The sequence below is a fragment of the Aedes aegypti genome, unplaced genomic scaffold (genome assembly GCF_002204515.2).
Source record: "Aedes aegypti strain LVP_AGWG unplaced genomic scaffold, AaegL5.0 Primary Assembly AGWG_AaegL5_hic_scaff_413_PBJ_arrow, whole genome shotgun sequence".
NCBI lineage: Eukaryota > Metazoa > Arthropoda > Insecta > Diptera > Culicidae > Aedes > Aedes aegypti.
Genome location: NW_018736081.1, coordinates 1 through 104,686, shown reverse-complemented (window position 1 = coordinate 104,686; position 104,686 = coordinate 1). Strand labels below are relative to the sequence as shown.

General features: G+C 37.0%; 2 protein-coding genes and 1 non-coding gene across 3 annotated transcripts; all 3 read left to right on the top strand.

The window, feature by feature from the left end:
- The first annotated feature begins 35,734 nt into the window (after positions 1 to 35,734).
- Trnag-gcc lies at positions 35,735 to 35,805 on the top strand. Its single transcript has one exon. It is a non-coding gene; the product is annotated as a tRNA-Gly (tRNA).
- Positions 35,806 to 35,872: 67 nt separating this feature from the next.
- LOC5571786 (solute carrier family 46 member 3) lies at positions 35,873 to 53,616 on the top strand. Its single transcript, XM_001659867.2, has 6 exons — positions 35,873 to 36,281; positions 40,529 to 40,930; positions 45,051 to 45,319; positions 45,483 to 45,722; positions 52,358 to 52,598; positions 53,110 to 53,616. Exons 1-6 carry the CDS (start codon positions 35,980 to 35,982, stop codon positions 53,447 to 53,449), a joined length of 1,794 nt encoding a protein of 597 aa, XP_001659917.1. The 5' UTR covers positions 35,873 to 35,979; the 3' UTR covers positions 53,450 to 53,616.
- A 14,867-nt stretch (positions 53,617 to 68,483) lies between these two features.
- Positions 68,484 to 99,633, top strand: LOC5571787 (angiotensin-converting enzyme; the record flags this gene model as incomplete). Its single annotated transcript, XM_001659866.2, is given in 5 exon segments — positions 68,484 to 68,622; positions 68,842 to 68,977; positions 97,133 to 97,342; positions 97,656 to 98,214; positions 98,276 to 99,633. Coding segments are annotated over 4 exon segments (2,133 nt in total), but the record flags the coding sequence as incomplete, so codon positions are not given.
- Positions 99,634 to 104,686: the final 5,053 nt, after the last annotated feature.

Below are 104,686 nucleotides of genomic sequence, written 5' to 3'. Positions count from 1 at the left end.
AAATGGAGAAAGCAATACTTGGGCATCTTGTTTTTGTACAATTTCGCAGTGACAAGATTTATGTCTCTTCAAACGCTAGTGCTTTTCAGCACTCACGCTTTCGGCTTAGAGTAAGGTGGGGCAGAAGTTCGACTTAGTAGAATAATCAATATTTCCAGAAATACTATAATAAATAGTTGAAAAGATATAATTATCACACAGTGATCCTTCAACATTGTTTGATTTTGTTAGTGTCAAAACATTTACCTTTTCAGTTATAACATATTAAAAATTGTCTTTGAAACTAGAGTGAGGCAAAAGTTCGCTGACTGGACCCTTTTACTAAATACTTTAACTACACGATTTTATAACAGCCATGTAGAAAAATAAACACTAAATGTTTATCAAAAATTGCTTAAAAAGATGTTTAATTATAATATACCCAAAAAATACTTTTTTCGTATTAAGGTAAAACGTGAAATTTTGGTGGTATTTTTTTATTGCACGATTAGACATATTTCGCTGAATTCAAAAATAATATGTAGATTTCAGGCAATCTGCAGGTTTTTTCCGCGAGATAATGTATGGCTCGAATTTTTGGCGCTATGATTCGAACTTTTCCTATTGTGATCCAATTTTAGGACACTTGGTAGAATGAAATTTGTTCGAATGGACATTTGGTCGAAAACATTTAGAACATTTTGTCGTAATTAGGTCAAACGTAGTTTGGTCAAACGAAAATTCTGCCTAAAGCTTATTTTAAAATAGTTTATTGATAGATCATTTGATAAAATATACATATGGCCAAAATGCAACTTTTGCACAACAATGCATGGTTGGAAGTTTGTAACATTTGATCAAAAGTTTATTTAAAGTAAATTGGCACTAATTTCCTAATTAGCGGAGAACGTGCCTCTGGAGCCGGTCTTCTAATACCTATGCATTGATTATTGTTTTCTATGTTTTGCGGCGTTGGTGGGATAACGTATTCTTTCAAATAACCTGAATTATCAATTGTTGTTGGATGAAAAAATGGTGCGTTTTATGTAATCCTGATATTAAGCTTCTATTAGTTTGAAGCTGTGCAATGGATTTCGATGGATATGCCAAGTAATTTCCAAGCATTTACACAAACTCTTATGCACCTCAAAGCTTTCCATGGTAGGCTTAGGAACGCCCTTACATAAAACTTTGAATAAGAGTTTAGTTTTTCATGCAATTAAAGAGACCGAAAATTACAATTTTAATGTCTAAAAACAACAACAAGTCTTAACTTTTCTAAATCGCAATCGATTTCTATCATATTTGGAGTGAAAGTCTCTTACTTGAATAGCGTTCATCACCACCAAGTTATTTATGGATAGAGTTAGAAATATTAACAAGAATGTTTTGCCTCACTTTACTCTAATAAGCATTTAGACACCTGCTGTATCTCCCTTGTACCAACGTGTGACAAAAGCTCGTGGCAGAATCCATTGCCATTGTCAGCTCTAAGCTAAACCCTGACCGTTACGCGATTGGATCTCGGCTCTCGTGGTTGACTGCTTGCTGCATCGGAGGCGCTCGAAATCAACCGTGCATTATTGCCGTTCTACCTGGAAAAATTGGGCTGGATGCACATTAATGTGAACACCGAACAGAGTCGCGACCGGCCGGTCGGTCGCCGGTTGGCATTCAAACATGTCACCCAACAATAGAGTCGATCGTTTCCGCTGTTGGATGTGCATTTTATACACGATACTCTGCAAATGCCACAATGTTTTAAATCTTCGGATTTACGATCAAAATAGAAAATTATTTAATTGTATGTTTGGTGTTCACATTTTCTATTAATATTCTCCAATCGAGTCACGATGATGTCAAACAGTAGTTTATTAGTTTAGTAAATTTCTATGTGATTATACCCATAATGAAAGTTATCCAAAAATCGAGAAATGAAGTTAATTATATGAAAAATTGGCACGGTAAATGGCTGGGCATGGCGTACCATTGGTACCTCGCTTACCTGAAGAAATTAAATAGACCCCTTTGTGTGGTCCTTAGCTTCTTGCCCAGCAACTCGTATCCCTACCTCCTCGTAGTAACCAACCCCAGTGGGAACTTTGGTCGTATGCTGACAGGGAAGGCGGGGAGGGGGTTTGCTTTAGCTTTTTGCTTCAGCAAACCAGAAGCGTCTGTACTCCATGGTAGGAGCGGCTCACAACAGCGTCTGTTCCCCCATGTCAGGGACCGCTGATCATCCGTTCCGAGTGCCAGAGAAGGACTCTAAGCTAAACTGTGCACTATGGTCCACCGAACATTTAGGGGAAATGGTCCACTGGAAATCTACGCCGGTTAGTGTCAGGCCCTGCAAGTCAGCCGTAAAACATCGAGCAACGAATAATCAATAGGACAATACGAACCGGGACCAATCGGCGAAGACCACAGCGACGGAAAGGGACTAGCGATTGGAAGCTCGGTACGTGGAACTGTAAATCTCTCAACTTCATCTGGAGCACACGCATACTTGCGTTGCAGGAAGTGTGTTGGAAGGGATCAATGGTGTGAACGTTTAGAGGTAATCATACCCATCTACCAGAGCTACGAACAGCTGGGAACAGCTTTTATAGTGACAGGCGCGTGATCGGGTGGTGGCCGATCAATGAGAGATGTGCAAGTTTGAGGCTCAGAGGCCGGTTCTTTAAATTCAGTATACCCAAGTAACCATAAGTACTAATAATAAGCCCTTAATCAGCATCAAAGATGCATATATGCATTATAATAGCACTACAAATGCTTTACACGCCTAATAACAGCCACTTCTACTGCATAGAAACCCTATTACTACATCATTAATGCTTCTAAGAATGATGCATACAGGCATTAAATAAGCACTATATTGGTTCTATATTCGCATATAGGGCATGTTTAAGTGTCCTCCAGTATTTTGACAGATATACCACGTGCTTTGTGTTTGCATATAGTGGTAAGAGGGAGTCAAAAATAAATCTTCTCACTACTACAATCGCAGATTTCTATGACGGGGTAAAGTGATGGTTTAAATTGGTCAATTTTTCATCTTAATGTGGGCCGAAACAGCCAAAGCAGCAGGACTTCAACACCTCAACAATACGGATGTCGCAGGTTCGAGACGAAAAATGAGGAATTTTCATCATCATAAAACAAGGATCAAATGTGGCAATGGCAAACCTTCAAAAGGATAAAAACCACTAAAATGAATACGTCTGATACAGAGAAGTACTATCTGAATCATTTTATTATATTTTTGCATACTATTCGAAGGTATTCATTTTCGTTCATCATTTATTTACCCCGTGTAAAGCTGCTTGGCCGCATACGCGAAAGCTCTCTGGCTGCGCACGCGAAAGCACAAGATATTCGCCCTTAAAACCTGGCGAAAACAAACTGACTTTTCTCACGTGGTCTTATATTAGCATTAATGGTGCAGAGAAGCACGGTTATATCTTTGCATTACAGTGGTACGCTATTTCGCCTTTTGTGGCATATTATAACAGCATTATATGCGTATATAAAACTGACATGCATCAAATGATTATCCTATATGTGCATATAATGCTGTTACAGTGCCGCATTGTCGTGCTTACTGGTTTCTTGGGTAATAAACGTGCACAGACCTCACTCCGGAAGCACTGATGATGACAAAGACGCTTTATAGCGCAGCTCGAACGCGAGTACGACAGCTGCCCAAGCCACGACGCCAAAATCATCATAGGAGATCTAAACGTATTCGTAGCACCTACTTCCAGCACAGCCTTCCATATCGATACACCTGGAGATCACCACAACAGACAGAATCGCAAATCGACAACGTTTTGATCGATGGACGGCACTTCTTCGACATAACCGACGTCAGAACCTTTCGTGGTGCTAACATTGACTCCGACCTTTACCTGGTGATGGTCAAACTGCGGCCCAAAACTATCCGTCATCAACGATGTACGGTACCGATGCCCGCCTCGGTACAATCTAGCGCGACTGACACAACCGGATGTTGCCAATGCGTACGCTTAGCATCTTGAGGCATTGTTGCCGGAATGAGGGCGTGCTCGATAGGGCTCCTCTTGAGGACTGCTGGAGGACAGTCAAGGCAGCCATTAACGACGCAGCCGAAAGCATTGTCGGATATGTGGAACGGAGCTCAAGAAACGATTGGTTCGACGAAGAATGCCAGGAAGTTTTGGAGAAGAAAAATGCAGCGCGGGCTGCAATGCTGCAGCATGGTACACGACAAAACGTGGAATGATGCAGGCTGAGTGGAAATAGCAAAACCTGCCTATTCCGGGACAAAAAGAGCCGCCTGGAAGAGGTGGAATGCCAAGAGATGGAGTTGCTGTACCGTTCTCAAGAAACGCAGAAGTTCTATCAGAAGCTCAACACAGCCGCGAGCTGAAATGTGCTGGGATAAGGATGGGAGCATCTTGACGGACGGACGCGAGGTGATCGAAAGGTGGAAGCAGCACTACGATGAACACCTGAATGGCGCAGAGAACACAGACACAGAAGGTCAGGACAGCGAAGGCGATGGCTACGTCTGCACAGCGGACAGTGGAAACCAACCAGCTCCTACGATTGGGGAAGTTAAGGATGCCATTCAACAGCTCAAGAACAACAAGGCCGCTGACAAGGATGGTATCGGAGCCGATCTCATCAGGATGGGTCTGGACAGGTTTTTCCGCTTGTCTGCATCGGCTGATAGTCAGAATCTGGGAAACGGCAACAGCTACCGGAGGAGTGGAAGCAAGGCGTTATATGCCCTATCTACAAAAGGGCGACAAACTGGAGTGTGAAAATTATCGTGCAATCACTATCCTGAACGCCGCCTACAAAGTGCTATCCCAGATTCTCTTCAGTCGTCTATCACCTATAGCAAACGAGTTCGTGGGAAGTTATCAAGCAGGTTTCATCGAACGGCCGCTCGACAGCGGACCAGATTTTTTCCGTGCGGCAAATTCTCCAGAAATGCCATGAGTACCAGGTCCCTACGCACCATTTGTTCATCGATTTCAAGGCGGCATACGACAGTATTGACCGTGTAGAGCCCGTGGTGGCCAAAGTGCGGCCCGCGGGCCACATGTGTCGTTTTGGATCTACTTAATGTGGCAACTTCGTACAATTTTTCGTCAGAAGGCTTTACTACCCCTAAAGTTATCATGCATAGCAACTTGATCTATTCGAAATAACTATTTTCAATCAGAAATACAGGCGATTGTTAAAATGAGCCTGAGCATCAACTGGTGTAGAGCTATGGAAGATCATGGACGAGAACAGCTTTCCCCGAGAAGCTCACAAGATTGATTAGAGCAACGATGGACGGTGTGCAAAACTGCGTGAAAGATCTCGGGCGAACACTCCAGTTCGTTCGGAAGTCTCGGCGGGCACTACGACAGGCCGATGGACTTTCGTGCCTGTTGTTCAATATTGCGATTGAAAGTGTCATGCGGAGAGCCGGACTTAACAGTCGAGGCACGATTTTCACGAGATCCGGACAATTTGTTTGCTTCGCGGAGGATATGGATATTATTGGGAGAAAATTTGAAACGGTGGCAGATTTGTTCACCCGCCTAAAACGCGAAGCAACAAGAGTCGGGCTAATGATGAATAAGTCGAAAACAAAGTACATGCTGGTGGGCGGAACTTAGCGCTACAGGGCCCGCCTAAAAAGCAGTGTCACGATAGACAGGGATACTTCGAGGTGTTGGCTCGTCTACCTCCGGATCCTTGTTGACGGCTGACAACAATGTTAGTCGGGAAATACGAAGGCGCATCATCAGCGGAAGTCGTGCCTATTATGGGCTCCAGAAGAAACTGTGGTCAAGAAAGATTCACCCCCGTACCAAATGTACCATGTACAAAACGCTCATAAGACCGCTAGTCCTCTACGAGCATGAGACGTGTACTATGCTCGAGGAGGACTTGCAAGTTCTTGGGGTTTTCGAACGCCGAGTGCTCTTTGGCGGCGTGCAGGAAGAACGGCGAAGGATGAACCACGAGCTTGCTCAACTCTACGGCGAACCCACGTATCGGTGAAGGTAGCTAAAGCTGGAAGGATAGCGCTGGGCAGGGCATGTTGCAAGAATTCGGGCAACAACCCTGTAATGAGGGGTGTTCGCTACGAGTCCGGTCGGAACAAGAAGGCGTGAGGGCGCAGCGACTTAGGTCGATTGACCAGGTGGCAACCAGGACCTGGAGAGCGTGAGTTACAGTCGAGGATGGAGATGAAGTGGCCATGGGAACCGAGTGAATTGGCGAAATTGTTGGCGAGGTTTTTATCAATAGATAATTGAGGCCGCATATTAATTCGTCTTTCCTTATATGAGTTGTAAGAATTACTTTCAGATTTTGTACACCAAATTAAGGGGATATGTGTTTTTTTGATTCTAAACCAGTTTCATATTTCACTCCTTTCTCATGGATTAAATGTTAAAAATTAAACCCCAGGATCCATCCAAAAGATGACCAATCTAAACAATTTCGTTGAAATCCTCGGATTTATAGCCCAAATCAAAATTTAATGATGAACGTTTCTTGAGGATTTGCATGTCTTTTTCCAAAAGGATGATTAAGTGGTCCTTCCTGGGCATCATCATATCTAGTACATAAAAAAAAAATTAACATTTAATGTGATTATATGAATATTGAATATTACTTCATTAAAGAATAGATTGCGTTTACTATTAGAGTTCACTGAAGTACTGATCTTGTCGAAATTCATTTAACTATATTTTGATTCCTAAGGATAACATAACAAAACGTTGTGAAAATAGTGATCTATTTGCCTCCGGATAACGTTATTTACGACAGTTTTTGGTAATAATTTAACACAGTATGCATAGCGCTTAGAATATCCAAATTGCCTTAAACTGGACCCAGCATTGCCTCATGGTTTTAATTACCTACTACATAATATGATACCAAGAAAGGACTATTTAATCATCCTTTTGGCAAAGGACATGCAAGTCCTCAAGATTCATTTTGATTTGGGGCCATAAATCCGAGGAATTTCAACGAATTGTTCAATCTTTGGATCTTTGAATCTTTTGGATGGAACCCCAGGATTCGGTTCCGCATTGACCATGGTAAGTGTAATTTATTACATTTTATTTATTAATAAAGTATATGTAATGACTAGTTTTTCGGTAGATGTTAAAACTTCACTCTGATAATCAGCCGTAAACCACAGTGAAGTGGCATCCTATTTTTTTCACTATCAGATTTGACAGACTAAGCTGTGCCTTCTTATCGGGAGCATAAACTCGTACTCGAGTAACGAATTGCACACACTCATGTATAATTTTGGGATGTTTATCTTGGGCTGTCGGAAAATCTCAATTAATCGATTAGTTCGTAATCGATTACAGTCCTAGAATGCCGATAATCGATAATGATTAATAGACCAGTATTTATCGATTAATCGAATTAATCGACATTGAATTTCTATAGACGGATTCCATGTCAAATCGGTCAGTCACAGAAACTCGACCATCTTCGATTTGGATTAAATTTTGCACATGTTTTTGGTATGGTAGAATAAGAGTTTCCATAGAAAAATTGATCATCTTTGGCTCTAGCATAACTTTTGAAAATGGCCTATAATTGTTTTCATTCAACTTATTTGAAAATTCTAAACTCCGAAACTGTTGACTTTTAGAGAAAAATGTTCTATGAAGAAGTTGTAGTGAACCGTTTGGACTATAAGAAAAAAATATACACAGAAAAAATATTTTATTTATTTTCATAAAAAATTCAAAAAACAAAACTTAATTTTAAATTACACATTTTAATATTTTTAAATTTCACCACAGAATCTAGTAAATAGAATGTTTGGGACAAAGTTTTCATGATGGAGAAATTTTTAGTAAATTTTTGTCGTAGGGGGATCTGTAGCCTTGCAGGTTACGCTTTCGATTCATAAGCGGAAGGTCATGGATTCGATTCCCAGCCCCTCCACAAAAAAAAACCCGTCCAGCCACCAGAAGATGCCTCACGAGGACTGTGCTTTGGGAAGCACATACATCCTCCGTCAGTATCAGATGGTGGCTGAGACAAACTGAACCATCTTCGCAGGCAGCTGGCCTCACTAACAGCAGAGCTCTCTCCTACCTGCTCGGTGTGAGAGTAAAAGAGTAGGAGAGAGTGAAAGAAGATGTAAATATAGATAAGTTAAAAATAGATCTGTATCGGTAAAGTAGCTACAGATCAACTGATTCCGGCACAGTAGTGGCCACGAGCACAGAGTGCCATAAAAAAAATTGTCGTAGTATAATAATAATAATAATTCTCGTATACCAACTGACACTTATATTGAGCTGTTCGGTAATCCACGTGGATTTTTTTCATAATTTCACCCATAATTTGTCCATCTTTACCACGCGTAATGAGTTAATTAATTCTCGTATACCGTTTTAAGCCAAAGGCTACACACAATTAATTATCACTAATATTAGGCAACGGACAACACGAAACTCACAATGGGTTTTTAGACATCCAGCGACTGGAGCGAGAATCGAACCCACGCATTCACAATACGTCTAACGACTAATCCGACTAAAAATATCTTTTTAAAACTCAGGAATAAACCTTTTTGGATTTCATAGAAGATGTAAGGATCTTCGAGAGATCTACTAGAATAACAACTGAAAAAGATTATTGAAATCTTCCATTAAAATAGATTTGCCATTAAATTGATGAGGTTTGCTATTTGTTTTGTGTGACATACAAACACCACTCCTTTTTGTTCAGATATAGATATAGATAGGTGAGACAATGAAGTGAAGATTAAGAATAGAAAAAATGTAACGGAATGTTTACCAAATAGCAGAAAAAGTATAATTATTGCAAGAATTCTCAAATGAATTTATTAACTTAAATAGACTAACTTCAATAGACCAAAGAAAACTAACTTCGCCCGGAAAATCCAACTACATTACATCTCATTATTTTGTATTCTTATAGTTCTCATGAAGTTTTGCAAAAAAAATCACCATTTATTTCCACTTAAAATTTCTGTAGGAAGTCTATTCAGATTGAACTAAGGTAGCTTAAGTTGGCCAATAAAGTTCGTTAGATATTTGAAGTAACAGCTGAAAATATTCCTCATGATATATTTTTTCCTGGAAGTTTTTGGTGAAAGCAACGACTATCTTAATAAGTTTATAGATGAATTTGTTGATAATTTGAAAAGGAATTTGAGTCAATGAAGATTTTTGATACGAATTCCAGAAGACTTAACATAACGGGGTTGGGTGGTCTAATGGCTACCACTTCTGCTTCATAAGCAGAAAGTCATGGGTTCAATCCCAGGCCCGTCCCTTTTTTCCTCGTACTTTGTAGTTGTATCTTTCACTTGCTTTCTATCTACACTCTTAATATATCAAAGTCAATCTATCACAGTTCATAGCATTTCCTAGAACCCGAGACGACAGAAATAAACCGTTTTCCCTACGCTTCCATTCTTTCATCATTATAGCACGCTTTCCTTATGCCTGACACATAGGCAGTCTGCTAACCATACTAGGCAAGCCTCTCTGCCATAAAAATTACCACCCCTTCTCCCTTCCCGCTTAAACTGGCGTAAATGCAGTGGTATATACGGTCTACCAGGAGCCAGTTGAATGCATCATCAACTCCCTCCCCTTCCCCTCATTTGGTCTGCATTCTTGACGTGGCAGGCACCATTGTTGCCTAAAAAGTAGAAGATCACCAGCTACTTATACACTGAGGGTGTCTAAGCTCAGCTCAATTCCAGAAATCCTTAGGATAAATTTGTAGGCAAATTCCTCAGAAAGTAATCCTTACAGATTTCTTGAATTAAACCCTAAAAGTGTTCAAAGAAATATTAGCAGGAATATTTAGGGAAATTGTAGTAGAATCTATCAAGAATTCTTGGAGGTATACCTGTATTTTTCCCTTTTTTAAGGAAACCTGGAGAAAAATATTGTTTAGTGATGCTTCGGGAAAGTAATGTTTCATCTCATGGCATTCATGTCCAACAATTAATTTTGAATCAATTTCCATTTCTTTTTCGCTTTAATGAAAATATATGTGGCCCTTTAAATGGAACCCTGAACAGTTTTTGTACGTTTGGCCATTATTAACGCGAGGAAACCTGAATCCTAAGAGAGGATTTTCATACGCTTCGTTGTTATTTCATGGAATCGAATCAGATTTAGTTTAAATGAGTTCCTTCAGGAATTCCCTCCTGAGATTCCAAGAGCGATCCTTACGAAAATTCTACCAGTTGTAAATTCGGGAAGGAATTCCTTCAGGAATTCTACAAAAATATTCTACAAGGACTATTTCACAAATTTTGCCAAGGCAGTCTTGTAAAGATTCCCCCAGGCATTCCTTCTGTCAGAAGTTTTTAAGAAATTCTGCTAGGAATTATTCAAGTTGTTTCTCCTTTCATTCCACACAATTTCCTTCTACAATTTTCCCATGAATTCATTCTGAGATTCCTCCAAAAATTCCTGTAGGAATTCCGACTTCTTGGAATTGCTACAGCAATTTTCGGAGGGATACCAGAATTTACACGGTTTCCTCAATAAATTCCTTCAACAATAATTCTGGGCAATACTTATTGACCTGCTTTGAAAATTTCTTCAGAGAAGGCTTTTAGAACAGTGTAGGTATTCTGCCCAAAAATTCTTCCCAGGGATTTGTCCAATTATTCCTACACAAATACACAAGAGATTTTGAAAGTAATTGATCCAAAAATCATTCCTGAATTTTTTCAAGAGCTGCTTCAGGGATTTCTTCAGGAATCTCCAAGAAATATTTTTTTATAAGACTCATCTAAGAATTTCTCCAGGAATTCTCCAGGCCTTACTCTAGGAATTGATCCAGAATTTTTTTCAAGAGATTGTACCAGAATTTTTTCCTAGAATCGTAAAGAATCGCCTCACGATTGTTTTCAAAATTTCCTCCTTTTATTTATTTATTTTATTTATTTATTTATTTGTCATCGTCATGAATCATAAAAACAATTCCCCCAGACTGTAGCTTATTTTTAAGTTCCTTATCCTATTCTTAAACACATACTTTGAAATATTGAAATCAAAAACAGCACTCACATTATTAAACGAACGAAAACATTTATCCAACGGATTATTATATCCGTAGAAAGTCTTATGACGTCTAACAAACAGCCGATCACGTTTCAAAATTTCCTCCTTTTATGTTTACAGGATTTACATGAACTCTTCCGATAATTCCCTCAAGGATTCATCTTGAAATCCCTTCAAGGGTTTCTCTAGTAATAAAAAAAGAAATTACTCTTGAGAAGAATTAATGCAGATATTTTTGGAGGGATCTTGTGGTAGTGGTTTTTCCTGTAGGATCTCCAGGAGGAATCCCTTGTGAAATTCCTAATAGATTGCTTGAAATGAATTTTCGGGTAGCTTTCTGGAGGCTTCTTGGATGAAGAAATTATTGAAAGAATCACGCAGGAATTCAAAGAGGAATCCATGACGGAAATCTTGAAACAATATGTACAAATAAAACAACATAAAGGAATCTCACTTTGAGGATTCTTTTAAAATTTCTAGAGACTAGAAATTATTCAGCTATAGATATTCTTGGAAAAATCTTCGCGGTGCCATTTCTGGATCATTTTCGATTAATCTGGAGAGAGAACAATGGAAAATATTCGAAAAACAAAAAATCACTCGATGTATGGAAACAAATCTGGAGAAATTTCCGAGCCGATTCTAAGGATCCAGCTCTTATTGGGGGAAAATTTTGCGTCCGTACATTTTTGGATAACAAAATTCATGGTGTTTTATTTTCAAGCTGTCCTGATTTGGCAGGGCCGAAACCGGTTGTGGCTATAAGTCTAGCTATAAACTATTAAATGTTTGCTTTATGGCATAACGTCTTTTCGAATGTGAATAAAAACCATATAAACCATAAAACATTATGAGCTGTCGAATAATTGTAGAAAATGTCTACACCACGCCCTATCGGAACCAATATTGATATATTCTGGAATGGCCATTGTCATTGAGTTTAGAAAAATATCGAGTTTGGTGGAAGTTACGAGAATACGTGATGAATGATTTGGTTGATTGAGGAGCAAACCGAGCGTCCTATTTCTACAAAAGACAAAGAGCTCCTGCAGAAGCTCGTATGGTGGATGAACAAAGATCTATTGTTAGACACTAGGACTGTGGGAAAACTATTGTGTAAATCGTTTTCTCACCTAAGATCTTGGAATATGACGAATAATATGTTTTCAAAATGTATCAAATTCTCTGGGTGTCAATAATTTGCAACGTTTCTTCAATCCGCATAGTATTTTTCTCTCAAAACTCGTTTAATTCAAAGAAATTGACATGGTGCGTTTCGCCCCGGCAGTGCATATTACCCCATATAAGCTAGTCAACATTCTACATTTTCTGAAAATAATGCCAAAAGTTTTTTTATTTGTACGTAAAAACTTTAGTCCGCTAGCTGCGTCTTTTTGCATGTTATGAAGATGGTCAACAATAATCACTTTTAAACGATAATAAATAGACTACTCGCAAGGATGGAAAAAATCGTCTCTAACGATAAACGACACAGTAGGGTGCAGTACCACTTGGGTACTTCCATGATTAACTTTGGCATGGGGGGTTTTCTCGACTGAATTGCCTGCAATTTTGCAATAAGAAACGCTTCAGTACGACGCATATTGTGGCCAAATATAAGCTCTGTAGCTTCCAAAAAGGCCCGAAGTGAATCAAAAATGTCAAGAATAGAATCCGGCTCCCTATTTAAAACGATCTAAGAGGGCCGTCGTTCTTGAAGCAGCATGACTTCAACACCTCACTTTGCGCCCGTTGTTGAGATACATGGAGCATCCGATGTATGTACTGTTTGTCGTGGGACAGGACAAACAGTTTGTCGGATGTTGTAACATGTTGCGATCAACTTGAATCGGAACGCGTTCACAATAATATTTTCCACCAGAACCATGCCCGACTGACTTTCAGATCGAAAACGGCATACCAGGAGGTAAATTAAGGAATTAAAACAACAAAAATCATTCAAAGATTATATCTTTGAACTATTTATCGTTAGCGCACATTCCTAGCGATCCATTATTCGCGGAGCTGAGTTTGTTGAAACAATTTGACGGCCAAAGGTTTATCGTTGTTGCTATGCTTCCATGATAAAGAACAACCGCGAACCTAGATTTCCATCTTTGACTACTTGTGTTTAACAAAAACGTTATTTTACTATTTCAAACAAGGTGCGAAAAAAATGGAAAAATTTATTCGAAAGTTATGTTAAATATCGAGTTTGGGCGTGAAGACAAAACGCTTCATATCTCGGTACCACGAATATATAAAAAAAAATCGTGTCTTCTACAAAGTTGATTGTAGTTACATACTCTACACCTTTACTGAAAACAAGTCTTTTATACATTTTCTGTTTAAATAATAATCAAATTCAGAATACCAAAACAAACTCTTTTTAATATCAAGAAAGTAGTTTCTAAATAGTTGAGGACTCTGAAACAAATGATTCTGAAATTGTTCTATTTTGGTGGTGAAATCGATCATTTAAAACACTGTGCGAGTGAACGATTTTCCAACTGGCTACCGTGGCTAAACAGTCGTTACCATTATTGTCAGCAGTGATACCACACCATGCACTAACCATGTAGTGCGACTAATACATTTTTGTGACTTTGAACGTACATCCACAGAATACTGTAAATTCCAGACTGGGCACAATGCATGCTTTTTTTTCCACGGCTAACCAAATCATCAGCGACAAACTTCTCAATGGGCAAATCCAGCCACACGGTAGATGGATTAAGATTAATTGAATGAAATTGCTCCGCATTACGGGAACGGTGTACGATAATTCAATAAAATGTGGGTTGCGTAAAAAATAGACACAAACAATCGCGCCATGAGAAGGCCTGGATTGAGCGAACAAAAAAAAAAACTTCTAGTTGCTCGGCCTTGAAACGAGTATGTTATGTTTACAAGACTGTCACCGAGCCACTTGATCGAGTTTGTTGTCCTGTAGGGTTTATCCAGTTCCGGCTGTTTACGGAAGTGGGATCCGGGTTTGCCCAAGATAGCCTGTTTGGAAGAAATGAACGTGACATGGTAGCTGATTGGTAGTATTATTAGTTTTGGATTAGAATATCATTTCGAAATTCCGGTACGGCTGACGAAGACAAATGACAGGTTTTATGATTTGAAATATTGATAAAGGGTTCATTGTCATTCTTCTTAGCAAAAGCTGTACTTGAATACAAACTCAAATTGGGAAGGCACGTCTCATTGGGAACGTTTACCACACCACTTCCTTCAAATTGGAAATAATAGGTATATGCCAATTGCCTTTATGAATACAGTTTAGGACAACTTGTTCGTTTACATTTTACTTGGTAAGACGTAAAGGGGGCCCGATAGAGTTTTGATTGCCTTTCAAATTGGAGGAGAGTTCTGAACCATCAATGATGATGACACTGCGATGAAACAACAAGGGTGAAGCAAGGTTTGCAACACAAGTCTTAGACATAAGACCGAGTAAACTATACATTTAAACAGTTTCTACACACTTAAATTATTTTACGGATTCCTGTAAAAATCTCAACAGCTGAACAGTTCGGTGAAATAAATTAACGGAGTACGGTAAATTTTTACAGTATTCGGTGAAAAATCACCGGAATCCGTAAAATTTCGACGGAATTACGGTGTTTTATTTCACCGAACTGTTCAGCTGTTGAGATTACGGTGAAATTCACCGTAAGAGCTTAGTGTGTAACGTTCCCACATTTTCAAGATTTTGTTATCCAGGTTTTTACGCTAGCCATAAAACAACTAGGGATGATTCTTGCCTACAGATTTTATAGTTAAATCTAAGTAGGTAGTAATTCTAGTTTGTTCATTGAAATGTCAAAATTTTTCACAATTTCTTTTAAATAATTTTAGGTTTTTCAAGAGGATTCTAGAGGATGCATCGTTTTTAGTCCATTGTTATAAAAGTGGCCTCCATAGAACACAACTTTTGTCGTCGTTGCCGACAGAAACACAACGCTTCTGATGTAGATTCCCGACGATTAAGATATAGCACAAATCCACACATATTCTATAATTTACTTCGTAACACAAGATTTCGTACATATAACACCAATTTCATACACTATACGAAATATTTGTAGTTGACATGACTTTGCGATTTGGTAACTTTATGAAATATTTGTAACCGTTTGGTTACAAATTGTTGATTTTTGTTTTTGTTATATATGTTGAATATCGGACCCTTCACGTTTCTTGTGCAAATACAGCAGAAATACCACAGTAGTGAAAGGGTCCTGTACCGCTGTGAATGTTTTTCGTTGCTACCAATGCTGCAGAATGGCAGAAGAAATGGCTAAAGGTAGAAACTATGTAGAATGACGGAATATGGGAATTCTTGAAGAGAACGGCCATTGCCAAGAATTGGCCTCTTTTACTATCAGGCGTCCGTGTGCTGTAGATGTGTTTTATATAGTTAAAAAGTGCAGTGGTTCAATACCGATAATCCCCCCCCAGCCCTTAGCAGGAGCTAAGTGGGCGTAAGGGAACAAACCGAGCTCAGGTAACAAAATACCCTGCACTATTACGAGCAAACAGATTGTAATTGTTCCTGTCCAATAGGACCTCTTGTTCTTGTTTCCGTTTTCGGATCTTTGGATCCGCCGTCCAGCACACGGTTCGGTTCGTGAAGCCATTAGGCTTCCGGGCCTAAAAGTTAAGGACCCCTTCCTCTACAAGGGACAATATATTGGGCCTTTGGCCCTAATAGTCAAGGAGATCCCCCTCTCGATCGTCCAATGTGGCCATGCCACGGCCGACCGATTGCGTCTAAGAGGGAAGACGCCTGCATCCCATCGTCCAGCAACGCCCGCTGGCCCGTCGGAGAACCCGCCCGTACATCCGCCCGCTTCGCCATTCCGGCGAGAGTTCCGGCCACACAGCAGGATTGAGTCGCTGTGTCGGCCATTCGTCATCAACATCAGAAGGCAGCGGTATGTACCGGTACAAGTATTATAATTAGGCTACATTTAACAAATTAACACTAAACTTGATAATACAGAACAACACGCACACGACACAAATAGGAATTTTAATAAAAATGCATAAGTAAAGTGAAAGTTCTTGAGTTAGTTTTTGTATTCGCGAGAAAGCCCTTGATTACCCGGTAGCTAGCCGACCCTGGGATTGCCGGAGAGATCTTGTGTCCTGAGTTGGCCTGGCACTGTAAGTTGGACCGCTTAGTTTCATATTTATGTAAATTTGTGGATGGGTGTTATCGTATTTTTTGCTACTCGCACTGGATGAAAATTGTTTATTACAGTCAACTCTCAAATGCGATCCAAGGACCATCAAGGAAGCCATGAAAACGAACTTTTACTATGCTTCACTAATTTGATATCGAGAAACGGAGAACTGAGACAACATTCATCTGTGGATTAATGGAAAACTATTAAATATATGTCTAAAATTCATTAAATTCCATATTCGTACACCTATCAAAAATTGTCCATACAACATTCAAAACTAAATTTTAATGCTCTATTTTATTGCTGAAGTGCTTTAGTATGATGTTCAGATGTAGTAAAGTACATTTGGACAATTTATTAGCGGACATATATGAGACTTAGGTAAAATTATGAGAAATTACAGTTTTCCAAGCAAAAAGTAAAATAATAATAATTATTACGCAATGTTTTGATAGGAACATTAACTATGGATAATGTATATTGATTCAGGACCCAAATTGAGAGAAATTGACTATTTTTTTTTTGGTTTTGGATTTGTTATAAATGTTATGTTACACTGCGGAACACGTTTTTGTCTCAAGCACCAAAATACCGATATTCACTCAATTAAGGATTGCTGAATCCATTGCCGTTTTTAAAATTATCATAGCACGTCTAGTTTATATTAGCTGTTTAAAATGCAAAAATTGACTATTTTGGCCAACTTGCATGCAAGTTTCCCAGCTTGTAGGGCAATTTATTAGCTTAGTTTGACACATAATTCAAACTTTATGTGTATAGCAATACTTATCGGCAAAGTTTATAATACTTTCGATGCGGAAAAGTTATTTTTTGATGGTTTAAAAAAGTATTGTATTTTCCCATATAAGAGAAACGACGAATTAGGTATGGAGAAAGCTAGCATGTCAAAAAAATCGGTTTAATCCAAATTTAATCGCGCAATTTCAATCAAATTTAATCTAAAATAAAAGTTTAAGCGCAAAATAGCATGCTTAGTGGATTAGATCACAAAAAAGTTTGATAAACATCAATAAAACCAGTGTTTTATACAACTTTGGCGACCTGTAGCTAAAAATTGTGACGTGCTGGAACATTTCTGAAAATGGCATCAGATTCAGCAACCCCAAATCTACTCGAGACACATAATTTGATCCTTGAGACACGCAAACATGTCATTTTTGTTATGCTGTGTTATCTAAGACCCTGAAATTTAAGTTGTCGATATCCACTCGTAGCTACTCTAAAACTGATTCTTAGTTTTTGAAACATGTGCAGTATTCGCAGTAATCATTCTTTAAGAAGTGATATTGAAAAAATGTACGTTATTGTTGGACTTACCGGATTTTTGCAAAAAAACATTGAAAAAGGTATATTTTTTCTTAAATTTATTTAAGTTCAAAATATGTCTGCTTATAAATTGTCCAAATGTACTCTACTACAATACAATGGAGAACTTAAGCAACCATCTAGTCTATTAAAAATTAGTTTTGAATGTTGGAAGTTTAATTTTGTTAGGTGTACGAATATGGAATTGGGTCAATTTTAGACATTCAGTTTATGATTGCCGAACAATAGATAACACCTATGACCTACGTTATTGATAAAGTATATCGAAGTCCATGAATTATTTAATATTTTATAGCAACTTGATATGGGCCCCGATAGCCGTAGCGCTAAACGCGCAGCTATTCAGCATGACCAAGCTGAGGGTCGTGGGTTCGAATCCCACCGGTCGAGGATCTTTTCGGGTTGGAAATTTTCTCGACTTCCCAGGGCATAGAGTATCTTCGTACCTGCCACACGATATACACATGCAAAAATGGTCATTGGCATAGTAAGCTCTCAGTTAATAACTGTGGAAGTGCTCATAAGAACACTAAGCTGAGTAGCAGGCTCTGTCCCAGTGGGGACGTAACGCCAGAAAGAAGAAGAAGAAGCAACTTGATATGGAAACAGTGTCCCGTACGAAAATGAAATTGAGTCACTGTAGATACAAAATGATTGTATTGATATTTGGATTTTTTCGAAGTTGTTGACATACATACTATGAAACTATTTTGTTGCAGAAAACTACGACTGAGTTTAAAGTTCAAACAACACCTTTTTTATATAAAAAAACATTTGTTTTCAATGCATTTTTTTTAAAACTGGTTGATCAAATTTAATTGAATTCAGTTTGAAACAAAAAGTGAATATTCCTGTATAGTTATGTCTTACCAAAGGGTGAGAGATGGTAGGAGGGTAAATGGAGTGGTAACGTTCTAGACTGAAATAAACCTTCCATAATGCGTCGATGTAACTCATTTGATATGGAGAAATGTAGACGAAAATTCTGAACTGACTTCATATTCTGAAAACATGATTTAGTATGGAGATTTAATCAAAATATTTCACTGAAATATGTCTTAAAATGTCTATGAAAAACCTCAGGAATGCTAGTTAATTGCAAATCAGTTTTAATGTCTTAAAGTGATTTAACCCGTTAACGCCCAAGGTATTTCACAATTGGAATTAGGCTCTGTATTTGTTATTCATAGTTGTATTCCCATAAATTAAACCTTATTTCACAAAAAAAATCATGTCCATGGTGGGGACCCAAAAAAATCTTGAAGATGTGTTGTACATATCTAGTTGTTCTATGAGATTATTTCCGAGATTTATCCAATATACACTTGATACAAAAAAAAACAAAATCTTACGTTGAAAATTTGATCATAAAAAACCTTCAGATGTTTCAGAAAATTCTTCAAATAGATGTTATGGAACTTGCCTGCTGATAAAGAAAACATTGCTATCATATTTCAAGTATACATATATTTGACAATATCAGAATTTAGTTAGTGTTGAACAAAAGTTTGTCCTTCAGCCCAATTGGACTCCAACTGTTACATGCTTTACTTACGTGGATATTGAAGTCAAAATCTTTCATCTATTACGTTTAAGTTACTGTATTGCTGATGCATATGGTCTTATCCACCGATGAATCGAATTCACTCGGTCCAAGATTTTTGATACAAGAGCGGGGCTGGAACACCTAGGGAGCATACGGAAGCGTGCCTCGCTCAAGTGGCACAATTCTTGGTTCGCCTCCATAGTACGTATCAATTTTTTGGTCTATGCAGACCAATTTCTGATTGTTTGTTTTTTTTATGCTTCGAACGTAAAATCAATTCCTAGCTAATAAGATTATATTACATTTATATACTGCGATGGCATCAAATATATAAGTTCCAGCATTACAAAATAATGTATATTTTATGATATTTCGACTGCCTGAGGTACGTTTTCCTGAAACCATTAACAAACACTTGGTTCAGTTATTCTGAACACCAACCAAGTGAATAAAATGTTTGCCCACTTGCGTCATTTTGATGATTTCCGAACTAATACATTTTCAGACGAATAAGTCTCATTTAGTTGTTCAACTTTGTCAAAAACACCAACTTTGTATCTAATCACTTGACTGATAAGCAATTAAAATGGTTACCCATTAGCGCCATTTTGTGAGTGTTTTACGAACTAAAAAAGTTCTATGCAAACAGGTCTCATTTAATTGTTTAACTTTGTCAAAGACATCATTTTTGTGTCACATAACTGGACTTAGATATAAGCAAAAAACTGTTTGTCCACTAGCGCTATCTTGGAAGTGTTTTCCGAAAAGATAAGGTTTTATGCAAATAGGGATCATTTAGTTGTTCAACTTTGTCGAAGACACCAAATTGGTACCGTAAAACGGGGTATCTTTGATAATGCGGGTAACTTTGATAGTGCGTTACCCACCACATACTAAACCAAATATCATATTTTCGGTGAATCGGTTAAGTAAAACAAATGCAAAACTAAAGAGTATTAGTATGGCACATCATGTAAGAGCTGTTGACAACCGTTCTTCACACGCAATAAACGTTTTTTTTTCTGTAGCTACCGTTTTTCACGTTACTTCGCGTATCTTGTACTGTAGAATTTTGCATTTTATGCAAAATGTCTGCACACAGAAGAAACACACTTGTTGTGGATTTCAGCGTCCTGCCAAAGCGACCAGTTTTGGATCAGGTCGAGGAATTCCTAAAAAAGAAACTAAAATTTGACATGGCCGACGTAAGAAGCATCCAGTTGCATCATCTTGAGAACTGCGTGTTCATAGAGATGAACAACGCAAGCGTAGCTCCACGACAAGCTACACCATCTGCAACATTCGTTCATTTATCAAGGAGTCGATTATTACGTCCCGGTATATGTGGATGGCCCTACCACTACGGTAAAGGTCCACGATCTGCCACCACAGATGTCCAACACCCTTATCGTCAATCATCTACAACAGTACGGCAAGGTATTTTCTGTGCAAAACGACGTTTGGAAGAATTATTTTTCGGGCGTACCTAATGGTGTTAGAGTTGTTCGTATGAAGATAGAGAAGCCGTTACCGTCATACATTGTCGTAGAAAATTTGCGTAGCTACGTAAGTTACCCGAAGGATGCGAATCAACAACGAACATCATGGAGCGTTGCCGAAAAATCGACCCAATCCCAAGCACCACGCAGCTCTGGTAAAGAGCAAAACACAAACGATGACAACGAGTGCGAACTACCGTCGGCCCATACGGATTCAAGTGGTGACGACGACGACTACGACAACGACAGCGACGATGATAACAACAACGGACACAATAGCGGTATCGATACTACAACGGTAACAGAGCCCTGAGACGAGACTCGCGAAGACGGTCTTCTTTTTCTGTGATTGCTGAGTTTTTTTCTCATTCCACTTTGTGTTTATACCAATCATGCGCAAGCCGTTCAAATCCTCACATGAACCTCTCAGCAAAAAATGATTGACTTTGCATCACATCGAATCATAAATAGCCGTTTGAGTGAAATTTCATGCCAACAAACGTAGCAGACATTAGAAATAAATAATCTTCTGCTTAGATTTATCAGCAATTTTGGAAAAAACTGCTCCGCTGACTGAAGTTTTTAATAACAATTTACTTTGAACACAATACCTTTCGCTTTTTCAGCCATAAAAATGGTGGGCTGCATTTGACGTTTCGTGAGAGGGAAATGTGGGCTGCATATGACGTTGTTATTTTTCCTCCTCGCGAGTCTCCCTCAGACAGAGCCCACCGGGAAGAGACGGTTGTCAACTGAGCCTCCAAATGGTACAAAGAAAGAAAACGAACCGAAGCGATCTTGCAACCAGGGGTAGCCAGAAAGTTGATTCGGATTTGAAAGTTTACCAAACGCGATCAAGAAAGAAGAATGCTAGTGAAGTGAATTAAAATTGTTTTGAATTATAAATGTTTTTTTTTATTCAAAGACACGAATGCACCATTAGGTGTAAAATGTCTATAATAAAAAAAAAGTCATGTAAGAGCTGTTTTCATTTGAATTGAGATTATTAAAGGCTTTATATACGAATTTTAAAATTGAAACGATTTTAGCATTTTTGAAACGTTTACAATAATGTATTCTACGAGCACTATTTGATAAAGTTTTGAATAGTTGGTCACTTATCTTTGACAGCCTAATTATCATAGAACTTGAATATGGTCTCAAATCTCTTAGCGAAAAGCATTTTCACAAACTGGGACCATTTTTGTAATCTAAGTCAGAAATGTTCATATAACGTTAAACGCCAGAGGTATGTAATGCCCTATAAATGTTACAAAATTCATTCAATTTTGTTCGATTTATACTCCATTATCAAAGTTACCCCAAAACGGAAAGCCAACTTTCGATTATATGAAAAATTATATATCCTTTCAAAATGCATCTTTTGGCAATCTACCAACTCTAATCGATAGCTAGGGTGCCAATACTTGTTTTAAAAATATAGACTATTCTTTCTATTCTTTGAAACAGCATGCATAAATATTCAAGTTTTCTTAGAAAAAAAAAACTATCGAAGTTATCTCGTTTATCTACGGTATCTCATAACTGGACTGAGATATAAGCAAATGAAATCTTTGCCCATTGGCACTATCTTGTGAATGTTTTCCGAACTAATACGTTTGTGGGCGAATAGATCTCATTTAGTTGAACACATTGTGTCTCATCACTGAACTGAGATATAAACAATTAAAATGTTCGACCGCTAGCGCCATCTTGTGAGTGTTTCCCGAACTGATATGGCTTAAGGCGGATAGATCTCAATTAGTTTGATCAACTTTGTCAAAGACACCAATTTCGTATCTCAACACTGGACTAAGATATAAAAAATAAAATGTTCGACCACTAGCGCCATCTTGTGAGTGTATTCCCAACTAATAAGATTTTAGGCGGATAGTTCACATTTAATTGTTCAGCTTTGTCGAAGACACCAAATTTGTATCTCATAACTGTACTGAGATACATACAAATAAATTTTTTGCCCACTAGCGCCATCTTGTGAATGTTGTTCGTACTAATAAGTATTTGGGCGAATAGATCTCATTTAGTTGAACACTTTTGTCGAAGACACCAACTTTGTATCTTATCACTGAACTGAGATATTAACATTTAAAATGTTCGACCACTATCACCACTTGTGCGGGTTTTCCAAACTAATGTGGTTTTAGGTGGATAGATCTCATTTAGTTGATCAACTTTGTCAAATACACCAATTTTATATTTCATCGTTGGACTGAGATATAAACGAAGCAAATATTTGTACACCGAAAAGTTGATTCATAAGTTGCATCTACATTCGACATTTGTTGGAGTCTGTGCGCACCTGGTGAGTTAATTCTGAATTAAAACATATACCAAGTGTAAGTCTGCAGTCCTGTGATCAACTTTGCAGAAGACAGTTTTCTCCTAAACCACTTTATTTTCAAGATATTTGCACTACAAGTACTGTCCTATTTATAGGACGCTGGGCGTTCAGGGTTTTTGTCCTAGTTTTAGGACGCTGTTTACATTTTACTAAAAATAGCACTTGAATTGACCATTACCGACTACCGCAAGCCGGGAGCTAATTGATCACTAGGGCGGCATAAATAAACATTTTCTTGCTGAAGGTTTCGTTGTCACCGCAGACACTTCATGTTTTCTAGTTAATAGATGTCTAATGATGATTTTGAACTATTTAATTTTTAGTAGTATTAATTTTGCATAGAAATAATTATAGTTCTTGAAAGCGTAAGCAATATAGTTGGAAATGTCGGTGCTAAACAATCCACTAATTCTATGCCTATACATGTTAACTATAAGTGTTTAAAATGTTGTGTAAGCTTAAGTATGAACTACTGAACTCATATTTGATATCATGCAGCATAGCAAATATAGTTTTTCACTCATAGAACCGTTTATTCTGGAATAATGTGCTTTTTTGTGGTAAATTGCCTACATTTAAGCGTATCGGGCAGAATTTATAGTTTTACTTTGCAATACATACTAGCAAATACTCGAGTTGCAAGAATTTTGACATAATATTCAGGATCAGGAGACCCAAATTTAGCAGATAGGGATATATTTTATTCCTAAACATGCTTTGATATACGGTGATCAATTTTGCCTCAGTGTGTCATTTTATTTTCTTGATTTTAAAACTATTTGTATGATATATTTAATATCATTTAACACAACAAAAAATTGTATTACGGATTATGGTAGTTTTTGAATCATAAACCGATTCCCAATAATCTTACATGTTTCTTAAGATAATTCGATTTTTTAAACAGTGTGACTAAAACATATACGAAATAAAATATCATTTTAACTTGGTTGTAGAATAGAAACGGCCCAAAATATGACTTTTCAAAGAAATATACCCTGTTTCTTACATTTTGCCGGTTAAACCTACCTAAAGTTCGATTTAGGCACTCTTCGAGTTTGGCAACACAATTATTTTTGTTCTTTTTTTGTGAACGAACCTACAGACATATTATGATTAGTTCAACTCGTTATTAATTGATCAATACAACTACAATTTCTTTCGGGGCCAAGCAAATTTATGTACAGAAAAATGGATCGTTGTTCAGCTACCTATTTTGTTAATTTTAATGTTTCTGTGGGCTCTTTTTAAAATTTACCATGTTTAAAATAGATCAATTTGATTCATGATCATTATTACGGTGATAAATGTCTAAGAAAAATAAACCGTTCACTTTTGGCAGCATCAAAATTTTTGGCATGTTTTCAAAATCAAACGAGATCGAAAATATATAAAAATAATCCGAAATAATATTGTTTCTACTAAGCTGCAATTTATATACCATCTTGTTAGAACTGCGAGTTGAATAGTGCATATATTTCCATACACAAATGTAAATATATGCACTACTTAACTCGTAGTTATATCAAAATGGTATATAAATTGCAGTTTAAAAGAAACAATGTTATTTCGGGTAAAAACCCTACAATAAAAAATTGAATTACTAACATGAATTCTGGCGTTAAAAAATAACAAATTTGTGTAAATCTCACTGAAGGCTATATTTTATAACATGAACATCCACCTTCAAGTCGTTTGCGCCACCTCTAAATCTTAATATTTTTGGCTCAAACGTTGAAGTTTATCTGTAATACATGGGAGTAGCCAGGGTTACCGTCAGGGGAAGATTACATTCACGGTTTGGAAAATTCTATTTTTTTTCCTTATTCGTTTATTTGGTAGGCTTAAGTGCCGTCAGACATAACGGAGCTGAATTCATTTGATTTGGTTTACAAATTCTTGTTTGCTTCTTAATCATCTATGTTAGTTTTGGGGAACCGTTTAACTCGCGGTTTGATTGAGGTTAGGGAATACAATTATTTTTGGGGTAAGGATGGGATTTGAGGGTTTGATTGATCACAGTTAGCAGCAAAGTGAGGTATGGTGCTGTTTGTCAATCATGGAGTGGACTTAAGCGACCTGTAACGATACAACAAAACGATTTCATGGGAAACGAGGCGGACAAGCGGAACGACAGACATGGCGATCGAACAAAAACGTCTATATCCTTCAAAAATTTGAAAAGGAGGAACATGTAATCCAAGTCTTTAATGTCTTCCTTATATGGTTTTCCTTGGGCCCTGAGGGATGCACATAAATTAGTTCTGGCAATTTCGTATTCGGCCTTGGTATTGATGTCTTGGTAACCTGCGTCGCAACCACATAGATTGCTGCCTGCGAGGCCTATTCGATTAAAGTGTGAGCCCAGGGAGTAGTGATTGGACATCAGACGACACATTACCTTGATAAAATCTCGGCTCATGTCCAACCCATTAAACTAGGGTCCATTCGATACCTGTGGGAGAATAGAATGTAACTATCTACCCAGATCCCCTTCATTCCATTTTTGTCCATTTTTGGCTTGCTGGCGAGCAATTGTGAAAACAATCATTGAAAGTAATACGCCAATAGAAATATAAGTAGTAGAACGCTAGTCGCGCTGTTATCACAAAATAGAATTATTTTATTATTACTTACTGTTGAAGTTTTTGATTGCTTGTTTAGTTGCATATTGTAGAGAATGTTTTGTTTTGGTCAAAAAAAAAAATGATTTGACACTTATAGACCCGGTACTCAAGCTGTCAGAGCGTGGCAAACTAGATGTTGGTCACACAAACAGTCGCGACATTAGCATTCTAAGGCTAATGCTTCTACTAATACGCCGCTCGAAAATATCACCTTCCATAGCGCCCATCTTGGCGAGTAAGTCTGCTTTTTCATTGCCCGGAATCGAGCAATGAGAAGGGACCCAAACCAAGGTGATGTTGTGTTTCAATAGAGCACTCAAAATAGATCCTATTTCTCGTCAGAAATACCACGAGTGCTTCACCGGCCTTATTGAACGAATAGCCTCTATGGAGCTTAGACCATCCGTGAAAATGAAATATTGATCAGAGGGAAGAGAGGCAATTCGCTCTAATGCGTATGCGTAGTGTATCGCCGCTAATTCAGCGACATATACGGAACAAGGGTTTTGAAGTTTATGGGCGGCGTTATGAAATTCATTGAATACACCAAAACAAGTTGAATCATTTATTTTTGACCCGTCTGTGTAAAACGTTCTGTCGCTGCTGACTTGGCCGAAATTAATGGTATATACTCCGAACGGAGTGGATCTGGAATTCCATGGATTTCTCGCTTCATGGTCAGATCCAAAGCTACAGTTGAATTGGGGAAGACTGGGAAGCAACAACCGTGGGATACATCCGAGGAATGGTTAATCTCCAGAGTTATGTACCAGTAGTACAGTGTCATGAATTTTGTTTGAGGATTTCGTTTGATTAGCTTTTCATAGTTTTCAATTACCAATGGGTTTAACACTTCACAGCGGATGAGGAACCGGAGCGACAATTCCGCAAAACGATCTGATAATGGAAGAACTCCTGCTAATACCTCTAAACTCATAGTATGAGTCGAGTTCATGCATCCTAAACCGATTCGAATACAGCGATACTGAATACACTGCAGCTTCAAGATGTGAGTTTTTGCCGCGGATTGAAAACAAAAGCTACCGTATTCGAGGACCGAGAGTATTGTTGTACGCTATAACTTTATTAGATCTTCTGGATTAGCTCCCCACCATGTTCCTGTGAGTGTACACATGAAGTTGATTCGTTGCTGGCACTTTTGAGGTCGATCCTGCGATTCCGGTGGAAGGAAACTTCCGGTTCACTGGCGCCCCGACGATCTACTCAGCTAGTCTCCGGCGGGGGATCTAGCCTATTCCGACTCGGTTGTGGTCGGTCAAGTGTCAGGGTCGGTTCTGCAATTCCGGTTGGTGGCAAATACACAGATTTATCTGTAATTACACAGATTTTTTCCTGTTGGTGCCTACAGACATCTGTGATCACAAATCATAGATTTTTGAGACAAAGAAGATTTTTAAGATTTTGGGATATTACACCTGTTTAAAGGCCTTCCTTAGCCGAGTGGTTAGAGACCGCGTCTACAAAGCAAAGCCATGCTGAAGGTATCTGGCTTCGATTCTTGGCCGGTCCAGGATCTTTTTCGTAATGGCGATTTCCTTGACTTCCCTGAGCATACACGCAAAAAAAAAGTGCGGTAAAAACTACCATTTTAGGGGGTTGACTTAAGCGCTCGCATCGGCAATTTTAAGCAGACCAGAAATACGCTTGATTTTACCATGTCTGTAGTCGAAATCGGATTGTTGTAAATTATTTCTGTCAAATGTACCAGTAATGTGGTGGGATGTACCGTAAACATAGTAAATTGGTCTGAAATTCCATGGTAGTTTGAAGAATGGGCGTAGTCAGTTAAAATAATAGTTTTTACCACATATTTTTTTCCCGTGTAGGGCATAATCGGCACATGATATACGAATGTGAAAATGGCAAATTTGGCAAAGAAAGCTCTGAGTTAACAACTGTGGAAGTGCTCATAAGAACACTAAGCTGAGAAGCAGGCTCTATCCTAGTGAGAACTTTAATGTCAAGAAAAAGAAAAACCTGTTTAAAACACGGTTTTGGAAGATATGAAGCAGAAAAGCTATTCCTTTGTGTAGTTTTTCTAAAATACTTAAATATATTAGTTTAGAATTAATTATGCATTTTCAACTTACTTTTAGTAGAATAAGTTACAATTAGAGTTACTGTGCACGTGCTGTAGCCTTAGCCTTAGCCTTAGGTGCAGGAGCCTCATTGCTTGTAAGCGCACGGGAGCGCTGTACATCGTGAGACCTTTTTTGGTGCGCCTCATTTTTCTTGAGATGTGTCTCACTGCGGTCTCATGCGCTCCGTCACATGTACTGTTTAAAATTCAGCGCAATAATTGAAGTGATTACAAAAGTTTTCAACGAGGATCGAAATTGTAACATTTGAATTGCGAGTCTTCGATCATATCATGTAGGTCATCTAGACACCTGCATTATGAGGCGAAAATAGCTGTAGAGGCTCTTCGTTACTAAGCAGTTGTTTCACAACTTGGATACCGATGGCGAGCCATAGCGCCGAGCAGCGCATGTGACGAGTCTCCCTGAGAGCACATCACCTAGCGCGCGCTTTTAGAATATTCGTGAGCCTCCATCTAGCGCAGCACACTAGGATTCCGATGTGCTGAGAGACGGTTTGGTTGGAGGCTCGTCAGTACACGGTGCCCCGACAGACCGTTATTATGCAAAAAAATTGTCCATCAAATCTGAGCACAGGGCTCGATTCCTGAGGTCATTCTGCGCCTCTGGGCCAATTTTAAAAAAAATCCCTAGGAGGAATCTCGAGAAATGTCGATTTGAAGTTTTTGACTAACAATTTCAATATAATCCATATTAAAATTTTGCAATAGCACTGAAAAAACCTACAAAAACGCTAAAAAAGTTGGCCAAACTGTTCTCAACTAGTATAACATTGTTACCGTTATTATAATTAGGAATATTTACAGATTTTCCGGCATTCGTACTAAATGACCAGCTCACTGAAGTTTGCCTATTTTATTCGCTCAATAGTTTTCGCTCCTGTTCTCAAAAATATGAGCTTAGAGAGCCAATAATAAGCGTTTTATACAGGGCAAATTGACAATGATGTTTCATTTAGGCAAGATTGCATTAATTGTTGCTCTCTTTGCATTATTATTAAAAAACTGCTTTTGTTTTCGAAACACTTTAAATAAACTAATAAAGGATCGCGAGGTGTATTGGCGAAGTTGTTAACGAAATAATGGATCTTTGAAGTCAGACAAGCCTTTATCAAGCAACAGTGTAGAAATGTCATCTCCATTTGCAAGTTGCGGGTCCCTAAGCTTAAGGTTACGTAATTCATAAAAGAAGATATTCGCTGCTAGTGTTTTTACTGCACGGGAAACATTATTATCATACGTCACAAATGTTATATGGCTCTTCAACAACTTTAATTACATTTCCATCAAGAACTGCCTCAGCACCAACACATCTGAACCTGTTTTTTTCTCTATATGCGACTATATACGTTTGGGTACCCGAGGAGGGACAAATAACTCCCGAATAACTTATAAATACCATATTTAGGTATCATACCAAAATTAGGTATTGTTCAGTTGTCAATACCTCAATTTAATATTATAATGGAATTGAAAAATAATCTTTAAACAATTAAAAATACCTCATTAGACAGCTATTGAGGTCTGCTGAAGGTATTGAACTACTATTGAAAAAAATCAATTTTATTTGAAAATCCATCAAGTATTATTTAGGTATTACAATACCTAATCTAATTATCAGTTTGGTATTCGTAGAATATGCTTGAGATATTATTCGAGGTATTTTACCTCTTATGCAGGGCTCATTCATACCTCGTTCAGGTTGTAAGTATTGGAAATTATCTGGTATGGAATACCTTAGTTTGGTATTCAGAATTTTTTTTCTTCTGCTCGGGTAGAGTAAATCGTATTACAAGCTTATCTATCTAAAATAGTGAAACCCTGCTTTACTAAACTGCGATCGATTCTAATAAAGTCATTGTCTTCAAAATCAAGGAATATAAGCAAGACAGACAAACATCAGATTCGTCACCGACGAAATCAAAAAAATCATCGTCATCCAGTATAACAACACTGGCAGGTCGTCGTCTCGTCATCGACGAAAGAACGCACGACTAACTTTAACCCATAATCGTCAACGAGCAAATGTTTCTTCATTCCGCTTGCTACCCTTACATACATGAAGAATATACACGGTTGCTACGCATCAAACAACGAATGGTATCACATAATTGCGATTCTACAATAGTTCTGTTGGTAAGCGCGTGGAGTTGACGATTGAGAGATCGTTTGTTCGATTCCAGACGCGTTTTGTTGTTTTGTTTTTGGTTTATTTTTGCAAAAAATACTCATAATCTGTCGAAGACACGATTCATATTTTTAGTCGGTTTGGTGCTCCCGAACGAAGAAATCACATTTGTTCGTCATGGCGCCGAGCCTATGTAACTGGATCTCTGCGGCAAATCGTCATCCGATGCTGGCTGAGTGACGATGTCAACGCTTAGTTTAGTTTCGTCGCCGACTTTTTCTATTTGACAGCGACGATTGTCTACGCTGAGTATAAGCGACAAAACGTTATATTAAACAGTAAATTCGGAAACTCATCTCTTTTCATTCCATGTAATTTACAAATAAAGGCTCCTCGTCTACAATTCTTACACTTGATTGTATTTGCAACAGCTAGATTTTTGTTACTGAGCCGAACGCGACCTAGAAATTAATAAACAAATTGACGATGAATCTCGAAAAAATAAATAAAACGAAGTAAATCGTTGCAGGTATATAGAGTGCAAGTCCTAGTGAAGTTGATACTTAAGTAGTACTTAATGTAAGAACGATAAGTGTTATGTCTTGTCTTGATTTGTAAGAACGATAAGTGTTATGTTTTGTCTCCGTCGCGTCTCGTGAATGTCGTGTAGTTCTTACGTTAGTGCAAACTATAAAAATGAGTAGTACTTAATGGGGATTTGTTTGAAGTTGTTAAAGACTTTGCTATTCTTCGAACACTTGTGACATATGACAATTATGTTTCCCGTGTAGTTAGAATCCTGTTGAGGCTGAGAATGTTGAACAGGATATTTTTACGTAAAGTGCTGAGGGCAATACTCGGTGGAAAACTAGACGTATACATCAAGAGTAATACCAGATGAACAAAAAAGAAAATTTTATTAATCAAAATAAATACGGCAGACTTTGGTGGGCTGGTCATTTAGTGTGAAAGTCGAAAAATAAGCTGTTAATTATTTATATTCAGCATTGAATGTTTCACGTTTATCGAACGTATCATCAATAGTATAATGAAATTTATTTATTGATTTTATTTTATTAAACTAAGCTTACTGGTTTACGCCATGTAAAAGCATACTTAAGCCACTCTGGTAAGTTAAGTCAGTTGTAAATAATTGTAATTATAACAACGGTAACAATGTTATACTAGTTGAGAACAGTTTGGCCAACTTTTTTTAGCGTTTTTGTAGTTTTTTTCAGTGCTATTGCAAAATTTTAATATGGATTATATTGAAATTTTTAGTCAAAAATTTAAAACCGACATTTCTCGAGATTTCTCTTAGGGATTTTTTTAAAAATTGACCCAGAGGTGCAGAATGACCTCAGGAATTGAGCACTGTGCTCAGATTTGATGGACAATTATTTTGCATAATAACGGTCTGTCGGGGCACCGTGCAGTACATTTATGTGCTCCTAAGAAATATGTAACTCTAGTTACAATTAAAAATTGTTGATATTCTAACAACAGTCATAATACATTTGCGAAGGTTCTTTTTGATCTTAAAAAGGTTTAATTTTGGATTTCCGCACTACACAGATTTTCACCAAGGTTTTTGGAGGTTGACTTAAGATAAAAAACACAGATGAGAATCGAAAAAAAATGAGGCCACACTGGTTGGAGGGTGACTTTCGGTTCACAGGCGCCTCGACGATTTATTACCGATACTATGTTACGCTCGTTCTACTCGGTCTAGTCCCCGATGGAAAATCTAGCCTACTTCGACGGCGCCCGATGATCTCCTTTCATCAACAGACGACTTGTCGAGTGCCGAAGTCGATTCGATAATTCCGGTGGGAGGTTGGCTTCCGGTTCATCAGTACCCGACGACCCGTCGTCAAGCGCTGCTCTCTGCGTCTTGTTTCGCTGTTTTTCTCGTCAGTTGCGCTGTAAGCCAGACATTATTTGCACCACCATGTTGGTCATCGTGTTTCAAAGATCAGGATCGCTTATCATTCCGTGGACCACACCTTCTACTCTGAAGTACTCACCTAAAGCAGTTGCTACCGTGTTTTGTTCTACGTTGAACCTCGGGCAGTTGAAGACAACATGTTCTGGCGTTTCTTCAATCTCCATACACTCAGGACAGAATGGTCAAGACGCATGGCCGAATCGATGCAGATACCGTTTTGATTCATATTATGGACAGCTTCAAATTCCGGACACTCTATTTTGTATGGGAAACATTTCACACGAAATGTTTCAATTTTTGTCGTTCAAAAGTTCTCATTTTCGAGGCTCGTTTTAGTAAGCTTTTTCCATAAATATCTTCGAAAATTTATAATGCCCAACTACCTTAGATGCCTCTTTAGCGGTTTGGCGATTTCAATTGATGATTTGACTATTCCATTAATGATTATCATGAGCTGTCCGGAATTCGATTCAAAGTGTCCGGAATATGAGGCAAAAGTGAGGAAGCGTCCGGAATAAGAATCATGAAAAGGCCACACATTTTGATTTATATAAAATTATTCAAGTTGCGGAAGCGTATTCTTTACCCACCATTCGAAAGATAAGGGCTTCCTACGCTCGATAGCGTTAAGGAATCAAACAGAATGATTTATTTTGTATGCTCTATGCTGGGTTATACTTCACTGAGTCCTTAAGTGTCCGTAATATGAATCAAAACGGTACTGCTTGAAGCAGCCGTGACCTGACAAGAACTGTGTCGGGTGGAAGTTCACTTCTCCGTGCTCCCTGTTTACCCATGCCGATAGATTCGGGATGAGCCTGTGGGTCCACCTTCCTTTCTCGGAGGCATCCCATTCTTGCTGCCACTCAACCAGCGAACGAATTCTTGCCAACTTCATCGCCTGCCTAGTTTCTCTTCGCTGATAGCAGACAATGCCCAAGTAACCATGGAGCATTATATCATTACTTATATAAAGCAGCTGCATTGCCGTAAGCCTACCATTAAAGTAGTTTAAAAGTGGAAAAAGGCCCTGATATAGTCGAACTAATGCAATAATGTTTATAAAGCAACCAAGCAATGCATAAAGTAAAGTAGTGCATTGATACATTTGTAATGTAGCGTTAATGCTCTTTTGCTTGACAGCTCTTGTAATTTGTCGAATTTGAGTGAACGTGCTGTTTAACTTATCCCGATTCCGCTTGATCTGTAGGCTTAATGAGTGCTGTAAACCACTATATCACTCGCTGAAAATAGTTTGTGAACCTGTGTAGATAATGGCCAAATTTCAGAATGTTCTGGAAGGCTTAGCATTGTTCAAGGTAAATTATACATTTCTAAATCCCCTAGTGCAACGTAACTTATGACGAATAACACATCTGTACACTATTTGTATGAAAATATTTTGTTTTCAAATGATAAATGAGTTCCAAATGGAAATTTATGTGATTTATACCCTACCTGTTCTGGAATAACTTTGTCAACAATACTCTGAATGTATACGTTTTCATTACTCATGGAACTACAACTAAAAATATTGAGTTATACTCAAACACGAGCAATTTGAATTTTGTATGTCAGCCACGTAGCCTACGGGTTTATTTTTTTTGAACAAAATGACAGTGAAAACATAAAAACCCGATTTTCTAAATGCAAAACAAAAACATTCACCTAAAAAGTGATGTTTGGCTATGACCATAAATCTATCAAAAAAACATTAGAGACTAAACGCCAGAGATGCGGTTTTCCTTTCAATCAGGATAAGGTCTATAATGTTAAGAATTCCAAAAATAAAAATGACATGTAATATAGACTACCCCTTAATGCTATAGATGTGTATTCAAATGTTGATTTATAGAATAAACAAAACGATAAGATACAAATTGATAAAAGTTAGCAGAACTAAAGACTGGAAAAAATCGGTTCTACTGTTTTGATATGGTTATTGTTCGTTTTGTTGAGGAATAGATTCTCATGCACATTTTGAACGTTTAAAAATAAATACTCACACGTCAGTTTCTATGGCACTTTCATAGAAGCACGCAACTTGCATTCAATGTACAATCCAACATAATGCGTTACATGTGCGTTACGTGTTAGTTTTGTTAGCTACGACGCCATCCAATATATGGCAAACATGGTGGGAGAATATTTTGGTGTGACAAAATTATTTCGGTGTGAGTCTATTAGAGGGCAAAATCCTCAATACATAGGTGAATAACAGCACTGGAATAGCTACCAAACCAATTGACATGGTTTGCAAACAAAAAGAGCGTGTGTGACTTGCAAAATCGAAATGATCTCATAACATTAGATTGGAGCGGAAAAGTGCAAATTGATTTTGCATGGATTGGCGGTCACCTAGGACAAACGGCCGGCTGATGTTCGGGTTGCAATGCAACCTTTCAAATTTTGCGCCGGTCCACCAACAGCATCATCATTATCGTGATCACCGTGATCCAGCGTCTTGTTTTGTATCTGCACGCGTGTCTTAGGTACCGGTTTTATAAATACCATCCTTTCACTCGTGGCTCTTTTTCGCTATGATTTGATGCTTAGCGGGGTTCGAATATTCGGATGTCATAGAGCATTTCCAGCATAGAACGCAAATAAAAATTGCATTCTCAGACTTACTATTTTATGATATGAGATCACTTTTAAAAATTTGGATAATCTCCTTAGGCTATGTTCTGAAAAGGACCTATTTTAGAAGATGATTAATTTAATTTGAAAATTTGTGCTGAAAATTAAAGTCTAGCCCTCAGTTTAGCCTAGTAGGTGAAAGTGGGGTAGTTTGACCACCTTAGGGTAAAGTCGATAAAAGTGCTGAAAATATTATGAATTTTTCGAATGTTTGCATGATTTCCAACAATTTTTAGATGAATTCATTAGATTCGCATGATTTTCTTTGGCTTATAAAGTTCACGGATGAATGATTGATTTTTCAACATTTGTCATTTTTCGAGTGGATTTTTTACTGATGGGGTGATATGAGCACCCCATTTATGATTGCAAAATAATCTCATATAATCGGAAAATTCAATTATGTTGTTCCTACACTTGAAAGTTATTAGTATTTATAAACACTCCGTGCAAGAAGATATATTTTTTTACGAACATTCAAACATCATCATTCTGAAATGATGAAATTTAAATGAGCCTTTCGGGGCACTATGGTCAGTTTTTTCGAACATCATTTAATTATTTTTCTTTGAGTTTTGAACACTAACCTATACCATTCCTATTGCTCCATTTCTTCATCAGCTTTAGGGTTGCATGTTATTTCAGATGAAATTTCAAGAATTTATGCAGTTTTCAAGTGGTGCTCATTTTTATGCCATTTGTCATATTGGATAATCACTAATACATATGCAAAGTATCATTCAATTCAGAAAAGGTAACATCTACGCGATTTTCGTTTTGAGCTGGAAATATTGAGGATTTTGCCCTCTAATAGACTCACACCGAAATAATTTTGTCACACCAAAATATTCTCCCACCATGTTTGCCATATATTGGATGGCGTCGTAGCTAACAAAACTAACACGTAACGCACATGTAACGCATTATGTTGGATTGTACATTGAATGCAAGTTGCGTGCTTCTATGAAAGTGCCATAGAAACTGACGTGTGAGTATTTATTTTTAAACGTTCAAAATGTGCATGAGAATCTATTCCTCAACAAAACGAACAATACTATAAAGCGTTAGTTGGTTGGTTCAAAGCTTTCTTTTCTCACATGACGCATATAGCTGTAGATAGATGATAATACCTACAACAAGCATGCGTGAGCTACTGACTAGCTGTGTAAGCGATAATCAAAAGTTGTTATCAGTCTTTATGATGATCGAAAATCGTAATAAACAGGTTGCGAATAAGTTGTTCTATCAGCACAAGCATCGGTGGTTCAGTGGTAGAATGCTCGCCTGCCACGCGGGCGGCCCGGGTTCGATTCCCGGCCGATGCATTTCATTTGTCGAAACTAGCAATAAACATTTTTTAAACCATAAAACTGCACTATTACAGAACAAATCGTTTTTTCGTTTCAGCCGAATGACCATAAAACTCAATCAACTGAAGTCGCAATTCGTATGCGCGTGGAACGGTGATTGTGATTGCATTTCTCACGGACAGCCATACAATGGATGATGATACAATGAAGGGTAAACAGCTGTCACAGCAGCAGCTGGACAAACTGGAGCAAACACTAAATCAGGAATCGCAATCCAAACCAAAGAAGAAAAGTACAATTATGGATAAGTTTCGCTACTTTAAGAACAACATCACTGTGGAGCCCATCGTGGCGTGCTACATTATGCCCAGTGTCTTGGCCGGGCTCGCCACGCAGAATCTCAATCTGGAGAAGGCTTGCCGGGTGAATCTCAACTATGGGGATGTGGTGTGTGACGCGCTGACCAGAAGAGAGACTTCCAATTATACGACGTAATTGTGCTTATTTTCCTACAGTTCTCAAAACCAAAGGTTCATGTGCTATTCTGAAATTTAATCTAAATTCGAATATGTATTAAAAGCGACAATTCGATTCTTGTACACGACACTGAAGACGGCCTTACAGTTGAGGTCGAAATACGCGGACCTGTTAAAGGATACAAGTGGTGTTAAATGATATAGCACCTATTTCGGTATTTATTTACGTTTTCAAAACCATTCCCAGATAAGAGAATCATAAATATTTACAAACAGTTTACCAAAGTGATCGAAATAATTTTGAAACTCTTTTTAATGTATTCGAATCCTCAATTTCCCGGCCATTTTCCCGGGATTAGGGACAAAAAAATGAAGCTTGTCCCGGGTAATCCTTGGACTTTTCAGATTTTCAATAAAACCACTATTTCTTTTGAAATGCTTATAGAATTTCTACTGTGCAATGTTTTTACAATAAAATTTAGAGAGAACACATATTTCCTAGTCAACATACGATCGTATTTGATAGTGTATAGGTGTACAAAGGTGGATGTGATATACAGTAAAATGGGGTGTTAAGGGATGGAAAAAAATTCAACTCGAATTTCAAGCAACTTTTAGTATGTCAATAATTAACTCAATAGCGGTCGCGCATTCAGGCATCGCCAGCACCACCTCGCTCGAGTTGTGTATGAAAAGCGAGCTTTTTTCAAGGTGCGTGTACTCAGTACACGCAAGCGACCGATCTTGGGTTAAAGAAATGTCAGCCCTACCATTCTCTCTTCGTGTATATCAACAAATACAATCATAAGGATCCTATGACAGATTTCTGTGATAATCATGAATAGGTGTAATTTTTGACGGAAAAGTAAAATGGGGTGTTAAGGAATTTGAGATTCGTAAATAAAACCATATATTGCCAACAACAAAACATAATCTTTTCGGTCAATAACTTTAATGCTTTCATTCAATTTCATAGGTTTTTTTTCTTCTTTATTATTGAGATTTTCAGCCCTAGGCGATTTCATAGGTTATGCTAATTCTTAATCAGATAATACATCAATATTATTGAACTTGGAACTCCTGCAAACGCAAACCATCTTATTTTAACTGCTAAATTTTTCATAGTTATTAATCCTATTTGGGAACTATCAATATCGTAAAATTCTTTTGAAATGATTTCTATACTTATATGCAACAGGGTCGTCATCTATATATTTGCAGTTTACAAATTCAATAAGCTATGCAGAGCAACTTCGTAAATAACCTAACATATAAGGATAATTTAAACTAGCTTTTAGTGTTAATATGGGAAAGGGCCAAGTTTCCCTGTAAATAATACACTACACTAAACAACGTATTTGCATGGCATGGTCGAAAAAATACTGAAGAAAAGTGTTCCAGTATGGAGCGAAAATCTAACGCACACTCTATAGCACAATGCACTTAGTGCCCGTCGAGGTCGGCAAGTTTCTCAAAAAGAGCTAAGAAATAACAAAATATTATTATTGTTTACCACTTTGAAGGATTACCACTAAAAGGATCAATGGCTTCAAAACCATTTCCAAATACAAAAATTATTTCAACTTTCCAATTTTACCAGTGTGATCGAATAAGTTTTGAAAATAGTATCAAGAAAAAAATCCATATTTACCTTAATACGATACGTTATTATCAAGATTTTCCTACCAGTTTCACCAATTTTCGAGATTAGACATTTTTGGTGATATTCAGTAACAAACAAAATACACCCCTTAACTTTCAATGACTGCTGTATTTCGATACAAAACTTCAGTTTAATGATCAATTTTGCACTTTTACCGACATCACATGGACGAAGACGTACCGTGGTTCGGGGTGTAGTTCAGTGGAGAGAAGTTGATCATTCCCATGTCCACATGTATAGCCTGTCAAGAGAGCTATGATTCGATTTCAATCTTCAAAATTTCTGTAATGTCGCATTGTCTGAAAGCTATCCTTGATTTTTCTAAATTTTGTTGTTTATAACCACCATAATACCAAGAAAAACAGGCTTTTTATGAAATGTTTAATGCACTGTTGAACGGGTCCTCTCTAAACTATCGATTAGTGCCAAGACCATAGAATGACACCATTTAAAATAATTGTTGTATATATTCCAGATTTGTTTTCTGAACCCAGTTGCAAATTTGCATTGAGAATAAAAATTCATCATCAGAGAAAAAAAAGTTCTTTTATAAACAGGTTGCAAAGAAATTTGCGTACCTTCAGGCGTTATATGTGGTTTATTTTGTGATTAAAAATACTGAATTGTAAAATTGATCAATTTATCATTAGTTTGCATTATTTTGAAGTCTTAATTCAGATTCAGTGCCCTTTATCTGTTTATTTTTGGAGATCTACTACCATAAATTTGATTAACTTCACCCCAGAATCAAAAACTTCACTTTTTGATATCCTAAATTGATTTCGTTAGAATTGAAACATTAATCAAAGTTTCGTTTACATAAGTTGATAAATTTCTAACCAGTATAGGGTTTCGTTCTACTTCGTCGTAAGCGCCATTATTCGTCGTATCAAACTTAAAATGTTCCACTACGGCGAATATTTCAAGTTACCTGCAACATAGATTAATTTTCCAAGTGTATTTTTGAGAAAGCTGTTGTGGTTTTTCACTTGTACACCAAAAATGCAATAAAACTACTGTATTTCGTTAAATAACTTCAGTTCAATTATCCACTTTGCACTTTTTCACCGAAATCTCATGGACGAACACAATTTGAGTGAAATTCTTAACGATCAACACCAGTCACACCACTTTATGATACAAGTTTCTTCCCGCCCCCTGTGTGACTTACTTCGCCAGGCACTTATTTTCAACCTTTGTACTTCTTCACTGAAGGATTTCATCCCAATCACACGCCGTAAAAGTTCTATAATTCACGAAATTTTATGAAATTCACCCAAAGACCGCGTAAAATTGAGAATGTAAACATAGTTCAATCCGTCGTACTAAGAAAAAAAAAACGCTTGTGGACATCAATGTGGGCGCGATGCTCGACGTAAAAATACGGTTCCTTTGATTGTGTTGTTTTCGCTTCACTGTGAGCAAATGCCATAATTGTACGGTCAAAAGGAATTGTGTTCATATGTTTGGGTCGAATTTTGATGACGAACAATGAATTTTAAAGGACATTAGTGTATTCCATCATACTGAAGGAATGGAGGGAGATGCCCGTAGATATTTTTATTCTTGTAAAACGTTTTATTATAGCTTTGATATGTTGTGTTTTGACCGCTCTTGGTCGGGCTTGGTCGTCGCTTGCTTGACTACGTGCATGATCCTTTTCGTGCTGTTTGAAACGACTTTAAGTGTAAAACCGTTCGCTTAAAATTATCGAGATTGAACTAGATTGTTCATGAATCGTTGGGCTAGTTATTAAGTGTAAAACGTTAGTTACACAACATTCACGGGCTAGAAAAATCGAACCACGTGGACATTTATGGGGGGAGGGGGAGTTTGGCCAATGACCATGGTCCATACAATTTTTAATTTTTTTTTGTTTGGACAAATGACCACAAGGGGGAGGTTGGGGGGTGGTCTGAAAATTAAAAAAAAAATGACCACGTGGTTAATGGACAGCCCCTATTAAGTTTTAAGCACGAAATTCTGTTTGGTTGAAATATTGGTAGTAGTGGTGGGCCATGGGAAGTGGTTTTTACCGCAGAGTAAAAGATTATCTAATGAAGGAGATTATTTGATGTTATACGATTTTATTTAAAATTTAATGTGGAAGGAAATTAAAAGATTCAAAATTTGTTTGAAAAATAATGAAGTTATGTAAACCTTGTGGGCCTTCCTTTGCCGAGTGATTAGAGTCTGCGGCTACAAAACAAAGCCATGTTGAAGGTGTCTGGGTTCGATTCCCGGTGGGTCTAGGATCTTTTCGAAATATAAAATTCCTTGATCACCCTGCGCATAGAGTATCATCGTATCTGCCACACGATATACGAATGCGAAAATTGCAACTTTGGTAAAGAAAGCTCTCAGTTAATAACCGAGGAAGCGCTCATAGGAACACTAAGCTGAAAAGCAGGCTCTTTCCCAGTGGGAACGTAATGCCATGAAGAAGAAGAAGAAGATGTAAACCTTTGCGATTTATTTATTTATGTGATTTGAATTCAGCAGAGCACACGAACTTTTGGTTTTGAGAACTTTGCTTATAGTTATCATGGACAATACAATGTGATCATAAAAAAATATATCAATCTTAATCCGTTCACAGAGAGGAAGCAGTGGTCCAGCAGATGGTAGCCCGGATGGCCGGTTGGAAAACCGTTCTGCAAAGCTCTCTCCCGTGTTTGCTGATCCTGTTTTGGGGCGCTTGGAGTGATCGTCACGGTCGACGAAAGCCCTGCATTCTGATTCCGATCATTGGCGAGTTTACGACGGCTGTGGGACTCATTCTGTGCACCTACTTCGAGTGGTTACCGATGGAGGCCGCTGCCGTTACGGAAGCTCTCTTCCCGGCACTGACCGGCGGTTGGTTTACGATGTTCATGGGAGTCTTCAGCTACATTGCGGACGTGACCACTACTGAGGAGCGGACACTGCGCATCGGAATCGTTAACCTGTGCTTCTCGCTGGGTGTTCCCATTGGGATGGCTTTTAGTGGTGTTCTGCTCAAGTGAGTATCGCTTCCCGTGCGTGTCGCACGCCATGTCCAAAAGGGGTTATTAGGTAACTTCAACGTACTTCAGATTTTCTTTAACAGGAAGTTGCTTTGGATGATTAAACCAAGCTTGTAAAAACCGCTAAATATTCTACCTTGGTTTTTTGAGAAATCGTCTTTTAAAGTTTTTTAATAAATAGTTTAAGAATGTTTGAGAATGCAAAATAAAATATATGTTACATATTCGTTATTCATTCTATGATAACCTTCAATATTCGATATTTCAAAAAATCCACGGTAGAATATTTTGCGGTTTTCACTAGTTTGTTTCATTTGAACATTTCAGTTACATTGAAGCTGTAACCCCGGCAAAACACAGATGTTACAATTTAGGTAGGGAAAGTGTACCAGCTATGGTCTAGGGCGGTTCAAATTTTAAAAATGTTTGAAAATCCAATCTTCCATATGCTCCTTACCATCCTTATCATAAAAATAGTGTTCTGTGAAATTTTCAGCTTTCTAGGTGGTGATTTAAAGGTGACCCAAAGACAATATAGGTTTGTATGGAAATTACTATGGAGAAATTTTGAGATATGTTCCAAACACGGTAGTTCTGTAATATTAATACAAACTTATTATCCCATATTGAAAACTCGTTCTTCAAACCATAATGAAGAAATTTGCTGAAGAGAGAAATTCAATCCGAAGGATAGCAGAAGAGATATCCATGAGTTTATTTGCTATTATTTAGATTAATATGGGATTATAGCCCTGCAAACATGTACAAAAACCCCAAACAAAATTAGCTCAAAAGGGATTTGTTTCTTCAGCAACATCCTTCATTGAGGTTTGAAGAATGAATTTTCAATATGGGATGATAAGTTTCTACTTACATTACAGTACTAGTGTGTTTGGAACATTTCTCTAAATTTCTCCATAGTAATTTCCATACAAACCTATATTGTCTTTGGGCCACCTTTAAATCACCACCTAGAAAGCTGAAAATTTCACAGCACACTATTTTTATGGTAAGGATGGTAAGGAGCATATGGGAGATTGGATTTTCAAACATTTTTAAAATTTGAACCGCCCTAGGTCATATTTTGACATGTACGAAATTTAGAATGTTTTCAAATTATGCATGTTTCGACTGCAAACTGTATTTGCTATCTTACTACTTAAAGACGTAAAACAAGTCAACATTTGAAAACAATAATTTATAACGCGAAATATGGAACCACTATGGCCATAACTTGTACACTTGTCCTATATTAATTGATATTAATACTGTTTTATTATCAGATCTGGTCATTCTGATAATAAAACAGTTAATTTGTCTCAATTTTTACATGTGTGTTCCTTGGGAATCCTCATTGGGCATTGCGTGCATTCGCTACTTAATATGCCGATCTCGTACATGACGGTGCGGTTTGATACGCATTTTGGGATGGTTATTGTTTCCGGCGCTTGGCGTGTTTGGGACGCGTGCCACTGGTTTACCAAAATACGTATTACTGTAACCGCTCTGGCTGGGAAATATTTGATAAAAGTAGCACGAAATTGATTGTTTGCCGCTCAGTAGACCCGAGTGGGATAACAGTTGATTTGATTTGATGCTTCAAAGCGGACGCAGATTTTATGATTAATAAATGGATTAGTTAGATAAATATAAACAATTCTTCCTCGAGGGTATGTTGAAGTTAATTGGGTCCTAAAATGTTTAATGAAATCTTGTTTTTGTTTAATGACACGAAAGAGCATATTACTGCAACTATTTTATCAATTTTTTTCTGCTCAATAACGGCTATATCATATTTAAACTTTAATTTAAAAATTGGGTCCATAAATGAACCTTGACACTTTTGATCATGTTTGACGTTCGCTTAATCGACAAAAACACCACAGGACTTTTAGTTTTAACACTGGGGTTGTTCCTATCTGACATTTCGGAAGGAACACGGAAAGCCAAATACACCCAAAATTTGAGTTTAAGCCAAGGAGTGTGACAAAATCTAAAAACATTATTTTTGGGCTTAAACAAAAGAAAAACATTAAAAAATTGAGTAAACATGTGTTTTTGACCTAAACTTAAGCGTTTGGCACTAAAATTGGGACAGGCCTTTAGGACCCTATTCTAAGCACACCTAAACTGCCCATAACTGCATAACAGTCACATTCAACATTTTTGACAAATTGGAGTTAATACCATGGAGAGTGGGGTGCGGCTTATTTTTCAAAAGTTCTCAAAACCAAAAATTCGTATGCCGAATTCTAATCACATTAAAAGAGAAACCTCAAAATCTGAGCCAAAAATATTAAAATTTAGAGGTGGCGCAAGCGTCTTGAAGGTAAATTTTCAGGTTATGAAAAATGACCTTCAGTGAAGTAAACATAACTTTGTTATTTTTCAACCGATTTTGAAACTTTTAGCATCAATACCTTCAAAATTAAATTTATGAAAACTCCGTAGAACATCATTGTCTAAAATCAAAAATAGTTTTAGTTACTTACAAGTAATTCATTTCAAATTTTTACTCATTTTTCTAAAAATTTCAACTTTCTTCTTTTTTTTCTATCTTTATCAACGAGATTTTTAGCCCTGGGCTAGTTCATCTCGGGACCAACGGATTGACTTCCCTTCCGAAGGGACCGTTTGACCTTAGTGAATGAGTTTGCAACAATTTTTAAATAATTTAGCAACAAAAATATGTTTGCATATGTAAAATATATATGCATTATTCAATTCGTAATTAAGGCAATGCTTTATAAATTTAAGTTTAATATTGTTCGTTTTGTTGAGGAATAGATTCTCATGCACATTTTGAACGTTTAAAAATAAATACTCACACGTCAGTTTCTATGGCACTTTCATAGAAGCACGCAACTTGCATTCAATGTACAATCCAACATAATGCGTTACATGTGCGTTACGTGTTAGTTTTGTTAGCTACGACGCCATCCAATATATGGCAAACATGGTGGGAGAATATTTTGGTGTGACAAAATTATTTCGGTGTGAGTCTATTAGAGGGCAAAATCCTCAATAGAAAAAATGCAATTTTCGGCGAAAAATTTAAATAATCAATAGAAATTTGATTTTTTTCATTGAAAAATCATGTTTTTGGGTAGTTTTTGTTGAATAACTAAGTCAAAGCCATATTTTAGAAAAATGTGTTGTATGAACAGTTTAAAAACAAATAAATTTGCTTCACAAACATGTAAAAAGATTCGGAAACGATTGTGTACTTATGTAGTTATGGTCAAACACAAATGATTTTTTAAGTAAAATGAGGAAAAATTTGGATAATAGTATTTTTAACTAAGACTAGTTTTGATGATAGACAAATTAGATGTTCTACAAAGTTTTACAAATTTAATTTTGAAGGTATTTGTGCTAAAAGTTTCAAAATCGGTTGAAAAATAACAAAGTTATGTTTACTTCACTGAAGGTCATTTTTCATAACCTGAAAATTTACCTTCAAGACGCTTGCGCCACCTCTAAATTTTAATATTTTTGGCTCAGATTTTGAGGTTTCTCTTTTAATGTGATTTGAATTCAGTAGAGCATACGAATTTTTGGTTTTGAGAACTTTTGAAAAATAAGCCGCACCCATTGGAGAGTCATCAAATGATAAATACTTTCGATCAACTTACTAAAATCTGTGAGATTGTTCTAGAAAATTCGAAAAAAATACCAAGTTGTTTTGTCACATTAGTAATTATAACCGCATAACAGTCACATTGAGATTATAAATAAGCCTCGTGATGTAATAGCAATGAAATTTCTATCAGAATTATTTTCTGACTATTCACCTCGTATGCGATATGAGTTTTACAGAATATCAGCCTCAAATAAACACTTTTGAGTTCCTGGTATATTTTAGAAATTTAAATTCAAGAAGGATCGTTTCCGCAAACGAAATTCTACTTACACCAAAGAGTGTTCTAGGTATTTTCATAAAAAATCGTCAGCATATTTAGTACGAAAGTATACGATGCACACTACGACTTGCTTTATTCAAGCGTCTTCCAACAATGATTTACTGCCTATGCATCAAACGTGCAGTTAGTGACATTGGCATGTACTTCTTTTAATATTACTCACCGTTTAATAAATAAATTTCAATCATCGCAGGAAAATCGGCTTCTACGGGATATTCTCCATCTCGGCCACCCTCTACCTGATTGCGTTCTTCTACGGGGTGTTCTTCCTGCCGGAGGTGGACATTGTCAGCGAAAAAGACCGCCTCAAGGCCAAGGAAAAGAACATGCTGCTCGACTTCTTCGATAAGGAACACGTGATGGAGACCTTCCGGGTGGCCTTCAAGAAGGGCGAACGCCAACGCCGTCTCCGAGTGATAATGCTAATGATTGTAGTCATGGTTGTCATCGGGCCACTGCACGGTGAGTTTCAATTAGAACTGAACAACGGGAACGCATAAAGAAGCGCTAAATTTATCAGCCTAGCGACTGAGTCAAGTTATTAGAAGCAATCTAGGCTAATGAAGCGCACGATGCGCCGAGTTGCGACTACCCACCTGATTTGGATTTGTGTTCTATTTTGCAGGAGAAATGTCCGTCATTTATCTGTTCACGCGGTACAAGTTCAACTGGAGCGAGGTAGAGTTCAGCTTCTTCTCCAGCTACGGAATGCTGACGGGTCTGATTGGGACCATATTCTCGGTGGGTGTATTTTCACATCTGCTAAAGATAGACGATGCTCTCATCGGGGTGATGTCCTGTATGTCGAAGATACTGTCCAGCTTCGTGTACGCCTTTGCTGCGACCACGTGGCAGCTGTATCTAGGTAAGACGGTGTGTGTAGTATGACGATAAATAAATAATAGAAATAACCAAAACGGCTGCTATGAAAAACATACTTAGTACACATAATCGTTTACGATACGGTATAAGAGTTCAATTTTGGAGTTATATACGTACATGTGTCGTTAGGCTGCATGTAAAATGTATGTATATTGCCTACACATTCGTACACTTATATCACAGAGAACTTATATCGTTTCATCAACCTTCTGTCTGTGCGAAAACAAGTTACGTTGTATGTGTTTTGCGGTCAAATTGATTCCATATTCAAATCGCTATAACTTCATCTAATTTGAACGGATTTTCGTTTTTTTGTGCAGTTCTGGAGAACAAATCTAATTGAGTCAGTGAACGATCACATCTCAATGTGAACAGACGCGTGTGTTCGCTCGTGCGCTTATTCTAGTTGCCTCTCTATAGTTCACGGTCTATCCGTTAATATCCGACGAAAAATCGGTTTTTATTCGATTCAAGAACGAAGAAGCAATGCTGTTCTCCTTGGAGCATAATCCTGATACGCTCCCTTTCCATTACACCGATGGGAAGACAGTATCGGTACGTATATCCGTGGCGGGAGGAAATGCTCGCTATGTGAGAGTGTTTGATTTACCACCAGAGATACCAGATTCGGATGTTTCGTCAGTATTGTCGACGGTAAAATCAAGCGTACCGTGCGTGAACGGTTTCCAGCCGAGTTCCAGTTGGATTTGTTTACTGGAGTCCGAGGAACTTATATGGACGTTGAAAAGGAAATTCCTGATGTGCTTTACTTCTGTCAACGGAAAGGTAAAATTTTCTATGACGGAAAGAAAACGAGGTGCTTTGGATGTCATTCAGATACCCATCTGAAAAAGTCGTGTCCGGTACTCCTAGAACGACGGAAGGCGATCCATCAAGGGCAACCGGTAAATATCAAGGGCAAACATCAAGAGAAAAAAGAAGCTGACGCTATTGCTGGGATTGGTGTGGAAGATATCGGCCAAATCAAACAACGTAACGAAAAATTAAAAAAGAAAGCGAAACAAAGTGAGACAAACAGGCAGCGGTCAATCGATTCGGATGCTGGAAATCAACAAGTGAAAAAGCAGAACAAAGTGGACTCATCATCAAAGCGATAGTGAGAGCAGTCTGAGCTCGATTCCTGAACTATCTCTCGAAAAAAGAAGATTTAGAGTTCCGTCGTATGAGTGGATCGAAGGAGAAAATTAACGGCATCAACTGATAGAGGAAGATAAAAGAAGAATTGCTGAAGAACACAATTCAGCTGTAAACTTAGTTGAAGTATATCATGAATAGTTTTATTGTATTCTAGCATAATACAAATATGTGTATGAGTTTATGATAATTTTGATTTCGGCTCCGCAAAGAGCTACACACGAATGAGCCTTACAAATAAACGAAATTTGAAAAAAAAAATCTAATTGAGCTCTATTGAGAGAATATAAACATTCGATAGGGGGATGCTTCATCGCGAGGAGTGATTATTGTGAAAATATTTCTAAAACAGCGATTTTTTTAAACTTTAGACGCTTATATCTCAGAAGGAGTTCTATGTAACATTGTACTTTTTTCGGTGAAGATTTGCAAAAACTACTAAGTATATTACACATTGATTAGAAATTTTACCGCATGATGGCGCTAGCTAACGAACATGGTTTTTTGATTGCCCTAAGCGACTATTAATTGTATAACTAGATTTTAGTATAATTCTAAATTCTGGTGATTTGAAATATTTAAGTTTTCGGCAAAGCTATTCGTCAGTCTCAAGCATAGGAAACACTCACTCCATTATAGCGTTAGCTTCACTCATTTCCACACGCAGGGCAAGGTTTACGTTTCTCCAACCAAGATCAGTGTTTAAATTTCCAATGAGCTTTCTACTTCTTCGCCGAGTGACAAGTTAGACAAAATCGGCAATACATAGATCACCACTGATTACGTGTGTCGAATAGCGATGGGTGATTTTGAATCGATGTTCCAAAAATCGATCTTTTTGTTCCGATTAATCGATTTTTTGAATTTTTAAACGTTATTCAATCAGAGGAATTTAACAATCATATGCAATTTCATTTGGTTTTATTTTGAAAGCTTGCTTTTTTTTAATTTTCATATGAGCTTCACATTTGAATCGATTCAAACACATCGATTCAAACGACTCGATTTAATCGGTGAATAGATTCGACATATTGAATTGGAATCGATTCAGTAACATCAAATAGTGGCCGAAGGCATTCGAATGCGGTAGCGAATGATTATTTACAGTGGCATTTGCGTTTGAGTGCTGATGAGCGCACACTGGAAAGACACCCGGCGGAATGATTCAGTGAGCGCGAAATCCATACATTCAGCTGAACGCGTTCTTTTGTGTTTCCCAGTTGAAAGCGGATACTCTCTCCGCACCGTGAGTTTTTTGGTTTTCGGTTTATCTAATTTTTTTGCGATTCTTCGGGATTGCACTCACCTTAGTAGCGTTCAGTTGTCACTGAATATTCGGTGTCCGCAGATAATTTGCTCTTTTTATCGGTAGCGTTCGGGTGAGTGAGTGAATTTTCCCATGCTTGGTTAATCTAAAATGCTAAAATCGTATCCATTTTTAATATTCTAATATGAAGCATCAAATGTTTACTGCGCTGCTCGTCATGCTCTTCAGTCGGTTGGATGCCGAGGTCGGTCTTCCGGTTGAGGGCTGACTTCCGGTACGCAAGCGATCCGACGACCCAAAGTCGGCGATTCGTCGTGGTCGACACTACTCGGCGTAGTTCCCTACTCCGATGGAGGAATATCTCCCGAAACCGGTAACGTTACGCTTTGTTCTTATTTTGTTGTTGGCCGAAGTCGGCCCAACGATTCCAGTTGGGGGATGGCTTCCGGTTCACAGTCGCTCCGACGACTCAAGCCGGTGACTCGCTGCAAACTACTCAGAATAGTCCCCGAAGGTGGATCTATCCTACTCCAACAAAGATTTCTCCGGCGGCGGAAGATCTGTCGAACCGATGCAACTCGGGCAGATGCCGAGGGCGGTTCTGCGATTTCGGTGGAGGTTCACAGGTGCTCCGACGGCCATTTGCCGATGCACCAACGCGATCTACTCAGTTAGTCCCCGACAGTGGACCTACTCTGAAGCTGGCCGGGCAGATGCCGAGGTCGGTCCTGCTATTTCCGGTGGACTTAACCTACTCGAAGCTGGCCGTGCGGATGCTGAGGTCGGTCCGGCGATTCCGACGGAGGGAAACTTCCGGTTCACAGGCGCCCCTACTATCTATCATCGATACTAATTGACGCTCGAACTACTCGGACTAGTCCCCATCGGAGGATCTAGCCTATTTCGATCGCAGCCCGATGCCCTATGGTCTTCACATTTTCTGCACGACGTTGTCGGGGTTTAAACCTACGTCGCTGCTTCCGAGCATTTCGTGTGTCTCTTCGATGTTTGGGAAGTGTGGCGACTCTGCGTGCCCGGATCTATGGAGATACTTTCTGAAACATTCATGATCTGATAGGAACTGTGTCAGGTAGAAGTTCACCTCTCCATGCTTCCTATGTATCCACATCGACAGGTTAGGAATGAGCCGGTGGGTCCATCTTCCTTTCTCCGCGCAGTCCCATTTGTACTCCTACCTCACCATAGATTCCGGTTTGTTTGTAGTGCCTTGCCCCAAGCAGGAACTCCATACCTCAGTATCGATGACGAGACTTTAGTTAGCAGACGCCCTGTACTGTTGCTTGAACCGCCTAAGTTAGGCGTGATTCTCCCTATTGCATTCATTACCGTCTCGGACTTTTCGCATGCGTAATCAACGTGGCTGTTGAAATTCAGCCGATCGTCGATCATTTCTAGCAGGTGGTTCAACGCTTCGGTGCAATTACATACCTTCCGACATCGACCTCCATCTGCTGCACTGCCTTGCAAGTGAGCTATCTGCAGCTTGATTCCGCTATTCCAGCCCTTGATTGTGTCAATTGTTTCCATCACTGACATCTCCACTTCTCCCAGTGGCGCGCAAAACCTACAATCATTAATTATTAATTCTCCAGCAGATCCTTACAGAGGTTTCTCAAGTTTTCCTCCACAAATTTCTCCAGGATTTCTTTAATCAGTGATCGTTTCGAGATTACGCTAGTAATCTATCAAATTATCTTAATGTTATAGAACGAAGCCACACCTCAAATTTTCAAGACCACAAGACTTGAAAATCAAACAGTGCTCCGCGTTGAAAATGTATCCTCTTGATCACCACCAGCAAGCAAGTAATTTGATTGATTTTCAACGCGAATTGTTGTCAGATTCTTCAGTCTTGTGCACTTGAAAATTCATAGTTTGGCTTCGTTTTATAATCACCTTAAAATATGTTCACCACATAGCTAGATTGTCATACACAAGGTCCCTTATAATTAAAATAAACTTAATTAAAAATAAAAACTAAAAAATATGGATTGGTTTGATAATTTATTGTAGAAATATCTGAAGTTATTCCAGTGGAACCAAAAAAAAAAAAGAATCTCAGAAATCCTAAACAAAATTTTGGGCGATTTCCAGGATTATTTTTCTTGTACAACTATTAGAATTACTTAGAAAGCCTTAAGTAATTTAATGGGGAATCTCTTGAGAAAATGTTCCTTTCTGACTCTTTAAGAATTTTGGAGCGTCTTGCTGGGTAGTGCTTCGTGAAGCCCAAGCAGGACAGTTCGGTTTTGCGTCGTCCGATTGATTTTGTTGACGGATTCGCGCGTTTTCGTTGCCAGAGATTTTTTTCCCCCTGTTTTGGAGCGTCTTGCTGGGTAGTGCTTCGTGAAGCCCAAGCAGGACAGTTCGGTTTTGCGTCGTCCGATTGATTTTGCTGACGGATTCGCGCGTTTTCGTTGCCGGAGAATTTTTTTCCCCCTGTTTTGGAGCGTCTTGCTGGGTACGTATTTGGGAAGGCCCAAGCAAGACGGTTTATTTTCGGGACGCCAAGAAGTTTTGCTGTCAGTGTCAGTTTTGTGTTCAGTCGAGAATGGATTACCAACTGGTGAGTTCGTTTCATGCTTATGATAACACATATTTTCTTGAAAGCGTAACTTTTATGTAATATTAAAACAAACTTTGTATGGTTTGTCACTATAGGTGTCGGCATTATGCTTTTTTCTTATACAATTTCAATATACATATATTTTTCTCTTTTTGACATTATTAAAAATTATCTTTTGAATTGTTCGACATTGTGAATGTTGACGTATTTTCTAAAACTTCTACCATATCGAGACAAAATGCACAGTAATACTCATATGTATTTTTCAAACAAACTATGTTTAGTTTGTCACTACAAGTGTCGGCATTATTCCTGTTTCATATAAGTTAAAATATATACATGTAATTTTCAGTTTTCGTCATTAATAAAAACGTCTTTTAAATTGTTCGACATTATAGATGTTGACGTATTTTTTTCCAAAAACTTCTCGAGACAAAAATACAAAACTAGCTTTAAATACAAGTCGTATATTTCTCCCTTGTCCATGGATCGCATCACCGACCAGAGGTGACTCCCAGATCTTTTCCTCCCTCACTAATAAACACCCTTCCCGTGGTGATTGTGGAGATGCAGAGGTATTCTCGGTCTCTAGAAGCAACAATCATTACACCCTTACATTTCTTCCCCATCCCAACTGACTGTAAGGACTTGGCCGGCGCCGTTATTGATCAATAATATTAGATCTGCTAAAATTGCACTTCGAGAGTAAGCGGAAACTCCCATCCCTTATTCATTTGGATCGTAGTGCAATTCTTACCAGTTCCGATCAATCACGGAGTAGCAACCATTGACATGTACAGTCAGTCTATGCTATGCTATGCTATAATTATTCTGAACCCTGTTGGAAAGTTAGATACTAGGGTAGGTGTACCAGTTATGGCCATAGTGGTTCCCTATTTCGCCATACGTGATATCTTGAATGCCTTCACATTTTGAAAAATCTTTTGTGTTTTTGCAGTTAGATAAAGGATAAATCTTGATGTTAAAACATTCAGAAAGATTAAAAATGTAAAAGTTATCCATATTTTGCATATGGCCAAATAGGGAACCACTATGGCCATAACTGGTACACTTTCCCTAGTTAAAAATTTTCGAAATAATAGTAGTTCAACATGTGTGAAAAAGACGAAGCTGGAGTTTTCGGCCTTGGTGTCAGCAAGGTAATAGCTATTGGGCTGAATACAAGTTCTAGGGTGAATACAAGTTGCCATAGACTATAAATGTTTGTCTCCAAATAAACGATAGGTTTGCAAAGATCTGTGTTTTCTCTAACAGTCAAGCAGCTTTGAATGCTCCGAAGGCAAACCAAGTTCAGAGAATACTTACTAACAGTTTCTTATAGATTTTGATAAATAAATCCGTGAACTTCGTGAGCGCCTTCGTTGCGTCTTTTGAGGATAAAAATATACATTGCGTGAACTCTGAAAGTCTGTTCGAAATCATGTGGAGAGCAACTTTTTTTTAAATAAAACAATCATTTTGCCTCCTAAACTTTTGCCCAAGTATTTCTAAAATTTTAGAATTTTATTACGAAAAACAAATAATAATTGTAATAATTGTAGTTGTGACAATCAGCTAATAATCCATACTACTGTTCTTTTATTTCCAGGTCCCATGGTGGAAATGCTCAACGGAACGTCGTTCATATCGATGCGCTCCATTGCCACCAAACTGGTGGCGAGTAACGAGCTCGGCAAGGTGAATTCACTGTTCGGTGTAGCTGAAGCGTTGATGCCACTGGTGTACGCCCCAATGTATACTACCGTGTATGCGGCGACGATCGATGTACTGCCGGGCGCGTTCTTCCTACTTGGAGGTGCCCTGACGTCACCTGCTGTCATTATTTTCCTGTAAGTTTGCGTCACCGAATAGGACCCTAAAGCCCTGTCCCAATTATTATACCAAACGCTTAAACTTAGGTCAGAAACACATATTTACTCGATTTTTGGTGTTGTTTAAGTCAAAAATCATATTTTTATGTTTTTTTTTTTTAATTTTTATTTTGCCACACTTCTTTTCAAATTTTGGTTGATTTTCGTTTTCCGTGTACCTTCCGAAACGTTAGATTTAAAAATTTTGTGTCAAATCGAATGTAAAACCCCTGTGACATTTTTTGTCACCAAAGTAGATGCCAAAATCGGTTAAAAGTGACAGGGTTAAGATATCAGCTCATTTTTTGAAACTGAAATTTAATTGTGAGTTACCTTTTTTTGGCGGAAAAATTTGCCAAAGTAGCATGAACATGCTTCATTACGTTATTGAATAAAAACAAAATTATATTTAAAATTTTAGAACCTTACTGCTAAAAACTTAAGATTGTTTTACAAGTAACAAATATGATCTTCTTTCTTTCCTTTTCAGATGGATGTACCGCGTTCACAAACGGGAAGCACGTGAATTGGCTGAGGAGGCTCGCATGCAAGAAAAGTACAAACAACTGTCACCCGACGGAGCGGAGATTATCCCCACCGGCGATAGCATCATGAACGGAACGGTGATTAGTCCAGCGAGTACTCGGGTGCCAGAACTTGAATCACCAGTCCTGAGAGGTAGATTCGGGTCCGTTAGGAAGTCTTCACTGCCTGGATTGGCCGGTTTTGTTAACCCAGCTTATGTACCTCCCGAAGGTGAAGTAATTCACGAAACGATCGAAATCATGAAGGATCTTCCGGTCTTGCACGTGGAACATTGCACACTGTGATGCACGATGACAAACGAATTTTAGATAGGTTTCTAGTCGATAAGATTGTGGTATACGTATTTTGTAAAGAAGAATCTCCTCTAAGAGAACTATAAGTATTTCATCGTCGAGCCGTCAATGGATGTTTTTGTATTTAAGGATACTTGATATATAATAAACATGACTTTATAAAAAACTGCGCTTTTCCACTAAAAATCTGGATTTATAAACTCAGACTAGCATTAGCATGCTCATGGATGACCGTTTTGTAGTTGCGCTCCGTGATTGACTAGAACAATCGAAGTTACACAGAGATTCAATGAATGGGGCTTAGGATTAGCTATCCATTCTCAAAGTGTACAAATCAAGAATTAAAAGTTTGAAAGTCAATAACGGCGCCGGATACGCATCGGGGAAGTAATAACCTTTATTACTAGAGACCAAATATCTCTGCATCTCCACAGAAAGGATATTGGGTTAGTGGGATAAGGTGATGATAATGGTTATGCAATCCATGATAAAATCACGCCTAACCGGAATCCCGGGTTTATTCAATTACGCATTGCTTGCCAAACGAGTGTGTGAGCAATGAAGGTGTAATTAGTTTCGCTGGAAAACGATGTTCAGACATTATCTGCCACAGCTCATTTCTTTTCACTATACGTTTGCCACCTTGAAATCAATTAACAGATGGTGAGTCTGAAAGTTGTACTCCCGGAATTTATCTAGGATCATTTGCAAGGTAAACATCTGGTCTGTTGTCAAGCGGGCCTCACGAAAACTTACGAAACCTTCGCCGACAAAGGACTCCTCTGTTAAACAGGATGCAACAAAGGCCTCTGTCTGTTAAACAGGATGCGCTACAGTATTTTGTACGTCGAATTGAGCAGGGTAATTCCCCTGTGCCCTGTTTTGTTGATCGGGCGTATGAGGAAATCCAAGCTGGCGGGCATTTCTTCGTCCTTCCATACCTTCAGAAACACTCGTTGTCTGTCACTCTCTGACACTCTTTATCGAGCCAGTCATTCTGCCTTCATCGTTGACCAGTGCCAATTACTTCCCGCGCCGTTGTTACCACAGCTTCGTGGATAGGATCCCACAGGCTGTTGACTTCTCCAGAAACGTTGATTATTCCCAGGTAGCTGTAGAGCTACCTCATTAGACGGCAAGCATTCAATATTGTAGCGCAGCGTTCTGTTAGTTCAGGAACTCGTGACCCTGGATAATCAAGCCCAATTTTTAGCTACAACGAGATAATGATCCGAGTCGATATTAAGGCCTCGGAAGGTCTTGACATCCATGACATCTGAGAAATATCGCCCTTCAACAAATACATGGTCTTTTTGGGAGCAGGCATCGCCACTCGGGTGTCACTTGGTGTGTTTGAGTGCTAAAATGGTAAAAACTCATTCTATTACTTAAAATCCAAGATGGCCGCCAGAACTTTTCACTCAAAATAATACTCCTATTCTTAACTCGACTTGAAGAAAAAACCAACGACTGAAAACATGTTTCACAGTTTTGAATCAACGCTTCAGGGAGTACGGTTGACATTTTATTTCCTACGGACGGAAACAAATATGATTGAGCATATTATAGTTGATTGAGATGCTGCACAGATTTATGACTCACGTATGTAAAATGTGTTCTGCGTAATTGAAACTCTGTTTGATGAGATATTCCTGTTTTAATCTAACTCTGATCCATATCTGTGTGTTATCCATAAATGTGGGGTGACTGTAAACGAAAACTTTTAAATTTTATGAATGATGAAACGGGGACAACCGTACCGTTTCATTTTAGGGGATAGGTAAGATCGTTGGGAGTGACTTTGCTAAGAACGTTAGTGCACACTTCATTTTTAAGGTACCGCGGGGCAAGTGGGAACGAAAAAAGATAGTTCAAACAAATTCCTCAATAAAATTTTCAAATGTCAATATTTTTCAAATCCAACAACACAATCACGTTTTGGCAACATATTTGCTGGTGTGTGTATGAAACTAATCGAATAATTTCGAAATTGTAAAAACCTTGGAAGAAAGTTTTAGAATGAGCCAATGGACGCAGTTACCTCGCTAAGCGGGTCAAGTGGGACACATCCAGTTTCATGCGTCAATCCACATCAGTAAGTCAACCATTACAATAATAAGGTTGATAAGTCATAGATTATTAATTTTAAGTACATATTTGATGTACATAAGCTATCAACCATAAAATACGTTACGTTTTAGGAAGAAACCCTTTATTTAATAGTATGTCACGTCACATTTTATATTAACTGAAAATTCCTCAATAAAAGCATAAAAAAGAATTAAACATGTTTAAAATATATCATTTATTTGTTGTTTATTAAAATGTAGCACATAAACAATCAATAATTGACGAAATTATAAATATGTTTTGTTATTATTTATATGCATATGTTTTCCATCACTACTTAATTTGGTAGAAGTAACAAAAAAAGTTCAAATAACATAGAAAAGTAATCGTTCTCACGATGCATTTAAAATTTCCGCTGTGTGTTTGTTCAATTTTGAAGTCGTATTTCAAAAAAAAAAAAATAATTAAAAAATAAAGAATAACAACACTTTTCTTCTCCCTCTTATACAATTACGTAATTTAAGGTTGATCTTTTTCGATAAAAATCATTTGTTTGAATGTTTTAGTGCTACTCTCTAGCAAAATGTATGAAACGTGTACGAAAAGTTTTGATTCTGGTTTTTGTTTTGATAGGTCCCACTTACCCCAGGTACAAATATATTTTGGAGTAAGATAGACCATCGAAAATTTCATATGAAATGAAAACAAAATACTGGTTTATCGTTAGCTGCTTGTAATAATACTTAAAATTATAGCTTACTGATGGAAATTTGATTTTACACATTTATTTTTTGCGAGTCAATGCAAGACGTGAAACGTGTCACAATTTGTCATGCAAGCTGAAAATGGCGCTGAACTGACAACTGTTACATGAACCACATGGTAATAAAAATAACAATATGTTCAGTACTAAATACAATCCTTGTCATTGTATCTTCAACTTTCTAGAAGAATACCCTCATGAAAAACTTTTCCTAGTTGAGCTATGACGAAACGCCCCACTTACCCCGGATTCTCACTTGCCCCGGGGTACCTTATACGTTTTCCATTCCCTGGAATGGGGCATAGTTATTCGGGCCTTATGTCCTAGCGTTAGTGCCTTGGATTAAGCGCCATTAAAAGCTCTCTGCAACGAAAAGAAAACTATCCCACTAATTTAAATCTTTTTTCGAACGAAACTCACGGATTTCAATTCAGATTTTTACGCTAGCTTGCCATAAATTTTGAATCACCCCCTTCTGACGTTTCTTGCCAACACTGTAATTTATTTATAGTTCAAGCAAAGCAAGCTTCGTGATTTAGTTTGTTGACTTTGTGTTTGTTTCAGAAGTTTTCACATTTGTATTCAAGAAATCCAGATAGGATAATTCGTTTTCATTTACCTAATGTTTTTCTTTTCTTTTTAGGTTTAGAAGCTTAAGAAACTACAGTTTAAACCAGCTAACCTAGGCGTACTGAAGGACAGACGAAATCCATATTTAAATAAAAAAACAGTTTTCATGAGATCATTTCAACGAAATACATTGAGCTCCATTGAATAATACGACGCTAGTAGAATAATTGCTGTGGCAAAATAGATCGAAAACCATTCAAATGCTACCATATATGACCAAAACTAAGCTCAAGATTTAAGTTTATTAGTAGTCACTATTGTAGTGATACATTAATTGAAAACTTCTGATAATTATATAATGTGTGATGACCGTATTGGCCAACGTTTAATTTGGTTAAAATGTTTCCAAAAAGTTCAATTCTGAACTTGTTTTTTTACCTGTATTTGAACAAGTGTCATCCAAGACATATGAAAGGCAACATAAATCCGAATCAATTACCCTTAACTTCGATTTGTTTTTATTTTTGTTTGCACCTAAATCAGAATAAATGAAAAATGACTATAAATACGTTTACTGTGCATATAATATTCGTTTCGTTAAGGACAAATGTAATGCCTCCAATTTAAGGCTAAGAAGCCCGTCATTCGTTTTGACAACAATGATGACTTTTCAGCTTGCTCTTCAAAGTGATAAAACTCAGTCTTGATAGTTTATGTTGATTTGAAAAAGTATCACTGTACGCGCTAACATGCATAAAGTATGCTGATACTTTTTCAGCTGTGTCAGTGCAAAACCAACTGATTTTCTTTGATTCGAAATCGTGAGATGAATAGGCAACAATCATCAACGACGCGTACAAATTTCAATGACGGCCTACTTCGCCTTAAAGAAATTTGGAGTCAGGAAATCTAATGTTCGCCTTGCCAAAAAAGGCGATTTTTTTTAAGTTGAGGAAGATCAATTTAGTTGTAATTCTTCAAACTTTTCCAAAATCAAGGGGAAATTTATATGCAGATGAGCGGCTGCATGAAAAAGGGCAGAAAAAGTCACTGCAAGAGCTCATATTGATCTTTTTTCCAAGGATTATTACTGGACTAACAGTGAATTGTCATCAGTTTATTTATTCCTGTACCTGTTAACAAAGAATTGCTCTGATTGTGTACCTAAAATAAAACAAAAGAAATTAAGTCAAATGAAATATAGTTATTTAAATACGAGATTGAATTATATGGTGAAAATTCTTGACAGCTGATTCAACGAACACAAATCACTGCCTACTAAACCTTGCAATAAAATATGTAGGTATGAAATGTCAAATTTGAATCACTCCCTATTGTTTTATAGTCAGCGTAAAAAGCTGGATAGTTAAACTGCTAAGGACAGCAAAGTTTTCCTTATATTCTCCGTACGCTCAAAGTTTATACTATAAACCTGGGAGGGAGAAACCAATACAAAACATATGTACGTTAGAGTGAGCCGAGATTCTGCTGCCACAAACACGATGAATGCGCGTAACTGATCAAAAAATATATGTGAATTTCATCAAAGGTGGCACAAATCGAATAAAAATCAATTCATGCATATATGAAAGCAATGTCACTTTTACTCTGATTAAATATAAAGCAGTGAAATACCGTGTGGGACCGAAATCCATTTACTCTGATAAGGTTGGATCAAAATCCGCACACCCGTGATTCGAAATCCGTACAGCTGCCAAAAATTCAAAACTTGAATGCTAAAGACGTCAACTGCCGTTCTACGCATATTTTTCCTGTGGTCCATAAGGTTTACATAGAACATGGGACAAGTAGGCGTAGAAGGGCAGTTAATTTTATCTTAGTCTTTTTATTCTAAGTCAAACTTCAAAATGATGCTTCCAGTAGCATATTCTGAACCATTAGACGCACTGACCACTCTATAGTAGGTTCCAGATGCCCGGGCGGAAGTGGTCAATTAGGAACATATTTGGAACCATATCAATATGGGGATTGATGCCTAAGATTTTTGAAAGTGATACCGTTTTGATTCATATTACGGACACTTAAGCCCAATTCGAGGTGTGAACCATCTAAAAGCATATAACATAAATCAATCCATAAGATATCTCTGCGTTATTATGCTATCAGAACACTTACCTCTCGAATGGTAGGAGAAGATTTGAAATTCCACAACTCCAATAAATTTAAATAAATATAATTGTGTGTCCTCGTCATGTTTCTGATTCCGGACACCACCTCACTTTTGCTTCATATTCCGGACGCTTTGATTCGAATTCCGGACAGCTTGTGAAATGCAAAGTTGTAAATGTTAAATCGTTAAATAAACACTACCATCTGTAGGACAAACGTCAAAACTAGTTGAGCATTGTAAATTTTCATGGTTTGCTATGTAAAAAGCTTGATAAAACGAGTCTCCAAATTGTGAGCTTATGAACGTCAAATTTTGAAACATTTCAATTGAAATCTTCCCCATACATACCGTTTTGATTCATATTACGGACAGCTTCAAATTCCGGACACTCTACTTTGTATGGGAAACATTTCACGCGAAATGTTTCAATTTTTGCTGTTCAAAAGTTTTCAATCTCAAGGCTTGTTTTAGTAAACTTTTTCCATAAATATCTTTGAAAATTTATAATGCCCAACTACCTTAGATGTCTTTTTTATGGTTTAACGATTTCAATTGATGATTTGACTGTTCCATTAATGATTATCATGAGCTGTCCGGAATTCGATTCAAAGTGTCCTGAATATGAGGCAAAAGTGAGGAATCGTCCGGAATAAGAATCATAAAAAGGCCACACATTTTGATTTATTTAAAATTAATTTATAATTCGAAAGTAAAGGGCTTCCGACGCTCGATAGCGCTAAGGAATCATACAGAATGATGTATTTTGTATGCTCTATGCTGGGTTATATTTCCCTGAGTCCTTAAGTGGCCGTAATATGAATCAAAACGGTATTTGAGTGTCCGGAATTTGAAGCTGTCCGGAATTTCGGTAGGTGGATAGGTAGGTAGGTTCCAGATGTTCTGAAGGATGCGGTCAAATCAAAACATGTCCGGGAGTAACTTCAATATGGACATCAAATATTAAGCTTATCGAAGGTGATGCTTTCAAAAGCACTTCCAGAACCACCAGCTGCCATGACCACTCTAAAGTAGGTTCGAGGTACTCCGATGGTAGTGGCCAATTTAGCACATGTACGAAATCATATGAATTTGGGTAACAAAGTTCAATATTTATAAAATGTATGCTTCCGGAAGCAGTTTTAGAATCACCGTCTACGATGGACAGTAGGCTCCATGTGCCTTGGAGTATGTGGAGCATTTTCAGAATAAGATGTAATAACCACTCTTTAGTAGATTCCAGGGTCCCCTAGAGAAGCGGTCAATTCGGAACATGATCACATCTCCCGAGATACGTGTAACCTGCTTTACAGTGGTCTAGCGGTCGCTTGTTCTGAAAATGCTCCCGGGAGCTTTACCTTCAAAAATCTTGAAGTTTGACACCCATATAGATATGGTTCCAGACATGCCCCTAATAGGCCACTTCCCCCAGGGCACCTGGATCCTACTATACAGTGGTCCGTGCATTTAATGGTGCTAATTTTGAAGTTTGATGCCCACTTCGATATAGCTCCGGATAATATTTACATGATTGGAAATACAAACTTGACTGACCATATTTTCCAGAACCAGTTTTATAGAAATGGTCATAAATCTGAAGATTTCTAACGAATCTCAATGCGTTCACCGGCATTGAACTTTCCAATTAGTTCTAGTTTCAAGAAAAGTTGTAAACATCTAAACAACTTAACATCGCACAAAAATACAAGCGACAGAAAAAATGTCATTACAAGGGGGGAATCTGCAAACAGATCCCCTGAGAAGGCAGCTCAGGGAATGCGAGGAACCAACGACGATACGCTAAAACCAGCCTATGCACTGTGCTTGAGCAATTCTTTCACCAGCGAGTGACGAATCGATTAAGTTTTCAGCTTAAACGGATATTTGGTTCTCCAGATTCGTGCTCTTGAAAATTTGAGGCTTGGCTTTGATTCATCATCACCTTAAATACCTCGATGTTTTCAGAGTTCACTGGTTATTACTTGTTGCATCCAATTATGTAAAAAACTCAATTTCCGAAATTTGGTGCCAAAATTATTATTTGGAGATATTTAACTTTAAAGTTTACTATCTACGAGTAGATCGCGAATGACTCTTTTAAAATTTTGACCGCCAACAAATGACGAACAGGGTCCAATAAGTAACTCAAGATAGAATATTCAAGAAAATCATCATATATTTTCCATGTAATTAGATTTGATTTCAAATTAAGGGGCACTCAGTTCACTCTGGCTGAACAAAAATTGAAGAAAATGGTTTTCAGTACGGTATGGCAGAATATGTTTCAGGATTTCAAGAAATTCAAGAAAAAAATGAAGACGAATGGTTCATATCATCCCAATGCATATTGAAATGCATGTGACAAAAGTTTATGCACTACGAATGGAAAGGATTTTCCCATGAATTGGCCACAATTTAATGATGGGGAACTATATGAACAATAAATTAGTACAAGCCATCCTGAACGTATTCTATGTGTCTTTCCCTTGGTGGATTATTTATTTTAACAGAAATTATGTTGAATCAAAGCCCTCACGTGTTCAAAGATTCAAAAAACACCATAATAATGTATTTAAAAACTGTGACGATCGAAGAAAACCACGAATTTGTTCTGCCAGAGCGCACCAAGTTACTCGCATTTAGCGCACTTTGGCTGAACAAATTCATGAATCTTTATGTGAAGTGGGCACCAGGAATGGCACGAAATTCATCATTCCCGCTGTACATACATGCTTGTGCTCTTTGTTTTGAAATAGTCACACAAACTCAAAGTTGATTGATTTTTTTTGACTGTCTGTTATAACCCTATAGGGACAATGTAAGAAAAAAAACATGAATCGGGTTTTCGAACTCGTGTCTTTCGAGTGGTGATTTCGCGTGCTACCTCTCGGCCATTTCGAGCTGTTGAATCGAGAGCAAAAACCTCAATACAAATTATGCGCACTCTTATCAAAGAAGCTCGATGGCGAAAACGTCATTTTCTGAACAGCTAAAGCGCACCATCATGAATCCATCAACATATTATATAAAAAGCAAAGGTGAGAGCAGAGCTGTTAAATGCCATGAACATCACGTGACTTTGACAATCGAATATTGCTAATATCATCCTTTCCTGTGGAAAATGTCATCGGGAAATGTTTTTCCCGATGCATGCCCCGGGCCCCCCGAGATGTGAAAAAGTGAAACACAATTCAATTAATTTATTATTATTTTCTACATTGATGATTTTAAATTTAAAATACAAATCGGTTACGATTTCTAACATATGTATTGACATGAGATTATATTATTTTAAAGTAAGTATAAAATTCAATCGCATAAAACTGAATTTTCCAGTTTCAATGGAAACACTGAAATTCGCTGATAAAAATCGTCAAAGTGAATTTATTATTATCGTCAATCAAAGTAGACTACATGTTAATACTTAAATCTATATACTGCTATATCTTACAGAGTTGAAGTATATTCTTAGGTTACTACGCGACATTGTTAAGTCTATTGTTTCGCAATGTTGATTATATAAACTCATCATTCGGTTTAGAGGAGAAAATTTTGCATAATTAGTACGACGGTGATTAATAAAAAACAAGTTACGATTCCTCAATTGCCGGGAAGGAGTATAAAAATTTAAACTGTTTAATAGGTTAGGAGAATCAATACGATGCGAAACAATATCGTTCACGAATGAAACCATAGCGAATTCGCGGCGCTTTTTCAATGTCTGAATATCAATGAGCATGCATCTTGATTCATAAGATGGAAGAGGGAAGGATGTCCAGCCCAATTTACGAAGAGCATATAACAGAAATTGCTTTTGAACTGATTCAAGACGTTCTTCATGCGTCTTCATAAAAGGAGACCATACAATACTACAATACTCTAATATAGACCTCACGTAAGCGACGTACAAAGTTTTAATAGTGTATGGATCATTAAAGTTAGAACCAAAGCGTTTGATAAAACCAAGCATATTTGTTGCTTTATGTATAATGGTGTTGTAATGATCGATAAAAGTGAGTTTTGAGTCTAAAATTACGCCTAAATCTCTGACCCTATCGCATTTTTCAACGATTTGATTTCCTAAAACTACAGTTGTTTCTTCTGTGTTTCGCTTTCTGCTAAAAGTAATTAAATTACATTTTTTAACATTTAACTGAAGTAGGCTTTTACTACACCATTCATCAAAAATAGATATTTCACTCAGATAGATGTCAATGTCGTTAGCATACTTGATTTCCATGAATAACTTCATATCGTCGGCATAGATAAGAATATTTATATGCTTAAGAATGTAGGAAATATCATTTACATATAATATGAAAAGAAGAGGTCCTAGATGTGAGCCTTGAGGAACTCCTGATGTAACTTGGATAGGATTCGATTTTTTACCATTATATCTCACTATTTGTTGCCGATTTGTTAAATATGATTGTATCCAGTTTAAAGATGGTTTATCAAATCCTATTTTTTCTAACTTGAAGAGTAACATAGAGATATCAATGCGGTCAAATGCTTTGCTGAAATCAGTATACAGAGCCTCTACATAGTTACCATTGTCCATAGCATTCAAAGTATAATTGGTGAATTCTAGTAAATTTGTAGAAGTGGAACGGCCTTTAAAAAATCCATGTTGTGCATTTGTAATTCTGTTCCTTAATTGCCCAAACAATTTTCTATTAACAATGGATTCAAAGAGCTAGTAATATAAGCTAGTAACCCAAGTAATATCGAAAACTTTAAAACTTTTCTTGGGTTATTACACAGCCAACTGTCATCAAAATTACAGTTCTCTATGTCCTGGATGATCATTAAAAGACTAAGATCCTAAGTAATTCATACATTTTTTTTATTTTATTATCAGGGTACTGAAGCTGCTATACTATCAAACACATTTAAAATTCTAAAGGCAACTCGATATTTATATTTTCTACTGTAGTCTTGTGTGGTTTTGATAATTTCGTATTAATGTTTTCATGGTTTTGTTCAAATACTACATTATTTAAACTTAATTATATTTTGACTGGTCCCTATATTACTAGCCCAAGGTAATTTTGCTATGGTCAGGTCATTGTACAATTTCTGGTCGAGGACTATTTACAGAGATTATAACTGTTGTCAATATCTGGGATATAAAAATTATGAAGCAAGGGACTAAGGCATGAGCCTTGCCCGGATAAAAAATACAATACAAAAACAATATAACGTATTGTAACAGTACCATTCAATTTATTGGAAATACAATACAGTATATTGTAAAGTGACAATAGAATTACAGTACAATATATTGTTTTGAACAGTTCACTGTATGGTATATGAGATTTTTCCAATATAATGTATGGGTGGTTAAGTATCGTAACAATACAAATATAGATATTTTCTCATACACACATTTTGAAAATACAATACGATATATTGTTCATGTATTGTCTTGATTAGCAACTCGTGTATTGTTGTACAATACAAAAACAATTCAACGAAATGTATTTCAATTAGTGGTGAAAAGCATAGAATATGAATTTTGAATGGATTGTCCCCCAACTTACCGGATATTCGTGCCAACAGTAGTAAATAATTTAACTCCTATAGAAGTAAAGATATTTATCATGGTTGCATTCGTCGTTACAGCCAATGTCAAGTGACTTCTACAAAACTACTTATTTTTAGTTTTTGAATATTTTTCACCCAACATTTCTTGCTTTCTGAACTTGTTTTGTTTACTTCTTTCAGACAAGCTACACAGAAAAAAGCAACAGTTGTTTTACGCGAAAATAGGAATTTGACCAAAATTGTAAGGTATAAAACAAATAAAAAACAATACAGTGTTCTCTTACAATATATTATATTGTTTTTGAATTGTATATTCAAACAAGACTAATGTTGCTTCGACATTCAATTACTATACGCTGTATTGTATCCAATACGTTATATTGTACATTAATGGTTTATTCCATTCACTGAATGGTACGTTTTTATCCGGGTGGGGAAGGTTCTTATAGCTAATTCTGAAAGTTGTTAGTTGACCAAGAGTAAATCTCATGTGCTTTTCTGAAAGCAATTGCTTCCTGTCCGCAAAGACTAATGAGCAATTCTCGCTGAAACCAGGCCGCCATCGGCTCCCATCGTTAGAATTCCAATTTTATGTCACTGATCGCTAGTTTTCGATTAAACTCAAGGGTGGTCCTTTCTGTTTTCTCAAATTGGTGGACCCCTCGTACGCCAGCTAGCTGAACAGTTTGCGAACAAGCCCATTTTTTGATAAATCTTGGGTATTTCTTCACGGGATATGTCTCATATTTGGCTTGGCACACATAGCAAACTTAGTGGCATCGTATAGAGAAAGGACATAGCTTTCATTTAAACTTGAAAAAAATTGCCAGCTTGAATTAGAATTCCAATTTTATTTCACTGATCGGACATAAAATTGGAATTCTAACGATGGGAGCCGATGGCGGCCTGGTTTCAGCGAGAATTGCTCAATTGTATATCTGATCAAAGCGACGCTAGACAATCGTTTGTTACGTTTGTACCGTTACGAAAATAAAATTGATTTTTAAAAGCGTATTATTTAATCCAGTCGATATAGGATCATTTTTTTCTTCTAATAGTAAAGTTGGGAAATCAGAAATTTTCCACAAAATAAAATAAAATAGCTTATAGATTTGCTCATTGCTTCAATATCGATTGTGTTTCAATAAATAAATAAACAAAAAGTTAAATAAATGAAAATACCTACATCAAAATTTGAAAAAAAAAAAAAAAGTTTGATTGAGAACGATTCAGCCAAAATTCAATCTTATAATTTATTATGTACGTATTTTCAAGTATTTTATGCTGATAATTCATTTTGCTCAACCTTCATGATATGATGTGGGTACAGTCATATTCAAGTAATATTACATATTTCTAGTTTTCCGTTTATTTTATTTTCACTAAACTTTCCTGTACTGAACGTTTCCTGCTCATTTTGTATCAAGGGCTCTTCAAGAGATCTGACCCGGGCCCCCCTATCCCAAATCCGGCACTGCCGATGACCTTTATCAAATTACCATCGGTTGGCAATATATGATTATGCTATATTTCGCATGGAAGGGTGCTACAAGCTTTTCAATTTTTACAAAATTTTGACATTTAACAGCACTGGGTGAGAGTTTAGTGCATGTTGATATCATTTCTTCATACAAAAACACGATTTTTATATGAATGGTACTCGGTGCTGTGTGGCTGGACAAAATTTCATTGGAAATAGATCAGCACCACAGAAACAAGAGTTTAGTTTATATAGCCGTTTGCTAACATTACATGAAAAAATCCGTTGGTGTTGTTTGTGCAAGTTGTCCGGAATGGCCACTTTGCATTTTTGGAAGAATTTGAAAAAATGCTGTTTTGAATCAGAATATTTAATTATCTCCAATGACAAGTTTAGGTTTATGGTTCGCTCTGGTTGGATAGAATTTCAGTTTTACATATCCTGTCAGAGAAAAAAATTGAACTTACACAACAAAGGACTGTTTAAATCATTCGATATTTTTAATGTGGAAAGGTTATGATAATCTGAATCCTCTAGTGTAAATTACTCATTTTTGAAAAATTTGGCGCTTGGTGCGGTTTAGCAGAACCACGACCATGTGTCAAACAAAATAATTATTAATTTTAGACAAAAATCGTTGCAATCTTCTATTGCCACGATTGATGCGTTATATATTTAGCTTAAGTTAGGTTAAGTAAATTTAAAGCATTTTTTTTCTGTCTTATAAGCAAGTGAATTCAACACTTCTGTAAAAATTTCTAATTGCTATGGCAATTGAAATGTAATATGTTGTAACAAAATGTTAATGAAAGTCTTTTTTTTTTGTTGTACTAAATTAGGATGATAGTGTTGTCTATCACAGAATACCGAGATATAAGAAATGAATGTAATGTTTGGAATGATGCAAACAAAGAATTTAAAAAAAATGAAGGATGCGCACCCTCAGAGAATGAGGGGGTGACAATGTTTTTGATTTGCCATTCTACCCGGGCTTCAACTAGACAACTACCCCTTTAAAAGTTTTATGAATGCCGCATGTCCATGTTTAAAATGCTCCTGCATGAAACTAATATAAACAATAGGTTATTAATGCAAATGATTATGCCAAAAAACACCACACTTTTGCTGACATTTTTTGGATAAACTTTGAAAACCCATTATGCCCTCATTCGTGACTAACCCTAGATCGACGGCGTGGAATATAAATTCAGATGACCTTAAATTTAGCTATTTATTGCATTGAATGCAAATGATTTAAAACGTTGTTTTGTCAAGGTCCGCTCACAGACTAGTATCGATTATTCTGGTTGCTACTTAGAAGGAGCCCAACCATCACTCTCACTGGTCATTGGTTACCACTTGATGCCTAAATGCTGTTGATGGGTCCCACTTATGTACGATTACTTTAAGTGGTTTTTAACGGTGCATACCCTGCCACCACGGACAAACAGACGTAACACGTGGAACAAATTCAATGTGATTCAAATGTGATCATGTTGCACGAAATCCTGCTTTCTGTATCAAGGCCTACAGAAGGCGCGCCTCTGGATGTGAGGATTGTAGCATTGCGAGCATTGCTAAATGGAATTGGTCATTAAGTGAACCTTCTTCTTCTTCATTCTGGCGTTACGTTCCAATTGAGACAGAGCCTGCTTCTCAGTAAAGTGTTCTTTTGGGTACTTCCACAGTTATTAACTGAGAGCTTTATTTGGCATAATTGTTGCATGTGTATCGTAACGCAAGTTCCCAGTACGTTCAATGAGTAGTCGATGGAAATTTCATCAGTGTTACCTCCGTTTCCCTATGCCACCACTGTACAGCAATAGATGTTTCACTTGATCGACTGCAGCACTGCACCAGGTATGGATGGAATCGGATAAGCCCAAACATCGTTGCTGGCCGATAGTTATCGTTTGAGTCTTCAAACGAACGGATCAATTAGGTGGAACGATGGTGATGTGCTGCAACAAGCGAGTGATAGTAAGCCGTAGAAAAACTAATCCACGAAATGCAGATAGTGTTTATCCGGTGTAATTAAATGTGGCTCTCCAAGACCAGTGTAAGATGTGGAACCTGTGTAGTGAGTAGAGAGATTGTGCTTTACAAGTTGTCATTCGATTAACTTTGCACAAACACTTGATTGTTTTTCTTATCGTTCTTAAGTACCTACCCCGTTTAAGTGATGATACCTAAGAATTACAGGGGTATCAGTTGCCACTTGATTGCGGTTATGGGAGGCACTCGAACAAGAGTGATGAGGGTGTTATCAAAAAATACTCGTTGAGCTTACGTACTTCGAGCTTGGCGTTTTGGGAATTTACGATCCCAAGTCGCGGGTGTTAGTGAATGGATCTTCCTTATCGTGTACGGCTCGATGCACTTCACATTGACACACAAGTGGCAGATTTTAGGGTTCGGTTGACGTCCCCGGCCCAATCCAGCTTAGTGCAAAAAATACAAATATGACTAGAAGTTGAAAGTCATTAACCGTCAGTCAATCGGAGTTTGTTGAGGCGTAAAGGTGGTCGGTTGAATTGTTCAGTAAGCCACTCTAGGCTGGCTGGAGAAGTTATGTGATAGAAGAAGGCACCGGGCCAACAATAAGTGTAAGGAAAAAAAGTCGTGATAGAAGGCATCATCGACACGCGGCTTGCGTTCGTTCAGTTGGTGGGTTTTGGGAGGAGAAATTATGTGATTGAAATATTTAATAGAACCATTGTTGAATAATTTGTTTACGGCAAGCGTTCGTGTTTGTGCCGAGAGTGTGTTTTTCAATTGAAGAACGAAGAGAAGGAAGGAAGTTTAGTGAGAAGTTTTTTTTGCAGAGAATTCAGGTTCAGTGTTTGAAACCCTGTGAAGTAATCAAGCGTGTTAAAAATATCCGATGAGCTGAAGGTGTAAGAATTTTGTCTTGGACTGTAAAAGATTGGCAGGGAGATACGAAAAATACTTACGATGAGGGTAAGTACGATTTTGCTTGGTAATGATATGTGAAGATTAATCTTTATTGTTGTTTATTACTATAAAAGTACCCGTTAATAGTTTAGTAAATTAATCATACGTTGAATATTTTACTTTAAGATGGAGGTGCATCCAAGCCCAATCTCAAATTTTTAAGAGCATAAATCTGGAGAACCAAACATTCGCTTAAGCTGAAAACTTGATCGGTTGGTTACTTGCTAGTGCTGACCAATCGATCAACTTTCAGCTCAAACGGATGTTTGGTTTTCCAGATTTGTGGTCATGAAAATTTGAGGTTTAGCTTCGATTTATCTTCACGATAAATCAAAAGATTTCTTAAACTTCTAATCCTGTATACCGTGAATTCCGGTAAAATTGATCGCTAGGCTGAAATAGATCACCGCGTTACACTGTTTTATTTATTTGGCAATCTTCAGCATAACTCGCGATTGTAGCGTTGCTGAAGATACCCTTACTAATAGATCATAAAAAAAAAAACAATGTAACCTGTCATAAATAAACGTTGTTTGTCTTGATTATTGTCTAGTTGTGTTTTGTGAATTCATTTTGTTAAATAACGTTTATCTCTATGAAAATAGTGTGCCATCTCAAAATCATGTTCTGAGTGAAAATTAAATCTTTTATTTTAAACAAGAATTCGGACATGGTGTCAGCACTCAAGGAGGATGCTTATAATTTATCCTAAAAATTTGTACCAATTTGCTCACTTTGTTAAAAAATTGAATTTCTGTCAGATTTCAGCAAACTGGTGAGGAAATTGTCTACATTTGGATGTTTTCAGTAGTATTGTTCAAATTTAATTATTCGGATTCGGGAAGCCCAAAATAAGAAGAGGGACTGGAAGCATAACGGCCATGTTAAGAAAGAAAACGACTTTAGCTGAGCAACTCGCTGAAATCAGTCCGCCATTGGCACACATGGTTTGAATTTCAATTTTATGTCAGCCTATTTTTTGATAAATCTTAGGTATTTCTTTGCGATATATGTCTCATATTTCCATTGAAAATACCAACCTTATTGGGATCGTATAGAGAAAGGATATAGCTTTCATTTGAAGCTAAACAATTTTTGGCGGTCATTTTGAATTTTGACAGAAAATCCGTTTTTGCACTTTTAGCGCACCGTTCGTTTTGAATTCTGAGATTATAATTAGAAAGCTGAGAAAAAATGAGTAAGATAGGCTACAAAAACTAGGTGAGCAATGGCATTTACTTTATCAAATGAACGATTTTCTGAATCATGATCTACGATTTTGACGTATTTTGGCGAGTATAATCAATGCAATCATATTTTTTTGTTCAACAAAGTAACAAGTTTTCAATCGTTGGTGTTTCCTTTGAGTCGAGTGAAGAATAAGAGTATTAATTTAAGTGAAAAAATAGGCTGACATCTTGAATTTTCAAGCAATTTTGATTTTAAGTACAGTCGACTACAAAATCGAAGGAACAAATTTCTGTATTTCTAATACATAAATGATCGCCTTTGTAAGAAAGTAATATTATTTTGTTGATTGTACTCTACAAACTATTACTTGAAAACTTTTTTCGAAATGCTCGAAAAATCACATTATTTTGACTGACAATATTTTTTTTATTTCATGTTTTTCAACTTGTATTAGAGTATTTTTTCATCTCCAAACAAGAAATAGACCACGTTTCCCAAATAAAAAGGATTTTAAAATAAATATCGAGTTATAGCGAGAAATTTCCCTCAAACGTGACATCGACTAGTGGAAATATCGAGTTATAGAAATATCGACTTATGGAGAGCATGGAATGTATGGAAGTTTGAAGGGACCGAAAAAATCATCGACTTATAGAGTATATCGAGTTATAGAACTTCGAGTTGTGGAGAGTCGACTGTAGTACAATGAGATTTTTACCTGTTTATTTATTCTTTTTTTTATTTGGTCTTAAACCGTTGAGCGAAATGAACAATCAATTTAACAGCTGAGATAAGATAAGAATTATCCAACATGAAGAGCGCTAGGATGGTGAAACACAGACATACAGACGCAACACTAACGAAATTTCCATTGACCACTCATTAAGCAATTATTTTAAATTTGCTATGTTACTAACCTCACAACCAGAGACGCGCGCATCGTTTTTCTTCGTGCATGACATTTTACACTACCGCCATCTGCAGGTATTGTTGCATGAAACAGTATTTTGTGCAACATGCTCACTAGATCATAGGTTCCCAAACTTTTCGAGTAAGCGACCCACCTAGCCGTCTGGCATATTCCTCGCGACCCAATTAGGAATTAGTTTTCCGCAGAAAAACTTTCTTTGTTGGGCACAGTATCTGATCACTGACATGCACCAAGCGCGTGACAGATTTTACGATGTTGCTTACATCTCAATGTCACTGATTCTCGTTCAAATAATATTGTTCAAATCGCAATATTATGTTTCACCACAATACATTTATTATGGCAATAGAGTGCAAAGCTTCTTGTACACTTTGTTGATTCCCTTTGACATAAGCGGTTTTTCTAGGACCAATTTTCTGAAAATTTTCAATTAGAAACACTTTAATACAACGCATATCGTGGCCAAATATGAGTATGGTAGCTTTCAAAACAAACTTCCGGAGTGAATCAAAAGTGCCTAGAATAAGTTCCGGCTCCCTATAAATGAATTGCACATAGAAATTCAGGAATCACGAAAAAAAAGTTTTAGGTTTCTTAACTGGAATGTTATTCATTTTGCGTTATTATTATTGGTTTATCAATAACATTCAGCAAATTTGTCTGAGCTGATAATTTTAGTATTATTTAAGTGTGCTGTTATATTTAACAATAACTGAACTGCCAATATTTGTGATAAAATTTTTTGAACAAATGTTTCAAATTTCATTCTCGGTTAATTTTAGTGTATGTTTCAGGAGTTTAACACAGGAATGTAGTATATAAATTTCTATCAAAACTCCTTGTTTAGTAGTGTTGATGTGAAGCAGTTCACCATATTAAAAACCTTTTCCGATATGAGAAATGAGGCTTGTTATTTACCAAAATATTTCGACAGCAGAGTGTTTTATTATTGACAGTTTCCATATTCTAACATTTTTACAAGAAAATTCCAAATGCTGAAATAAATAAATGAGAACGATTTCAAATTATTTACCTCGATTTGAGGAAACCTTTGAAAATGTAGGAAAAAAATCTAAAAAAATAATACAAATCAAGATTTTTTTTTCGCAACCCACCAAAACCCAGCTCACGACCCCCCTGGGGTTCGGGAAACTATGCATTAGGTGATAATTGTGTAACCTGGGCGATGCGATTTTAAAGAAATTTGTTCAAAGTGTTATGTCTGCCTGTCTGTGGTAAAATATCATTCAACTGCTTAAAACGAAGATGGTGTCTAATTCCAAGATGGCTGCCACAATTTTAATATCAAAATTATACTCCTGAGTATTGGCGTTACGTCCACATTGGGACAAAGTCTGCTTGTAAGCCGTCCAATTTCTCTATTTTTCACATGTATGTTGGGTGGCAGTTAAACTTTATGGTTCAAAAAAACAAGAATATATTTAGCTCAAAAACTTAAGATTTACACTAAAGGGTGTATTCGAAAAAAAATGTATTTTTTGAACCGTACACGGAAAAATCAGTTTACCTAATTTTTGAGTTGACTTTACCCAAAATTAAGTATATCGATTATTCTCTCAACCTAAAATCTCTCGGTATTCTCTCTCTTCCCCACCAATGTTGTCAAAAACAGAGAGAGCTGCACCTACTCAATGGGGGTAGTTTGGTCCAATAAGCCAAATTTGGGTAAAATGCATTATTCTCAAGCTTGGGCTGAATGAACTTAATTTTGCGTTGAATCAAACCAAATTTAAGTATTTTTTTTAAGGCTTCAAAGGCAAAGTACCTAATGGAGGCCTTGGAAATTTAGCCAAATTTGGGTTATTGAGCTCAACTACGGTTTGAGTTGAAACAACTCAGATTTGAGTAGATCCGCGTTGCCGTGTATGAGCAAAAAATCTGAAATCTGGAGTAAATATTTTTCATAGTGTATAATTTACATCTGTCAACTGTCAAAGTTATTCATACAGTATTTCTGGCCATGTCGTCGAATCAAGAAATTATACGTGAAAAAAATTGTGCACTTATAATCAAAATTATAAATTAATGCTCTTTTCGCAATGTTTTACATTCCAACTACAGATTACCAATACAAGTGTCCTAACGCTCAATCTATAAACTTCATTCAATAGACACCAAGCAAATGATTAACCCCTTTACCGGCAGCTGAATTTTTTACCACATTAAAAATATTTGAATCGCGATAACTTTTTTGTTTCTTGTTATTTTTACACCATTGTTTTACAAATTCTCAAAAAATTCTTCTAGTTCATGAATTTATGTCGATATCTGTCATTGTAAATCTGATTTTAAAGATATTCTAATGTTTAGTTATCAGTCAAAACCGCATCTATCGAAATTGCAGAAAAATTGTATTTATCATTGATTTTAAATTGAAAATTTGAACATGGTTATATTGGGTTCGAAAATTATAACATTCTCGCTTCACAATATGAGCATTGAGAAGCGAATAACTGCAAATTGTCCGATAATGTAGCTTCTGGTTGAATCTTCAATTATTTATGTTGTATTTAAAAATACAGATTATTTTTTTCTGCTACTCAAAAACATTGAAAAAAAAAAAAAAATATGAAAATATCGTCTTCTGTTGGGGAAAAATGGGCACCGGCTGGCAGAGTAGAGCTGACACTTTGAAATGAAGGAAACATAACTTAAAATTCAAACATAACATAAAATATTCAATGTTTTATGCAATGATTATGATACGGAACCATAAACCGGTTGAAAATAGTCAATTTTAGATTATAAATATCCTGGAAGATACACTGAAAGCATCACAACGAAAAAAGGCTTCGAATGGATTTAATCGTCTTTGAGTGGCACGTTGGCCTATCCTTAGTGATAGACTGAGTGTATACTCCATTTTTCGAGGTCCTGTGAATTATTGTGAGACTAATTCTTCATAAAAGTTAGGGTGTGCATACTGTCCCACAGGGGTGTCCACTTTGCCCCACTACCTAAATGGTGACTACCAAATATAAAGTTTTTTTTAAATCTCCTTCTGGAAACTAAATAAATTGTTTACATCATGTTTAACAAATGTCCAAATGTTCAAAAATGCATGCTGCATATAAAAAACAGTATAATATTTATGTCTTGCTAGTCAAAATTGTCAAATTTCTTAGGCTTAGGGTGTCCATACTGCCCCGTGTTCTCCTATCCTAGGAGATATCTGAAAATTACGATATGATGTTTTTTGAAATTTTTAAGATCTTTATTTGGCCATCATGGTACCAGACACATGAATGATTATTACTCAAAGACGGCTGCACCAAACTGCTTAGTTTTTTCACAACATACTCTCATTAATGTATTGTTCCGATGAGTGAATATCCGGATACGATAAAAATTCTGTAGCCTGAAATATAACCGTGGGTTTTGGCTACGAGCCAAGAAATTTCGGAATGTCTCAGGGTCCAGCTGACCATTGTTCATTGGTCAACTGGACCCTGAGACATTCCGAAATTCCACACAAATATGAAATAGATTCTAAAACTAGAAAAGCTTTTTGAGAAGTTGTGAAATGATGTTGTAAAAATATCGAGCAACAAAAAAAAAGTTATCGAGGTTTGAATATTTTTATTGCGGTTGAAAGTGAAGCTGCCGGTGAAGGGGTCAAAAACAATCAGTGGATTCAGACGGTTCCCATTTGTTACAGTCATCAAATCATTATTCCTGAATTCAAAAATATGTCGAAAAATGCATTATAAAAAAAATCATATTAAATAATATTTTATAACTTATTTAGCTGAGAAGCTGGCACTGTTCCGGTGGGGACGTAATGTCAAGAAAAAGAAGAACAAGAATACTACAAGAAATTCAACATATTGAGTGCTAACAAGGTGAAAACTCATTCAAGATGGCGTCAAAATACAAGATGACCGCCAAGATTTTTTCACTTAAATTAATACTCGTATTCTTCAATCGACTTCAAAAATCAAAACTTGTTTTTGTTGTGCAAAAAATGATGTTTGCATTGATTGCACTCGTCATATATATCACACTTAATATAATATGCCGAATCTCGGCTTTCGAAAACCGAGATCCGCACAGCCGAGCGCTCGGCAGTCATCTCGGTTTAATAGTATTAACTGATAAACTCGGTTTCTGTGAGATGTTATTGCTACCGTGTTCAACTGAAAATCTTGGCATCACACAAACTGAAATCTCAGAAAAAATGATAAACAATCTCATTAAGCCACTTTTAGCGGCAGAAGATATTTAAATTTTCAATAGTATTATCAAGTAATGGTAACTTAGAGGCTGCCCATAAATCATGTATGGGTATGATTATTGACGTGTCCTTATAATTTGTCTAATTATTTCATAATTACATTCCGGCAGAAAAAGCGCGTAATACCGGACATTGAGCATCAAAAATCATAAAAAAAAACTTTGAGCGTACTTAACGAAAATTGTATACAATCTAACTTCCTCCCACTTGGCAATTTCCAGCACTTAGTTTATTGTAAAAACAGTTCCAAGATATGTACACCTTTTTGACACTTATATACAAAACCAATGTATTTTTCTGAATGTAGATGAGAATAAAATGGCAGATGGTCAAATAAAATGATGGGAATCTCGGTAAACTTTGGTGGCAAATCGTTATATCAGCATTCAAGACAACTGAGTTCAGTGAAAACATGGTTAACCTTGGTGCTCGAGGTACAGATAAAAAGTAGAAATAACTGAGATTTCAGTTTCAAGAAAATCTCGGTTACAATTTTTTTAGCTGAATTTTCAGCAAAATGTGCAGAAGCCGAGTTGACTTAGGAATTTCAAATGCCGAGCTTGCGAACAAAATTTAAGACTGTACGTCAAAATCGTAGAACATGATTTAGAAAATCGTTCATTTGACAGGGTAAATATCATTGCTCACCTAGTTTTTGTACCTATCTTATTAAGTTTTTCCTCAGTTTTCTGATGGTAATCCCAGAATTTAAAACTAGCGGTGCGCTAATGGTGAAAAAAGGTTTTTATAAAATTCAAAATGGCCGCCAATTTTTTGGTAGATTTAAATGAAAGCCATATCCTTTATGTATACGATACCACTACGTTTGATTTGTGTGTTCCAGAGGAAAAATGAGACACATCGCGTGAAAAAATAGCTAAGATTTATGAAAAATAGGCTTTTTTGCAAACTGTTTGGCTAGCTGGCATACGAGAGGTTCACCAATTTGAGAAAACCGAAAAGACCACTCTCTAGTGTTAGCATATACTAGCGATCAGTGACATAAAATTGGAATACTAACGATGTGTGCCGGATTAACTGCTATAGTATCGTGGGTAAAATCTGATTTTATCCATACTGTTGACATATTGCATCCATAATGTGTACACCTATCCTAAACATAAATTCAATTACGACTTGTGATTAAAATTGTAATTAATTTACTGTAACGAAGTTCAAAAGTTTTAAGATAAATCACATTTTTTTGATTCCTTCATAGGAATCATTCTAACCATTACATTAATTTCTTTTATCTAGGTGTTCTGTGTTCAAAACAGTATCATTCTAATTTGGTAAAACTAAATAAAAATTTTATTAAAATTTTGCTAACAACATATTACATTTCATTTGCTGTAGGTGAGTTGATTTCAACTGCTTACAAGAGAAAAAAAGCTTTCAACTAAACTAACCTAACTTAACGTAGATATATAACGCATATATCGTGGCAATAGAAGATTGCGTTTATTTTTGTCTAAACTTATTAATAACTAGTTGACCTGACAAATCTTGTTGTGTCATGTTTTAGAGCTTCCTTCAATACGCGACAGTCTCCTTTCTCTGTAATTTGGAAGGAAATCTTGATTCCTCTAATGGAGCTCAAGATCTCCTGCCTAAAACCCCCAAATTTGGAACAACTGACCACGATAGGTGGTACTCTTTGCTTCCTCACTTGAATCAAAGAGCCTGAGCTAGAGACTGCTTCAATTTGGTGTTCGGAAAATTTGTCTAAGACACCGAACTGATTGCTCATTTCGATGCAATTATCAACACTAACTATTTCACCTTTGGAAGAAAGCGCGCATTCTGTAGAAACATCCTTTCTTTCATTATTGCAACGTCTAGTGACAGTTTTAAACCCCAACTCCTACAAGAAATCTGAAAACAACGGTGCCAGTACCTGTCAAAGTTGACAGGTACTGGCACCATTGTTTCAAGTTTTGTTGAAGAGCGAAAGAGAGAGCATTTCGCCGTGAAATGCCTAATTTTAGCACTGAAAAGTACTTTTTTTTCGTGGCACTGAGAAGTAGGGTAGATGTACTAAAAGTGGAGGTACTAAGCACGATTGAACTTCATTTAACCACCTAAATTCAAGAAAGCGCAAATAATGCACATGTTAATGTTGTAGCGAGATGTAACGACCTGGGAGGGAGAAACCAATACAAAATTTCTGTACGTCATAGTGAGCCGAGATTCCGCTGTCACGAACTGTCACTGTGAGCCCAGATCTCAAACATTGGACTAACATGAAAAAAGCGCGTAACTGATTTAAACACATTTTCGTATTTCTTCAAAAGTGATAAAAATCGAACGAAAATCAATTCATGCACATAACGCAAGTAATGTCACGTGAGCACCATTTAACCTGATTGAACATAAAGCATTGAAAAACGCATCGTTCTACTTTTTCCAATGAAAATGAATATTTAGTGCATAGAAAACTGTGGCCCTTTTTTCATGTTTGTCAGGAAAGATCGAAGGTACACAGCAAAAGGAAACTACCGATTTTCTCGAAGCATGCCTTGATTGTTGTTGGCAAGCTGGAGTTATCTTGCAGTTCAAAATAACGTTGTCTTATATTTCGTGTGTAGTATCGGTGCCTCCCTCCCAGGTAACGACCATTGACTTGATGGGAAAAAATGATTTCATCGCAGTAACCTACGGCATGTCAGTGAAAAATAATACCTGCACTAAGGATCATCAGTTGAAGTTTGAGCAGTGCCGTGTTGTTTATGTGACCATGACAACGAGTGAATACGACACCGCTTAAAAGTCAAATTTGTGAACCCGTGTATCGGTCCATTGGTACACTGTTCCTTTAGTTGCGGTATATTTTTAATTTGTGTTCCTATAGTTGCGGTATCCGTTGTTTTCTTATGGGATCCTCCACTATAGGAACACCTTACTGCAACTATTATTACAAGTAAGAAATGTTTCAGCAATTTTAATGATACTTCATCAGTTTTAAAGCAATTTGAACGCTCTTTTCAACTATTCCGTAAATCAATAAGCCAATACGTCGATAGATAAAAGAAATTCTTCCCTGCCTGCTGATTTTAACTTCACTGGGGAAGATTGATTGAATGGTGCTGCACGCCATTACCTATTGAATGAGCTTCTCCCAACTGTAGCGCCACATGAAACAATAACTGGGTCAGCAAGTTTCAAAGCTGGTAAACAAACAAAAACACATGATTCGAAGCGTCTCATAAACTACTTGACAGATCGCGATACAATTTTGCACACATAAACATAACACTCTAAACTAGTATTACCCAAAATTACATTAATTTTTACCCACGTGATAACAAGTTACACTCAAAACAAAGTGTCACATTTTTTCCGAGTCCAATCTTTACCACAAAACGTATGCGCAGATGTAAGTGTTGTATGTTTTTTTTTGTTTTTAGGTGAACCAAAGATGAGCTTTTGGAAATAAATTGAGCTAGTGAAACATGTATTATTTCTACTTATCTATCCCGGCTTCACTCCGAGTGATATAACCGTGAGATCTTCAAGGTCATACGATGACGTCCCTATCTTAGCCTTGACCTTAAAAGGGAGCTACTGCGGGCCGTACTTCGAATTCAAGTTATGCGTGGCGCTAGATTGTTTCATGTTTCTCCCGAAAACCAGCTGGCCGACGTAGAATGATTTTGAGAAACGACGGCCGCGTAGGTTTTAATGCTTTGTGGACGATTCGTGGGACTTTTGCTACTAATTTACTTTTAACGATGTCGTATATTTTAGAGAGAGTTTGTTTGCGCCATTTTTTAATTGTACAGAATGTTTTTTTAGTTTCATCAGTCCACTGAGGCTTTGAACCGTTTCACCAGTTCGTTTAACTTTTAGTTAAAATTTGACAGCTCGATAGTTATTTCCCCTCCGGTTAGAAATAACCCTGCTCTAGAGCATGGTTAAACTTGACAGTTCGAAAGTTATTTTTTGCTCCCGTGAATTTGAGAATAACTAACCATCTGTCAACTTTGTTCTGAAATAACTACTCGACTGTCAAAGCTCAAATGGGTCGACTGCGATGTTCAATTTAACCATGTGAGGGGAAAATAACTATTGAAATGTCAAATTTTAACTAATAGTTAAACGAACTGGTGAAACGGTTCACAGCCTTAATGATTTAAGATTTCGTTCTTAGGAGATCATCTAGCACCGCTGTGATCTCGGTATAAGTCCGAAATAAATCGACGGTAATAGTTTGTATTCGTAGAAATCTGTTAACTTTTTTCAAATGGGCGAAACTATAAAAAAATACAAATCAAGTTTTTATATAGATTACAATTGCAGTAAAAACAACATGATACTGCATTTGAATTTTCCAAATTTATTCTTTTAAAAACATTTTATGAGGGTTTTACAAAAGGGCAACATAGAAATTTATTCGAATTGTTTTTAGCGTGCAATTTCGACCATATCTTCCATTAAGAAAACACAGGATCGAAAGGGCTCATTTAACATTGACGCTTTCTTTGGGCACTTTTTTGTTTCCATGAGTGTTCATCGCTTTTAAAGCAATAATACCTCAACAAAACAATCATAAATATCTGCAAACAATGCCAATGAAATCAAACTCTGATAAGTACTGCTTTTTAAATCGGTTCAATAAAATTTTGTGTCGTCAACTTTCGGATCATAGGTATGTATGATTTGGTTCGTCCTTGAACGTTATTATTGAATCATTCCTATTGAATTTTCAGTTTTTTACTGCTTCTAGCGAAAAGTTGACCAACCATTACGATACCAGGGAATTGCCACCAATGGCTATCAATGAATCAGAATATTTCAATAGAAATAGTCTAAACGATTGATTGATCGATTAACTCAGACTAAGCCCATTTTTTTTGTTTTGCCATTATTGAATTTATTGAACAAGGCCAAACGATCAAAGAATCAAGCCATAGTACGATTTTACAAAGGATCGAGGAACAGCAGTCTACACACACTGGTTCAGGACTCATAGTCCAGAAGGGTTCAGAAAGCATGCCAGAAGTGTGTACACACTTAGATTTTATTACCGAAGTCGGTAAAATTTTACTGGGTTTTTGAACAGCAGAGTTATCTCAGTAATTTTTTGATCGTACCGAAAACTCCGTAATTCTCAAAGCTCCTGGAATTGTCAAAACATACCGAAATAGTCAGTACTTTTTGAAGCGTATATATTACTGGCTTTTTCAGTAAATGTTTGTTTATTATTGGTTGCTGATATTTTCAGCTTTTGGGAGGGCTAACCAAAACTCCGCAAATGCCTTCTAATTTGTTTTACTTTTCAATTAATATCCAAAACAAAATCCAGGATTCATAAAACAGTCATTCAGTTATGGTGTATGCTATTTTCAGTCAAATTCTCCACTCTTTTTTGTCTCCATCTTTAGTATGTTGGGCAGCTCTTCATGGTAAGGTTCTTCACAGAATTAGAAATCGAATATTTGCGACAAATAGTTTACATTAAATCACACAATCTGAAACTGGGAAGACTTGTCTTCGCTGGTCAACTTGTGGAGTTCCAAGCCTCAATAAATTTCTTTCTCAATATTACGTTGAACATGCAAAAAGCGGTTCAACTTAACCTCAAGCATTGTGCAGCACAGAAAAATGAGCCCAGTTCTGATTCCAACAAATTTCATCGGAATACGTCGCAGATATTCGATTATTCCTACTTACCATGAGCAGCTGACCTGATGGGTGCTAGATTTGGGTAACAAAACTTTTCTGGACCAGAAAATATTCATCACCGTTGAAGCCGCGTCCGTTTTGGCTGACATGTTTTGCGGAACAATGTTTTTATTATATTTTAACGATATCTCAGTAGAAATAGTTTTTACCGAAATCTCGTTACTCAACATTACTGATTTTTTACTGCAACTGAGTTTGTTCGGTAAAGTTTGAATGTTACGATGTGTTCAGTACAAGCGACTACCGTTTTCAGTAAAATACGAAAAAGTATCGCTGAGTCTCAGTGATTTTCACCAAAAAAGCTGAAAACTCGGTATTTTTTGTGTTTTACGGTTCGAACACCGTAAAAAAATTACCGAACAGAAAAAGCGCGATTAAGTGTGTATATACTCTGTTTTACATTCCACACAGTTTATTTTTCTTTTACCAACATTTAATTATTCGTAAATCATTCTAAGAAATACATTGTGTATGATTACGTATTACTTTGCATTTAACAAACAACGAAAATCTACTTTTCTAGAATAATATGATAATGACCAAAGTTATGGTCCACTATTAAAAGACAATGGCACTGGAACCCTAATTACACATGCGAAATTTGCACTTTGTGAGTTCTTTGGACGATTGTTCAACATAAATTTCCGACACAGCCTTCATTAGTGATCGAACTACAAGCACTTCAGGGGCAGCAGCATTTCAATCTTGGAATAAATACTTTTTGAAGCAGTTCTGTGGTATTTTGGCTCCGACATCGACACCTTTCGGAATCAGTTGTAGTTACTCACTCCAAAGAAATCTCCGTTGTATTAGTAGGCAAACACCACTCTACAGTTGAAATTTATCGATCGGAAACAAGCGGGCCTTCATCGGGATCGCATTCTTCATATCGCTGATGTTACCCCTTATGATATCTGAAAGATCTATATATTTTTCATTACGAACTTCTGCTATATTCGATCTGGAAAAAAATACTTACGGTTGGATTAATCGTGATTATTCAAACAATGAAAAAAAAAACAGAGTTTATGCAAAATTTGATCCAGCAACATAAAAAACAATCAAAATAAACATAAACGCAGAAGGGCCGTACTGCAAACGCGATTGTCAAACGGGCTCTGACACTGGGCGAAATTAACCAACACAAAACAGCCAGACAAACCTGGGTGCTGCGGTGCCTTTGGATTACAACGCTGAGTTCGTTCAAAAGTTGCCGGAGGAGCAATTGAAAGGATCATGTCGATGGTTTTATTATTCCGGTCGTAGCATACCCCCTCAATCAATAAGGTGGGGTAATAAGATGTATCAACTCGATTCCTAGCATCAAACCGAATAACATCGAAAACGACGATTCTGATTAATCAATTTCAGAAACACCGATGGCGTCAGCATCTCGAACGCTTTGATTTTATAGATTATTTGGGTGGCTTAAAGCCAAAAGGAGAAGAAATACTCAACCGACAAAATGTTGCGCATGGAGTGTCAAATATTTATCCTTGTGTGAATATTAGGTACACTGTTGTTAAAATAAGTCTTAAATATTATTTAGGCTATTAAACAATTTGTTGCAATATAAAGAAAATAACAAAAATAAATATATTTTTTATCTCTGAGATTACAATACTTTCTCAAGCAATCACATTACTCTCTCACAAGTAACATAACCACAATCTGGAATGTTTGGCTCCGACAGCGTGAGCCTGCGTTTGACAAGCAGCACCCACAGACAAACGGGCGAAATTGATTTTTGATCTGTCAGAGGGCGACATATGAGAAGGGCGTATTCAAGATATTCACATAAAAGGGCTTGATCTCATTTTTTGCAATTTTAAGTGAATAAATCAATTCTTACAATCACACCAACTGATGACATAATAAATCATTCCAAAATGGAAGACCTTAGAACGGTTCAAGAAGTAGAAATCCATTTCATTAGAAATAAAAAAAATATTGTATAGATGAAAATTTTGCACCTTTCATTGCTATGCTAGTTTCACCCCTTTGAAAAAAGTGCACAGAAATCTCCTTAGTTTTGTGATCGATTTGGGTATCTCGTACTCAACGATGGGTCGAGTTTTTTCAGGATTAGCTCGAAGGTCTTGTGTACTAAGGAGATTGGTATTTTTGGAATGCCGAATTGTGACTTTTCCAAAATAATGGACAAGTTTGCCTCTCTTGGCCTGCGTGCAATTTCTCGCAGCAGCTGCGCTGCACCTGATGCTCGTATGTCTCCGTCACTACGACGCTATCGTCGAGGTAGACGAAGACATACGATTCTAACCTTGGTTCCAACGCACCGTACATTACACAGATAAAAATATTTAAATTTCAATGTAGTATAAACTAAGGCATATAATAAAAATATACCAAATTAATCTATTGTTACGACATCACGTTCAATTTTCAACTAAAGATGCTTGAATACTACATGATCGTGTAATTTTAAAGTGCATTCGATTGAAAAATAAGAGATTTATCGTTGACATTTCAGTTTATTTTAATGCTCAAAATCTGTGCATGAAAATAAACTGAAATTTACGACATGGTTTTATGCTGTGTAGCTTTGGCAGGGTGCCTGGATTGTTGACCAGACCAAAAGGCATACGGGAGTATTGGAACAATGGATCATTGAAGGTAATTTTTTTCGGTGCTCACCGCATCAAAACAAAGGCGCAACTGTATATGGGATTTAACATTGTGACAGCATTACTGTTCTGTCAAACACACAGGGCTACCGTGGCGCTATCTATGCTTTCCATAGCGGCCGTTTTGGTTATTTTTATGATCCATTCCCTTGCCTAGCACACTGAATGCTGTATAGGCCTTTTCACAAGACGTTTCAAATCAGCTGATCAGACAATAAGGCTATCCATGAGGACTTTTCGTGATAGGACTGACAGCTAAAAGTGTGAATGCAACCGAAATGAAAGAGTAAACAAATCATGTGAGTGTTATTGGAGCTTTACTTTTTCCTTTGTAATCGAAAGTCACTCCGATCGTGAAACGTCAAAAGCACATGGTAAACAAAAAAACCAGCTGATTGCAGCTGTCTCATGGATGGCCTTATTGTCCCTTGCGGGCTGGCAGATTTTTTTTGTTGTTTCCTGCTATTCAATCGTAAGAATAGAAGAGGACGTTAGCTTATGGTTTCATCTTCCCCAAAATCATCAATTAGGAAACATTCTCCGACTGTTGGTTGAATATTATATTTGGTCCAAAAATCCATGCCACAAAGGCATGATTAATTTTGGTACAACCAGAGTCGGAATGATTTTGGTTACGCCGTTGAAAGTAGGGTTTCGTTCTACTCCGTCGTAAGCGCTATTATTCGTCGTACAGTCATCCCACAGTTATGGGTAGCACACAGATATGGATCAGAGTTGGATTAAAATGGGAATGAGTGATTCCAAGCAACAGCACCAAAATTTGGTAAATTTTTTAATTCATTTTTTTCTATTGAGCTGAAACTTTGCACAGTTTTCAAGTTCCATCTAATCCGTCATTTTCCGATATCAAATCTTCAAGTTGAGTCACGACTAACTTTTCAAAAGGGTGTATGTGAAAATGGTTCAAAAATATTCAAAAAGCTGCACAGCAAAAACGGTTCGTTCGATTGTTAGACAACTAAAGAAACAAAGTTAGACAACTAAATAAAGATTCCAAAAAAAAATACACACAGTAAAAAAATTTTTTTTTTGCATTAAAAAACATAATTTTTATCACAAAAACTCAAATATCTCAAAACCCTATCGGAATACCAACGTAATTTTTTGAGGGAAAACGGTCCATTATATTAGCTATCTACCATAAAAATTTGGTGATGGTAAACCAATAAACAAAAAAGGTATGACATTTCAAACATGTCACAATTGTCACATTTAGTAGTGTTTCGGTGTCAATTATTACGGGAACCGCAGTTTGTTGCTGATTTTATTGTTAAGGGCCTTGCGTGAATTAAACAAGTCGTTTTCATGTATTCATTAGTATTATGTATATTATATGTATAAATATTATGTATATGTATAAATATTAAATGTATATGTATATATGTATAAATTAAAATGAATTAACAGATTACACGAGAATAACTTTTTTTTTACCAGGATATATTTTTTAGAGTATGATCGATGAGTTTCTAAATGTTATATATAAACTTTAAAAGTTTTGGATTTGGGTATGCGTTATGAGATCATGAAAACATTTTATTAATACTTATTTATTTATTTATTGTTATTCATTTTTTTTACAATATCGAACACTTTTGCATCATTATCAGTACAGTTCGAGTATAGTTTTGCTTTAATTTTATTTTCTGACAATGGAATGAAACAGTGAAATTTTTGGGTTCCTTGGATCGTTTTCGCGTTATTATATTGCTCGCTGAGCTCTGATGCCGTTAATTCGTACTCTTCAGTAGTAGTAAAACAAAATGATAATTCTGTTAAATCTTCTTCTTTTCTGCGATTCGCCCAATCAAATAGTTCTTTTGCAGTTTTAATTGGATGCTCACGTTCTTTGGCTAAACTTGCTCTTGTGGCCATGCGCTTTATGGTTCCTCCAATAGCATCACAAGGACCTATGCCATGTGACGTAGCAAAGAAATGCCATTCTGCATCAATTCCGTACTTTGATTTAAATTGACATAGGCTCGAAAAATTCTTACGGTTTTTGTACTGCGATGCTGCTCCATCAGACATGAAATATATCTTTCTGATTTATTTATCCTTATCAACGCGTAAAAAGTTAATCATTTTGGCAATGAACAAATTTACAGATACTGAGTCGTGTCTTAAATCTTCGGAAATTACAATAAAACTAAAATGTTCAATTTGCGTACTTCCATTGAAATAAATAACGAATGGATGAATTGTAGCTTGTTGTACGTTCCAAACATTATGTGTTCCTGAGTTGGATAGAAGCTTGCATTGCCTTGGACGAAGGCTTGCAAATGAGGAAAAACCTACCTTAATATTTTCATTAATTTCCTTGAAGCGTGTATACGCTTCTTTCAAAGTAGTCATCATTAATCGTTTTTGGATTGCTTGACGCTTTCCATCTTTTTTTACAGATACATAATCTTTTTGGCCAGGCATAGCTCTACTTACTTCATCGTCTTCAAAATATTGAATTATTTTTTCTTTTGTCTCATCTGTTAATGAAGTACTCGACCTAGCATTTTTGGTTGCAAGACAGTTATTTTTGAATTGTTTTGCCTCTTTTGCTGTATTTCTATTGGTTTTGAACTCATCAATGGCGTCTTGAATAGACCACGAGCTTGGCAGCATCGACAAAATCAATAATTTTTCTTTCCTTGTCGTGGCTAGATTCGAGAACCTTTCCTTCATATTCATAATTACCTCATCGTAGTCTGTATTTTCCACATCCTCAGGTCCTAATTTGAAGAGGTTTCTTCGTACAGCTTCGTTGATTTCACGGTATTTTTTCTCGGGATAATTGACGTAACCCATCTTCGTCCATTTAATCGGAGTCACTTTTATTCCAGCTATCCCTTCGTTGAAGCGTTTGATGTTGATCTTCTGGATGCACTCATCTTCTGATTGATTTGTTGAAACAGATGTCGCTGATGGTACCGTGGCAAGACTATCTGCACTTGGTACTTCTGGTAACTCCTCAGTTGTTGTCGGTGCATCTAGTAATTCCTCAGTTGTTGTTGTTTTCGAACTTCCTGCAACCTGATCCACCGATGATGTACAGATTGCCCGTTTGTCAACGTTTAAACGGCAGGACGTACAAATGCGTAAATTTGTATTCAATGTAGACATAGGAGCATAACCAGCCGCTTTCAGTTTATCTATGGTGCTTTCGGTGAGATTTCGTAGCTCTTTCGAACACTTTTTTCTGCAAACGGCCTGCAACAGTTGAGAAAGCGACTACTCATGTTGCTCGTTAGATTTTAATAAACAAAATCACTTTTAAGTTTTTACTGACTAGTTTGGTGTCGTTTGCTAGACTGAAGAAAAATTTTACAATTAAATCTTTTATAACCATAGTGGTAGTATATTTTTAGCTTTTTCGTGAGTATGTTCATGGTATGTACCTATCATGTTTTTGATGTTGTTGAAGTTACTCGCTTTCTCCCAAATATGATTAACAAAGTCTATTCTCTACCAAGGTGGGTCTATACCCAGGTGTAATCAGATTTTAACTTTGTGGAGAAAACCAGCGCCGAGAAAACCGACCTGCTTTACGTATACTAGATCACCTGGGTATAGACCCGCCTTGTTCTCTACGAGGTAAACTTTTTGCAGGTAAACTAGTCGTATACCTGTATAGAAAACTTTTTTTGTAGCTTTTGTCTTCAATATTAGATTTCTTATAGGTTTCTTTTATCAAAAGGTTTCAACACTATTGAGAGAATTTTTCTTCAGTTACGTACAATAAAAAATATGACACTATCAAGACTTTAGATCACAACACTGGATCGCGTCTAACTTTCTAATAGATGCTTTGATAGTTATGAATAATTAAATAAAATATCATGAAAACAACTTGTTAACCTCATGTGGTACCCTTAACAAAAAATTCAGCAACAAACTGCGGTCCTAAAAAAATTTTTTTTTCACTAAGTGTCAAATTTGTGAAATATTTGAAATGTCATAACTTTCTTGTTTATTGGCTTACCATCACCAAATTTTTATGGTAGATAGCTAATATAATGGACCGTTTTCCCTCAAAAAATTACGTTGGTATTCCGATAGGGTTTTGAGATATTTGAGTTTTTGTGACAAAAATAAAATTATGTTTTTTAATGCAAAAAAAATTTTTTTTACTGTGTGTATTTTTTTTGGAATCTTTATTTAGTTGTCTAACTTTGTTTCTTTAGTTGTCTAACAATCGAACGAACCGTTTTTGCTGTGCAGCTTTTTGTATATTTTTGAACCATTTTCACATACACCCTTTTGAAAAGTTAGTCGTGACTCAACTTGAAGATTTGATATCGGAAAATGACGATTTAGATGGAACTGAAAAACTGTGCAAAGTTTCAGATATTTTTGAAATGGTCGATCAGAATCGACTTGCATGCCTCCGTGGAATCCCTCGAATATCAAATCAAATAGAGTTGCAATTACGCAGAACACATTTTCTATATGTGAACCATAAATCTGTACAGCATCGAAATCAATTATAATATGCTTCAGCTTATTTTTGCCGTTCGTAGGAAATAAAATGTCAACCGTATTCCCAAAAGCGTTGATTCATAACTGTGGGGCATTGGAAACCATACCACAGTTATGAATCAAAGATAAGACGATTCCGAAATAAACGCCAAAACTTATGCTTTCACTAGCACACCATTCGTTTACCTCACAAATAAATTGCTGTTAAAGTGTTTTGATCCATTATATGAGTCAATTTGATCCATAATAGGGATCCTCCTCTCCCACTGATCCACATCTGTGGAGTGGACATCGTTTGAAATTCCTATCGGAATCGACACTTTTTCGTAAATAATCGGGTGTTTTGAGGTGTATTCTAAAAAACAACTATATTCTTCAGTGCCAGGGAGGTAATTTTGTTTTGTACAGCGTCACCATGTTTTTTAATCATATTTTGTTCTGAAAAATGACCCTTAGTTGATCCATAACTGTGGGGTGACTGTACTTCGCCGGGCACTTACTTTTACTATGGAAATCCTTCGTACTTCTTCACTGAAGGATTTAATTCCAATCACACGCCGTAAAACTTCAATAAATCACCACATTTTGTGAAATTTGCTCAACCGCCGCGTATAATTGAGAATGTAAACAAAGTTCAATCCGTCGTACTGAGAAAAAAAGGTTGTGCGCATCAATGTGTGCGCGATGCTCGACGTAAAAATACGATTTCTTTGATTGTGTTGTTTTCGCTGCACTGTAAGCAAATGCCATAATTGTACGGTCAAAAGGAATTGTGTTCATATGTTTGGGCTGAATTTTAATGGCGAACAATTAATTTTAAAGGAAATTGGTTTATTACATCATGCTGAAGGAATGGGGGGAGATGCCTGTAGATCTATATATTCTAGTAAAACATTGTATTATAGCGTTGATATATTGTGTTTTAACCACTCAATACATCACAGTGAGCCGTACGTTGTGAGATGAATCTGGAAACTGATTGCGACGGAGTTGAAAACGATACGACGGATTGAAAATACGGTAAGATGCATTTTCTTTGCATTATTTCCAAAAAGACATCAAGATTTTTCAAAATGTTATTGTACAATGCTAAAGCCGTTGTGAGAAAGAATTGTTTGGTATTGGTTTGTATCAGCATCATTCACTGTAATACTGGGAAAATTGCAGTTCTCACTGTTCAATGCTTAATACGATGGATACTAGCACATCACCCTAAATGGCTAATAAATTTGACCATGATTCTGACGAATTTCTGTGGCTTGATTTTTTGAGAATTTAAACACTGTCTAATGCTTTTTCTCTAAGGAGTGTTCAATAAAATATTAGATTTTTTTCACTCATACGGTAAAAAAATAGGTTTTCAACGAATTCAGTTTTTTCAGCAACGAAGAGTATGCGAGACGCGAGTGTCTCTGATGAAATTGAGGGTTTTACAGTTCCACATAACGACTTTCTTTTATTGAAACTCATGTTACGGCTGGCTTGCAAAGCCTGACATCAACACAGTTCACTACTTCATTAATCTAAACTTACCAAGAATTCTAATCCCAGCGCGTCTCTCATTCAATCTACTGAGAATAATTAATCATGTGTCGATGTTGACTCAATTCCACTAGCGGCCCCAATTCGTCAACACCAGCGAGGATAATCTTCACACAAATTGATTGCTGCCAAAACTCCAATTGACCCCGGCGGCCGAATGTACCGAACAATATTGACCATCATCGCATCAGACATCGAATCAATCAATCAATCGCGACAATCGATACTTCAACACTCATTGAATGCTTCGCAGCTCTCCCGGTTCGTCATCGTCATAAAACGCTGGAAGGACGGCTGTGAGTGATTGCCCACTGGGCTTGTCAGCGAAACGAGCGGTCAGCTGATTTACCGAGTTGTTTTTGCTGCATCGATTGGAAGCGCAATTTTGTTTAACGGTTATGAGCCGTTGTTTTCCATTGGGTGTACCGAAATTTGCATATACAGTGACTCGATTTCATATTTGTACAGTTATATTAAGTTGGTAAGAAACTATCAAATGATGTACGGAATTCAAAATACATTGTCGATAATTATTAGGATTAAGGTGAAGATAAATCGAAGACAAACCTTAAAATTTCGAGAGCACGAATCTGGAGAACCGAAGACCCGTTTGAGCTGAAAACTTAATCGATTGGTCACCACCAGCGAGTGACCAATCGATTAAGTTTTCAGCCTAAACGGATTTTTGGTTCTCCAGATCCGTGCTCTGGAAAATTTGAGATTTGGCTTCGATTCATCTTCACCTTAAATATTATGGAGGCGAGCCAGCCTGTGGCTGAAAGCCTCAATTATAAAGAAATTAAGAAAAAGGGTAAATATCAACTGTTGGGGCCCAGATAGCCGTAGCGGTAAACGCGCAGCTATTCAGCAAGACTAAGCTAAGGGTCGTGGGTTCGAATCCCACCGGTCGAGGATCTTTTCGGGTTGGAAATTTTCTCGACTTCCCAGGGCATAGAGTATCTTCGTACCTGCCACACGATATACTCATGCAAAAATGGTCATTGGCATAGTAAGCTCTCAGTTAATAACTGTGGAAGTGCTCATAAGAACACTAAGTTGAGAAGCAGGCTCTGTCCCATTGGGGACGTAACGCCAGAAAGAAGAAGATCAACTGTTGTTTGACGATTATACCGTATTGGCATTTATTTTTATCTTTGGAATAATGGAAAAACATTGAATTTGTATCCAAAGTTAAACGATATCCATTTTTCTACAACTATTAAAATTCAAACTCTTAAAAATATTTTAAAAATACTGTGGACGTAATTCATGTTATGACTGAATGACACATTTTGTAAGTGAAAGAACAACATAAAAAACGTGTTCTTCAAGATGTATTGAACAAAACATGTAATTTTACATGTTACAGGACACGAAAACGACCCAGACAACCAGTATGTACGCATAACGAAATCACCTTTTGTGTTATGCGATTATTATAAGCGCAAAGTTTCACTTATAAGATGTCGTGAAAAGGCCTTATACGTACAAAAGTGGAGGCGATATATGTGCATATTTTGTATGAAGAAAAATAACATGCAATGCGAGCATGTAGATTTTATTGTGAACTAATCTGTACTCTTATGCGATTTAATTTATGATAACAAAATTTATTTGACAGCTGCTGCGGATTTATCCGACTTACTTTGAACGAGTATACGGGACGAAACGAAATGTACATATGAACTCATAAAATAGCGTTTTATACGAGAAAACTCATCGATCAAACAATTGCATCCACCATTTAGTGCGGATGTGATGCAATTTGTATAGATAAACGACTTTGTTCGTAAACTGTTATGCGACTTCTGGTTGTCTGGGGATGGCTAACTAACGTATTCAAAATTGGATACAAATTTACGTCATTCGGCTCGTTTCTTTTATGTGACATCCAGAAGACGTAAAATCGCATGATTTTTTGAGAGTGCGTATAAGACCGTAGGATAATAACCACGGTCCAGACTAATGTTCAAATTTTGGTATGGAAAATGAGCACAAGGGAAGGGGGTGGCTGGTTCTGCAATGCCAAAAACTGACCATGTGGTTAATGAACACTTGTACTTATAAATTCTGATAGACGTAGGAATATGTACTAAGGTAATCTAGACCAGAATTCATTACATTACCATTATTTTAAAGATGAAAGTTGATGGAAACAGTTCATCGCTATCTAAAACTAAATGACATATATGACCATCGCTATAGATAAGGCCTTTCGATGTCAATACATAATTTGATACATTTTTAGCAACTTACCATGTACGAATATAAAGTTAAGTCACTGTACAATGTCGATTCAAACAATGGTGCAACATTGAAGCCGCAGGGGTGGTGTTGATTAATTTTCCTCTTCACTGACTCAGACAATCATCGATGATGGGTGGTAATCCAGCCCGTTTGATTCGGTGAAATGTTGATACGTGAAAAAGTGCACCCATAGCTACAGGGGTTGCAAGCGGTTGGTGGTATGGATGATTGACATTGCCCTTAATTGTTCGGCGCAACTGCATGTGGGCATTGTTCGAGAATGGCATTTGATAGCGCATCATGACACATTGAGAAGGAAAGTGAATGCAAGTGCAAGTACACCTGCGCAACGATGAATAATGATCGAAGGCTACTATCGGTAGTTGATATTTGATGCATTTGTTGTGTTGGTGCTGTACTTGATGTTTGCTTAGTTGCTTAGTTTTATTTTAATAAATACCGTTACCATCCCTACTAAAACTATGCGTAAATGTATGCAGATGACAGTCATTCAGGGATATTTTCGAGATCTTTAAAATAACAGAAGAGGATGTAGGAACTCTAATCGTGGTGTTGCTGAATAGTTTTCGTATACCGCTTTTCTTTTAGGTTCTTCTTGCCTTACAAGAACTGAAAAAAAACAAACGAAACTTTTCACTTTGTGAGAAAAATTACAACACGCTTCACTAGCGACAGCTAACTCAGACGATTGATTACAAACAGTCAGGCAATCCGTTTCAACAGAACGACGCACAGTGCGTTGATGTGTAGACAAAATACAAAGTTATATTTTTCGGCGGTAATAAGTATCCAAAATTGTTTATAGATACCATCCACTATTAAACAAAGTGTATACAAAGCTATACAAAGCATCATAACTACTACAACATGCGTCGAATGTGGCAGTTGTCGGAGAATCCATAATCAGATTTTTTTTTAAATTTTTTCAACTAGTGTTGAAACCAACCTTTTGAATCTAAAGCTAAAAGAGAACATGATTGATGGTTAGTAAAGTATATTTGATAAATAATACCAATTTTTACTTTGAATCTGAGGAATCGGAATAATGAGTTGGCTATGAAATGAAACTTATGGAATACTAACATGTAACTTTAATTATTCCCCTTGACCACGTCTTAGGAAAAACACCAATTTGTAGAGATCTATTAATAACTTCTAGCAAATGGATATCAATCACGTCAAAAGCATCCAGCAATACACGTTTTGTCACGTTTTCCACTCCTGCACAATCCTTCAGTGCGATCACTGTTTCCTGCAGTTTAGCTATTGTAACCGGCCTAAACGAACAAAATCTTGCATCAGAGTCAAAATTCTCTTCAACTAATTCGTTTGCTGGAGATGCGATAGTATTATGTATTTCTTGAACACTTGCCACAAAGTACTCGTTAAGGCTCCTTGCGGTCTCTTCTTCTGATCGTGATCCATTCATTTTTATTTGAGTCGACGATCGTCCACTTGGCGAGATGAGAGATTTCAAACATTTCCACATTCTCTTTGAATCACCTTGATAATCTCTTATTTCTTGGGCTACCGAATTATTTTTCGCCATTCGCAACTCATGAAGAGTGTTCTTCAGGATATTTCTCAATTTAATACTCTGATAGCATTACTTATTTTTCCTCTTCTAGAAACCCTTCTACTATTAATTTGGTCTGAACTGACCTTAGTTGGCTACAAAAACTAGTTAGTCACGCTGATTTCGATTTTGATCATGACCCTGTTACATTTCAAATGTCCCATGAAGCGATTTTCAAGCCCCACTTACAATTATTTACGAAACGGCTGGAATACTTATGAATATCGATAGTAATCTTGATTTCAATATTTGTTGCAAACAAATCTTGATATGGACAATGCTCTCGAAACTTCAGAAATTCCATTGTTGAAGCAAAAACAAAATTTCTCAATTGAACACTAGCTCTAAGCCCTTTTGGAAATTATCAAAATTTTGAAAAACCATAGAAGCCAATTCCGGCCGTGAAAGAGGAAGCAAATTATTACTAACTAGTTGCGAAAAAGTTCTGCAACTTGCTATGCAGTTTGGAAGCGCGTATACATTTAATTTAGGATTCACTAGTCCAATTGAAAATAAAGTTACTCAGGAATCCTGAGTAACTGGATTTTCAATTGGACTATTGAATCCTAAATTTAATTTATGCGCCCTTGCCAGTGGAAGAAAAAGGTGAACATAGTCTGTTCATGCACTACACAAAAATGCTACCGCAACAGTGATTCCTTTTGTGCGATTGCGTTCTTGCTTTCTTTGCTCACGATCGCCCGAACACAAATACTGTAGAGGACATCGCATCATTTTATTTTGACATGCACTCAAGCATCCGATTCCCTGTGATATTTCTACAATAACACCATTTAGGTATCGGCAATTTTTAAATACTGTACTACATTGGTTTGTAGTCTATTTATTATAATCACAATCCATCCAATTATTTACAAAAAAGCCATGAATGGGAAAACAATGGCTGCGAACAGACTTTGCTCATCCATCGACCATGCTCTTTTTACATTTGTTTTGTTCTCGTTCTCCGGTGCAAGTATCTGTGAGCAAAACAGTTGGTTCGTGAGCGTGAGATTGGTTCATTTTGCGTAAACGCATGATGCTTTCCACTACTCCTCAGGATTTCGAAAGCATTCTCAATCAAGAGAACGTTTTCAAAAAATGATTTGGAAGAAGGGAGAGCTATTATTCAAAAGTTCAAAAATTTTAAAGCACCTGGCGATGATTAAATTTTTAATATCCTCAACAAGAAGCTGCCAGAGAGTAGCTTATCATTCTTAGCTGATATATTTACCAAATGTTTGCAATTGACATATTTTCCTGACAAATGGAAAAATGCGAAGGTTGTACAAATTTTTAACCGGACAAAAATCCCGCAGAAGCTTCCAGCTATCGTCCACTTAGCTTGCTTTCCTCCATCAGTAGACGAATTCCATGTCAAATCGGTCATCTCGACCATCTTCGAAAGCTGGCTTAGTGGTGGCAAGCCCACTTCCTGAACGGTAGGTCGGGAGTTCGATCCCCGGTCTGAGCCATTTTCATATTTTTCTTTATGATTTCGATCAAAGATTTTACAGATTGTTCGGTGATTTTGCACCGAAGCTTCAGCTGTTGAGATTACGGTGAAATTTCACCGTAATCCATATTTTTTTTAAGTGTGTATGCTGTCCTTCAGGGCTTATTAAGGATAACGACTGTTTATTTCGTTCTTTAATGCTTACAGTTGGCGCACGCGGCAAAAATCACAGGCAACAACCATTTCTCAAACTGGCCACCGAGCGGCTACACTGATGTTTGTATTCCACTCACTGATCACGCTGAATACGATTCTCAAATTTCTCAACCTTCCAACACAAGCGCATGGAAGAACGGTAGTCAAAACTTATGGAAAATAATCAAAAACGTAAAGTACTTGCAATTTGGAAACTGGATCAAAAAAGTAAAGATTGGAAATCAAGTTGAATCTAAATATATAACTTCTTGTGTTTAGTTGATCTTCCGTGGTGCTTTCTTTGCTTCATAACTTCGTTTTTACTACCACTGAAAAAGAGCCATCTATCACTTTTTCAGTTTTGAATATCGCCCTATTGTACTGAAGTACAAGAATAGCAAGGGACTGAATATGAGAAAAAAAAATATCTGTGAGTTTTTCGGTATGCCGTAAATCGTGCTCTTGTGGCACTGCTCCAAGATATTTCTTAATATCTCCAGTACCAGATGGCTGGAACCAACAATCAGGGTAAATACTAAACATTGAATAGTTTTTGACAGTCTGTCATAAATGGTGTAAAACTAATTAAAAACAAAAAGTAACATCCAATACAATAATATAACAGGTCCAATCATAAAGAGTATAAATGATTATTGTTCTTTTAAAAGACTGAATAATGTATATAAATGTTTGACTGAAAGAACGTTTGGCTGAGTCATTAGAGTTATACTGATAAAATAATTATTGGCTCTGAACTGATCATATTTAAAACATATTTTTCCCTTCTTTTAATTAGTTATATTGCGATATTTCGCAAAGAAACACTATTCAGTTCGACTACACTAATTCGTGCCAAACGTCTCAGCTCCTTTTTTGTCAGTTCTACTTTAAAAAAAGGCAAAAAAAAAACCGGTAATCTTACGTCAATCCTGTTGTTTAGCGATGAAAAAGATACAGTTTTGGCACAATTTTATTGTGCTTCAATATCCTAATTTTGACTTTAAAAATGATTAATGAAGATTTCAGTCTGTAGTCTCTATGCCATTTCAAATTACACAATGACAGCTCGTCCCATAGTAAAAGGCACGGAAAAATATGAAGTTTTGGGTTCTGGCTTAATTTTTAACGTAGAATGAGGTGACGGAACTGGTATGGTGGTTAGAACACACGCTTTTCACGCCGAGGACATGGGATCGAATCTCGTTGACCAGACGTTGCAAAAAATTTATTAAAAAAAATCATGACTTTTGAACAGATTTTCAATTTTATTGGAATAAATGAAAGCTAAAGGTTTTGACTTTTCAAGAAAAATATAAAATTTCACGAAAAAAGCTTTTACATGAAAATAAAAACAAAATTTTGCGTTCTTTCGTGTTTTGAAGACCTCGGGGCCAAAGGTGCTATTGCTGTTCTCATTTTTTTTCAAGTTCAGAAAATTTTAGGTTCACTGTCAAATTTTCAGCGATGTATGTTTTTTTAGTTTTGCGATATATTTTTTTGAAAATAAAAAATCAGTCATTTTTTATCGGCACACACTGTAGGTCTCAGCGCATTCGATTTTTTATTTTTAAAAAAATCATAGCTTTTGAACAGCTCAACCGATTTCCAATATTTTTTTATGGAATGGAAGCTTAACTTTTCAGAAAAAAATATAAAACCCCAATCAAAAAATCCAAAAACACGTGTATCCTCATTTCGGATAAGGAACAAAATAGCAAATTTTCACGGAATTCGGTGACCCACTAGATCGGTTTTTCATGGAATTGGTGTGGTCGGAACATTGCATAATGGAACCAAAATAGCTTGGATAAACAATTATTGAAACTGTAAATTTCGACTTATCGCAATCAAGAGCCTTATCATTCCGACCATGTTATAATCGTCTGTTCAATAATCACTCATAAATCACTTTTATTGTTACAGCTCTATTTCCTATCACTGGTGGTGTGCCTCTGCCATCGGGCCGCCTCCCTTCCTCAAGTGGTGGTCACGAACGATGTCCTCAATGAGGAACAGATGAAGCAGATCCTTCAGCAGTATGACACCGAAGTGCGCAGCTATTGCAATCGGCAAGTGCAAGCCAACTGGAATGTTGCAACCAATACCGAGAACACTACCTTCCAAGAGGAACAGGTTGGTTGATGGGATTCCCCTGAAAAGGCTATCATTAACTGATCTGTTAAAAAATATAATATAATGAATTCAATGGCATATTTTTTCGATGATAGCTTATGTCGAATTCGTTTTTGAACCTAGGTTGGAACTGGCGCAACCCATTCTGAATCACAGTTTCAACCCCAACCCGATTCAGGTTCGACCGAACTACAATTTGTTTGACGTTAGTTTGTTTATGTATTGATCACCGACCCAGGTCCTAAAAACGAAAACGACATTAAATTGGGTTAGGTCTTCTCTTGAGCATGATTGACACTTTCGTCTTTTGCAGAATAAAATTTCACTGGAGTATGCAAAATTCCGGACGGATTTCTACGAGCAATATTTCAAGGACGCTCAAGTGCAAAATTATGAGGATCCTAAGGTGCGTAAACAGCTAACGCTGCTGAAGGACCTAGGAACTGCTGCACTTCCAACCAGTGACCTAGAAGAATACAATAAAGTTATGCGACGGATGGACGCTGCGTACCAACTGGCAGAAGTTTGTCCCTACACTGATCAGAACTGTGCCCCAGATGCGGAGAAGTGGACACTGGATCCGGAAATGGAGCACGTTATGGCCTCATCAAACGATTACGATGAGTTGACATATACCTGGAGGCGGTGGCGTGAAGAGTCCGGAAAAAAGATGCGTCAAGATTACAAATTGTATGTAGACTACGTGAACCAGGCAGCTAAACTGAACGGATATGCGGACTACGGTGAAATGTGGAGGGCTCGGTATGACGACTCGGATTTGAGAGGCACACTAGAGCGACTATGGAAAGAAGTGGAACCACTGTATAATGAGCTTCATACTTACGTGAGGTTTAAACTGCTGGACATGTATGGTAAGTATGATTTGTGACCTAAGTCTATCATATCTGCTAATCAAAATTCTGTGTTTTATAGGTGACAAAATGGATCGAAACAATGAGAAAATTCCAGCTCACATTCTGGGCAACATGTGGGCACAGTCATGGGTTAACCTTTATGATCGTATCAAACCATTCCCGGACGCTAGCTTGGTAGACGTTACAGCCAAAATGCAAGAACTGGGTTTCAACGCTACTAAAATGTTCGAGATGTCGGACGAGTTTTACCAAAGTCTTGGTCTTCCAAGCAGTGCCATGAGTTACGGTCCGAAAGCCGTAATCGAGAAACAACCGCAGAAAATGGTTTGCCATGCTTCTGCATGGGACTTTTGCGACGGCGAAGACTTCCGCGTTAAGATGTGCACCAATATCAATATGGAGGATTTCATTACCGTCCATCATGAAATGGGACATATCATGTATTTTATTCTGTACAAAGATCAACCACAGCTGTTCAAGACCGGAGCAACTCCAGCGTTCCACGAAGCCGTTGGAGATACGATTGCTCTCTCCGTAGCTACTCCGAAGCATTTGAAGTTGGTTGGACTGCTAGATGAGTACGCTGACAGTGAAGCGGATAACATTAATGCGCTGTTTGAAATGGCCTTGGAGCGAGTTGCCTTTCTACCGTTCGGTTATTTGATCGATCAGTGGCGTTGGGATGTATTCAGCGGAGCGGTCAATGAGAGTGAATGGAACTCTCACTGGTGGAATCTGAGAGAGAAGTATCAGAAGGTTTACGCTCCTGTATCGCGATCGGAAAGTGACTTTGATCCTGGTGCAAAGTACCACATACCAGCCAACTCGCAGTACATAGCGTACTTCTTGGCCCATATCCTGGAGTTCCAGTTCTATCGATCCCTTTGCATTGAAGCTGGAGAATACAACCCATCAAGCAGTTCGGCGAATCCATTACATAAATGCGATTTCTACAACAGCAAGGCTGCAGGCAATAAACTGAAGGAAGGTTTATCATTAGGTTACAGCGAAGATTGGAGGTTTGCTCTGGAGAAACTGACCGGAGGTCAAGATATTAGCGGTCATGCTTTGCTGGAATATTTCGCGCCATTGTACGAGTTTTTGAAGGAGGAAAACGCCAAGATGCGGAATGCTGAAATGCAGTCCGTGGTCGACAACTACAGCAAGGAGTATGAGGTGGCATGCAACAAACAAGTCAAGGCTCAATATGCCACGCAGGTGGACGTAGGAAATATTACATTGCTGCAGGAGTTGACAGAAATCTTGAACGAGAATACCAAGTTCGTACTTGATAACTACAATCAACACTTTGCTCAAGTGAATGCAGAGGACTACACCGATCCAGACCTCCGTCGGCAGCTGCAGTATTTAACGCAAATATCTATCAACCACTTACCCGAGCAGGAATTCACAGCGGTGAGTTTAACCTTCGGGCTGTCACGCTGTTGTACCTACTTTGTACAACAGTAGTGATTTTTTTGCAAGTATTTTGTAACCCTAAACCAAAATGTTTTCTTCATGAATCTTCTTAAGAATGATACTCGACAGTTGTTGTTTACAGTATGGCCACCGACAAACAGACGTAACACTGACGAAATTTCCATTGACCACTCATTCAACGATCATTTCATATTCGCTATGTTACAAATCTCATAACAAGAGGCGCGTGCATCGTTTATTTTCGCGTTTGACATTTCACACTACCACCATATGCCGGTTTTGTTGTACGAAACATCTTTTCGTGCAACGTGCTCACCAGATGATGATGGTGTAAACTGGGCGATGGATTTTGAAGAAATTTGTTCTATGTGTTACGCCTGTTTGTCTGTGGTATGGCGCTTTATAACGAGGAGCAATTCTCGCTGAAACCAGGCCGCCATCGGCACCCATCGTTAGAATTCCAATTTTATGTCACTGATCGCTAGCTTTCGATAAAACTTAAGGGTGGTCCTTTTTGTTTTCTCAAATTGGTGGACCCCTCGTACGCCAGCTAGCTAAACAGTTTGCAAAAAAGCCCATTTTTTGATAAATCTTGGGTATTTCTTCACGTGATATGTCTCATATTTCCCTTGGAACACATACCAAACTTAATGGCATCGTATAGAGAAAGGATATAGCTTTCATTTGAAGTTGAAAAAAAATCCGGTGGCCATTTTGAATTTGGCCGCCATCTTGAATTTTGTTAGAAAAATCGTTTTTTTCACCATTAGCGCACCGCTCGTTTTGAATTCTGAGATCACCATCAGAAAGCTGAGGAAAAATTGCGTAAGATAGGCTACAGAAACAAGGTGTGCAATGGTATTTACCCTATGAAATGAACGATTTTCTAAAACATGTTCCACGATTTTGACGTATATGGCGAGTGCAATCAATGCAAACATCATTTTTTGTACAACAAAGATACAAGTTTTCAATAGTTGGTGTATTTTTCGAGTCAGAAATAGGAGTATTATTTTGAGTGAAAAAATCTGGCGGCCATCTTGGATTTTGACGCCATCTTGGTTTTAAGTAGTAGAATGAGTTTTCACCTTGATAACACTCAACATGTTGAATGGAATTGGAATTGGAATCTCAACCATCAGCAAATTTCCCAGGGATTTCTTCTGGAAATTCTCCAAAAATCCTTCAAAAATTATCCAACAAATTCCTCAAGGTATTCCTTTTTCAGAAATTTTTCCTGATAATTCTTCAGGGATTCCTCCAGAAAATCTTCCAGGAATTCCTCCCTTAATTATTTCAGATTCCAGCTTTAAACAATCCTCCAGGGATTCCTTCTGGAAATATTTCAGATTCCTCCATTAATTTCTTCAGTGATCCATTCTGAATTTTCTGCAGAAATTACGCCAGCAATTCTTAAAGAAGTAACCATAAGAGATGCCTTGAGAAATTTCACTGAGAATTCATGCAAAAATGCCAGTTCTCCTTCAGAAAATTCTCCAATGATTCCTTCAGAGATTACTTCGGAAATTACTTCACGAATGTGTTCTAAAATTCCTCTGGGAATGTATCCAGAAATTCTCCCTAGCATTTCTTTAAGAATTTCTCTAAAGAACATCTACAGGGAATCCACTAGAAATTATTCCAGGAATTTTTCTAAGGATTGTTTTTAGAGATTTATGCCCAGGATCATTTCAAAATTTTTACAGAGATTCCTCTACGTTTCATCTAAAGTACGCCAGAGATTTTTACAGAATTTCCTTAAAGATTCGTCATATAATATTTCTAGAATATTTGTAACTAATACTTTCAGATTATTTTCCATGAACTTGTCTATGATTTGCTTCATAAATTTCTGTATAAGTTACTGCAAGGGTTTTTACAAAAATTCCACCAGAAACACGTCCAAAAGTATTTCCAGAAGGTACTTCGGAAACTACTCTATTTATTCATCCAGAGATTGCTTCTGAAATTTTACACTCTTTCTTCTAGGAATTACTTCAAAGCTTCCACCGGAATTTCCAGGGATTCTCTCAAAAGTTTCTTCATTGATTCCGTCAGTATTCTCTTGGTATTCGGTCAGTTACTATTTCTAAAATTCTTAAAGGTATTCCTTCAACAACTTTCTTGATAAATTATTCAAAAAATTGTTCAATAGGTTGCTTGCAGCAAAATTGTTCAATAGGTTGCTTCAGAAATTTCTCCAGATATTTCCCCAGGGAATCATCCAGGAATTTATTCATGATATTTTCGTGGAAAATTGCCAAAAACTACTTCATGATTTTCACCGGGTATTCCTACAGATTTTTTTCCGTGATTACTCAGAAATTATTCCAGATATTCTCCATATAATTCTTCTGTAGGTACGTACGGAATTCCCTCTTGAATATCTTCCAACGATTTCTCCAGATATACCAGCTACAGGAGTTACTCCGGAAATTCATCAAGGGATTTCAGAGTCTTACAGAAATTCCTCCAGAGACTGCTCTCGTAATATTTGCAATGATTTCTACAGGAGTTTCTTCAGGTATTCTTCCAGGAATTTCTTTCGAAGTTCTCCTACAAATTTATTCCAAAATTTCTTAAGAAATTCTTCCAGTTATTCCTCATGATTTTTTTTTATATAGAATACTCCAGGCGTTTCTCCACGAATGCCTCCTGATTTTTTCATGGATTCCACTACAAATTTCTCCAACTTTTCCTCCAGTTATTACTGCATAGTTTCAGCAAGGAAATCATCACTATTTTTTCATAGAACCCTACAGGAATTCTGCCATGTACTCTTTCAGTAGTATCTACAAAATTTTGTTCATGAGATTTTTTTAAGGGTTTCTCCAGAAAAAAAAACTCATCAAAAGATTCCTCCAGGTACACTGCCAGAAATTCCTCAGGATTGTATCAAGGGATCTCAAAGCCTTCCAGAATTTATATCATAGATTGTTTCAGAGATTCCTTGCTAAGCAATTTTTTTCAGGTATTACCTTATGTATTCTTCATGGGATTCTTACAGTGATACTTCAAAGAGTTCCTTTAGGGATCCTTCCAGAACTTTCCCCCAATCAATCATCCAGAAATTCTATTAGGAAATTCTCCAGCGATTTTAATAAATTCCTCTATGAATTACTACGTATTTTTATATTTCAAATAACTAAAATAACAACTACCGAAAAGCTAAACATTACATATAATTTGCAATTGGATTAGATAGACAAATTGATGTGAAGATTTGCGAAAAAGTTACACGTCTCTCTCACTGAGAAGACGTGTAACTTTTTCGCAAATCTTCACATCAATTTGTCTATCTAATCCAATTGCAAATTATATGTAATGTTTAGCTTTTCGGTAGTTGTTAAACTTCCACTCGGCTGGTTGGCCGTAAACCACGATTCATAATTAAAAAAACAACTAAAATAATTTATTTAAGGATTCCATCACGAATTTCTCTGGGCATTTTTTCCGGAACTCCTCCAAAGATTTCTCATAAAAACTTTTCCGGTACAATTTCTGTGAGATTCCATCGTGTGATTGTTCTAGGATTAGGAATGTGAATGAATTGCTAAAGTAAGGCCTGAAGAATTACTTGAAGATATTCTTTGTGGAATCCCTTGAGATACTTCTCTGAAGGAATTCCTATAAGAACACCATAAGAAATTTCTGCAAATATTCCTGGAGCATTTTCTGAAAGATTTTCTAGATGAATTCCTTGCGGTTTTTATGGAGAAATTTCCACACGGAATAGGAATCCCAAGAAGAATCGCAGGAAGAAACCCTGAAAGAATCCCAATAATAAGTCTAGGAGAAATTGCTTAAAAAAACCCTAGAGGAATTCTAAGAGAAATCCTCTTAGAATTCCTAAAGAAATGCTATAGGACAATTGTACAAATGTATGAAGTAGTTTGTGGTACGATCTCTAAAGAAATTTCCTGAGAAACCCCGGTATCCTTAGAGGAATTCCTGAATGAAATTCCGCTGGAAGTTTTAGGAGAACCTTGAAAATTATTCCGAAAAGATAGCTGAAGAAAATTCTAAATGAAACCCTGGCTTTATTTCTGAAAGAATCTCTTCAGGAATTTTTGAAACTTTTCTTAAGTGATTCCTAAAGTAAACCCAAGAACTCCTGGAGACACGTTTTGAGGAAGCCCTGGATTGATTTCTGAATAAATTCAGAGACGGAGTTTCTGAAAAAATCCCGAGAGGATTTTTAGACGGAAATCCTGTAGAAATTCTTGGATAAATCTCTGAAGGGATAACTGGGAGAAATTCTTTAATAATAAAATTGAATCCTTGGAAAGATATCTGAAGGAATACTTGATGAAGAACTGAAAAAAATCCCTAGAGAAACTTGTGATGGAATCGTTCGTAGAACTTTTGATTTAATCCCTGGAGGAACTTCTAATGGAATATGATTGAAACTCCTGACGAAATCCTTGGAAGTATTCCTGATAACATGCCTGGCGGAACTCCTTGTAAAATCTCAAGAAGAAATTCTGATGGAATTCCTTGATGAACCCCTGATATAATCTCTAGAGGAATTCTAGGTGCAATTTCCGAAGGAACTTCTGATGGAATCCCTGTAGGAACTATTGATGTAATCCCATAGAAGAATTTCTGTTGTTATCCCTGTTTGAATCCCTATATGAACTCCTGGTGAAATCCCTTGAGAACTCCTGATGAAATCCCAACTAGAACTCCTGTTGAAAGACTCAGGGGAACTCTTGTTGGAATCCCTACAAAAACCTGGAATTCCATGTGCAACATATGAAGAAAATGCTAATGAAATTCCTGAAGGAACTCCAGATGAAATTTTTTAAAGAACTCCTGTGTAATTTTAATTACTTGATAATGGGCAGAAAAATATCTTTCTTGATGTAGAGCCCTTGAGGGAGGTTCCTAGATGGTTAATATCAGTTCTAATAGAGATTAAGTGAAGAAAACAAAACATGACTTGATAAATCTCTCGAGGAACTTTCTGATGGAAAATTTCATCTCATGTAGAGAAATCTGCTCACTAAAATTTTCTTGAAAAAAATCT

Coding starts and splice junctions, on each gene's coding strand:
- LOC5571786 (XM_001659867.2), top strand. CDS start 35,980: ATGGATGATGATACAATGAAGGGTAAACAGCTGTCACAGCAGCAGCTG. Junction 36,282..40,528: donor GAGACTTCCAATTATACGAC/GTAATTGTGCTT, acceptor ATCCGTTCACAG/AGAGGAAGCAGTGGTCCAGC. Junction 40,931..45,050: donor TTTAGTGGTGTTCTGCTCAA/GTGAGTATCGCT, acceptor CAATCATCGCAG/GAAAATCGGCTTCTACGGGA.